The sequence below is a fragment of the Haliotis rufescens genome, unplaced genomic scaffold (genome assembly GCF_023055435.1).
Source record: "Haliotis rufescens isolate VD_foot unplaced genomic scaffold, xgHalRufe1.0.p SCAF_7, whole genome shotgun sequence".
NCBI classification, from domain to species: Eukaryota; Metazoa; Mollusca; class Gastropoda; order Lepetellida; family Haliotidae; genus Haliotis; species Haliotis rufescens.
Genome location: NW_025964361.1, coordinates 52,323,822 through 52,468,000, shown reverse-complemented (window position 1 = coordinate 52,468,000; position 144,179 = coordinate 52,323,822). Strand labels below are relative to the sequence as shown.

The following is a 144,179-nucleotide window of genomic DNA, read 5'->3' as shown; positions in this document are numbered from 1 at the left end:
TTTTAAGGCTTGTCGAACGAGGCCAGTAGTGAGTGAGTGAGTTTGGTTTTACGCCGCTTTTAGCAATATTCCAGCAATATCACGGCGGGGGACACCAGAAATGGGCTTCACACATTGTACCCATGTCGGGATTCAAACCCGGATCTTCGGCGTGACGATCGAAAGCTTTAACCACTAGGCTACCCGACCGCCCCAAACGACGCCTCTAAGAGGATCGGGTGGTCAGGTTCGGTTGACATGGTGGATTGTGTGTCATCGACACCGATGAACCCTCACGTTGTGGATAATATAAATCGCTGGTTTGTCTGTTCCAGGCAAGATTATTGATAGGTCGCTGTGGTATATACTATTCAAAAGAACTAAAGGATCACCCTATCATTTCATATTACAGTAAACTATATACTATTTAAAAGAAGTTAAGGCTTCTTCATATTACTACAGTTAACTACCACTGATCTATAGTAATCCGAGTGAGTGAGTGAGTATTGCTTTACGCCGCTTTTAGCAATATTCCAGCAATTTCACGGCGGGGGACACCAGAAATGGGCTTCACATTGTATTCATGTCGGGAATCGAACCCGGGTCTTCGGCGTGACGAGCGAACGCTTTAACCACTAGGCTACCCGACCGCCCCTGTAGTAATCCACAAGAATAGGGTTGTCCTGCAATTATTTTGTGTAATATTAGGTTAGTGCGGGTGTTAAACAACCAACAAATATATAAAAAACCAACGACAAAAAAACAAACAAATGTGATGTGGATCATTCAGTGACACCTTTCACGTCTAGATGTAGAGTTTGTTCGTGACGGACCAGATTAACGATTTAGGATCAACAATACAGTACAAGTAGTATATCAAATTAGTTATTTATGTGGTACAGTTTTTTGCTGTAAAATGATCTTTAATCTTCGACCGTTTCACAATAAATTTACGACTAAGTTACCATTTTTGTACACCCACTGTATTACTATCAATACTATATATGTTCTTTTTTAAACGGTTACATGCCGATCTAAGGTTTACCACTAAAGTTTGAACACCATTACATCTTAACAGTCACCAAGTACCCATGTGGTTAGCTTGTACGATACAGATTAAAATGGAAAGGATAAGGCAAAATGCAGAGTGAGTGAGTGAGTTTGGGTTTTACGCCGCTTTGGACAGTATTTCAGTTATATCACGCGTGTCTGTTTAATGTGGGAGGAAAGCCCGTAGTGATGCAGGTGTTAACTTTGTATCACGTCGGTTAACACACGGACACGAGTATGGTGCTTATAAAACTACAAACATAATCAGGATGATTCTGGGATTCGAATCCACGAGCACAGGTTTCTGGCACGTCTAAGGGAGGCAACTCTGCACAGAAATTACAGCGCTTTAGAAGACAGATTAGATAACGAGTAAATAATATATCCTTGAGAGGTTTAAATTTAAATAGAGAACAATTTATAGACCAGGGTGCTGTTGTACAAAGCGATCTTAGCGCTAAGGTGATCGTAACTCCCATACCTTAACATAGATTTACGACCGACGTGGCGCTAAGGTTGTTTATCGAGGTAATATATCTAACACTTTAATCCAATACAAAACGAAATATTCCCGATCTTCGTTAATAAATAGTCAAAATATAAACGATTATTATTGCGTTATAATTATCATAAAGTTAAAGCAGTCGTACTAAAGATGAATTGTTTATAGAGACGGGTTGGCACTGTACGCAATTAATCCTTATTCGATGACAATGATAGTATCAATCACACAATTCCACACATACACGAACCTGATCCAGCAATCGAACAGCACCAGTTTCTCATTTCCTGCTAGACCTACATCGTTGAGAGAATAGTTTCGCCAGGTGAGCAGGTGAGAGGGGTTTGGGGGTCAGACAAAGGGGGAGGGGAGGGGAGGGAGGGGGGTATCCCACACCCACCTGTAGAGCAGGGCTGATAGTGACGTCACTCGTCACGCCCAGTCAGCGATCTGACGACGGATGAGTCAAAGTGACTTGACGACTTGACAACCTCATTACTTGGCTATCTCAATGTATCATCACTGATATCATCCGGGTGTGCTGCCAAGTGCATTCTGGGTGCATGTACTTGTGATATATTAACTTGAAAAATGTATCATTGTCTGTGTATCTGACATCTTTAAATGAATATCAATTTGTTTGCATAAAGAAGACAGTTTTAAACACGGATGTTGACAGGCATTTTTAGTTTGTGACATATACTACTTAAAAAAATACAGTAAACTACTTTTATAACGAACACGCTTATAACGAACTGACGGATATAACGAACAGATTGTTTTTGTCCCGACCACTTGCTATATATATATGCTGCATATATTCTTTTTCTATAAATTAATGATCCCTTTTATTTCGTTATAAAAGTAGTTTACTGTAATGTCGAGGACCACCCGATTCTTTCATATTACTATATATACAGTAAACTACGGTTATAACGAACACGCTTATAACGAACTGACGGATATAACGAACTTACTTTTTAGTCCCGACTATTTGCTGTAGTTATGCTGTATATATGCTTATAACGAACTACGGTTATAACGAACTATAAATAGTAGTCCCTTTGAGTTCGTTATAACCGTAGTTTACTGTAGTTAATCTGTCATCGCAGCATGACACAGTAAGTGTGGTATTATGAAAGAATCGGATGGTCTGAACTTTTTGAGTGGGATTTAAAGTATGGCAGGATGGGAGTGAGTGAGTGAGTATGGTTTTACGCCGCTTTAGCAATATTCCAGCAATATCACGGCGGGGGACACCAGAAATGGGCTTCACACATTGTACCCATGTCGGGAATCGAACCCGGGTCTTCGGCGTGACGAGCGAACGCTTTAACCACTAGGCTAACCGACCGCCCCTGACAGCATGGGAGATTAACTGTAGTAATATGATAAAATCGGGGTGTCCTTAACATTTTTTTAGTAGCATAGATAAGTAAGGGTAATATTGTGGTCAGTAGTCGTGGTTTTACGTCATAGGATTATGACGTTAGTCATAAAGCGGTGGCCGGCAAGGTACTATACAACATATATCCCGGTATGATATAGTAAATGTACGTATGAGTATTGATATGACGTGCATGGACCGATGTGATTGACTGATGTGGTACACGTGAATGGGCGACATTGATATGACGTGCATGGACCGATGTGATTGACTGATATGGTACAAATGAAAGGGCGACATTGATATGACGTGCATGGACCGATGTGATTGACTGATATTGTACACATGAATGGGCGACATTGATATGACGTGCATGGACCGATGTGATTGACTGATATGGTCCGCATGAAAGGGCGACATTGATATGACGTGCATGGACCGATGTGATTGACTGATATGGTACACGTGAATGGGCGACATTGATATGACGTGCATGGACCGATGTGATTGACTGATATGGTCCGCATGAAAGGGCGACATTGATATGACGTGCATGGACCGATGTGATTGACTGATATGGTCCGCATGAAAGGGCGACATTGATATGACGTGCATGGACCGATGTGATTGACTTATATGGTACACATGAATGGGCGTCATTGATATGACGTGCATGGACCGATGTGATTGACTGATATGGTCCACATGAAAGGGCGACATTGATATGACGTGCATGGACCGATGTGATTGACCGATATGGTACACGTGAATGAGCGTCATTGATATTGAAGATCCTTGGTGGAAAAGGTCTTCAGCAACCCATGCTTGCCGTAAAAGGCGACTATGCTTGTCTTAAGAGGCGACCAACGGGATCGGGTGGTCACACTCGCTGACTTGGTTGATGCACGTCATCGATCCCTATTGCGTGGATCAATGCTCATGATATTGATTACTTGATTGTCTGGTCCAGACCCGATTATTTACAGATCGCCGTCATATAGCTGGAATATTGCTGAGTGCGGCGTTAAACAACCAACCAACCAATAATTGATATTACAGGCATGGACCGATATGAGTGACTGAAATGGTATACATGAATGGGCGCCATTGATATGGCATGTACGGGCCGATATGAGTGACTGAAATGGTACACATGAATGGGCGCCATTGATATGGCATGTACGGGCCGATATGAGTGACTGAAATGGTATACATGAATGGACGCCATTGATATGGCATGTACGGGCCGATATGAGTGACTGAAATGGTATACATGAATGGACGCCATTGATATGGCATGTACGGGCCGATATGAGTGACTGAAATGGTATACATGAATGGACGCCATTGATATGGCATGTACGGGCCGATATGAGTGACTGAAATGGTATACATGAATGGACGCCATTGATATGGCATGTACGGGCCGATATGAGTGACTGAAATGGCATACATGAATGGACGCCATTGATATGGCATGTACGGGCCGATATGAGTGACTGAAATGGTATACATGAATGGACGCCATTGATATGGCATGTACGGGCCGATATGAGTGACTGAAATGGTATACATGAATGGACGCCATTGATATGGCATGTACGGGCCGATATGAGTGACTGAAATGGTATACACGAATGGGCGCCATTGAAATGGCATGTACGGGCCGATATGAGTGACTGAAATGGTATACATGAATAGGCGCCATTGATATGGCATGTACGGGCCGATATGAGTGACTGAAATAGTGCACACAAATGGGCGCCATTGATATGGCATGTACGTGCCGATATGAGTGACTGAAATGGTATACATGAATAGGCGCCATTGATATGGCATGTACGGGCCGATATGAGTGACTGACATAGAACACATAAATGGGCGCCATTGATATGACATGCGTGGATCGTAAGATTGACCGATATAGTCCTTCCATGCTAAATGACTTTCTCCAACGAAATGTCTTTATTTATGAGATTCGCGCACGCATTTGAATAAACATTGGCAATGCGTCAGCTTGAAAGTTAGTGAGGTCTTGCGTAGAAATAAATGTATATAAATGTGTATGCTATTCCTAATGACTGTAAACACCGGTATGAAAAAAGTACTTGAGGTTTTGAGACACATTAATTAGAAGCGCAACACTCGCCGGCATTCACACAAGTACACATCCTCTGTACTGGAACTAAATCACAGCGCCAGGAGTATGTGATGTACAGTGTTGTCAATTGCCAATGAGGAACTGCTTACAGTCTGTGAACTGCCAACAGTGACAAGCACCCCAAACACACCACGACCAGACAATACCGAGCTTCGCATCTTCCCAGCTTTAACGTAAATTATAGGTATGTTAACCATACGTTTACTAGCGTCGTTCGAGCCAGGGCTTGGGGTTTGTATCAATATGCTTGATGGGTTCTGGTCGTGTTTAGGGAAGCGTCCTTTTGAAACAGACGATTTCTTCCGACTGTGGTTCTGTTTCCCGCATGGGCAAAACATGGTTCAGCTTTTGCACGTGCTTTTGATCGCTTGCACTTGTTGTGCTAAAGAGTTAGGAATATTTGGTGCGGCCCATCGCTTCGGTTGAGCATCTGCCGCGCCATCTGGTTTGCACGTGCAAATAGAGGGCCTCCCAAGACACGTCAATAGTTCGGCCGCAAGTGTAGCAGTGTGTGGAGTTTAGAGTAGATCACAAGGTATCGTCATCGCAGTGTTTAGGTCCGGGAACTTGAAAGAAACAGTCCAAAAATGATGATGCACGTTATGGTCTACTTTAGCCTATTATACCATAATTATTTTCCGAAGATACCTTAAAGATAAGAGTTTAATGATATTGTACATATTTTTGTACTAAAACGAACATCTCCACCACCGTAATGGCATCAGGCTTGCCTCAGATTCTGTTTCGCGGTGGTCTTATTATTTTAATAGCTCACCGTATCACGTATTCGTGTATACAGTTAGACCCGTTTAATCTGGACAGCATGCCCACATTGAAATCGCCGGATAAACAAACTTCCGGATTAATCAGCTTCAGGATGAACCATTCACGGATACGAGGTTGCTTTATTAATAAACGTTCCCAACAACTTTGTCCGGAATTCACGAGTTCCGGATTAACGAGGTTCGGAATAACTATATCATTGGACGTCACTATTGACATCGTAGAATATTGATTTCATTTTTGTATTTTTTAATGAAATCTACAAGTTAGCTAGGGTAGCTTTTTTGTCAATGCATTATGTTCGTAACTGAAGATGGTTCGTAACTGAAAATGGTACTTCCGAGGTCAAGGCGTTAACTCGTCATGGTCGAAACCCAGGTTCGATTTCAAACAAGGGTACAATGGTCCCGGTCGTGCTATTACTGGTGTACAGTAAACTACGGTTATAACGAACACGCTTATAACGAACTGACGGATATAACGAACTTACGTTTTTGGTCCCGACTATTTGCTGTAGTTATGCTGTATATATACTTATAACGAACTACGGTTATAACGAACTAAAATTAGTAGTCCCCTTGAGTTCGTTATAACCGTACTTTACTGTATTACTGGAATATGACAGATTATCCCCACACGGAGTACTTCTTCGGATTCGATTGATGCAGAAGGACCACAGATTTCGCCCCCCCCCCCCCCTCCCATACCCTTAATCATCATCACCTCAATGTAGGATCTCCAAGCGACTTTTATAAAAAAAAGTTCACGAAAGCGAACAAGAAGTACACAACACTAGACAAAAATACATCCCACGAATAACGTTCCTGAAGTTTTTTTATAAATCGATTTTTATAATATATATATATTCTCTCGATAACCAAGCTACTTTTATCATTTGTTTTCACAAAAGCGAACAAGAAGTATACAACATCAGACACAAATACATCCTACGAAATAATGTTTCTGAAATTGTTTTTTAAATTTATTTTTATATTTTATATTCTCTTGATAACCAAGCGACTCGGACCCTTGCGATTGAGAACTGAGCATTAATGGAAAACTGCCACTGCTATCGCTACACCTAACTGTACCCAGTAGACTCTTATCAGCTTCATGATTAGAAGGCATCGCTCGTCCATCATACAGACAACTCCCAACAGGGACGCGACAGATTCCGTGGAAACAGGTGCGCAACAAGGCCAAATGCCTTTCTCATTTCCCAGAATTCCGTAACCTGTTGCGCATTAGCCCACCTGGAAGTGAGCCGTCCGTTTACGGCAAGTCGTTTGACATCCCGGCTCATCGTCTGTATCAACTGCGGATAAGATGATGTCATGTTACAGAGGTGTGGCTGAAATGTCTCAGGATCTATATGTATTTGTCAGTATGGTTTTCATCAAGATTTAAATTCTGAACATGTTTGCAGCGAAGGGTTGAAATATATACGTTTTGTTCATACATCAATGTCATTCGTGTATATTAACGTACGTATAACGTATAGCTTTGAGATCATTTGAGTAAATATTTTTTTATGTGTTTAAGATGCTATCAGTCCCGTGAAATGCAGGCTTTGTCCTCGGAACTAGTATAGCGATACACTGCTTACATTGCGAGGCTGAGCTTTTTTGGCGCCACTATTTCTGTTTTTTAATTTTGTTTGTTTGTTGTTTTACGCCGCACTCAGCAATATTCCAGCTATATGACGGCGGTCTGTAAATAATCGAGTCTTGACCAGACAATCCAGTGATTGAAATCATGAACATCGATCTACGCAATTAGGATACGAAGCATTCATCATCATCGTCAGCGAGCCTGACCACCCGATCTCGGTAGTCGCCTCTTACGTCAAGCATAGTCGCCTTTAACGACAAGCATGGGTTGATGAAGGCAAATTCTAACCCGGATCTGAACGGATACGGCGTGTCATTAGATTGTTTCGCCACACTTCCTTGAATTAACCGCCTCCGATTTAGCGTCTGTCCGGAGAGGGGAAGGTCAGTGGTTCGATCTCAGGCCGAGTAATACCAACAGATGTCCAAAGATGGTACTTACTGTTAGACGCTCGGCATTAAGAGGCTAAAGGACGTCGGCTCGGATTCAGGATACTGTGTCTGGGTGGGGTATCCATGTTATACGGCGGCATGGTTTCTCAGTGGGCTAGCACTGTAACCCCCACCCCACCCCGAACCCTGCATTAGTCCAGTATGCCAAAAATGTCTAACAAATTTGACTTGGTATTCATGACGCACTTATATGTATCAACTTATATCGTCTCGTCGCTACATGGCTGAAATAATGCCGTTGCGAAGTTAAATTAAGTTTTAACCCACTCACTCACTTATACACGTCGTTCAATAATAATAATCTTGTTACTGTCGGGTATTTTGCGTATGCTAGGTCATCACTTTATGAGTTAGTGAGTGAGGTTTGTTTTACGCCGCTTTGAACAGTGTTTCGGTTATATCACGGCGTGTCAGTTTGATGTGGGAGAAAAGCCTTAAGTGAAACAGGTTTTGGACGCTTACCACTTTCATGAAACAAACGATCACGGGAACACTGGCAAACTAACAAACAAAATCAATAATTCGAAGCAACGATCATAGGTTTCAGGCACGCCTAAGGGACGCAACTCTCCACGGCGAAATTGACACCATAAACGACTTGCCCACAATTCCAACTTCCACAAAGTGAAATTCAATTCTTGCTGGGTAACGTTTGCTTGATATATTCATAACACTAAAAGACCAACATGGGTGCATCGTTCAGCGCAATAATACGAGGAAAGTAGTCCACCAGTGGGCGTGGCCTAGTTGTCATTGAAACATCAACAAGAAAATTGTTTGGTTAGCCAATCATATGCCATGGAATCACTATCACACCTTTCTTTGTCTCTCATTTCCCTCTTATCTTACAAGGAAACACTTTATTTTATTATTAGGAATTGACTTCAATGTTTTTTGCCTTTATGGCGGTATAATCATAATAATGTTATTGGTGTGCACACTGTGTAAATCCGCATATACCCATACGTTTTTTTTTTATGAAGTCAATTCTTTAAAATAAATATGTCAATAATAACTTCAGAGACTGCTTATTTAATCATTAACAGAAAAAAATGAAACCAGTGATATCGTACAGTGCAATATTGAAACACTAACCTCGACCATTCTATTATCAACCAATCAGGAACAGTATTCCGTCAGTGGGAGTGGCCTATTCTTTTTAAAAATATAATCATGCAATTGCTAAAATATTAGTTCTCATTCACATGAACGCACCTGCTAACTTTTACGACAATTTATTGACTGTGAAGATCCGGGGTAGAAAAGGTCTTCAGTGACCCATGCTTTTCGTAATAGGCGGCTATGCTTGTCGTAAGAGGCGACTAACGGGATAGGGTGGTCAGGCTCACTGACTTGCTTAGTGCATGTCATCGTATTCAATTTGCATAGATCGATGCTCATTATGTCACTCACTGGATTGTCTTGCCCAAACTCGATTATTTACCGACCGCCGTCATATAGATGGATTGTTTCTGAGTGCGGCGTTAAACAACAAAAAAGGGAGGGATTCCATGACAGAATTTGTCCAAAAACCTACTTGCATCTTCCCGTGGAGATTTCTGGCCAGAACAGAAACCACACTGTCGTACCCGACAACGCTGATCGTCGTTCATATCAAATGGCTCCGACTCGAATATTTACAGGCCGCAATAAAAGTTTGAATAGTACTGAATGCAGCGCAAAACAAGATGAACTCACTTTCCTGACTATGGCGGAATTGCTCCCGCCGCCACAATCGCAGGCAAGACCGGGGTCACAGTCGAAACACAATCACAAATTAAGTTTATTTCATAAACCCCTCTAAAATCTTCCGCACATTTGCTAACAACGCACTAATAGCTATAACCAGTCAAATGGCAACGTGTGAACCGTGATACCGTCTACAAAGAAATACAATACATAAGCAGCTAAAGGGCGCATAACTCTGGAGCTACATGATATAAGAACAATGTAACCGTCGAGTATGTAAATTGATAAGGCAATGAACTGGCCGTCTCGCCGGTCGGGGTGGTTGGGGCCGAGAGGTCTGCGTGTATGATAATACCACAGCGCCAGATCAAAGTAGCCGGCCATATGCCAACGACGTTCCTGCATTCTAGGCATAGTCTGATCATATCCCACTAGAGTTTGTGAGTGGGAGGGACGCGATTGTTTCTTGTTTTCAGACCCACCGACGATGGCTGAGCTCGATGATATATTATAATGGCATTGTACGGGGACTAGCTGGTGAGATGACTTGTCTTGGTACAATCTCGTTGCAGTGCTGTAGCGGAGTTGGGTTGCTCTGTCGCGACGTTCCCGTGGCGGATAGATTTATTTATTTATTTATTTTATTTATTTACGTTATCAGCATAAATATACCAGAACCACGCTGGCATGCGTGAGTGTGGTTTTACGCCAACTTTAGTTACATCCCAGCCAAATCATGGTCGGGGGACACCTGAAATGGACTTCACACAATGTACCCATGTGGGGAAGGGAGTCGAACCTTGTCATTTGGCGTGACGCGCGAACGCTTTAAACACTAGGGTACCCATCTCCACAAAAATACACACACACACTTTTGCAAATTAATCCTATATCATACATGCAATTCATGACTTTATCTTTTAATCGTTATAATCATCAGTGAAATATCGGTATGAAGATTATCAATCATGTTTAAATTGTTGACAACTAGCCTCCTTTTTCTTCAAATAATCATGGGGAATCGAACCCGGTCCTTTGGCGAGACGAGCAAACGCTTTAAGCACAAGGCCACCACGCCGGTGGTCTTACAATGAAATGGTTCAGTGCCTTGTTGTACGAAGATATACCACCCCACACGTTCTATTTCTGACTGAAACCCCGCTGTACATTTAATAAGAAAAAGTAAACCTGATTTCGATATGAATACACCGATGCTACAAAGAAAACCTTTCACAAACATCACAAAACTCGATGAGCTTGCCTCGTTCATGGAAGACCCATGACGTCACAGGAAAGCAATGGCACCAGTGACGTCACCCACATTAGGATGTTTCTGTTGGGGGTATTGGATATGTGGAGTGTTTTCCTCAAAACTGATCCCAACTTTTTCTCACTTTGCCACACACATCGCAAGAAGGATTTCCACGAGAAGAAAACACCTCTCTGGCTATTTACCAAACACAGAATGTATGTGGAATTTTGTTAACAAGAAATATGGGACAGAAACCACTATACTGAAGGTGTACTTGAGACACTATACAAGCAAAGGCGAGATCAAATGGACGAGAGTGGATTAGTCTTTACTATGAGACAAGCCAGAGCATGCCTTATTGAAATACCTGCGGAGCAGAAAGCAGATTACCCCCATAGACGAACTGTTTATGGAGAATCAACGTTTTGTCTACAATTGCTGGGTTGAATAGATCTATTGGCCTCTTTGGCACAGGAATTTGACGTTCCGATTATTTTAACCTGCGAAAAAATAAGATCAGATATTTTTGTCTTTGTCTCAGATGAGAAATGCCACGTTATTTTATCGGGAAGTTGGAAACCGTTTCGTCAACATTGGCTGTTCGTGGTCGTGAGTTTATTTCCTTGCTTCTATTTGGAGTAAAGTGTAAATAATTCTGGTTTCTATTCTGACATTTTGACATTGGAGCAGCGGGTTTATTTATGCATATTTCCCTCGATTTAACCGTTTTCCTGGAGGAGACCGTTTTCTCAGACAATGTAGTGAGAGTGGAATTTGTGGTATTGAGGCAATGTAATTTCAGTGCCAGTTTGACTAATTAACAATAATATCTTCCCATGAAGTTTATTGGCTATTTAGAATAAAAGCAAACACTATCATGAATTAACATTCCCAGGCCGTTTGCAAAACATCACAAAAGCTGACACACTTTCATGCAGATATTTTGCGTACACCAAACAATTACTTTTGTTACAGCGAGGAGTAGAGATACGCCACACGCTAGTGTTGTGATTTATGTTACTGGAAATATGTAACCCCTTGGAGGTATGTGGGATTGATTAGATTTTAAGAATGTTTTCCACTTCTCTGCATGCAAAACGTGCAGAAACAGGCACCTGTTCACATTAAATCACAAGAGAAGCTATAACTCTATCTCTGTCTGCAGTCTGTCTGCGATGAGAGGGGAATATCCAGCAACCTTTGGGTGTCGTATGGGTGAGTTGAATGTGTTGCCGCTTTGAACCGTAGCCAGCAGCAAACAGAGAGTACTTTGTCAATCCCGACTCACCCTTGCTAACTTATTGTAGATTTCGGTCAACTATACATTAGCTGAACTCTACATTCTTCGCTCTGTAGAGTTGCGTCCCTTGGACACGCCAGAAACTTATGGTCGGGGATCGAATCCAGGTTCGCCAACATAATGTTTCCAGGTTTGTCAGCATCATACTCGTGTTAACGTCTGAGACCGGTATTACATTCAGTGGGAAGAGCCTTCAGAAATTGTTATGATTTGTTTTTGTTGTTGTTTAACGCCGCACTCAGTAATATTCCAGCTACATGACGGCGGTCTGTAAATAATCGAGCCTGGACCAGACAATCCCCTGATTGACATAATGAGCATCGATCCACGCAGTTGGGAGACCATGACATGCATCAATCAAGTCAGCGAGCCTGGCCATCTGATTCCGTTAGTCGCCTCTTACGACTAGCATAGTCGCATTTTACTGCAAGCTGAAGGGTTGCTGAAGACCTACTCCATACCGGATCTTCACGGTTAAGAAATTGTTATGAAAGTTTTCAGGTACGTTCATAAGTCTGAAAGCTATTTCTTCAGCTCAAACAACTCCATAATTCCATCCAAGTTCGGCAAGGGTGGCAACTGGACTTTTATAGTCACTTTACTAGGGAAGATGAACGTCGAGTACTGAGGACACATTCAGTTCAGAATGCCTCGATTGGAGAAGGAATAGTACGAACCTCAAAACGCCATGACATTCACGATTTCCCATTGGAAGATTAGTGCGAACCTCAAAACGCATGACATTCACGATCTCCCATTGGAAGATTAGTGCGAACCTTAAAACGCAATGACATTCACGATCTCCCATTGGAAGATTAGTGCGAACCTTAAAACGCCATGACATTCACGATCTCCCATTGGAAGATTAGTGCGAACCTTAAAACGCCATGACATTCACGATCTCCCATTGGAAGATTAGTGCGAACCTTAAAACATCATGACATTCACGTTCTCCCATTGGAAGATTAGTGCGAACCTTAAAACGCCATGACATTCACGTTCTCCCATTGGAAGATTAGAGCGAACCTTAAAACGTCATGACATTCACGATCTCCCATTGGAAGATTCGTGCGAACTTCAAAACGTCATGACATTCACGATCTCCCATTGGAAGATTCGTGCGAACCTCAAAACGTCATGACATTCACGATCTCCCACTGGAAGATTCGTGCGAACCTCAAAACGTCATGACATTCACGATCTCCCATTGGAAGATTCGTGCGAACCTCAAAACGTCATGACATTCACGATCTCCCATTGGAAGATTAGAGCGAAACTTAAAACGCCATGACATTCACGATCTCCCATTGGAAGATTAGAGCGAACCTTAAAACGCCATGATATTCACGATCTCCCATTGGAAGATTAGAGCGAACCTTAAAACGCCATGACATTCACAATCTCCCACTGGAGTGTGAGTTGGGTTTTACGCCGCTTTTAACAGTATTCCAGTTATATCACGGCGTGTCAGCTTAATGTGGGAGGAAAGCCCGAAGTGATGCAGGTCTCAGACGTTTACCACTTCGGTGAAACCCACGAGCACGGGTATGGTGCTGACAAACCTAGAAACATAATCGGGGCGAACAGGGATTCGAATCCACAATCATTGGTTTCTGGCGTGGCCAAGGGACGCAACTCTGCACAGCGCATGGCGGCGCCTTAGACGACGAGCCCCCTCTCCCATTGGAAGATTAGTGCGAACCTTAAAACGTTATTATAATATCGACCCCCGATTGGAAGGGTTATAACGACCCTCGAAACGTCATGATATTCACGATTCCCTATTGGAACATTAGCGCGAACCTAAAAACGTCATGACACTCACGATATCCATTGGAGGACCGGCGCGATCCTTATGCGTCACGACCCCCGATTGGAAGGGTTAGAGCGAACCTCAGAACGTCATGATATTCACGATTCCCTATTGGAACATTAGCGCGAACCAAAAAACGTCATGACACTCACGATCTCCAACGCAAATATCAGCTTCACGTCCATAGTACGATTGTGGTATCTTCGAACATGTCTATGCTCACTTTTGGGGCGGTCGGGTAGCCTAGTGGTTAAAGCGTTCGCTCGTCACGCCGAAGACCCGGGTTCGATTCCCGACATGGGTACAATGTGTGAAGCCCATTTCTGGTGTCCCCCCGCCGTGATATTGCTGGAATATTGCTAAAAGCGGCGTAAAACCATACTCACTCACTCACTATGCTCACTTTGTCAAAGTTTTAATCCCTGATGTATTCCCCGGTCTGTTTTAGATAAATCTTTTACAAAAAGTAACTTCTTGTAAAGAGAAATATTTTCTTCTGCGCATTGTTTCGAAAATGAAGGAAACTTTACATTTGGCATGTTGGAAACATTTAAAATCTAGTTTAAAAACCCCAGCAACCGACATATGTTTTTCGTTGATTTGTTTCATAAGAAAATACATTGTGTCAGACCTGACCACACACAAGTCTACACCTTCCAAAAGGCCAGGTTCCAATTGCTAAACTAATTACTCCACCGTCTTTTGAAAATGCAAGCAAATCATTAAAATGCGACTCTAAGCGCTCTCTTGAAGTTCGCCAACAAACATGTCAAAACCTATCTCGTTTCACCCCACTCGCGATAAGTTTCAGGACAATACGTCAGGTCCGTGGGCTGAGCTTAACCCTCGGAACGATGTCCACTTCGACCCCCTTATCTCAGAATCGCTGATCCTTGTTTCAGACAGATCTAAAACAAAGGTATAACGAGCACATAGTGAGGACCCTCTTATAAAAGTGATCATCGGAAAAATCACTGTTTTAATGTTATATTTATGTATCTGTGATGAAACGGTTTTGTATTAAGGGATTTGATGAAATCAGCTGATGAAATGCCTAGTCGCTTTCCGTGATTATCATGTTAATTTACTGATAGGATAATGTGGTAAATATTGATTATCATGATAATTTAATGATAGAATAATGTGGTAAATATTGATTATCATGATAATTTAATGATAGGATAATGTGGTAAATATTGATGATCATGATAATTTAATGATAGGATAATGTGGTAAATATATATTTCCCGTAACTGCTGATACAGTTTCCTCTTAATTCCGAAAACTCGTCATGTTCATCAGTGAAGATATCACAATATCGTTATAAAACGAAAAGTGACTGTGATGTTGATCTTGTGAGTGAGTGAGTGAGTGAGTGAGTTTCACGCCGCTTTTAGCAATATTCCATCACGGCGGGGGACACCAGTAACGGGCTTCACACATTGTACCCATGTCGGGAATCGAACCCGGGTCTTCGGTGTGACGAGCGAACGCTTTAACCACAAGGCTACCCGACCGCCCCGATATTGTAAATGCAAGTCAAGAAGTGTATACATGAAACAACGTCGGTGTTGACGTTCGCGCATCGTAAACGCTGTCAGATGAGTGTAAACGTGATTGTCATCAACACACAGAGCCACAGTCGGCAATCGTTTGTCGAAGCAAATAAACTATCTACAGATGAGCCAGCCAAAATCAGTAACACGTGATTGACAACGTGCAATAGACAGTAGATGAAATACGTTACAACATGTCAATTTCAAACTGAAATATACACCCGACGGATGATAATCGACTTCAGCTTGTATTTTTGTATCTTGTTCAAACGTTGGTCGGTGCCCAAGACAATGCTCCTTTAATCAAAGGTTTAAACGGCGTTTCCAATATGTAGCCTTCTTTCGAGGGTCGGGGGGAGGGGGTGTGGGGGGAGGAGGAGGGGAGCCCCCTCAATGCTGAGACCCCCCTGATCGCCGTCAGACCTCACAAGACGAATCTGCGATCAGTGGAAATCACAACCTCTATGGCTACACCACTGCGTAGATTTTAAGAAAATACCTTCTTTTATCTTTGCTCTTTACGCCAGAAATAATCGTATGTTGACCAGTTTATTGGGAGATAAAAATACAAAGTTTTTTTATTTGTAAAATACCTTTTCGACGAACTCGTTGATCTGTGTATCGAAGGTTTTTCATTTCCTGGAAATTACGCAGTCGTCAAGCGAAATGAAATGAACACGTATAGGACGGATAACTATTATCTCTGTAGACTGTTGCAGACAGCTAAGCACTAACGTAGCCACACCAACTAAGCTGTATTACCGTGCATAGCAATTGAATGCTATCAAAACCTGTTTTATAGCATTAATTGACGGGAAATGTGTAACTAGTTAAAAAAAACACCCTTTTGCAGATGCTGCGCGGTTGAAATATTTATGGATAATTCTGAAAGTCTTGAAACCATAAAACATTCAAATGTATGTATCATTACGAGGTGTGAAACGCGACATCACAAGATATGAACATTCAGAGTGGGAGATAAGATTTCATTACGACAGTAGCAAAACATTTATGGGCCAGAGCTTCATAATTTCCTTGCTCTTTGTAATAATAATGAAGTTGTTATCTTCTCAACTACAAAAGCGATAAAAACGTTATTCTTGAACTTTTCCTTAAACAAGAAAGTGTCTTTCTCTAGAATAATAGATAGAGAAGAGCCAACATGAGAAGGCAGGTGCTTTAATTGTCCGTCCCGTCAACAATAAGCCAACATGAGAAGGCAGGTGCTTTAATTGTCCGTCCAGTTCACAAAAAGCCAACACGAGAAGGCAGGTGCTTCAATTGTCCGTCCAGGTCACAATAAGCCAACATGAGAAGGCAGGTGCTTTAATTGTCCGTCAAGTTCACAATAAGCCAACATGAGAAGGCAGGTGCTTTAATTGTCCACCCAGTTCACAATAAGCCAACATGAGAAGGCAGGTGCTTTAATTGTCCGACTAGTCCACAATAAGCCAACATGAGAAGGCAGGTGCTTTAATTGTCCGTCAAGTTCCCAATAAGCCAACATGAGAAGGCAGGTGCTTTAATTGTCCGTCAAGTTCCCAATAAGCCAACATGAGAAGGCAGGTGCTTAATTGTCCACCCAGTTCCCAAAAAGCCAACATGAGAAGGCAGGTGCTTTAATTGTCCGTCCAGTTCACAAAAAGCCAACATGAGAAGGCAGGTGCTTTAATTGTCCACCCAGTTCACAATAAGCCAACATGAGAAGGCAGGTGCTTTAATTGTCCGTCCAGTTCACAAAAAAACAACACGAGATTGCAGGTGCTTTAATTGTCCGTCAAGTTCACAATAAGCAAACATGAGAAGGCAGGTGCTTTAATTGTCCACCCAGTTCACAATAAGCCAACATGAGAAGGCGGATGCTTTAATTGTCCGTCCAGTTCACAAAAAGCCAACTAAGAAGACAGGTGCTTTAATTGTCCGTCCAGTTTAAAATAAGCCAGCATGCTTATAGAACCGCCACAGCGTCTGAGCGATCAAAATAAACGGGGGTAGTTATTTTCATATATCTGGCGGATATCAGCGAAAGTGTTTCGCATTAGTGTTCTTCCACGATAATTCATAACTTTGTTATTAAGCACACTGCGATGAAACCCGGACCAACAAATACTTGTTGCTTCAGCTCAATGCTAAGCAAACAATTCTGATGTTGGTGTATTTGTGTTGGACGTGGGTTGTAACCCAAACATCGGTGGTTGTATTTTTCTACGGCAATCGGTATCAACTTACAGCCATAGATCTAACGAGATCATATACGCCGGCTGAACGGCGGGGGCTAGGGAGCCATCTATGAAATTCCTCTCATTACATCTGAAATCGACATGACGTGCATGTGATGGATTTGAAATCGACATCGCCGCCAGTGATATTGACAAATGATCCTTACACTAAATAAAGTTGAATATTGTTATAAAATGTTTAATATTAGTTATGAATACTTGTATTTTTACGATTTAATGTATATATTCATCTTGCTTTTTATGGCAAATGCTTAAAATGCTCCGGGTTTTTTTCAGAACGAGTGCCTCTCTAAAGCAATGTCTGATGGATACAAATGGGTATGATAGATCACTTTTGTATGACACACGGCGTGAAAGCTATTTGAAATCGATTATGCAGGGCCCTCTTCAGAAGTTACCTAAATAACGACGATGACTAGTGACTCATTATTTGCAATCGAACATGAAGCTGTTCTAACATCCGCCATACTCAGGCTAGTTGGCAATGCAGCTATACCTAATCATGTGAACAAAAAGGAAAGAACAAACATATATAAAGGACCGGTGAAGATCCGAAGTAGAATAGGTCTTTAGCAACCCATGCTGGCCGTAAAAGGCGACTATGCTTGTCGTAAGAGGCGACTAACGGAATCGGGTGGTCAGGCTCGCTGACTTGGTTGATGATGCACGTCATCGTATCCCAATTGCGTGGATCGATGGTCTTGATGTCACTGAATTGTCTGGTCCAGACTCGATTATTTACAGACCGTCGTCATATAGCTGGAATATTGCTGAGTGCGGCGTTAAACAACACACAACCAAACAAATCATATATAAGGAAAACAAAAAGATTGGAGTGAGCTACGTCATGTACGTACGTTTCTCTATTACCCTTCTTCCTTTTTGCTTTAATGTATTACTTGTGTATAAGCATACATGTAAATCTAGGGAGGTGGCGTGATAACTTGTGCCCTTTCCTTTTCATAAGAATAAAATATGTTTGAACTAAAAACAAGCTTTGGAATAGTTCGTGGTTGTTACGAGTGAGTAAATAGGCGAATGTGCGTTTGTGCGGTTTTACGCCGCTATAAACAATATTCAAGCTGTGCCACTTCGATTGACACAGATTGGTCTTTCCGACATTGTGTTCATATTGGGAATCGAACCCGGACCTTCGGCATAACGAACGGAAGCTTTTCCCTAGGTTACCCAACCGCTTCATATTACTTGTGACGTATTGTTTGCATTAAGTCAAACTAACTGTGTTCTCAAAGTCGATTTCAAACAGACCGCTCCGTAGTGTAGTGGATAGAGCGTCTGTCTCGAAAACGCAACGTCGGGGGTTCGATCCCCGGCCGCGTGATACCAAAAGACGTTAAAAGATGGTACATGTTGTTACCCTGCCTGGCGCTCGGCATTAAGGGGATAAAACAGGGACTGGTCGGTTCGGAGTCAGTATACTGCGTCCGAGTGGGATATCCATGTTAAGCTGCGGCATGCTATCTCAGTGGGCTAGACCATGAAACCGGATTATGTCCGGAATAGAACGCGACCCCACTTGACCTCACCTCACTAATTTTATACATTAGAATATTCATTTTGTCTAAGGCTGACCTCCATGGTATTTGTTTGGTTGTTAATTATTTATATATACCAGTAAAAGCTATTTGATAACATGATTTGTTTCACTGATTTGTCTTAAAAAGGCATAGGGAAAGTGGTCAACATTAAAAAAGATCCAAATAAGTTATAGCAATGGAGTGGGTGTGAGTGAGTATGGTTTTACGCCGCTTTTAGCAATATTCCAGCAATATCACGGCGGGGGATACCAGAAATGGGCTTCACACATTGTACCCATGTAGGGAATCGAACCCGGGTCTTCGGCGTGACGAGCGAATGCTTTAACCACTAGGCTACCCGACCACCCTTATAGCAATTGAAACAACCCGTAACTGTCTGTTGTGGTTATTCCTATTTTTCACATAGATTAACGTTTGTTTGTTTGTTGCCGCACTAAGCAATATTCCGGCTATATGACGGCGGTCCGCAAATAATTGAGTCTGGACCAGACAATCTACGCATGATGAACATCGAAAAGAGAGTAACGAAATATACACCCACGATTGCTTGAGGAACGAGGGCCGGGTTTCATAACTCTTCGTATAGTGATTAAGGAGTAATTGGTTTCCGTTGATTGATAGTACGAGACAACGCATTAATTCAACATGAATTCTGTCTACGTAGTCTGTGTCGCAATTCGCTGTACAGAGTTGCACCCCTTTGGGCATGCCAGAAACCTATGATCGTGGGTTCGATTCCCATTTCGCCTCGATTATGTTTCTTGGTTTGTCAGTACCATACCAGTGCTGTCACCAAAGTGGTACCCTCTAAGAACTGCACCACTTCGGGCTTTCCTCCCGCATCAAGGGGCGGCGGGGTTGCCTAGCGGTAAAAGCGTTTCCTCGTCTCGCCGAAGACCCGGGTTCGATTCTCTGCATTGGTACAAGCGCCGTGATATTGCTGGAATATTGCTAATAGCGACGTAAAACCACACTAACTAACACGCCGTAATCGGACTGAAAAACTTTTCAAAACGGCGTTAAAGCAAGATCACTCATTTTACAATACATTTGGCAACTGATCTCCTCGAATACATTTTGCGCGGGCACTTAACGTTGAGAACAACAACAACAACAACAACAACAACAACGACAACAGAAAAACAAACAAACAAACCCCAAACCATGCTAGTTTCTTAGCATACTGTGTTGTCGCCCTAACATGCGATCCTGTATTGAAGGAATTCCAAATTTACACTACGGCACAAAGTTAACTTAGAGTAACCTCCCCTGATGTAGCAGACGACCAGATCGGCTGTGACACGAAGGTCAGTTGAGATATTCCTTATTTGAACTTGTTTGAACTATCCCAAGCAGTAATATTGTAGATAGTAACATGCATATGATCAATATATATTTCTAATGACAACTTTTCATCACCACCGCCATATACTGGAATACTGCTTAGTGCGGCGTTAAACAACAAACAAACAAATCTTTATGATATCCTTTTCGGGAGACACGGGTGTGGAAGTTGTTGAAGTCGTCCTGATTATGATTGTTGGTTACATCCAAGTGGCGAATATATTCCTTCATGCATATAACAACTTTGAAACAGCATTATATCCTCAATACCTCAGAGATCTTGTCAGTCTTTATGTTCGAAATCGTGCACTTCGGTCTATGGCTAACTCCAGCTTGACTCAGCTAAATACCAGAACCAATATGGGAGCATTCGCCGCCGCTGCTCCAACGACCTGGAACACTCTCCCAGTTTCAATCAGGACAATTCCAACGGAAGCACCTTCAAAACAGCTCTGAAAAAAATTCATTTATTCAAACTTTTCCTTTTAACATTCTAACATCTCTGTACAACATAAGTCACTGCTGTCTGTTTATCTCCAATGTTTTTGTCTTCTCTCTTAGTTTTTCTCAGCGCCGTTGAGCACCGAATGATGGACATTTGGCGCTATACACATTATTAGTATCATCATCATCATCATCATCATCATCATCATCATCATTGTTATTATAATTAAACCGCATCAAAATTTTGGATCTGTCCAAAATTAAGCAGGAACGCAGTGATATAAATGAAATACTGTTTAAAGCGGCATTTAAAACTCACTCACTCTCCAATATCTGTCTTTGAATTTATTTTGAGTGAGTGAGTAAGTGAGTGAGTTTGGTTTTAACGCTGTTTTTAACAGTATTCCAGTTATATCACGGCTTGTCAGCTTAATGTGCGAGGAAAGCCCGAAGTGATGCAGGTCTCAGACGTTTACCACTTCGGTGAAACCCACGAGCACGGGTATGGTGCTGACAAACCTAGAAACCGGGATTCGAACCCACAATCATAGGTTTCTGGCGTGGCCAAGGGACGCAACTCTGCACAGCAAATCGCGGCGCCTTAGACGACTGGGCCACCCGTGCCTCCGAACTTATTTTTAGGTCGAGGATAAAATATAGCTATGTTTAAACACGTTATACCTCTCATGCATCTGTATCAATTTTCGTGTCTTTTCGAGTGAGTGTGTGCATGTGGTTATGGTTATAGCAATATTGCAACAGTAGCGCACATTGTTCATCAATTAGCACCGAACCATTCCACTGGTCAAAGCGTTCGCCCGTCACGCCAAAGAACCGTGTCCGATTCCTCCATGGGCACAATGTTTGAAAAGACAAATTCTGGTGTCCCCCGCCGTTTTATTAATAGAATAGTGTTGAAAGCGGGTACGATTCAACTCACTCTCAGTAGTACGGGATCTCGGTCCAACGTGTCGCCGATAGGTGGTGTTTGCGCTAATCTGTCTATTCAAGAATAGGGGATTCAAATCAACTCCCAGTGGAGCTGCGTAGCTGATTATAAGGGAGACAACTCTGCAAATAGTCTCGTGGCGCCTCAAACCAGTGTCTCCCAATTGCTCTCTACAAAACAAAACCCTGGTTCAAACTCAAAACATTTCTCCGATTTTACTTCATATATATATATACATATGAGGGCTGAAACGATGAAAGTATCTAAAAAACTCAAACAATTTCCGTTTTTTTATATGAGAAATAAACGTAAAATTTAATAAATAATGTATACTTAATTATCTGATAACATTTTCGGACATTCGAACACAATCTAAAAACCGTTGATTGCTTCGACGCATGCCTTGTGTATCTAACAACCAAGAAATAAAATATTTATTTGTTTATTATTAAAAACAATTATTTGATAACATGTTTTGTATACCCACCTGCACCTGCCACAAACAAAACCACTTCAACCACCATACAAATGTAAGTAGATAGATTAATGTATATGTGTGTGTGTCTTACCCAGCGTATTTGATCAGCTTTGCTACATTACACTGAAATTCGAACTCAGCTGGGTGGTCATATGGAGTTGACACTTTATAGGTTATGATCGCTTGTTGAGGAGGCAAGGCTCCCCAGAGAGGTATCACGTGAAGTGGCTCCCAGCTAGCCGATAACAGAAATATACAACCCTCCTCGTAACATGTCCTTCGAGTCCCGCTTTGCCATGCTATGTACACGAGGCTGACATGACAGGGTCAGAGGTCAGACCGCACGTGGCCTTCGTAATTCTCTGGTCGGGGGTGGCCCTTATCCCAAGTAGTTTCTGCGGACACGGAACTATTTGTTTGTTAATACTTCGCGGCGGGAGACATGAATGAATATGTGTGCTTTGGCGTGTCGATGACATCAACAACATCAGTAAGCGGATTGGTGTGTGGGGGACAGGAGTCGCGTGACAGACGACTATTGACAACAACCTGCGTCAGCTGCGATGTGTAATTGACAGCAATATGTGTCAGGTGGGATTTACACCTACCGAAGATGCCACCACCTGCATCAGGCACAACACACGACGTGACCAACAACGTTGCTTTTGTTGCACACAAACCTGACATGTACGTGAAAACTCCCCGTACAGCCGTAGGGTAGTAGTGTGACGGGTCATTAAGAAGATTGCAAACAAATTTCCAAACATCATTGTCGTGTGTCATCACCATTATTGAAACTGGTGCAAGTTTGATACAAACCTACATTGTTCGGATACAATACCCCCGGCTGTATGTTTTCATATAACGATTTGTTTGCTATCGTTGACACTCTAACCCGTTGTATGACGATCAGAAATGTTCGTAAGTTCATCCCAAACCCTCTTTACTCTCGGCCACGAACCTCCCACGCTGATGTATCTGTGACAGGGCATCAATTAACATACAATGTCGGTATTGTTGCGAAGAAAAGGTTTCTTCAGTAACGTCAAATACACATTGCTGAACAAACCCTTTCCCTGTTGTGCAAGGTTGTGAATTTACTACTTCTTGGACAAGAGTGGACCAGCAATTCGCTGTGTTGAGTCGCGTTCCTTTGGCGTGCCAGATACCTATGATCGTGGGTTCGAATCCCGGTTCGCACTGATTATGTTTCTTGTTTAATCAGCACCAAACCTGTGCTTGTGGGTTTTAGCAAAGTGTTAAACGTTTAGACATGCATCACTTTTCTTCCACATCAAGCTGACACACTGTGATATTACTGAAATTCTGTTCAAAAAGGCGTAAATCCAAACTCACTCGCTCTCTACTACAATGAGATGTCCATATAAAGTAAGTCCAAATGAGTGAACTGACAAGTCGTTTTATATTGTTTATGTACATTAACAATTCTGAAGCACATACCAACGTCTCGAAATGCCTCCCCGCTAGGCGAATTCCAATGACATAACATCAGCTTGTGTTTAGCCCCGTTGATCAGCCAAGCCACAGCATTCAACCCACCCGATTAAAGCTTCCATAATCACCGCCGCGCACGTACAAGATATGACAAAGAAGAGAACTGCGTTGTAGTTGTTGGTGCAGACGTTATATCAGGCCACCCAGGTTCTGTAACATTATTTTGACCCCCTGTGTAATTACGTGATTAAGTCGCCCCCATCCCGGCTAACTGCGGAGATGGGACCTTGCTATAAGGCCCTCACTAGGTTGAAATACACTCGTACAAGTTTAGTCAGTGCTTAAGGTACAACCTTTGTTTTGGTGTTTTACGAGAGATTCAAGCGGGACATGCAGCTTGATGCGAACCTGTTTACTGTGATGCTGCACATTCGTGAAACATCAAGCGAAAGGGTATGAGGGAAAATAGTTTGAAAAGATTAAACGAGATACGTATAACAAAACGTTCAAACGATTACCTCGTATGAAATATGTATAAAATGATACGCCAAGGCGTAATGGTAAACCTCAAAGGTTTCAAATGATTCACGGCCGCGTTTTGTACTCGTGTCTTTAAAGGACTTCGTTGTGAAGAACACTTTCTCGAACGGGTTCTTTTGAAGATGTATGTCGCCTGTGTATAATAAACATGGGCTTAATTTCATGGGAGGAAATTAAAACTGCACTTTACGACCTGAAATGATTTCGTAACGAAATATTAAAACATTACACAAACTGTCCCATATATATATGCACAGCTAAAACAACAACGTAACTGGAAAACGAACAATACCGACAACCGGAAAACACGAAGCGTCTCCCTGTTTCTCAATCACCTTCGAGACTTGATTATTTTCTAATTAGATAGAATGATGATTTTAGTTTCACCGTACTGAGTGAAATCTTTCCTGATTGTAGGGACGCTTCAACATGTCAGATGTGCAGCATATATTTCATCCTAATTCACTTCTAACCAGCGTGAGCTGATAATTAAAGGCACCAGGCGATGGTTAACAGACTGCATCAATATGGCGTAAAGTGAGAACGCGTAACTTCAACTCAAAATGATTCAAAATTCACATTACAAATCCTGTAACATTACCAGAGGATACGTGATTACATTTAACGGTGTCATCAGAATTTTAATGTTACCAGAAGATACGCTGTTACAACAAACTGTTGATCAGCGATACAGTAATGTTACAAGAAGAGGATTCGTCGTCACAAGTAACTGTTGATCAGCGATGTATTAATGTTACCAGAGAATAAGTCTTTACAACTAACAGTTCATTAGAGATATATTACTGTTAGCAGAGGATACGTCGTCACAAGTAAGTGTTGATCAGCGATATATTAATGTTACCAGAGGATACGTCGTCGCAAGTATTTGTTGATCAGTTATATAGTAATGTTACCAGAGAATATGTCGTTACAAGTAACTGTTTATCAGCGATGTATTAATGTTACCAGATGATACGTCGTCACAAGTAACTGTTGATCAGTTACATGTATATAGTTATGTTACAAGCAAGAAGATACGTGGGTACAATAAATAATGCGACAAAACCCTTTCCATATCCAATAGAAATCTCTGCATAAAGCAGAGTCGATTGTACGATTCCGACTATTGATCAGCGATATATAATAGTGTTACCCGCGAATACGTCGTCACAAGTCACTGTTGATCAGCGATATATAATAGTGTTACCCGAGAATACGTCGTCACAAGTAACTGTTGATCAGCGATATATAATAGTGTTACAAGAGCATACGTCTTCACAAGTAACTGTTGATCAGCGATACATAATAGTGTTACCCGAGAATGCGTCGTCACAAGTAACTGTTGATCAGCGATACATAATAGTGTTACCCGAGAATGCGTCGTCACAAGTAACTGTTGATCAGCGATACATAATAGTGTTACCCGAGAATGCGTCGTCACAAGTAACTGTTGATCAGCGATATATAATACTAGTATTACCCGAGAATACGTCTTCACAAGAAACTCTTGATCAGCGATATATAATAGAGTTACCAGAGAATACTTCTATACAAGTAACTGTCGATCAGCGATATGTAATAGCGGTATACGGGATACGTCTTTACAACTAATCAGTTATATAGTTATATTACCAGGGGATACGGTGTCTAGCTTGCCCTGGGGACGCAACGCGGCAGAGAGAATTGCGGCGCCTTAGACAATTGGGACACCCGTGCGCCCCCGTGTCATCAGCGATATAGTAATGTTACCAGAGGATACGTCGTTTCAAGTAATGGTGTCATCGGCGATTTGTTAATTCCACTTGAGGATACGCCTTTACGAATAACAGGTGATGAGATATACAGTAATCGTCCGGTAACATTAATTAATCTCTGGTCACCTGTCCAATGTAACGTCGTATCCTCTGGTAATATTACAATATCCCTGTCGAACTGTTAGCCTTACATTATCAACATATCGATTTGATAACAATTGATTAATACGGCTAATTTCTTGGACGTGTTCCTTCAAATAAATAACCGTAAGTAAAACAGTTTCATGACATGTAACCACACCGCATCATAGCGAAATATATATTAATCAAATTTATATCTGCATTATCACCACCAAACCATACGTAGCCTTGTTTAAACTAAGTCCGATTTGAATTGCATTCAGAATGTAGGCTCCGCGTGACATGTCCAGACCGGGAAAACAGTACAGCAACACCCCATTTAAGTGGACACTGTCCTTCAGTGGGGCTCGAGAACACGACCCATGGCGATCTAGGTGGTCCGAGCGGCAGCATGGCGAGCACCCCACACCACAATACTGGACAATGACGGTGACGGACGCCCGTCCCCTTAAGTCTCCTCGTGGATGCTGTTCCCTCCCTTCACCTGCGCGAGATAATGAGACAATGGGATGCAATTGTTGCCTACCACTGTCCAGAGCAGAACCATTGTTCTGCGGCTGGCGTACCGGTGACTGGAGTCAAGTATTCACTCGGACCAAAACCCGACACTTCCTCTCTGACCTAACTATCCGAAGTTTTAAGGACCGATGGCAGCTCGATGACGCCTTATAAGTGTTGATATAACAAATCACCACAACAGTCGTTTAGTATTTATTTTTCGTTTGGTCGAATTGGCAGTTTTGGCATCTCTGCTGAGCAATGCAGATTCACTGACAATATACTATAATATATTCGTGTGTTCGGGGTGCATGTATACGTGGTACGAGTGAGCTAAATGTACCAATGATTCTAGAATCTGACGTATTATATATTAATACATGCCTTTTGTTAAGATTCTCTTTGGGGGGTTATGGGTATCATTACTTGAATTGATGGACTAAAATTCATTATACTATTTAGGGACATCATACCCTGATATTCATGATATGATTATACATCACTACCTGTTAGATTGATATTGATATGATTTAGGATTCACATTAACAGCCGGATTGAATTATTTATAAAATGTTAGTTACCTTTAGCCAACAAACACATTTGAATCAAACTTTCCAGGACGATCCGAGGTCCCATCGCCTACATACAACATAGACGTATATATGTATGCAATATGCATTTTACGACCAATACTGAAATGTGTAAATATGTTCCCATGATAGCTTCACACACTTATGCAGTTTGTGTAAAGGGTGTCACTACAATTCGTTCTCGATTAGGATACCATCCACTACGCATTAACCCAGTTTACGCATATAAGGTATAATAACCCAGTGTTGCCACTGGTAAAGATAAAAGAACGTGCTGTCAGTTACGCAAGTGTCTCGTTTTGTTACGAGCCAGGCTTGCAATAAAACGCTGGATGATTTCCTCCTGTACAGGGTCACAGAATACCTTGTCCATACACCCGAAACCAGAGACTTATAAATATTGGTATAGTTATACAAATTATCGTTACCCAGAAACTGATGGTCACTCATGAACAGGCGTTTCTCAGCAAGGGCCGGTTGTTGTGGGATCAGTGCCATCTCGCCTGTTATTCGTGTCATCCTCAAAGCTCGGCCATGTGCTTTACGCTGTAATATTACCACACGCCCCTAAACCAGCCTAGCTGTTATGGGTAGCCATTCGTCCTGAACCCATTGTCTGCAGTAAAAGGTAGCAAGGTTATCCTCTATCCCCTGTTTTATTCCTAAAGCCTGCAGATAAAAGGTGATACGTAAGAATTGTCGTTAATGTGGACTCCGTGATGGGGTTTCTTCTGAGTCTCATGACCTATGACCTAATTATGTCATTAATAACACGGGGGAAGAAGTGTAAATGCAATTATCTTGATCAGTTAAACTTTTTCTAAGTTAGTTATTGATACGCGATCTTGTTTTTGTGATCCTTTATTTTATAGCTCACAACACGACCTATAAATGACAGATGATTCCACTTTAATTACTCAAACAGATGTCAAGACCCTTATAACCTTAACCTTGAAATAATCCTTATGGGGATTCCGAAATTTACAAAGGATGTTTTATTGTAAATAAATATGAACCAAAAATTACGATGTCAAACATTGAAATACAAATACACACAAACAGGTGAGTACTAGAAAATATTAACCGGTAACTCTTGTTGCTGTGACCCCGTATTTATTTACACGAACCCCTATTTAAGAAGAAAAATACACAAACACATCTGCGATATATTTCCGTTCAAACCTGTCATCATTGCTAGATACAGCATGTCAAGATTTGATGGAGTCGCCGATTTATTTTTCGTATTACACACGTATCAGCTGTCTATCGTCTTTACCCCCACGCGCCTCTTCGCGCCCCATGACCCCCAGCGCCCCTCCCTCATCACTCAGTCTCACCCACATCAGTAGCGGGAGGGCAGGATCCCAACCCCACGGGAAAGATTACTGGAATTAAGTGTTAGGGAATCACAAATAAATCAGAGATTTTATCAAATAATTTTGTCACATGAGTATTCTCCGTTGAAGAGAGTGAGTTTTGAGAGGATGATACGGGGATAGGAATGATAGGACGGGGAAACTGACTGGCAGATCTTAATCAAACATAAGATAAAGCTTGACACGAAAATTAGCCCGATGGACAGGCGAAGTAAAACACGGTGAAATTCGATACTGCTACACTTGTTCTCTGCTTGATTTGTCGTGTCTGAGGTAGATGTATGACTGACTGAAAGACAACGGTTTTCCCCGGAGGTTTTAGTCTGTAGACCCACCGTGCTCCGACCAGCGTTCCCCACTGCTCGTTCTTCTTAGACTAGAAGTACACGAGCCGCGCGGCTCAAGGTGGGTGGTCTCCGGCAATTCACTGATAGTCAATATCGGCTACGATCACGGCCGACCAATGAGCAGTTTTAACGTAAACTGTGGTGTATTTCTAAGCGAGCCCACTCCTTTTGGGGAACGAGAGCTGAATATATTAAAAGACTGTTGATCTGGGAAAATTATTTATCTTCAAATTATATCATCAAGAAGACTGAAAATCGAGGGATTAAATAGCTTGCTATCGGGCTAAAGTGTCATTAATCGCTCGAGTGAAGCAAAGTCTGTCGCTTTGGACCTTTTCCTCCAGGAAACCTACGTATGACAATTTTCCAATTGGACTTTCGGAAATGGAAGCAGTGAAAAAGTATTGGACTTTTGACTTAATTATTTGACGGAGACCTTCCGATGAAGATTGGTGTCGACTATGTGTGGGGTCTAATACCTTTCCTGGTTTGTCGTAAATATTTGCTCGGGAGGTATACACGGTTAAACATCGATCTAACCGCATAGGGAATACTAACGTGAAACCAAGCGAACTTGTACTCATCAACTGCGTTCGATCTGCTTAATTGAACTCTGATCACACCTGTGCATTACCTGAGAATTGGTTTGTGAAATCCCTTGCAGAAGAACTGGGATTTGTTTGTTTATGCATATATCTCAGCAAGAGATATTTTATACTGTTTGTTTTGCCGTGGGCTATCTGGGATATTTCTTGTGTGTGAGATACAGTAGTTATCACACACGATGAATGTTCGTGCGACTGTGCTTGTTGTCTTCCTGTGTGGATGTGCAGTGGTAGCGGCTAGACGGAAGAGAGAAAGATCAATACTACGTTTTGCCGACTGTGGTAAGAGGTCCAATTTTTAAAAATGTATTGTCATTTAGAAGAAATGATATTGCCTTATATGAAACATTAAGTGCGGACGCTAATCCCACATTCACGTCTTTTATGGTATGTTTAAAGTCAAATTACTTGAAAAATGATAAAACTATAATTGTTGTTTTCATGCCAAAACGTGTTCGTCATGAAATGACAAGAAAATGTGAATTGTGTTTTGAGATCTTGATGTGTGAGCCATAAAAACTAGTAATCATGTTTATACGAACGATGAAGGTAACCTGCCTATTCTAAACATTTTAGTATGACTTTGTGCTGTTAATGCCCTAGTTTGCATCGCTTAAGAAAACCTAAACAATTTTGCGTCAATACATGTTTTCAACATATTTTAATACACTGATGCATTGGGGCGGACCGATCGGTTAATCTGTTGGAAAAAGCACAACAAACAAGTTTTCCCGTGACACAGTTATGTGTACGTTGTCAATTTCAATCTCTCTACAAGCTAATAGACGTACCGGATTCACCGCTAGCTGTGTTTTGATATAGCACCATTGATAACTGTCCAATATTTCCTTAACTAAACTAATCGCTCAGTTGAGATGTGTTTGTAGGTACGGGAGGGAGAGGGAGGGGGTGGAGAACGGGAGCCTGCTACACACATGTCAGTTGTACGCCTGTGAGTAGCGTTAAAGGTCCACTCACCATTCAAAAAATATCTGTTGGCCTTTAGGACTGCTACTGGAATATATCTCTCAGGATTTGGTATGTTTCGTATTGACATCGTATCCGATATAAATCAATGAACCGTGTACAGTAATGGATAAGTCGAAACCCGCTTTGCAAATATTTCAACTGAACTGTACTTGTATATCTGGCACAGCGGAAAAAAAACATGCCGGGGGATTGTTGTTGGCGGTGGTTATTATTGTCGTTGCTATTAGTTATTTGGTGTTTAAGAAGAAACGAGGCTTATTGGCAGTTTTAGCAAAGTTGAATCAAGTCGTTCATACGCCGCTTTGTTTCTCTGCTCAAAATGTTTTAGGGCTATCACTCTGCTCAGCGTGATTACCCCAATTACGCAGACTGTGTGTATCAGTTCACATATTGCACGTGTTACAACGTGTAGATCAAGGTTGAGAATGAGCACCAGAATGTGGAACTTAAAAAGCGGGGTATCTCGGCGGTTAACTTTACCAGCCGCATGGCTGATCAACGAAGGTATATCTGTATTCTTCATACAATGAGAAGGAAACACCTGTTGAGGCCGGAAGAAATTCCGCCCGTCATAAATGATTGGAATTCATGAGATATCACCCTGATAGTGTTCGCTAGGGAAGTGCTGTAGCAGGTTCATTTATGTTATTAATACAGCTTAAGGGGACTGTGTAGTCAGCTCACGAACGACGAACTTATCTCCCCATCGTATGTGTAAAACCCGTCATGTGCACAGAGGTGGTATATTTATACACCAAACGTTCGCGAATATTGATGCTCGCAGTGGGACGTCCAAACATGTCTGCGTAGTTTAATGCTCGGAGTACTGGTTTGTCTGCTCCAAAGTACCTTGTGATAGATCATTACAGCTCTACCGCTGTCAGAGTGTTATGATTTTCCCGACTTTAAGATCTATTGCAGCATATCATTTACCCATTTTCCTGCTGGTGTAGGGAAGATCGCGTCAGACGAGTGTTCACTTGAACCATAGGGCGACCAAACTAACCTGGTCGTATCGGAATAAAATGGAATATAGCTCAGACCCGCGCGTAAACAATGTAGATTACTCAGATATAAAAGTATGTCACCTATTTTTTTATGGATAACAACTTCTTTTCTTGAAACGTCGTTACAAAGAATATAAGAAGTTCTTATCAAAAATAAATATCAAGCATTTATGTTCTTGCAACTTTTAAATGTCTATCAAAGACTTTAATCAAATATCGAAAAACAATGTCCTTGAGAAATATTCCTACTGTAGTAATTTTAAAAAACACACCTGAACTCATAGGCTTTTTTGTTGTGTTGAATGTGAAGTACGATTGCTTGAATGGTAGTCTGTCATACAGACCCTGAAACAAATTTATCCAATACAGCTTATGCAATAAATGAAGGGATTCTCTGGGATCCTATTTATAATATTTCATTTAGATAATTTAACGATAGTTGTTTTCTGTAAAATATTTTCATTTCAGGGACTAGATGTTAGTCTGCTTGAATGGACAGGGTTCATTCAAGGAATTTTAAATATTCCAGAGGTATGCCAACACTTGCCCACACAGCACAATGTTAAAATGCCCCATTGTTTTTGAAAATGTGGGCTTTTTTCAAATTAGGGGCTAAAAGCACGAAGCCCCACCCTAGAATGATCCCTGAATGGGGTTTATGACAAAAGAAGTTAGTCGTGCCGTTTCTCCGATCAAACGGATCAAACGGATCTCATCATGCCGAACTCCCAGGTTCGATTCTATAAATTGATACAATGATTGGACCCTTGGTGGGGATTGGCATGTGGACCAGTAGTTTAGGGCGCCACAATAAGCTATGTAGAGACGCCGCCCATGGCCTTGCCAGACACCTATGATCGAGGGTCGAATCCCTGTTCGTCCTGATTATTTGTTTCTTGGTTTGTCTGGACCAAACCATGCTCGTGGGTTTCACCAAAAAGGTAAACGTCTAAACCGTCGTCACTTCAGGCTTTCCTCCCACAGTAAGCTGACACGCCGTGATATAACTGAAATACTGTTCAAAAGCGGCGTTAAATCCAACTCACACACTTACTTCCCCTTTGATATACTCATGTGATTGGTCAGTTTCACAGCGTTAGACATTGGCACTAGTCCTGCAGTCGTCGCCATCCTGCCCAATATATTAAGCTATTAAAAGGACTAATAAAAAAAAATGCCCTTTTTAAGGGTTTGCTATATTTTATCATTATAGAGACTAGTGGACTAAAAATGTTTCTATCGCTGTTTCATATGCGACGGTCCACGTCAACACCAGTACAGATTATTCAGTCTTGCTTGGCAACTAGATAAGGATCTTTACCGACTCGTCTCTGTGGAGTATATTAAGCAAGTTGTTATCCATATTTTTACTATATAGAGAGGGTTTTCTTGCGGATGAAAGAATAATTGTCAATGCTGACATCTGATTGCGTTGTCATATTTGTGTAACACTACTCGGGTGGTTTACTCCCTCCGTCAGGACCCGTGAAGATCCGGGTTAGAATAGGTCTACAGCAACCCATGCTTTCTGTGAAAGGCAACTATAACGAGATCGGACGCTCAGGCTCGCTGACCTTGGTTGATGCATGTCATCGTATCCCATATTGCCTGACGTCATGATGTAGCTGAACGTATTATATTGCTTGACGTCATGATATAAGCTGAGCGTAATATATTGATTGAGGTCTTGATGTAGCTGAACGTATTATAATGCTTGGCGTCATGATGTAGCTGAACGTATTATATAGCTTGACGTCATGATATTAGCTGAACGTATTATATTGTTTGACGTCATGATGTAGCTGAACGTATTATATTGTTTGACGTTATGATGTAGCTGAACGTATTATATTGCTCGACGTCATGATATTAGCTGAACGTATTATAATGCTTGGCGTCATGATATTAGCTGAACGTATTATATTGTTTGACGTCATGATGTAGCTGATCATGAACGTATTGTATTGCTTGACGTCATGATATTAGCTGAACGTATTATATTACTTGACGTCTTGATGTAGCTGAACGTATTATAATGCTTGACGTCATGATATTAGCTGAACGTATTACATTGTTTGACGTCATGATGTAGCTGAACGTATTATATTGTTTGACGTTATGATGTAGCTGAACGTATTATATTGCTCGACGTCATGATATTAGCTGAACGTATTATAATGCTTGGCGTCATGATATTAGCTGAACGTATTATATTGTTTGACGTCATGATGTAGCTGAACGTATTATATTGTTTGACGTTATGATGTAGCTGAACGTATTATATTGCTCGACGTCATGATATTAGCTGAACGTATTATAATGCTTGGCGTCATGATATTAGCTGAACGTATTATATTGTTTGACGTCATGATGTAGCTGATCATGAACGTATTGTATTGCTTGACGTCATGATATTAGCTGAACGTATTATATTACTTGACGTCTTGATGTAGCTGAACGTATTATAATGCTTGACGTCATGATATTAGCTGAACGTATTACATTGTTTGACGTCATGATGTAGCTGAACGTATTATATTGTTTGACGTTATGATGTAGCTGAACGTATTATATTGCTCGACGTCATGATATTAGCTGAACGTATTATAATGCTTGGCGTCATGATATTAGCTGAACGTATTATATTGTTTGACGTCATGATGTAGCTGATCATGAACGTATTGTATTGCTTGACGTCATGATATTAGCTGAACGTATTATATTACTTGACGTCTTGATGTAGCTGAACGTATTATAATGCTTGACGTCATGATATTAGCTGAACGTATTACATTGTTTGACGTCATGATGTAGCTGAACGTATTTTATAGCTTGACGTCATGATATTAGCTGAACGTATTATATTACGTGACGTCTTGATGTAGTGAACGTATTATAATGCTTGGCGTCATGTTATTAGCTGAACGTATTGTATTGCTTGACGTCAGGATATTAGCTGAACGTATTATATTGTTTGACGTCATGATGTAGCTGAACGTATTACATTGCTTGACGTCATGATAAACCTGAACGTATTATATTGCTTGACGTCATGATATAGTTGTACATGTGACATTACTATACTCTCTCGGGACAGCATGATACAGTTGAACGGGAGGGGTTGGGTGGTATGGTAGTTAAGCGCTCGCTCGTCACACCGATGAACTGGGTTTGATTCCCAACATGGACACAGTGTTTTAAGCCCATAGCGATATGTCTTAGATATTCCCCAAAGCGGCGAAAACTCCACTTACTCAACTGAACACAAGATAAAACTGGGTGTCACATAACTCATTATGCTAGTTACATAATGATATGACCAGCATGTGTTTACATTTTTGTTAAGTAATCCGAATACTTTTCGTGTATATTCAACAATGCAGCAACCAACAACTCGACGCTTCAAACTAACACTGATTTCTATCGCATTTTCCTACCAGACTTACGATCCTAAATTGGAGTATTGCGCCTTTAAACGCCTCAATTTGATATGAAAACTTGCGTTTTGCAGGCATCAGTGTTAGGTAAATGATTGAACGAGCGCGGCAACCTGATCCACTTTGTTTAGGCGGCAGGTTTGCGGGAGACACCCATACTATTTCTTTCCGTCACGATCTATTCATCGACCACCGTCAAAGTTTTTCTTCATAATTGCCCTGTATTATCAGAGGGTTGACCCAACTGGCAATTTCTACCACATTGCCTAACTTGCTATTTACGTATTAACACGGTGATATTTCGTCACGAAAATAGCTGGAGCAAGAGCTTGACGAGAGGAGATGGCTAACATGTGTTATGTAATGCCGCTTAGAGAGAAAGGGGCAGGCTCGTGCCAAAAAACACCTTAAATTAACTGAAGCAGTTTCGTTGTTAATACGACGTGTTGAAATTAGTGTTTTTCACCAGCTTGATTACTACCACGATGTCTTATTCTTTCCAACAACCGTTTTACTACATTTACTACCGCTACTACTGCGCTACAGCATTTACGACTGCTACTACTGCTCTACAACATTTACTACTGTAACTACCGCTACTACAACATTTACTACTATTACGACTGCCACTAAAACTTCAACTATTCCTACTACTGCCACTAATATACTACTACTACTACTACTACTACTGCTGCTGCTGCTACCACTACTACTACTACTACCACTTTTACATACTACTACTACTTCTACTACTACTGCTACTACTACTACTACCACTTTTACATACTACTACTACAATTGACTACTACTACTACTGCTACTACTACTACTTGTACTACTGCTACTACTTCTACTACTACTGCTACTGCTACTACTTCTACTACTACTACTTGTACTACAGACTACTACTACTACTTCTACTATCCGTGCAAGGACCCTGTGATCGTAGGTTCGAATCCTAGATTTGCCCTTACTAATTACCCTTTGTGCCATGCCCGTGCTCGTACTTTGTACGAAAGTGGTCAAACACCTAAAACACGCCTCATATCACAAAAAAATCTATCTTGCTTAGGCGGAATGTAAATATATGGTTCAGGGACTGTGAGACAGGCAACTATTGCTACTTGTGCTACTATCCCCTTTGCCACAACCTTTGCTGCTTATGCCATATATATACTGTGGTTTTACTGATATTTACATAAACTATTCTCTACAACTACTGCTATATCACCTTGCAATACGACCACTCAAAACAAGCCATAGTTAAAAACAGGATAAACAATCTGGGAATTAATTTCATACCCATCTGTTAGAGGACTGGGCTTACCAGAGAGACAAGGCCACCATCAAACTATCAAATGCATTCTCTCAACACACGATGATATTCAAGGAAAAAAAGCCCACAATCTTCATACCAACGCTTGTTTCCCATTGTATATGACTTTGTACGCGACAAGTTGATGCAATCATGCGCCAGGGAGGGTTTTTTATCGCGTGTAGCTGTAAACTAGAACCTGCTAATTATTTGCACTCATGTGCTTGCGGACAAGACGGTACAAAATCATCAGGGGATTTCAGACCTGGCTGAAGCTTTTCATACATCTGGAAAAACTTCTCTTTGTGACTAGATATGAAAAGAAGAACATTGCGAATTCTTGTCGGAATTTAGCCCTAAAAAGAAACGCCTCTTATCTCCCATCGTCATTGGTGGTGACGCATTGAGGCAAAGTTTACACATCACTTGGACCTCACAACCGTTGCGTTTCATCCGGTCTTAAGGCAATGAAACTCAACATTTTCTACAGTTGTAAATATGAATGGTTATTTTATTGATGTGCAGACATAGCGCATAATTCTATGGCTTTCTTTAATAAGTTCGGGATATGATTATGGTTCATAAAAATTGAGATTTCAAATGTAAACCACGGAACGAATTTTATTAGGCTTCAGGCTGGTGATTATGAACAAAAGGCCTCCTGGCTGAGATTTGTGCACTTGGTATTTCTCATAGGAATACTATCACTGTGCATTTTGCCTTTGTTGCATTTGATAAAGACTTTTCTACAGTATTTTTGAATAAAAGCCATTCATGCGGAATGGCATAATATGGTATTTCATATTAGCGTCGTATAGCCTCTCCCTTGTCTAAGTCTATATAGAATTGGGTGTGTACGAAGTGTCTACGTTTTTTTAGAACATTGGCTGTTTTATTTGATCGCATGCATAACAGATATCGGATAATTGACGGGTAATTCAAATAGCGGACATGTTCGTTGATGTTATTGTATTTCATAGAGAGAAGGAAATACATATCACTGACAACTCTATTACGTCGCGAGAACCTGCAGGTGGTTTCGCTGTCCCTCTTTGAAACGTTAAGCTTATTACGTCGGAATATGACACAATAAGATGTAATGAGCCTAATGTAAATAAGAAATGGATGACATAGGAAAACTTCATTCTCTCGATGATGTTTAAAGGAAATATTAATTTAGCGTAGAAAATAGCCGAGAGGTCTAAAATAGCGAACTATAGGATAAAATGAATCAGGCATGTCAGGTTTAACGATATTCATCTGAACAGCGAATTTGTTTTTATAACAAATTGCGAACGAGTTTATTATGTGTTATATCTGGATTTCACAAGACCTTATACTATCAATTAAATATATGACGTCAATACCAGATAATAACCAGTCTCGATTATCCTGCGAAATAGTTTCAGTTGGGTGTGAAAGGCAAAATATGATTGTACCAATTGCTCCTGTAATCATGATTGTACTATAGGCCTGTGGCCTCCTCAGTACGTTGAATAAAGAAATAAAGATCGAAAGGGAAAATAGTGGTGTAAATTGACTAAATCAAAAGATTTGGAATATCAAAAGACCGTATGGTTCGTATATATTGACCATAATGAAATCACTTACAGGTGAAACCAAGTGAATTAGTAAATTCCCACTTGACAATGTGTCAGTTACATTCTTCACTAAGATACAAAGGTGCAAAAGTGACCAGTCGACTGACGCGTCGCATACGTTGTGCGGAGCTGCTTCCTTAGGAATTCGTATCATTCGCCTAAGAATTCGCGCTAATTATGCTTCTAGGTTTGCCAGCACCATACCCTGTTCGTGGGTTTAATCAAAGTAGTAAACGTTCTGCATCACTTCAGGATTTCCACCCACAGAAAGCTGACACGCAGTGACTAAAATACTGTTCAAAGCGGCGTTAAACCAACTCATTCATTCATAAAGGTACAACGTGTGACCCGTGAAGATCTGGGGTACAATATGCCTTCAGTAGCCCATGCTTGCTGTAAGAGGCGACTATGCTTGTCTTAAGAGGCAACTAACGGGATCGGGTGGTCAGGCTCGCTGACTTGGATGATGCATGTCAATGTATCCCAATTGGGTAGATCGTTGCTCATGGTATCAATCACTTGATGGTCTGGCTGGAATATTGCTGAGTGCAGCGTTAAACAACAAACACACAAACAAACGTGTGAAGCCCATCCTTGGTATGAAATGACTGAAATAGTGTTTAAAGTGGCATAAAACATTACTCACTCACTAGAGTTGACGGTCAATTCTAAGCACAGTAAACTACGTTTATAACGAACACGCTTAGAACGAACTGACGGATATAACGAACTTAATTTTCAGTCCATACCATTTGTTGTATATATGTTGCATGTATGCTTATAACGAACTACGGTTATTACGAACTAAAATTAGTGGTCCCCTCGAGTTCGTTATAACCGTAGTTTACTGTATATGATCTACAGCAATTCATTTCTGTACACGAGTGATGATTGATGTTAGCGTTCACATTCGAGCGAGTTTCGGATAGGACGAAATGGAAACACAGGTCATTTTCTCTCCTGTATACCCTGTGCGCCTATTTATCAACGCCTAAACCTATGATTCCCCTGTACCTGTATAAACCGGTGGGTCCCAAGCAACATATGCTTGTCGTTGGAGGCATCTAAATGGATCAGTTGGTCCATTTCGGTGACCTGGTTATCGTATCCGATTTACGTGGATCGATACTCATGATTTCACTGGATTGTCTGGTGCAGATTCGATTATTTACAGAACGCCTCCACATAGCTGGAATATCAACGAGTGGGGCTTTACACAACAAACAAATAAATTATGTTTTCATAAGTACTGACTCCCGAATGTCATGGTATCCCGTCTGTGTTGAGCGTTTTCCAACTTACCATGCTTACAAACATTGGCCAAAGCTCTTTTCGTTTCGATCCTCGATTGCCCAGTGTATTATATACCAATTGTTCTATGATAAATACCCAGGGTCCATTCGTACATACCAACATTTGAGACCGATTTGAAGGAGTCTACGCTGAAAGAGCCGTCTAATCAAATTACTCTCCCGAGCGAGAGGGATTCTATGCTTAGTTTTCAGAGACACAAGGCGGTGACATCAATTCCGAAACGAAGCTATGTTGGCGAATGCAGATATAATACACAATGGACAATCGAGGATGATTATTTACTGGATGCCGCGATATAGCTAGAATATTGCTGAATGCAGCGTAAACCAACAAACAACAGACGCAGAGTAGAAAAAAACCATAATATATAGTGGAAATTTAATTACTATTTTAATTGAATTTAAAATTTTAAGCAAAATGTTCTAATCTCCTTCCTGGTTCATGCATCTTTCATGGAACGGGTTTTGTCGCTTTATTTCCAGCACCATACTGCAGAAAGTAATTGCTGTGTTGACGGTGTGTAAGATAAGCACAATACACGGTGTCAAAGTAATGCTATTATAGGCCTGTGGTAACGCACAATGCGTGTCATAATGTTTATCCTATTTCACCAACACTTATGTTCATAACCTTAAGTCAGAAAGTCTTCAGCTGAGAAGCAAATCCCGCCTCTCATAATAACTATAAGGCGAAAAGCTCAGCACAACGGAAGTTTCGATACTAATACAAAGTCAGGGCTGGGAATAGTTACGCTGGCCCCTGAACGCGGATAATCTTGTGGTTTTGCTGTGTGTACAACACAAACGCTCCCCCTTTCGCCCCATTCTCCTGGAACCCCCGCGGAACGTACAAGTGTTGTTGTATGGTCTGCTTGTTTACGAGTTGACTAAGCGTGGAAAAACCGCAGAGCAGCTAACCGCAGTTGTGAGAAAGTTGCCGCGCTCCACACCTCAATGGGGCCATGTACATTCAGCATGCGCCTAACACTACTGTACACAACATGCGTCCCCTCGAACACGACCGTTACGCGACGTCATGGTTGACGAGTACTGTAGTCCACAAACACATGTCACCTCGAATGCGACGGGTACGCGACGTCAGTGTTGAAGAGTACCGTAGTCCACAAACATATGTCCCCTCGAACGCGACGGGTACGCGACGTCAGTGTTGAAGAGTACCATAGTCCACAAACACATGTCCCCTCGAAAGCGACGGATTCGCGACGTCAGCGTTGACGAGTACCGAAGTCCAAACACAAACGCACCCCACGGACGCGAACACGGCGCGATATATTTGCTTACCTGTCGCGTTTTATTCGACGTTTGTTTTTAATACTGATGAACAATCGCACAGTTGTGTATGGAATTTAACGGGTACTGATTACCTCGTGAAAATCTTTTTTGACGAAATACCCATGTTACTCCGAAGATATATTCATGGTGACTTAGATGAGTGACTACATTTCGGGAACACCTGGTGTCATTAATGAAATACAGTGATCCGTTAATATAATTTTCACCGCCATTTTTCCTTTTACACCCAATGGAATCTGTTTCGGCGGATAATCAAGACTGTTTACTCTCGTTGACTTTAGATATTTAGATAGTGGGTTCAAATATCTTTTCAGTATGAAGACGAGGGAAGGCAAGGGGTATCTTTAATAGCCTAGTGTGAAATCGCTTTCTCCACAAGCCTATAAAACCACCCGTAATACTGATTCAGTATTACGATATTAGGTCTTTGCAAACTGTATTCATATATCCGTGTTATGAGTTCAAAATGATAAAACTTTCTTCGCAACGACCAAGAAAAGTGTACTTCATATTAAATAATAACAATGCTATTATGAGTTATCGTGTCGGAAGACTCTACACTGGTACACATGGGAATTGTATAGGAATTTCCCGGCAGCAAATTGCCAGGTGTGAACTCCATACAGTGACGTAGCGCACCTGTAGTGACCCTGAGTTGAAACTCGTGACCGGGAGATTCTGTGTGAACAGTACGAGAACACTTTCTGCATATGTCGTAGCGAATAAATTAATTTGACTGAATGAACGCGGGGGATTTATTGAATAGCCGCTTGTCAACATGCATTGGATTGTACTACGGTGATTCCCGACACTTTCATCTGGTCATGTTAAGAGTCATGTATTGTGCCTGTCAACATCGGAACACACCAATTGACAACATTCCGGTGAAGGTTCGGAATGCTCGCATTGAAACTCGGCGTAATGACACGAAAATCACCCGTTGTCAGTTGCGCTTGCTGGGGTTCTGGCCTCGCGTATTATGATGGTGGGCTGCCATTGACTGCCTTGTTGAAATAAACTCGGTTAAACTTGCATGATTAATGTGGCATGTATCTGCATAAAACCACTGTTCGTGGGAATATTTCACAAGATATATCCCATTCGGTAAAATTTTTTTCTGAATACGTAACCATTGTACATGTCGCATACAATAAAGCATCTTTTGACTTTTGGTGCTAAGAAACTTTTAAGCCATGTTCGTGTATAATTAGTAGCGTGTACCGTATTGTTATTTATCTGTTTTAAACTATTTAAATTATTACTTATTAAATTTTATATCTTAAACATTTTATTTTAGTTGTCGAATGTATAAAAAAGCAATTAACGATTCACAAATTTGCTACATAGGGTTTCACGGGATATTTCAAGAAGAATGAGATGAGATGCAACGCTGTGGTGTTAAGTAAATGAATACCTTATAATGACAGATCAACTAAATGTTTAAGCGTTTTGTTATTTGTTTAATTTTTATGTATATCAAATGTCTGCATACGTATTTTAGTTTGCAATAAATCCTAAAACGCTTGTTAAGATCATGTCTTAATTTCAAATTCTATGTCCTCTGGCAAAGAACTCACTGAAAAGGAATCAGCGTCAGTATGAGTCCAGGTGTTGGCCTGTTATAGAAAAACATGCTTCAACATGGGAACCAACGCCAGTCCGATGACGAATACCCGTTCCACTAGTGTGGCTTGGTACGGAATGTTTAGTATAGCATTCAGAAGACACCTAATTGCGAGTCAAGCTTCGACATTCGCAAACCTCTGCACCGACTTTACCCCAGAACATTTGTTATTCCTGAGGTTGCACTCGGCGACCTCACCTCTTAATGTGGCCCGAACATTTCTATAAATGTTGTTCGGGACACTCAATGCTACCATCGTGTCAATTAAGGCCCAATAAAACTCGCGGCCAGGTGGATAGGCCCTCGATCTGAACCGGCTGGTCCAGGTTTTACGTCACATCTCTGCACTTTGAGACTATTTCGGTCACATCCGGTTATTGTTTATCATTTATTTTAAAGCAAATTAAAAGTTAAAAAGTATATTCCGATAGAGGGAGACTGGCGCCGAAACAGCATGGGAGATATTAATCATACGAAATCAGTTTCATTATCAAATGATAAATTCAAATATGAAACGAAACGAAACTTAGATTGTCTGGATACGACATAAATACAAATTCGCCACGAAAATCTAATCTATTTCCATGAATTCAAAGGCTTTAATTTCGTCTTATTCAAAAACATTCAAGCATACATTTGATAATGAGAATGGGCGGTTGGTTACCAAGATTTTACAAGCAGTGTTCAGAAGCAGGGCAAATTTGCCGCTGGGCTATCTTATCTAACCCCGCTCTCATAGGATACCATGCAGTTTCAAGTTAGAAGGACGATATAGATATGGAAATGGAAAGAGACGAGAAAATAGCAGAATAAATAGACGAGACTAAAATTACGAGAAATCAACGAGAGCTGGTCGCCATTTTTTCTCTTTTCGCTCTCGTCAAATCACACGGGAAGTAATAGACCTGTTTGACGGCCAAGCGCCACCCACGATGCTAAGCGCGCTTCAAGACCGAACTCCGGCCATGACGGGATGTTTAGCAAGGTGGCATAGCATATCGTTGTATCTATAATTCCCCTGTCTAAATCGCCTGTCAGGCACAGTAGAGTACATACAACTATACCAAACAATTCTCTGGCATTCTCTGGCAGTTTATCGTTTTTTTCACCCCAACCGTAAGTGATCATGTGTTTGGGAGATACTTTTAGCGGCGAGAAGTTTCTGCCATGTGGTTACACTTCTCAGATTGGAACTAAACTGTTTTCCTTTAATATGCGATGATAAGACTATTCAAGCTCCATTGAAATCTTTTTGTTGCTTTTCTTTTGCAAGATAAACTCTACATAAAAATACATGAAAAAATGTGTAACTGGAATTCTTCTTAATTCAAAATGATCTTGACTGCCAGAATGTTCCGCCGACTGAAACGAGAGCCAAAATGTTTATTATACGATGATAAAATTTCCAAAATAGTTTTATTTGGGATCTTTCTGACTTACTTGTAACAATTTATGATTCATTTCACAATGAAATTAATTTAATAAATATTCTCGCAACTGAATGTGCCTTCGCTAAATTTAACACTATTGTATTTATATCATACAGGTATTTGCTATGAACAAGGGTGAAAAATAACATGACTGATAGTGAATGGGTTTAAGTGACGTTTAAGATTATTACACTTATTTAATGACGTGCATGCATGCGTGTGTGTGTGGTTGTTTTTGCTAGTCCGGACTGAGGTCGGTTTTATAGTACTAGCCCACTTAGACACCATGCTGCAGTTTATATGGATAACGGTTAACCCACTCAGGCGCAGTCCTTGTTTCATTTAGGCAATGGAATTCGTTTAGGCAATGAAACAACAAGTACAATCTTTCAACGTCTTTTTGTATGACGCTGCAGGGATTGCAGGGTTAGAAATTGGCACCTGTCCTGTAGTCCTTGCCAAACTGCCCAATAGTTAAGGTATCATAAAGACTAGTAGAAATTTGCCATTTTTAAGGGTTTTGCTACATGTTATCATTATATGGACTAGTGGTCTAAAACTGTTAGTTTCTAACGCTGGATTGAAACGCCGACCTCACCCCCTCTGGGCAAACACTAAGCAGCGAAGTTTAAATTTAATTTAAGTTACGATCGTCTTAGCGCTAAGATAGTTTTCTGAAACGGGGTCCTGGGTACCCGGATGTTAGGATATACTTGACTTGTTATCTCAGTTCGTGAGGACGAAGAGAAATGGCTTGTTTGAAGCTGACATCGATCTACAAAAGTCGACAAATTCGAGTTGAATGTTATTTCCTGTTATCCGGGGGATTGAAATGGCGGTTTTAAATCGACATACACGTTTATAATCAGATTAGTTCGAGTTAAGCACTATCTAATCAGGGTAGCTGTAGAGGCGCTAGAGATCTTCATTCCACAATCTAGGCATGTTGACAGCTAAATTCTTAGACGAACTGCTGGAAAATACAAACTTATACAGGCGGTTTGCTAGATAGCTAATAAACAAACAGAGGTTCATATGTGAATAACTAAAAACCATCACTTGTGACAATCTATAACAGGGCTTCTTGACGCGCCGCCAACTTGCTTTGATCCCTCGTGATGATTACGGTGTTCCTGTGTTAATGCCATACCTCGCGTCCGGTCCCCTTAAACCGTGATGCGGTTAACTATAAGACTCATGATGAAAGTGGAGGCATTTGTGTCTGTTTTATAGCAACCACTGCTATGTTTTCTTCATCTACACCTTCTGAACTTGGCCTGTTACCGTGTGATCTTCTCAGTAATTACCGGTGCTTCTGTGAAGTCCTCAAACCGCCGTTTTATACCCCACCGCCTTTAAACCGCGTCCCCTCTCTATCTCCCTTTCCGCGGCGTTAGAACTGCCGCTTAGACTAAATCTACGATCGGTGGAAAGATGGGACCCCCCGCGGTGATGGTAAATAAGGCATGATAAATTACGCATTTTATGTAGAATTTCATTGCTGATTTAATATCGGAGAAAACGAACTGAGGCTCCCAGAGTCGCGACTAAGACATCATGGCAAATAGGTAAGGTTAGGAAAAATTACCTTGGTCTAGCTGTTCTTAATCAACCCGTACAGAAATATTGCTGTAATCCCATACATTCTATTGAGATATAAAATATACACTTTGGTAGGAACACAAGAATACAATATAAACCCTGATATCCTATCGCCTAAAAAGTAGAGATTGAATAACTGACATTAGGTTGGTTGATCTTATTGTTCTTTTTATCCGGTTGGTATTGTGTATTTAGATAGCTTTGTTGCTGTATGAAATGTGTAGCAAATATATACGACGCTAGTGTTAAAATGTCATGGCTGTTTTTAACTAGAGCGTGTGTATATTGTCATCAACTTTATACACGATTCTACCATGGCATTGAAGGAGTATCTATTTTGATTGGTTTTTTTTATTAGATTTGAAGTGAGAAATTAGCTTCTGACCGCACTACTGTACTGAATACGTGCGCAAAAAGAAAAGAATCCGTTTTAAAAAGGTATTTGAGTCATGGTAGATCGTATAACGATGAACCACCTCAAAACTTAAAACAGAAAAGTTTTATCTCCTAATTTTAGTCTTGTTTACACTTCTAATTGTCTGTCAGTTCAAGTATTATCAAAACGATCAACTTAGTCATTTTGTTTTATTCCTCGCTGGGAATAACCGAATTACAGAGTATGACGTTATGTTAATGGACGTTAAGGTTGTAGAAATGATTCACGGTAGATCGGCACCCATGTGCATCACATGTAAACCTAAGAGAAAATTTGTTTTAATTCCGTACGTGAATCCGCCGAAAATATAACGATATAAATATTACCAACTCCACGCACAGTTGGGGTGTAGCGATGCCTACACAGCGGTACCGCTGCAATATCATAACATCGCACGACGTAAAGATTTGAATGCCCGGATGCTAGGGGCATTCATTCATACAGACGTGGGTAATTCACAAACAAACTTCCTGCTCTTCTCATAAATAACCAGGGTCGATAAAAGTCTTTAGCACCCTAGGATGTTCCCTGTTTATCTGTTTATCTTTCGTTATTTGACATGTATGATAACAAACGGTATTGCGATCGCCCGGCGAGAAACCACGGGGATCTCGTCGCCATGACGTCATTTATTTACGGAAGTTTGTTCCAGGTGATAAATCGAGATTATTGCACAGGTGTTGGGATTGGTGGAAATGTAATGCCAGCTTGGAAACCTGGTTGATCTTAGTGATACGAGATAAAAAAAATTATAAACAGGGATTACCCCTACTTGTATTTGGAAGATTATTATGTGAAAAATACCTCAGTAGATCATGAACTGGTAAATGAATACCTACCAAAATATTCATGATTGGCAATTTTGTGGTTTCTGATTGGGATGCTATGACGCAGTGGCGAGGGCCTTATGTTGTGAGAGGCTTGATTTGTCTGAGTATAAAACTTTTCGGACCTTTTGTATTCAGATTTCTGTACGTGTGTCTCTCCATCTACAAATTCCAGATCAATTTGTTCCCAACACATATTGCTAATAGCAATCACTTCTCTTGCGTACAAGGCGCTGGGTCCAAGTACAAAAGTGCTGTTTGCAAATAATATTTATATGAGAGTTAGAGGCCTGTATTCATAATGTTGCAGGTATGCAACTCTTAGTTGTTCGAGGAACGCTCATGTACCCTTGATATAGTTACTGTACATCTTCCCGAGGCAAGTGCGTTAACTGACTATAAAAGTCTTGTTTCCAACCTTGTCGAACGAGTTACATTTTGGCTGGACAAACGAGTCTATGCTTAGTCCAATCAACATCGCGTAACGAACAAAACAGCCGGCTTGTAAACAATTTCAACGTGCAGATTTCGGTCGACTGCAGGATTCGCATTTTTGTTTTATCAAGGTGCGCAAGTGATTTGATGCACTTCGCGAGCTGAGACTATTATTACACTATAGATCTTTTTTCTCTCGTTCAGGTCGTCTTGACTGGGTGCCGCCATTTTGACTGAAACAAATGCAACTGATAGGAGAGGTGAAATCTGATTGTCAATAGAAGGGACATGGAAGGGCCATAATTCGTAATAGCCACTAGTGGCGGTACGATCGAACCCAGAAAATTCCAGCCGAGTCCGATCAGGACGGCAACTGGACTTTTATAGTCAGTTAACGCCCTAGCCTCGGGAAGATGGTTACTGTATAAAAACAAGAATTCCTAAGTCATAAGATTTCAAAATTTGTAATGTTGTCCCTGTCAATATGGAGGGGTATGTCCTTAAGAAATTTATGACGTAAATCTGCATTCCTGGGACAAATACATAAAAATTATATTCCCTAACAGCATTGTTACATATTTTACATCTTCTTTGATGAAACGGTATACTTTCCGTTTGTCCAGTGTTCTTATAAATTGGAAGTACGGCAATTCTCAACAAAGTAGTTTGACATCTTGTTTGTTTGGTTTGATTGCTTGATTGTTATTTAACGCCATACTAAGCAATATTCCAGCTATATGACGGCGGTCTGTAAATAATCGAGTCTGAACCAGACAATCCAGTGATTGACATCATGAGCATCGATCTATCCAATTGGGATACGATGACATGCATCAAGCAAGTCAGCGAGACTGACCACCCGATCCCGTTAGTTGCCCTTTACGACAAGCATAGTCGCCTTTTACGGCAAGCATGGGTTGCTGAAAACCTATTCTACCCCGGATATTCACGGGTTTTGTTTGTTTGAATTGACTATTAACTTGGTAAGGTTCCGTTACGTAAGATTTAAAAAAAATAATTGTATACACGTGCAAATATGTTGATGTCAGTTAAAATTGACTAAATTATATTTATTCTGAATTTAAACTCAGAAACGGAAAAAAGTGTTTATTGCCCACACTTTGGGCTACCAATACTAAACCAAAACAATACATGAATAAGATTTCTTCACATGTGAAATCCAAGTTATTTTATCAATTTCCTGGTTTATATGATGACTCAAAAGAAGTTAAATAACACCCAACTTTTTCATATGACTATAGTTAATCTGTCATGGCTAGATAACTATAGCCATATGAAAATATCGGAAGTTCTTCAACTTCTTTTGAGTAGTATATATCATCACATAGCGTCTTTATTTCCAGTCATAATCTCTGTTCGCCCTGATTATGTTTCTAGATTGGTCAGCACCATACCCGTGCTCGTGGGTTTCACCAAAGTGGTAAAAGTCTGCTACATGCATCACTTCGGGCTTTCCTCCCACAATAAGCTAACACGCCATGATATAACTGGAATACTGTTCAAAGCGGCGTTAAACTCAACTCACGCACTCCTTTTCTTTGCAGGTAAAGAATCAAATCGCCCAATCCACTTCTATGACGTCAAAGCTAGTCCTATGCCAGTGATTATCCCCGGTACTCTCTACGTCAGCTTCACTGGCAACGTCACGGAGGACCTTCCTCGACGGGTTTCCGTCGAGCTCAGCATCATGAAGTATTTCTTTGGGATTCCCTTCATGATCCCCTGCTTTGATAACCACATCGGGTCCTGGTGAGTTATCCGTCCGAATTACCGCTATAATAGACGCGCCACCTTTGTTTGTTTGTTTGTTTGTCTATTTGTTTGTTTGTCTGTTGTTTAACGCCGCACTCAGCAATATTCCAGCTATATGACGGCGGTCTGTAAATAATCGAGTCTGGACCAGACAACCCAGTGATTGATATCATGAGCATCGATCTACGCAATTGGGATACGATGACATGCATCAAGCAAGTCAGCGAGCCTGACCACCCGATCCCGTTAGTCGCCTCTCACGACAAGCAAAGTCGCCTTTTACGGCAAGAAGACCTATTCTAACCCGGATCTTCACAGGTCGGACACGCCACTGATCTCCTGGGGTGGGTGAGATGGGAAATAGGTGCCTCAGGTTTTTTGAAAAAAAACTGGATGTGCTGAAAAACGTACTGTGGATAAAAAAATAAATATAAACAATAGTCCTGGTTTTGTTTCTGTAATTCGCGTGTTAGCATAAAGTTTCATATATATTACATATTATTATTATATATATTTATATATACACTTCTCCAGGAAGATGCATTTGAAACGTACCATACCATATTAGATATACCAGTGTGTTTTTATTTCAGCACGTATGATAATATATGCCACCGCCTGGAGAAGTATGAGCACTCCGGGTGTCCGAAGACGTTACGGTCGTATAACGTGCAGTGCCATTGCCCCTTCCAGGCCGGGGACTTCACGGTGGCCAGGGTGCCGGTCAATGTTCCAAAAATAAACGGCTTTGCTGGCGCTCTAATAAATGTAAGTGTATGTAATTTTATGTACATGTAATGCCATCAGACATTAACAATTGGTTTAATTACAATATTCGCCTCTTTCGTTGACCCCTCTTTCTCTCAGAGATTAACAAGTTTCAGGTTTTCTCTTCGCAGTACGAAAGAACTTATAACTCGTCGTTGACACTGACATACACTGATTGTGTCGTTAAAAAAACCTGCATGAAAAGCTACTTCAACACGTGTTTGTACATTTCATTTTGTGTCATCTGACATTTACAATGGGCTTAATTGCAATATCCGCACCCCTCCCCCCATCTCTAAGTGTCTGTCTGTCTGTCCCTCTCTCTGTGCCTGTCTGCCTGTCTCGCTCTCGCTCTCGCTCTCTCTCTGTGCGTGTTTACGAGGGTTTACCGTTTGAGGCGTGAGGCGTTCATGCCATCGACCACCGGTTTTCTGGTCCAAGCAAACAGGCGTTGACCAATCAGACACAGTTGGAACGACCAGTATATTCTACCCTGTCCTAACCTAGAAAGCCAAGACATTCTAACACAACGTTTACCCTCAAACACACATGTACTTGATCATTATTCCAAAGGGTATACCTACATAGAATTACTCATGAAGCTATAAAACGGGACCAAATATTAGGTCTACATCCCGTATGTTACAGATGAAATCCCTTCTGGGCACAAGTGGTCATTGTACTCCCGAATCTGTAATTCTATAAGCCAGGTGGGACCGACCCTGTTCTAGATGTAAGAAATATATTCACTTTGGCCTTAATTCATTTACAATAGCGTTTACTGAAATACGGGTCTGTCGTTTGGCGTCATGGTTGACATGGCAACAGCGGGGGGAGGGGGCTAATGTTAAATACATTTTTTGCACGAACAGGATCCGTTCAGTTAAATCTGTGCCCCCTCCCTCTCACCTCCGCGTTGAAATAACAAACGCAACAAGGACAGACAGGGAGACATAATGCTGTATTTTTCAAAACTTTCGCATCAGTCTCATCCCACAAAGGTGTGATAATGTTAAGCTTTCAAGCGAGAACTGTGCTGTTGTGTGAACGTCGAGACCTCACACCTATTCAGAAACAGGCTGAATTTTTTTGCGGGAGCCAATCACCTTTCAAAAGTCAACTTTTGAAACTAAATTCTGAAGGCATTGTCAAATTCGCAGTGCCACGAGGTTAATGGGTTTGTAAATCATCGCCGGTGTTCAGTTCTACGTCAGATGACGGTGGTCCATGCTATCCACCCAACACCCATTCAGCCTCACAAGAAGAGACCTCCGACCACGCCCACTTTCGGGGTGTAGGGAAAATTAAAGGCTTCAACGGGATGGCATTGTCACGTGATTACAAATTAGACTGAAGCTGAAATTCTACACAAAAGGCACTGATTCAATCCTCGGCTCTTAACGTGATCTTTCTGTTTTGATAAATGCGTTTGCTTTGGAAGGTACAATTATTATCAGGAAAGGCTGTCACCGTTTTTGTTGTATACTGGCCTGTAAATAAGCACGTATTTCCTGTTTAAGACAGATAAATGACTGTGAAAAACTTAAAAGAAATGGAGTTTTTACGTTTGCAATGTGAAGAAACATGACAGACTATTTTTAACCTTAATGACATACCTATCCATGCAGATATGCATTTCCAGATAACGAGGTAGTGGTTGTAAAGGGATACACAATTAGGGCAATTGTTGCAAAGCTGATATACGTGAACTGTCCCAACCAGATTTAAACGGCGACTACGTGGTGTACCCGTGCTGACATCTCTGCTTAAACTGGCAGGACAACTCATCAAGCATTTTTTTGTAGTTCTTCGTTCAAACTTTATTCACGCCACCAAAGTGTCCGATGGTTTTCTTTCCAAACCCAAACTATGGTATACCTCTAAGTTGTTTAGTTGTTGGTTCACCTAGTAGTTATAATAGGGTGTGACAGAAGCCTCAGTTTACATGGGGGCACAGATACCACAAGTATCTAAAGCGCCGCAATTTACTTCACAAAGTTGCGTCCCTGGGCCGTGCTTGGATCCTACAATCACAATTTGCGAAAAATGTTCCCAAATTGCCCCGATTATGTTTGTTAGTTTGTCCGTGCTCGATTAAGTGAAAAAAATGTCAAATCTGCATCAGTTATTTATAATGCTGAAACGTTCCCCTGTATGAGTGTGTCATGTTCCCCGTATGAGTATGTCATGATCCCTGTATGAGTATGTCATGTTACCTGTATGAGTATGTCATGTTCCCTGTATGAGTATGTCTTGTTCCCCGTATGAGTGTGTCATGTTCCCTGTATGAGTGTGTCATGTTCCCTGTATGAGTATGTCATGTTACATGTATGAGTATGTCTTGTCCCCTGTATGAGTGTGTCATGTTCCCCGTATGAGTATGTCATGATCCCTGTATGAGTATGTCATGTTACCTGTATAAGTGTGTCATGTTCCCCGTATGAGTATGTCATGTTACCTGTATAAGTGTGTCATGTTCCCCGTATGAGTGCGTCATGTTCCCTGTATGAGTATGTCATGTTCCCCGTATGAGTATGTCTTGTCCCCTGTATGAGTATGTCATGTTCCCCGTATGAGTGCGTCATGTTCCCTGTATGAGTGTGTAATGTTCCCCGTATGAGTATGTCATGTTACCTGTATAAGTGTGTCATGTTCCCCGTATGAGTGCGTCATGTTCCCTGTATGAGTATGTCATGTTCCCCGTATGAGTATGTGTTGTCCCCTGTATGAGTATGTCATGTTCCCCGTATGAGTGCGTCATGTTCCCTGTATGAGTGTGTCATGTTCCCCGTATGAGTATGTCATGATCCCTGTATGAGTATGTCATGTTACCTGTATAAGTGTGTCATGTTCCCTGTATGAGTATGCCATGTTCCCTGTATGAGTATGTCATGTTACCTGTATAAGTGTGTCATGTTCCCCGTATGAGTGCGTCATGTTCCCTGTATGAGTATGTCATGATCCCTGTATGAGTATGTCATGTTCCCCGTATAAGTGTGTCATGTTCCCTGTATGAGTGTGTCATGTTCCCTGTATTAGTGTGTCATGATACCTGTATGAGTATGTCTTGTCCCCTGCATGAGTATGTCATGTTCCCTGTATGAGTGTGTCATGTTCCCCGTATGAGTATGTCATGATCCCTGTATGAGTATGTCATGTTCCCCGTATGAGTATGTCATGTTACCTGTATAAGTGTGTCATGTTCCCCGTATGAGTGCGTCATGTTCCCTGTATGAGTATGTCATGTTCCCCGTATGAGTATGTCTTGTCCCCTGTATGAGTATGTCATGTTACCTGTATAAGTGTGTCATGTTCCCCGTATGAGTGCGTCATGTTCCCTGTATGAGTGTGTCATGTTCCCTGTATGAGTATGTCTTGTCCCCTGTATGAGTATGTCATGTTCCCCGTATGAGTGCGTCATGTTCCCTGTATGAGTGTGTCATGTTCCCCGTATGAGTATGTCATGATCCCTGTATGAGTATGTCATGTTACCTGTATAAGTGTGTCATGTTCCCTGTATGAGTATGCCATGATCCCTGTATTAGTGTGTCATGATACCTGTATGAGTATGTCTTGTCCCCTGTATGAGTATGTCATGTTCCCTGTATGAGTGTGTCATGTTCCCTGTATGAGTATGTCATGATCCCTGTATGAATATGTCATGTTCCCCGTATAAGTGTGTCATGTTCCCTGTATGAGTGTGTCATGTTCCCTGTATTAGTGTGTCATGATACCTGTATGAGTATGTCATGTCCCCTGTATGAGTATGTCATGTTCCCTGTATGAGTGTGTCATGTTCCCCGTATGAGTATGTCATGATCCCTGTATGAGTATGTCATGTTCCCCGTATGAGTTTGTCATGTTACCTGTATAAGTGTGTCATGTTCCCCGTATGAGTGCGTCATGTTCCCTGTATGAGTATGTCATGTTCCCCGTATGAGTATGTCTTGTCCCCTGTATGAGTATGTCTTGTCCCCTGTATGAGTGTGTCATGTTCCCCGTATGAGTATGTCATGATCCCTGTATGAGTATGTCATGTTCCCCGTATGAGTATGTCATGGTACCTGTGTAAGTGTGTCATGTTCCCCGTATGAGTGCATCATGTTCCCTGTATGAGTATGTCATGTTCCCCGTATGAGTATGTCTTGTCCCCTGTATGAGTATGTCATGTTACCTGTATAAGTGTGTCATGATCCCCGTATAAGTGTGTCATGTTCCCTGTATGAGTGTGTCATGTTCCCTGTATGAGTGTGTCATGTTCCCTGTATGAGTATGTCATGTTCCCTGTATGAGTATGTCATGTTCCCCGTATGAGTATGTCTTGTCCCCTGTATGAGTATGTCTTGTCCCCTGTATGAGTGTGTCATGTTCCCTGTATGAGTATGTCATGTTCCCCGTATGAGTATGTCTTGTCCCCTGTATGAGTATGTCATGTTACCTGTATAAGTGTGTCATGATCCCCGTATAAGTGTGTCATGTTCCCTGTATGAGTGTGTCATGTTCCCTGTATGAGTGTGTCATGTTCCCTGTATGAGTGTGTCATGTTCCCTGTATGAGTGTGTCATGTTCCCTGTATGAGTGTGTCATGTTCCCTGTATGAGTATGTCATGATCCCTGTATGAGTATGTCATGTTCTCCGTATGAGTGTCTCGTTCCCTGTATGAGTGTGCCATGTTCCCTGTATGAGTGTGTCATGATCCCTGTATGAGTATGTCATGTTCCCTGTATGAGTATGTCTTGTTCCCTGTATGAGTGTGTCTTGTTCCCGATGTGTGTGTTTCATGTCCCCCGTATGAGTGTGTCTTTTTCCCGCTGTGTGTGTGTCATGTCCCCCGTATGTGTGTCATGTTCCCTGTATGAGTGTGCCATGTCCCCTGTATGAGTATGTCTTGTTCCCTGTATGAGAATGTAATGTTCCCTGTATGAGTATGCCATGTTCCCTGTATGGGTGTGTTATGTTCCCGATGGTGTGTGTCATTTCCCCCGTATGTGTGTCATGTTCCCTGTATGAGTGTGTCATGTTCCCTGTATGAGAATGTAATGTTCCCTGTATGAGTGTGTCATGTTCCCTGTATGAGTATATCATGTTTCCTGTATGAGAATGTAATGTTCCCTGCATGAGTATGTATTGTTCCCTGTATGAGTGTGTCTTGTTCCCTGTAAGAGTGTGCCAAGTTCCCTGTATGAGTATGTCATGTTCCCTGTATGAGTATGTAATGTTCCCTGTATGAGTATGTCATGTTCCCTCTGTGTGTGTGTGTGTGTGTGTGTGTTCGGTCTCAATCCCTGTATGAGTATGGCATGTTCCCTGTATGAGTATGCCATGTTCCCTGTATGTCATGTTCCCTGTGTGTGTGTGTGTGTGTGTGTGTGTGTCTCGTTCCCTGTATGAGTATGTCATGTTCCCTGTATGAGTATGTCTGTATGAGTATGTCATGTTCCCTGTATGAGTGTGCCATATTCCCTGTATGTCATGTTCCCTCTGTGTGTGTGTGTGTGTGTGTGTGTGTGTGTGTGTCGTTCCCTGTATGAGTATGTCATGTTCCCTGTATGAGTATGTCATGTTCCCTGTATGAGTATGCCATGTTCCATGTATGTCATGTTCCCTCTGTGTGTGTGTGTGTGTGTGTGTGTGTCTCGTTCCCTGTATGAGTGTGTCATGTTCCCTGTATGAGTATGTCATGTTCCCTGTATGAGTATGTCATGTTCCCTTTATGAGTGTGCCATGTTCCGTGTATGTCATGTTCCCCGTATGAGTATGTCTTGTCCCCTTTATGAGTATGTCATGTTACCTGTATAAGTGTGTCATGTTCCCCGTATGAGTGCGTCATGTTCCCTGTATGAGTGTGTCATGTTCCCTGTATGAGTGTGTCATGTTCCCCGTATGAGTATGTCATGATCCCTGTATGAGTATGTCATGTTCCCCGTATGAGTATGTCATGTTACCTGTATAAGTGTGTCATGTTCCCCGTATGAGTGCGTCATGTTCCCTGTATGAGTATGTCATGTTCCCCGTATGAGTATGTCTTGTCCCCTGTATGAGTATGTCTTGTCCCCTGTATGAGTGTGTCATGTTCCCCGTATGAGTATGTCATGATCCCTGTATAAGTATGCCATGTTCCCCGTATGAGTATGTCATGTTACCTGTGTCAGTGTGTCATGTTCCCCGTATGAGTGCATCATGTTCCCTGTATGAGTATGTCATGTTCCCCGTATGAGTATGTCTTGTCCCCTGTATGAGTATGTCATGTTACCTGTATAAGTGTGTCATGATCCCCGTATAAGTGTGTCATGTTCCCTGTATGAGTGTGTCATGTTCCCTGTATGAGTGTGTCATGTTCCCTGTATGAGTGTGTCATGTTCCCTGTATGAGTATGTCATGTTCCCTGTATGAGTATGTCATGTTCCCCGTATGAGTATGTATTGTCCCCTGTATGAGTATGTCTTGTCCCCTGTATGAGTGTGTCATGTTCCCCGTATGAGTATGTCATGATCCCTGTATGAGTATGTCATGTTCCCCGTATGAGTATGTCATGTTACCTGTATAAGTGTGTCATGTTCCCCGTATGAGTGCGTCATGTTCCCTGTATGAGTATGTCATGTTCCCCGTATGAGTATGTCTTGTCCCCTGTATGAGTATGTCATGTTACCTGTATAAGTGTTTCATGATCCCCGTATAAGTGTGTCATGTTCCCTGTATGAGTGTGTCATGTTCCCTGTATGAGTGTGTCATGTTCCCTGTATGAGTGTGTCATGTTCCCTGTATGAGTATGTCATGATCCCTGTATGAGTATGTCATGTTCTCCGTATGAGTGTCTCGTTCCCTGTATGAGTGTACCATGTTCCCTGTATGAGTGTGTCATGATCCCTGTATGTGTATGTCATGTTCCCTGTATGAGTATGTCTTGTTCCCTGTATGAGTGTGTCTTGTTCCCGATGTGTGTGTTTCATGTCCCCCGTATGAGTGTGTCTTGTTCCCGCTGTGTGTGTGTCATGTCCCCCGGATGTGTGTCATGTTCCCTGTATGAGTGTGCCATGTTCCCTGTATGAGTATGTCATGTTCCCTGTATGAGAATGTAATGTTCCCTGTATGAGTATGCCATGTTCCCTGTATGAGAATGTAATGTTCCCTGTATGAGTATGCCATGTTCCCTGTATGAGTGTGTTATGTTCCCGGTGGTGTGTGTCATGTCCCCCGTATGTGTGTCATGTTCCCTGTATGAGTGTGCCATGTTCCCTGTATGAGTATGTCTTGTTCCCTGTATGAGAATGTAATGTTCCCTGTATGAGTATGCCATGTTCCCTGTATGAGTGTGCCATGTTCCCTGTATGAGTATATCATGTTCCCTGTATGAGAATGTAATGTTCCCTGCATGAGTATGTATTGTTCCCTGTATGAGTGTGTCTTGTTCCCTGTATGAGTGTGCCAAGTTCCCTGTATGAGTATGTCATGTTCCCTGTATGAGTATGTAATGTTCCCTGTATGAGTATGTCATGTTCCCTGTATGAGTATGTAATGTTCCCTGTATGAGTATGTCATGTTCCCTCTGTGTGTGTGTGTGTGTGTGTGTTCGGTCTCGTTCCCTGTATGAGTATGTCATGTTCCCTGTATGAGTATGCCATGTTCCCTGTATGTCATGTTCCCTGTGTGTGTGTGTGTGTGTGTGTCTCGTTCCCTGTATGAGTATGTCATGTTCCCTGTATGAGTATGTCTGTATGAGTATGTCATGTTCCCTGTATGAGTGTGCCATATTCCCTGTATGTCATGTTCCCTCTGTGTGTGTGTGTGTGTGTGTGTGTGTGTGTGTGTGTGTGTGTGTGTGTCTCGTTCCCTGTATGAGTATGTCATGTTCCCTGTATGAGTATGTCATGTTCCCTGTATGAGTATGCCATGTTCCATGTATGTCATGTTCCCTCTGAGTGTGTGTGTGTGTGTGTGTGTGTGTGTGTGTGTGTGTGTGTGTGTGTGTGTCTCGTTCCCTGTATGAGTGTGTCATGTTCCCTGTATGAGTATGTCATGTTCCCTGTATGAGTATGTCATGTTCCCTTTATGAGTGTGCCATGTTCCGTGTATGTCATGTTCCCTCTGTGTGTGTGTGTGTGTGTGTGTGTGTGTGTGTGTGTGTATAAGTACGGCGCATTCTATATCAGCTCGAGTTCGTCGGATCCCTTTCATATGTTTGTCGTCCCTCCATTTACGAGTATGTACTGGCGTTTTTATTTAATCATCCGCATAGAATATTTCATCGAATCATTCGCGTGAAATAAATTCATCCTCCAATCTTTCATCCCCCCTACCCCCGGGCAAGGAAGCACCTCTGTCTCCCGGACGGGGGAGCTACTCCCTCTGCCCCTCCCTTACCAAAGTACGCATCACCCAATTTACATCCTCCCCATCTTCCCCACCCCCGGGCCAGGAAACATCGAGTCAAGACGTCTCGGCCTCACGGCAGGGGGCATCCCTCACTGCCCCGGGGCCATAACTCAAGTTGGACCACCTACACACACGGCAGCACAGCTTACACATCTATGGACCTAATCTAGAGCTTCTTAACATCCAATTTTCTCAAATTCATTAATAAGCTTTATAGGCCTCTGGCTGAAGCAATGAGTCACTGACAGGTCGGTTGACACGAAGCCCTGAGCCTGTACGATTCACTCGAGAATTAGTAAACAGATGGGTTAGAAATAGCAGTCTGCCGTTATCGGAACGGAGTTGCTTTGGTTCATATCGCACACTATTACACAGAACTGAATTGTTTGGTGCATGCATATGAGAGCGACACACAATGCTAGCAACGGTGTTATCCGAAACGAGGTGTTCGTGGTGAACTCCCGTTGTTCAAATGCAATTAAGCCCAATTTCCTATCAAAATTAATCATTTTTAATGCACTAATACTCGCTTGTCCATGTTTCCGGAAACTGATGAATTGAAGAGAACGTTTGTACTTTTATTGACTCCACACACACACACACACACACGCACGCACGCACGCACGCACACACACACACACACACACACACACACACACACCTGCTTGTTTCCTTACTTTAGACAAGTTGCAGTCATCCATGTTCCATCCTAATAGATGATGGTGTGGTAGCCTATTGGGCCAAGCGTTCGCTTGTCAAGCCACAGCCTCGGGTTCGATTCCACGCATGGGTAAATGTTGAAATCCCATTTCAGCTGTTCCCCGCCATCATATTGCTGGGAAATAATGCAAAAGGCGTAAAACCATACAAACTCACTCACTCACTCACTCATGCTAAGAACGTTTACTAGTTAGCAAACTCTCTTAAATATTCATATTTATTCATGTTCGTTGTTTCAGGGAGACTATGAACTTGTATTGAGCATCTTGGATGAAAACAGGTCGCAACTTGGATGTCTGGAGTTGAAATTTTCCATGAAGAAGCGGCATCGGGGGTGGCTGTTTAAGATCTGAAAAATATACAAACAGTGGCTCATTCTGCTACATGTAGGCCAACTGGCCCGACAAGGAACGAAACAATCGTCTGCGCATGCTTGGAGGGGCCGAGTGAGCGGAAGTTACTCCGCAGTGAATAATTTCGTCCAATCGCAGATCCGTTCACAGTTCAATTTCCTGCGGAACACGTGTGCCATGGCCCAATGGATGTAAATATCAACTTCCTCTCAGGACCGTGTTTGTGTTAAAAGTGTTGAGTGATGGACTGATAACACGACTCGTGGTGAGGAAACGGTTGCATATGTCGCTGTTGTGTGAGTGAACAGCCTGCGTTAAACGCGTGCCTTATATGTTTTACTAACGCCGCCGATCAACCCGTCTTCAGAACTGTGTTGTTTGTGATGCCTATAGCCAAATCGGTTGTATATTTGAAATGTTGTAATATAATGTGTATTATACGTATGTTTTTGTTACCCCCACTGCCAAAACTAACCACACAAGAGTGATCTTGCCCAGGCGACAAGATCCTGCTATCTCCGATATGTTTTCGGGACCTGGGGAGATGTTTTTAATGGTTGTATTAAATGTCAGAGACGCGTGTTTAAACACAAACATCGATCTATCTTCCTGTTGCATATCAAGTGCTGTCTCTTCTCAGACTTGAGAGAACTCTTGGCCATTTTACAGGCGCTTCATGCGCTATTAACACGATGTTATTGATTGGGAGTTGGGGACGTTTACATGAAAACAATTTTGATTTGTATGATTTCAGATGTCGGAAATCCATGAAAACAGAATTGAAGTAAAAGTTTAAATGGTTTTAACGACCACATAACTTACATATTTTAATATGTATTGATGTTTTCAACAAGTTCGAAATGTATTGACGTTTAAAACAAATCCGTACCAGAAGTTTTTTCAATGAAATACAAAATATGGTGACTCGTTTTAACTGAATTCATTACCCAAAGGTGCCATACGTTTAAGTGTGTTTTCAACAGGATCGGGGAACATCCCCCCTGTGCAATGTAAGGGCGTAATGTTTCAGACACTTCACAATCGCTGTCAATCGCTTAATTTACAATCTTATCAGCTTTTTCACTACTCCAGTGACGGTTTAACTTTATTCAGTACGTTAAATAACATAATGTGTTGATTGGACAAATTTGAATGATAACTTAGTGTGGAATAGTCGTCGCGTGGTACAGCGGGATATAATTTTTGAAAAGTGCTAAATCAGGCCTACCAAAGAAAACAATTTGTTAGGTCTCTAAATACTTAGTGTAATGACACATATGCTCAGTACTCGTGTTGATTTCCTTGAGTGTAATAGCCTCTGTGTTAAAGGACAATATCCAGCTGTACCCAATGGACGATATTACGAGGATCTATGGACGTTCGTAAAATGTTTACATTCATTGTGGGGTTAAACGAACAGGTTTTATTAAAATGTGTAGAACTAGACACATGATATGTTTACTTCCTACTAAAAACAAAATAACTATAACTATAAACAAAATAACTATGACTATAAAGAAAATCGAGCCTTGAACCTTGAAAAACTGGGAATCATGAAAAAACGTCACGGACTTGAAATGTTGACGTGTACTCAAATGTCGAGTCCTGCACACTATACTAAAGTGGGGAAATGTAAATCCCCAATTAGATTAGTTTATTTTTTAAAATATTTTTTAATATCTTATTTGTGGACACTTAAGCTTACCCTGAGAATCATGAACATTGCCCTTGGAACAGATGCAAATTAATTTTCAAAACATTCAAAAGACCAAACTTAAGTTAAACAACTGAAGACAGACTGACGTGTAACAGAATTTGAGTGTTTGTGCAAAACTAATATCAAACATACCATGTTTTAAATGCAAACCTAATTACGATTTTGAGAAATCGCTCTGAATAGTTGTTTGGATAACCTTATTCATAATTGGCTAGAATTATAAATCAAAGTAGACTGGTTCTCTGGGTAGGCTGTGTTTACACTCAGTGGGGCGCAAGCGCAGCCTACCAAGGGAACCAGACTGAAACCAAGGCCGTTTGCTGGACTGCCATATCAAAATAAACAGTGTAACGTTCTCAAGAACTCGACAACTATCTCGTCATTTCTAATTATGAGTGACGGTGAAATGAAAAATGTCTGCAAGGTAGCTGAAATGGTCATTGTTAATAACCGTGACTCGATGGTAGCTACTTAGAATACTGGATGTCTTGTGTTTGTTTTTGTACAGTTTTCTCTATACCAACTATGACTGTAAACTTTTGCTAATAAAAACAAATATGTCTCCTTCAAGAACCTTGTTACGTTTCTCACCTCATAGTTACCTAGCAGCACCATATAAAATGTGCATGCTTTGGGGTTTTGACTGAAGTCGACGTCGCCGCCACACTTTTGTTTTTGGTAAGTCCCCATGGTCCCTGGTATGGTGATCTCCCTTTAGTTACTGACGATCTCTAGCCAATTTTTATATTGTGTTGTTAATTCTTTCTGCTTTTAAATGTTCCTCAACTAGTGTTAGATAGACTCTGTGATTTTCTAGTTATTGTACCTTCCTTTGATGACAGGTTTTTATAAAGTTTAGATATTTGTGTTAAAAAATGTATTACTTCTCGTCACGATATGGCTAAAATATTGCCGATGTGACGTTAAATATTAACTCACTCACTCACTCACTTTTGTTTTTAAAATCATGCAGTGCTTGGATTAGGGATATCCTATAACCTCTTTTATTGCACTTGGTAATTTTTGACACATCGATATGCCACGGTGGCAAGGTTACTTTCAAGGTTATTACTCAAGGGTATTGCACTCAGTCTGTAAGTAATCGAGTCTGGACCAGACAATCCAGTGATTGATATCACGAGCATTAATCTAAACAATTGGGACACGATGACATGCATCGTAGTAGTTCCTGACCACCCGATGCCGTTAGTCCCCTCTCACGACAGCATAGTCGCCTGTTTCGGCAAGCATGGGTTGCTGAAGATCTATTTTCCCCTGGATCTTCACGGGTCGGTCGACATATGGAGTAAACTATGTTGTAGGGATAGTCAAGGTGTCGTTCGTTCAGAATGTTTTTAAAAATATACGTTAATTTGAGAAATGAAGTTTGAACCTTCAAAGAGTAGGAGCCAAAATGTACGAACGCCGGAGCTTGCATATCTATGAAGCTTCACATTAGAGGACGGTAGGATAGCCTCGTTGACAAAACGCTTTCTCGTCACAAAGCGGCGTAAAATCATACTCACTCATTTATTAACGAATTTATTTGCTGCTTTATTGTCTAGTCAATAGTATTATTACAGCCCAGTTTGATTCAATCCAAATATCCAATACCGTTTTGCAAAGCCTCTTCATATAGGGTACAGGCCGGTGTGCGATTTTTAAGTCGATTTTATCGCCGCTTCCTCCGTTCTTTCTCCTTCTGTAAGGTGGTTGTTTAACACCGTACTAATCGAATCTTGAATAGACAAACCAGTGATTGATATTATGAGCATCGTGTAACGCCGTCGGGATGTATGTCAACTAAGTCACTGAACCTGAAAACTAAATCTATTCAGTCGCATCATACGACAAAGATAGGTTTACTTATCGGTTGTTTAACTCTGCAATATTCAAGCTATACGAACATCGATCTACGCAAGTGGGATACGATGACATGCATCTAATACGAAGCAACATGATCACGGGGGTATATGTGAGGGAATGCATTAGTGCACATTAAAGACCTATCTCTTACTGACTGTCTAAAGTTCCACATCACCTGTGCTAATGTGCTCACATCTGACGGATTTAACTGATTTTATTTATCGTTATCGAACGTTAAGCCTTTCCAAAACCAGCCGTTACATTTTAGAACTGTTTGCGATGGCGATAGGAGGATGACAGCGACATATCTTCTTGCTCGAGGTAGCGGAAAAAGTCGACACGGAATACGTCGGGAGTTCATTTGTGTACGAGGGGTCTTAGACGTGTAGGGTTGCGTCCCTTAGTCGAAATATATACAGACTGTAGGTTCGAATCCCGGTTTCGCCCTGAATATTTTGCTTTGTTCTTCAGAGCAATATCCTTTCTCGTGGGTTTCACCATTGCGGTAAACGTCTACGGCTTGTATCATCTGGAATTTCCTTTGACTTGATTTTGTTCTTATACCAGAGCTCGTCGTCATACAGCTAAAAAACACAACACAGCTACGTAAATATCAGCTCCGATAAAGCGTCTCTTGCAAATTACCTTTCATTACATTGATAATTTGGCAATCTCATTCCAGTCAGATCTGTTCTCAGTTTGCATTGAGATCCAATGAAAGTTCCATTTGAGATCCTGTCCTAGTTTTTAAAGAATACAATAACAGTTTTGAATGACGAGGAGGAACTCCCCGATGTGGCCAAAGTAGTCACCGGTTTATTTACATGCACGTTTCTTTAAAGAAAATCAACTACACAACAGGTAGCAAAAAAAATCAGTTACCGGTCAAAAGGTAAGCGATAAACAATAATGAAGGGTAAATGTATTTCAAACAAAAGAAACGACAAAATATAGACGGAAAATTATTAATTTCCAATCCACTGTTATTCCGGTTTGTTATGGTTTTGTTTATTCTGTTATGAGCCACCGGCCCATTACACAAGTATACAAGAGCGCGCGCGCACACACTGTCTCTTAAATGCTGTCTCTTAAATCTGCATAGAATCGACATTGGAGGCAGAAATGGTATTCTGATTCTTTTTGTTTGTTAAAACTACTTTTCAAGAGGGCAGTTTTGATTTTAAATAGAATAGTATTTACTTGATGTTTAATCAACACACATAATTCATGAGTTTTTTAAATATGGAACATAAATTACAAACAATGATTTTGTTAATATTTTATTTATGTGGTGATTAGTGTAATTATAGAGAATAAGAGGAATTATTAATGATAAAGAACATAAAATTCATACAAATATTGTGGAACCTTGAAATAACAGAGAATCACAGGAACTCGTTATTGGTCAGTAAATAAAAATATATACCCCCTACATGTTCTCTACTTACATATAGGGGGTATATATTTTTATTTACTGACCAATAACGAGTTCCTGTGCAGAGAATGCAAAGTTAATTCAAAATGACAAAATGGCCGATAGTAAAAATGTACTGTTAAACCTTGTATGTTCGGACAACGTTAATCTGGAGACGCTGCTGACCTGATTAACGGGGGTTGACTGTTCTCATTATATGTGCATCATATTGGTTTAATATCGTGATGGTAAATGACCACGTGACGGCTGTTGATGTTCGGTGAACGGCGATGGATCAGTGAGCAGTGAAGGTCGTGTGGGTCAAGAAGTTTCCCCACTCTTGGTTGGTGAGTAGGAGACGGTCCTGCAAAATTACAGATAGATACACAGGTATTCTACCTACTATGAAACTGGATACGAACTACAGAAAAAAACTCTGCAATATGCCGTTCATAATTTCAAGGGACGCAACTCTTGGTTGGTATATTTCAATCAATGTTTCCGAGGTCTGTGCATTCGTGACCAACTCGTGTTATTCCGGGACAAGCTAAATGATAAGTTACGGAGAGGGGCGAGTGGTGACGAATGATGTCGATGGTAATTTGAGCAAAATATCTTTTAGGGGTTGACAGTAATGATGTGGTTGAATTAGAGAATTTACAACGAAAGCAAATCATTGTCAATGCATCCCCAACATGCTTACCGATCTGACGGGCGCTGGATGGGACACCGGAGTTTCCCCTTGACACATAGGAAGACGATGAGTCCGACAACAGCCAGTACCACGGGGATGCCGATACCGAGCCCAATGGACAACGGTGCATATCTAGGGTTTTATTGAAGAAAGAAAATTGCAACAGGAAATTCTTGAAAAGAATAATTATGCTTCAGACTGTTGGAAGAAATAGAATGGCACATAAATACATTGATGTAAGATGTGATGTTTTTATCCGGTTTTGTAGCTGCAGCTGAAAAAGCTATCCTGTACCCATACAATGTCATCCCGGGACAAGCCGAATGGCGAATCGTACATCTACGCCATACGTAATTACCACATTTTGTAGGCGCCGAAATAAGCCGAGGGGATCCGAGTGTCCCTCCCATTTCGTGGTCATGTGACTAGGTTCCGTCTCAGTGACGCCTCTATATTTAGAGGGGGCACGGGTGGCCCAGTCGTCTGAGGCGCCGCGATTCGCTGTGCAGAGTTGCGTCCCTTGGGCACGCCAGAAACCTATGATTGTGGGTTCGAATCCCGGTTCGCCCCGATTATGTTTCTAGGTTTGTCAGCACCATACCCGTGCTCGTGGGTTTCACCGAAGTGGTAAACGTCTTAGACCTGCATCACTTCGGGCTTTCCTCCCACATTAAGCTGGCACGCCGTGATATAACTGGAAAACTGTTAAAAGCGGCGTTAAACCCAACTCACTCACTCACTCTATATTTAGATATGGCAAAAAAAATAATTAACCATACATGCAACATTGCTGTGTAGGCCGACAGATATTTTCTTATTCACTCTGTTCATATAACCAAAATGAGATTTGAATACTAACAAATTTGATTTATCAGCGTTGCAGCAGTGTTTGTGTCTTCCTGATCCACAGCAGTACTCTCCCTTTTCACAGTATACGGGCAGTCTAATCTTTACGGCCTTGGTAAGGTAACAGTAGCCATGGACTTGCACTGAAAAAATCATATTGCAGGTGTGGTGTTGATGTTGTTGTATGGAAGTGTATTTTATTGTTTAACAATTGAGATTCGGTAGACGGTCATTGCATTGTGTTTGGGCAGTGATAAGTCGTCGGAAATGTAGTACTGTTTAATATAAGCAGTCATCAGGAAGTGTGTATATTTATATACTAGTTCGGTGTGTAAACTTCCGGTATACTGTGGACTGGTATGAATATTCGGTGGTGTGATCTGGAAGCGAGTTGGAATGTATATAAGGGTAGCGTGTTTACGCATCTCTCACACGTTTGGTCTCTCACACATTTCGTCTCGCACGCATTTTCATCGCTTTAGAACCAGCTTTCATGTGAGGATCGCTCATCATCCCTGACACCCTGCCTAGTCCATCACTGACTTTTGCTATCACCACTGTATTTTGTATTTGATACTGACCACTGCCATCATATTATTTGTTGCCATTGGTTATTGTACTCCCATTTTATTGGCACACCCTGGTATAACTGACATACAGCTAGCACACCGTGGTATAACTGACATACAGCTAGCACACCGTGGTATAACTGACATACAGCTGGCACACTGTGGTATACCTGACAAACAGCTGGCACACCGTGGTATAACTGACATACAGCTGGCACACCGTGGTATAACTGACATACAGCTGGCACACCGTGGTATACCTGACATACAGCTGGCACACCATGATATACCTGACATACAGCTGGCACACCATGGTATACCTGACATACAGCTGGCACACTGTGGTATACCTGACAAACAGCTGGCACATCGTGGTATAACTGACATACAGCTGGCACACCGTGGTATACCTGACATACAGCTGGCACACCGTGGCATACCTGACATACAGCTGGATACCGTGGCATACCTGACATACAGCTGTCACACCGTGCCATACCTGACATACAGCTAGCACACCGTGACATACCTCACATACAGCTGGCACACCGTGGTATAACTGACATACAACTGGCATACCGTGGCATACCGTGGCATACCTGACATACAGCTGGCACACCATGGTATACCTGACATATAGCTGGCACACCATGGTATACCTGACATACAGCTGGCACACCATGGTATACCTGACATACAGCTGACACACCGTGGTATAACTGACATACAGCTGGCACACCGTGGCATACCTGACATACAGGTGGCACACCGTGGTATAACTGACATACAGCTGGCACACCATGCCATACCTGACATACAGCTGGCACACCGTGGTATAACTGACATACAGCTGGCACACCGTGGTATACCTGACATACAGCTGGCACACCGTGGCATACCTGACAAACAGCTGGCACACCGTGGTATAACTGACATACAGCTGGCACACCGTGGTATACCTGACATACAGCTGGCACACCATGGTATAACTGACATACAGCTGGCACACCGTGGCATACCTGACATACAGCTGACACACCGTGCCATACCTGACATACAGCTGGCACACCGTGGCATACCTGACATACAGCTAGCACACCGTGACATACAGCTGGCACACCGTGGTATAACTGACATACAACTGGCATACCGTGGCATACCTGACATACAGCTGGCACACCATGGTATACCTTACATACAGCTGGCACACCGTGGCATACCTGACATACAGCTAGCACACCGTGACATACCTCACATACAGCTGGCACACCGTGGTATAACTGACATACAACTGGCATACAGTGGTATACCTGACATACAGCTGGCACACCGTGGCATAACTGACAAAATGTTGAAATCGTTGTTCTGTACATTCGACTCAATCATCACAATTGTTTTAACAATTTGATAAATACATAACGTATGTAACGGAGGCGTCATATATTATAAGCGCCTTGAACAGGTTTCCGTACTATTTCTTCCATAATTACAATATATATCCCGAACTTTCCTTTTCCTTTTGGAAATGTCTACATATGACGTATCCAATTTTGAATAAGTTTTAATGTGAAGTTTTTTACACTACATACGGCTATTCCATTCGACGAGAGGCCGGTCAAAAGACCGAGAAACTGACGTTCATACTGTATTCTTGAAATGGCATGAACACTGTCTGACTACGTCCATTCCTAGGGAAAACCTGGGAGGTCCCTTGCACGACTAAATACAGAAGCATTTTCTGATCATTTTGACCCTTTAATCTTGAACTTAGCATTCAGCCAAAGAGTTTGACTCCATGACCGTTCCTTGAATAAAACGGAAAAATGCACACCCAAACTATCGATTCGATCTCTAGACTGACAGTGACAATGTACATCAATCTATGCTTGACCATAGTATCTACTTGACACATCGTTTATTAATGACGTTGGTTTGTCTGTTGTTTTACGCCGCACTCAGCAATATTCCAGCTATATGACGGCGGTCCGTAAATAAGTCTGGACCAGACAATCCAGTGATTGACATCAGTTAAAACTTCGGAAATCCTTCCCGTTACATTTATCCTGTCGGCCATGTATATATCCTGTACTTGATGTAAATGTATTACGACGCGCTGCCATTGTGACTGCCTTACTGAGGTAGTTCTTAACACGCCTTCTTCATCCAAAGATGATATTGTCTGATTATATGAATTGACATTCACTTTGTGTGAGTTCATTTGAGTATGGTATGTCCACACAGTTTAAACTTCACTCAGTGAAGGTTCATACAAGGAACTCACACGAAAGTGTAAGTTCGTTCTTGGTTATTGTTTACAAAATACCAACACTGTTGATCTTGAATGGGCCCCTTCCGCGAAATCCCGAATTCCGCGAACTGACGATATTTGAATGACGTTAGTCATCCGGATCTCCGGTAGGTGTCACTATGATAAGATGCATTCGGAATACGTCAATGGCGACGTAATACATGTCACCGTAACATATACAAACATATCCCTGATATATATCTCTGATACATTTAGGGACAGAAAATTATTATTCGGGGTTGGGGGTTGAAACTGAATAAATATTCTTAAAGGTTTTACTAAAAGATAAAATGGCGAGGCTTCTCTTTTCAGAGAAACAAAAGGTGTAGTGAATGTTTCAAGAGAAACAATGGGTGTCGGGAAATCTGACCTGAAATCCCAACCAGGATAAAAACGGAAACTTTAATGAAATACTAAAAACAGACCGACCTTGCATATAATGCGATGATCATGTAAATAGGTACATGCGTTTACTATGGTGTGTTTGTTGTTTAACGCCGCACTCAGCAATATTCCAGCTATATGACGGCGGTCTGTAAATAGTCGAGTCTGGACCAGACAATCCAGTGATTGACATCATGAGCATCGATCCACGCAATTGGGATCGATGACATGCATCAACCAAGTCAGCGAACCTGACCACCCGATCCCGTTAGTCGCCTCTTACGACAAGCATAGTCGCTTTTTACAGCAAACATTTTGGCCATTTGTTAGATTGTCGCGTTGTCGCATTGTCGCACTTTGGATGATATATTTAATTTTATCAAAGGGCGACAATGCAACAACGCGACAATGTCCATTTTCTGACTCCATAGTCTACAGTAAACAGTGATAAATTCACTGTCGTCTCAGCGAAACCGGGTAAAAACCGAAACCATCAGTAGTACGTGACAACATCACAGCTGTACGCGACAACCTCCCAGTTTTGAAATACCCACCGCACGTGTCTCTTCTAACTCTATTCAAGCATTACCTGTAATGTAGAGAAGCATGAGTGTCCAGGCCAACGCCATCCCCATCGCTGAACGTCTCTCGGGTATGCCGTCTCTCGGGTATGTATGTGATGACCTCAAACTTGTCTCTCACTTTCCTATACGGCTATACTTAGCCGTGTCGCAAGCGGGGTAAACCCACAAGACGGAAAAGATTTCGCAAGGACACACTCGATGTGCCTAATTCATGCGAATAGGGCTGCTATTCACAAACACCTTTATGCAATATTAAGTGTTCTACCAAGGCACCTTGTGCCATTCAAGCAGACGACAAACACGCCATAAGTTAGATCTCGGCGGAGGGTCCGAGGGTTTTTACAAAAGTTAGCAGTCGTTAACCCGGATAATGATTACGCATATAACATCAATACACCACACAATAGGTGTACAGTATTTTTGTCGGGTTTTTGGATTGTGTGTGTGTGTTTGTTAGTTTGTGTGTTTTAGCAATACCGTAGTTAATTCAAAATACAAAAAGTATTATATATTTTTCGACAATTTATTTATTCTATCCAACAGTGGAATCTTATAATTTCCCCAGTCGAATAATGTTTCTAATGGTAATGATAGTCACTCGTTGCAGGCAGGTACACGTTCTGTTTTACGTTGAGGGTTGTTATTATATATTCTTTAACGCCCGTATGCCGGATTAGAATTGACCCCCGGCAACCTTTGCTGGTCGTAAGAGGCGTCCAATGGATCGGGTGGTCCGACACTGCGACTTACTTCATTACCAGCGTTCGAAATACCTGCCTGCCCGACCGTCCGAGACGGGTTGATTTCAACTCGGGCTGCCAGAGTTTCAAATCCCCCTGTCCGACGGTCGGGTCATATTTCATAGTTGAAAATATTCTAAATATTTCCCGATGATAAGCATTAATTCACATGTAAAGAAGAATGATAAAATGTAACAAAAAAGAAATCCCGTTAGCTTTTAGACAACCTAACATTTAGCGATGCGCTTATGCTACAAGCAATCAGTTTTCATAATTTTAATTAAATTATCCTGAGAAACATATGATTATAGTGGGCAGGCAGATTTTGGTCAGGGCTGGCAAGTATTTCAGCTAGCCAGTCCTGTGGTCTGGCTGAATTTTTGGGGAGTTTCATACCCTGTCATTACGCGTCATTGTACCCGGTGGCCTGGATCGTCTGGTCCAGACACAATTAATTACAGCGGAGAGAGGCGGATATTGCAATTAAACCCTTTGTAAATGTCAGATGGCATTAAATGAAATGTACAAACACGTGTTGAGGTAGCCTTTCCTGCAGTTTAGTTAACGACACAATTGGTGTATTTCAATGTCAGCGACGAGTTATTAGTCCTCTCGTAAGCAACGTAACGAGAAAACACGATATTTGTGAATCCCTTTGATTTCATTTCGCTGGTAACAGTACTGCCTGGATTAACGAGGCTGTCTGGTTGTGAATATTCCAACCACATGTCGGCGGTTTGGATATATAAAATCAAGTCTGGACCAGATAATTCAGTGATTGATATCACGAGCATCGATCAACGCAATTTGGATACGATGCCATACCGTTATATATCTTGAACATTTCTGAATGCCACGTTTCTGAAAGTCGAGACGATAATGTCTTCCTGTTTATCAATTATTTGTATTCATGTGAGTAAGTTTGGTTTAAAGCTGTTTTGAACAGTATTTTATTTATGTACGACGTGTCATTTTGATGTGGAAGGAAAAACCAAAGTGATGAAGGTCTCAGATGTTTACCACTTTGGTGAAACCCACGAGCACGGTATGGTGATGACACAACCAAGGAAGAAATCCTGGCAGGTCTAAGGGACGCAACTCCTCACTTCGAAATCGAATCAAGAATAAGCACAGAAACATACCTGAAACATGTTTGTAGTTTATTTACACAAACATGGGTTTTACAACACACCTGTATATACAAACTTTCACTTATGTACAATGTATATCTATTAACAAGTTATAAACATCACACGGTAAATGACGGTCGACGGACAAAGTGAGTGAGGGAGTCAATATGGTTTTACACCACTTACAATATACCAGCAATATCGCGGCAGTGCACGCATTAGAAATAGGCTTCACTCATTTTTCCTATGTGTGGAATCGAACCCGGTTTTTCGGCATGACGAGCGAACGCTTTATCCACAAGGCTTCTGCAATTAACTTGTCACAGAGCTGATCTCCATCTTCAGTAAGTTTTACGCAGGACGAGGCGCTGAGGAAACATTCAGAATCCCACGGGGAGTTTCTCCATCACGGGTACACCGGAAACCGCTGACACGTTCTGGGTCTCTTCTGTCGCTTCTCTCGCTTGTGTGTCTTAGTTGAAGTGAGAGTCCTGTAGAATAGAAATAAATACATTAGAGGTAAGTGAGGTGAAGCAGGATTTAACGTCGCGTTCAAGATTACTGCACTTATATTGAAGATAATGTAGACATCCCTAAAACGGACCGTGTGAGTATCAGTTGTCAAGAGAATCTCATTAGGATGGTGACAGTGCAACACATCTGGCAAAAAACGCTAAAATGACCGCTACAGAGCTAGAACACCAGGGTGTTGGTTCGGAATAATGACGGTCTTATAGTGCAAGGTGAAGGCCGTTACAGCTTTCTTGACGTTCCGTTTTCAACGACAGTTTTGACACTTGCTAATGTGGAGGCGTTTAATATCGCCTGGATTGAAGTTCCAGACAATTCTGCAGTTCTGCGACCGCGGAAAGATTTGCGGAAAATGTAACTCACCACAGAATTGCTGAATATTTCGGAATTTGCAAAGCCCTTCTATAACTCAATACACTATCTTTCATTATTTTCACCGCCTCCCTGGCCTAGTGGTAGAGCGTCCGTCCAGAGAGCGGACCGTCCGGGATTCGAGACTTTAATAGATGGTACTTGTTTTTACCCTGTCTGGTACTCGGTATTAAGGGGCTAAATCAAGGACTGGTCGGCTCGGAGTCAGTATACTGTGTCTGAGTGGGGTATTCGTGTTAAACTGCGGCATTGTATCTCAGTGGGCTGGCACTATTAATCGACATAAATCCGGACTAGTACAAGCAGCCACAGACACACACACACACGCACGCAAGCACGCACGCACGCACACACATTTGCCTTATGATGTACAATAGTGGACAGTATTACTACTTAGGATAATTAATGACATCTTTAGAATATCTATTGCGTTTCTAAAGTGCTTAGAAAATATACTTACCTAGACTGTTAAGTAAAGGTGGATTCGAGCTTGAGAATAGCATTTTACGATTTTGCTGGTTTGGATGGACAATAATACTTTTGTAACATGCACACACGTCGCTTTATCAGTGCAATAATCAATATCGTTAACTTACCTAATCAGGTCGTCGACACAGCTTCCACCAACAGCCGAAAATGGCAATTCCTATGAAGGTCAGGCCGAATGGAACTCCAACACACAGCCCTATGATCAGCGGCGAGTTACTGTACGGAGAAAACACAACAGGTACATATTATGTCTAGGTTTTGTAGTACAAAATTATTCGCAGTTACTCTCTGCTTTGTGTTTCATATTTCATGTCATGCTTGTTTTTTGGTAACTATGGAGACTGCAAATATTTTTCAGCTACATCTGCAAAACCAGATATTTTTTTATTAAAACTATTCGCCTAAATATCGTTTCCGAAAAAACCCTTCTTGCAATAATGTCCTTTTTGTGGCAGACAATAACATCTGGCATGCAACCACTGAACCTGACCATTAAGTCACCGGTTACGAGAGTTAAGAAACTAACGGGATCGGGTGGTCAGGCTCGCTGGTTTGATGTTTGCATGTCATCGTTTCACAGTTGAAGAGGCGGTATGTGACGTCCTTTGATATTCCTGGAATGTTGCTAAAAGCGGCGTCAAACCTCACTCACTCACTCAAACACTCACTCATTCCTTTCATTAAGGTGAGATTGTGAATATGAGTAGGAATAAGTAGATATGACACCGAAATGTAAAGTGTCAGAAAAGCTACTCACTCTACTTCCCCATTCTGACAACATCTTTTAAACTTTCCTAGCCCACAGCAGTACTCCGACTTAAAGCAGTTTGTGGGGAAGATGCCACGGCGGAAGTAACAGAATCCATGCACCACTTCTGAAAGAGAGAACACAGTGAAATGTGAGAGTAATAGTATTGCATCAAGTCTGATAACGTGTAACGTCGCATTTGAGTCTGGCAATGGCGCAGGTAAAGGTCATTGGTAAAAGTGAAAGTAATACCATTGCCATCATAACATGTAACGTCACATATGAGCCTGGCAATGGCGCAGGTGAAGGTCATTGGGGCATTGGTAAATGTGAGAGTAATATCATTGCCATCACAACATGTAACGTCACTTTTTAGTCTGGCAATGGGGCAGGTGAAGGTCATTGGTACATTGGTAAATGTGAGAGTAATATCATTGCCATCATAACGTGTAACGTCACATGTGAGTCTGGCAATGACGCAGGTGAAGGTCATTGGTACATTGGTAAATGTGAGAGTAATATCATTGCCATCATAACGTGTAACGTCGCACGCGAGTCTGGCAATGGCGCAGGTGAAGGTCATTGGTAAATGTGAAAGTAATACCATTGCCATCATAACATGTAACGTCACATATGAGTCTGGCAATGGCGCAGGTGAAGGCCATTGGTACACATGTATTCAGCATTCCATCATGTTACAAGCCAATCAGGCTAAATCTTGTGCGTCTGTAGCAACCCCCGACAACGACCTTGACCTGAGTCATTTCCTGCACAAATGATTCAAATGGGCGGATTATAAGGGTACAGATTTGGTGTAGGACAAACATGTAGCGTTCAGGCAGAGACATCACCAAGAGGGGTACCCGTTAGTTTACATGGGGATAAATAGGGACTATTTGTCTTTCATTGTTAAATGACATGATTATCTCATGGAGTGACAGGGCAAATTTATATGTTTTATCAGTCAACTTTTTCAGGTCACGTGATGAGATAAACATGTTATTTGACAAGACAAATGGTCAGTTTATTATACTTTATTATACTTTTTTCTAACTGATCTTCACGGTGTTACTCCGAAACCCACGGCGCCGTTGAAGCAGACTGAGTGGGGTATAGTTTTACGTCGCTTTTTGCAATGTTCCAGTAATATCACGACCCCGGACACAGGAAATGGGCTTCACACATTGTACCCATGTGGGGAATCGAACCTGGGTCTTCGGTGTGACGAGCGAGCGCTTTAACCACTAGGCTATCCGACCGCCAGACTTGAAGTAGTTGCGGCATAAAGTGTATACTTGGAGGTAAATGTAGTATTTCATCACAAAATACTCAAAAGATCAACACGTCTTGCCGAAAACCGATATGAACATGATCACACTTGGTTCTCGGACTGTCAAGGTGTCTTGACTGTGTCGAGCGAAGTAATTCGATCATGAATGAAATAGTAAATTTTACTCCGGATACATTATTATGAGTAAAGGACGAGGTAAATATATACAAAACGTCAGCGCAAGAGAATAATCAGTGTCGATTTTCTGCGGAAATAATATTCTATTGGGCGCAAAGGGAAAAAATAGTGGTGTAAAGTTTTCTTGAACCCGTTATCTCGAATGTACCAATATCTCAGGCCCCGACCGCCTCAATATATAAATACATATTATTTTGCCAAAATCTCGAATTCGAGATATAGATACATAACGCCATCTCGAACCTGAGAATCGGTCAAAAGGAAACAAGAATGCCACTTTGTTGTTTTAGACAAGTGGACAGACTACATAGTGATTGCTGCTTTGCATAATTAGGTACATGTTTACTGTACATAATTTGTCACAATTGGTATCAATCATTGCCCGTGGAAACATTTCAATTTTACATGGCATACACGTGTTATTCTTAATTCCTTATGTTTGCAATCGTATTGCTATGAAGCCACCATACTCTTACTTGATCTGTATGGATATTTATGCCTCATTATCTCGAATGTTCGGATATCTCGAAGTTACAACACGGCCCGACTAGGTGCGAGATAACGGGGTTCGAATGTACTCGAATGGATCACTGAAAATCGGTGATGACACTGAGTGTTCGCGAAAAGGGTAAGCATATCCTGCCACGCTCACAGTTTGCATGAAAAAACAAGTGTTTGTTTGTTGCCTAGCAACGCACGCCAGTACACCTGTCGTACGATGGCGGCCTGCAGACAACCGAGTTTGACCCGACAATCCAGTGACACGATATCGCGTTTTAAAAACTAAATATTGACAGGCCATTACATTTAAAATTTAAAACAAAAGACAATTTAGGTTACAAATAAAATCACACAAAACAACTAAATGTTACAATAATGATAATACCTGTCAGACATATCGTCAGCAGCAGTACCAGCCAGAGGTTCCCCATTGCCCTGTTGTCACAGTTGTTACACTTGACGCAGCTCACGGGTCATACGAAGTGTATGTCCTACACAATGACACTATATGTACATCTCCGTTATCCGACATAACGCATCACCAGTTCCTGTTTACATGCTGTAGTCGCTACTCAACGCCCGACGACCGGAAGCTTGCTCTTGAATCTTGAATGGACGCATGTCGTTATATGGAAATTAGAAACGTTTTGCAATGTATTGCGTACAATTGTTGACTGTGTTGTACATTAATAATATCATTTCTCTGTTTGACAATTATTACGTGTCGACAAAATAGGAGTGGTTCAATGTCATGCAGTACGTACTTGTCTATGAAGACATCTATTCTCTGAAATGAAAGTATGTTACAGAGAAAACAGTTGTTAATTTATGTTAATAATACATATTAATATAAATGAACTCCCAAACTCTTCATTTTCTGAAACCAAAACTGCAGTAACATAGACTTGCCAACTACAGTAAACCTCGGTTATAACGAACTCAAAGGGACTTCTAATTTTAGTTCGTTATAACCGTAGTTCGTTATAAGCATATGTACAGCATAACTACAGCAACTAGTCGGGACGAAAAAGTAAGTTCGTTATATCCGTCAGTTCGTTATAAGCGAGTTCGTTATAACCGTGACTGTGTTATAAATGTGCATGGAATATATTGGGTATATTTGCTTCAGGGTCTGTTTGACTGACTAATGTTTATGATATATTCGGAGTCGTACAGTGGGCTCTGCTTTTAGCATATATTTTATAATAAGGAAATGGTTTTGTTGTTTTTATTTAGTGCATATGAACAGCAGCAGGCTATTGTCAGATGAGGAAATGCGGTTTCAAGCCTTCAGCTTTAATCAGAGCAATAACTGAAGGATAAAACCTTTGATTGACCAATTAAGTCAGACATAGTTTGGTTTACGGATTTGTGGCTGGAACATTCAGGTTGGTAGATCTACAAATAAAATATTAAATAATTCCAATATCGATACGTTTTTGATTTCCTCATACCTGGTATGGTTTTACCCCGATTTGAGGAATATTTCAGCAATACCACGGCGGGAGAAATGGGCTTTAGACATTGTACCCATGTCGGGAATCGACCCGGGTCTTCGGCTTGATGAAGCGAACACTTTAACCACTCGGTTACTCCACAGCCCCTAAGTAAATAGGAAAAAGGTTGGGCGGGATTTTTAAGACAAGTTTTCAACAGGGTTTATTTGTAGTATTATAAATAATTTATATAAAACATGTTGCTATTCTTACAGCACTTGAAGGCGTACATGTATTTTACAAACAGGATAAGTGGCATTTGTGATTCCTTGACAGCAGAAGTGACAAGTATAGGGAAGTAGTTTTTGTCTTTAAACGATCTTGTATGTTTCAAACTACTTGCACAGTCCTTGCAATTTCAATAAAACCATAACAAACAAACATCAGAAGAAAGAAAGTCAGATAAATACTAACTAGTGTAATAATATTGGAAGTCACTGTGTTGTTCACGAAAACAGATGACGTATTCTCTTTTCTCACCCTATTATTGCACGTACACATATACAGATGACGTATTCTCTTTTGTCACTCTATTATTGCACGTACACATATACAGATGACGTATTCTCTTTTTTCACCCTATTATTGCACGTACACATATTCAGATGACGTATTCTCTTTTCTCACCCTATTATTGCACGTACACATATACAGATGACGTATTCTTTTTTTTCACCCTATTATTGCACGTACACATATACAGATGACGTATTCTCTTTTCTCACCCTATTATTGCACGTACACATATACAGATGACGTATTCTCTTTTCTCAACCTATTATTGCACGTACACATATACAGATGACGTATTCTCTTTTGACACCCTATTATTGCACGTACACATATACAGATTACGTATTCTCTTTTGTCACTCTATTATTACACGTACACATATACAGATGACGTATTCTCTTTTCTCACCCTATTATTGCACGTACACATATACAGATGACGTATTCTCTTTTGTCACCCTATTATTGCACGTACACATATACAGATGACGTATTCTCTTTTGTCACTCTATTATTACACGTACACATATACAGATGACGTATTCTCTTTTCTCACCCTATTATTGCACGTACACATATACAGATGACGTATTCTCTTTTGTCACTCTATTATTGCACGTACACATATACAGATGACGTATTCTCTTTTCTCACTCTATTATTGCACGTACACATATACAGATTACGTATTCTCTTTTCTCACCCTATTATTGCACGAACACATATACAGATGACGTATTCTCTTTTGTCATCCTATTATTGCACGTACACATATACAGATGACGTATTCTCTTTTGTCACTCTATTATTGCACGTACACATATACAGATGACGTATTCTCTTTTCTCACCCTATTATTGCACGTACACATATACAGATGTCGTATTCTCTTTTGTCACTCTATTATTGCACGGAGACATATACAGATGACGTATTCTCTTTTGTCATCCTATTATTGCACGTACACATATACAGATGACGTATTCTCTTTTGTCACCCTATAATTGCACGTACACATATACAGATGACGTATTCTCTATTGTCACTCTATTATTGCACGTACACATAAACAGATGACGTATTCTCTTTTGTCACTCCATTATTGCACGGACACATATACAGATGACGTATTCTCTTTTGTCACTCTATTATTGCACGGACACATATACAGATGACGTATTCTCTTTTCTCACCCTATTATTGCACGTACACATATACAGACGACGTATTCTCTTTTGTCACTCTATTATTGCACGTACACATATACAGATGACGTATTCTCTTTTGTCACCCTATTATTGCACGTACACATATACAGACGACGTATTCTCTTTTGTCACTCTATTATTGCACGTACACATATACAGATGACGTATTCTCTTTTGTCTCCCTATTATTACACATACACATATACAGATGACGTATTCTCTTTTGTAACTCTATTATTACACATACACATATACAGATGACGTATTCTCTTTTGTCTTTCAACAGACGATCAAGATACAGTATCCCCAAGTCAAATGCACCATTTGTGGGATTCGATTAGGACATTTGGATTGAAAACTTTATCCAATATCGGTTTAAAAAAACACTGCACATACAGTACAGACAGATGTGCAATCTTTGAGTGGATTGTATCACCACTTTCTTTGTTTCTTTATTTTGTAAGTGGGTTGTTTAACGCCACACTAATAGAATCTTGACCAGACAAACCAGTGATATTATTATCGACCAAGTCACTGAACCTGACAGCCACATCTATTTAAACGCTCTATACGACAAACGTAGGTTTGTTTCTTTGCTTTCTAACGCCGCAATGAGCAATATTCCAGATATATGTCGACTGTCTGTAAATAATCGAATCTGGACCAGACAATCCTGTGATTGACATCATGAGCATCGATCCACAGAATTTGGATACGATGACATGCATGAACCAAGTTAACGAGGCTGACCATCCGATCCCGTTAGTCAGCTTGATGTGGGAGGAAAACCTGAGGTGATGCAGGTCTTAGAGTTTTACCACTTTGATGAAACCCACCAGCACGGGTAGGATGCTGACACAGGTAAGGAACGTAACTCTGGCAAGCTTAAGGGACTGCCTCACGTTCTCCCTGCTTCGTTCAAAATCAAGGTGGACAATTCAAGCAACTAAAACATTTTGGTATTTTATTTACACAGACAAGAACATTTACAACGTACGTGTATATACAAACAAAACTTTCAAGCATTACAATTTACAAAGAGACAGAGACGTAGTATTACGATTAGTTGTGTTTACAGGCTTAATGACAGCCCACGGACTAGACTAACATTTAGTCTCTGAAATCTTATATTACACAATATCCTTCTTGACTCTAAAAATAAAAAAATTCCCTATGCTGATTAGAGCTAGCTTGAACTGGCTAGACTTGCTTTTGTATGCATTTCTAGATTATTATTTTTTCAAAAAATAAATATATTCCACGGTCATGGTGCAGGACTACCGACGGACCTACAGGTCCACATATCAACCCTTGCGTTTGAAAAAAACAAACACCCGTCGGCGTACACAGCATTAACAACATCCACCGCGTGGTGTCGGATCAGTGAGAGAGACTCAGCAATACTTTATCACAGCTTTGTATTTGCAGAAACCTGTTCAGATCCTGTCATCGCATGAGAACGAGAGGTGCTGGGACATTTTTAATCAGATATTATTTGATCGTTTGTTGTTTAACGTCGCACTCAGCAATATTCTAGCTATATGACGGCGATCTGTAAATAATCGAGTCTGGACCAGACAATCCAGTGATTGATAACATGAGCATCGATCCACGCAATTGGGATACGATGACATGCATCAACAAGTGAGCCTGACCACCCGATTCCGTTAGTCGCCTCTTACGATAAGCATGGTCTCTGAAGACCTGTTTTGCCCCGGATCTTCACAGGTCTTAACATATATTAAGCCACATATTCCATACCACTTTTGTTTAACCTGTATTGTATTAGTTCTTTATCAGAACTTTATCAGAATATCTTTGAAGTACATCTCGTCTGGCGGCGGTTTGTAGTATACCTATGGCAGCCATATTGAATGTCTTAAGAAAATTGTTAAGGACTTAAGTGAGCACTAAGAAGCTATGTGAATATGACTTTAGAAATTACGTAAAATATAAGTTGGTTGTTAGGGAAACTAAGATTTCTTTGTGGATTTAAGAATTCTTAAGGTTAAAGAAATTCTAAGAAGCTATGCGAATACCGCTCCTGGAAGTGATCGCGTCTGGACCAGACGAGCCAGTGACTGGACACAGAAGGAGCGATCCACGCCAGTGGGGTAAGATGACACACAATAATCTTGTCACAAAGCTGATCTCCATCTTCAGTATGTTTTACGCGGGATGAGGTGCTGAGGAAACATTCAGAATCCCCAGGGGGACTTTCTCCATCACAGGTACACCGGAAACCGCTGACACGTTCTGGGTCTCTTTTCACGCTTCTCTCATGTGGGTGTCTTAGTTTGAAGGGAGTGTTCTGTAGAATAGAAATAAATACATATGAGGTGAGTGAGGTGAAGCGGGATTTAACGTCGCGTTCAAGATTACTGCACTTATATTGAAGATAATGTAGACACCCCTTAAACGGACCGTGTGAGTGTCAGTTGTCAAGAGAATCTCATCAGGATGGTGACAGTGCAACACATCTGGCAAAAACGCTCATTTAACCCCTACAGAGCTGGAACATCAGCATGTCTGGTGGTTGGTTGTTTTTTTTGTTTAACGCCGCACTCAGCATTATTCCAGCTATATGACGGCGGTCTGTAAATAATCGAGTCTGGACCAGACAATCCAGTGATTGACATCATGAGCATCGATCTACGCAATTGGGACCGATGACATGCATCAACCAAGTCAGCGAGCCTGACCACCCGATCCCGTTAGTCGCCTTTTACGACAAACATAGTCGCCTTTTACGGCAAGCATGGGTTGCTGAAGACCTATTCTACCCCGGAATCTTCACGGATTGCCTGATGGTTGAAGGATTATCTAATATATAAAACTTTATGCATAGTGTTGAACTTTGAACTTGATCAAGGCATATTTATTTTTTTTTTTTGTCAAAACGTGAATCGTTGTAGCTGCTACATTTTAAATGTTTCAGAACATTTATCTCCCGATATAGGGTATGTCGAATTATTGCCAAACCCCGATCACAAATGCAGCTCAAATTTCTACAATAAACTATTTTGAACTATAAAGCGACGTGCATGTACATGTATATGTGTGTATGACTGCTTGCACTAGTTCGGACTAACGCCGGTTTTATAGAGCTTGGTGAAGGCCTTCAAACTTTCTTGGCGTTCCGTTTTGTACAACAGTTTTGACACTGCTTATCTGGAGGCGTTTTATATCGCCTGGATTATAGATCCAGTATAGACTCCGTATGGTCGTTAACATACCTAATGATGTCGTTTTAGCCGTCTATAACAAACGAAAATGACCATTCCTGTGACGACCAGTCCCAAGCCAACGCCAACAATCACCCCGGCGATCAGCGGCGTATTGCTGTAGAGTGAGAAAATACAAAATGTAGATATATGACGGCGGTCTGTTAATAATAGAATTTGGACCAGACAATCCAGTGATTGATGTCATGAGCATCGATCTACGCAATTTGGATACGATGAGATGCATCAACCAAGTCAGAGAGCCTGACCACCCGATCCCGTTAGTCGCCTCTTACGACAAGCATAGTCGCCTTTTACGGCAAGCATGCGTTGCTGAAGACCTATTCTACCCCGGAATCTTCACCGGCCCCATTGAACGCATATGAATAATCGACCAGCTTGGTACTTAGAAACAAATAATTTCATTGCAAATATGCAATGTGGTTTCCGTAAGAACAGAAGTACTATCGATCATTCAGTATGTTTAGAATCATGTGTAAAAATGCCATACAACATACAGTGTATATCTTTTTCGATCTCGAAAAAACATAGTGGTTCACGCGCTCGCTCGTTATACCGAAAACCCGGGTTCTCATGCTGTGGCACTTATGATATTAACACAGGGTCGAGTGGGATTTTACATGGAGACTACATTATTTTCATGCTGTGGCACTTATGACATTAAGACAGGGTCGAGTGGGATTTTACATGGAGACTACATTATGTTCATGCTGTGGCACTTATGACATTAAGACAGGGTCGAGTGGGATTTTACATGGAGACTACATTATTTTCATGCTGTGGCACTTATGACATTAAGACAGGGTCGAGTGGGATTTTACATGGAGACTACATTATTTTCATGCTGTGGCACTTATGACATTAAGACAGGGTCGAGAGGGATTTTACATGGAGACTACATTATTTTCATGCTGTGGCACTTATGACATTAAGACAGGGTCGAGTGGGATTTTACATGGAGACTACATTATTTTCATGCTGTGGCACTTATGACATTAAGACAGGGTCGAGTGGGATTTTACATGGAGACTACATTATTTTCATGCTGTGGCACTTATGACATTAAGACAGGGTCGAGTGGGATTTTACATGGAGACTACATTATTTTCATGCTGTGGCACTTATGACATTAAGACAGGGTCGAGTGGGATTTTACATGGAGACTACATTATTTTCATGCTGTGGCACTTATGACATTAAGACAGGGTCGAGTGGGATTTTACATGGAGACTACATTATTTTCATGCTGTGGCACTTATGACATTAAGACAGGGTCGAGTGGGATTTTACATGGAGACTACATTATTTTCATGCTGTGGCACTTATGACATTAAGACAGGGTCGAGTGGGATTTTACATGGAGACTACATTATTTTCATGCTGTGGCACTTATGACATTAAGACAGGGTCGAGTGGGATTTTACATGGAGACTACATTATTTTCATGCTGTGGCACTTATGACATTAAGACAGGGTCGAGTGGGATTTTACATGGAGACTACATTATTTTCATGCTGTGGCACTTATGACATTAAGACAGGGTCGAGTGGGATTTTACATGGAGACTACATTATTTTCATGCTGTGGCACTTATGACATTAACACAGGGTCGAGTGGGATTTTACATGGAGACTACATTATTTTCATGCTGTGGCACTTATGACATTAAGACAGGGTCGAGTGGGATTTTACATGGAGACTACATTATGTTCATGCTGTGGCACTTATGACATTAACACAGGGTCGAGTGGGATTTTACATGGAGACTACATTATTTTCATGCTGTGGCACTTATGACATTAACACAGGGTCGAGTGGGATTTTACATGGAGACTACATTATTTTCATGCTGTGGCACTTATGACATTAAGACAGGGTCGAGTGGGATTTTACATGGAGACTACATTATTTTCATGCTGTGGCACTTATGACATTAAGACAGGGTCGAGTGGGATTTTACATGGAGACTACATTATTTTCATGCTGTGGCACTTATGACATTAAGACAGGGTCGAGTGGGATTTTACATGGAGACTACATTATTTTCATGCTGTGGCACTTATGACATTAAGACAGGGTCGAGTGGGATTTTACATGGAGACTACATTATTTTCATGCTGTGGCACTTATGACATTAAGACAGGGTCGAGTGGGATTTTACATGGAGACTACATTATTTTCATGCTGTGGCACTTATGACATTAAGACAGGGTCGAGTGGGATTTTACATGGAGACTACATTATTTTCATGCTGTGGCACTTATGACATTAAGACAGGGTCGAGTGGGATTTTACATGGAGACTACATTATTTTCATGCTGTGGCACTTATGACATTAAGACAGGGTCGAGTGGGATTTTACATGGAGACTACATTATGTTCATGCTGTGGCACTTATGACATTAACACAGGGTCGAGTGGGATTTTACATGGAGACTACATTATTTTCATGCTGTGGCACTTATGACATTAACACAGGGTCGAGTGGGATTTTACATGGAGACTACATTATTTTCATGCTGTGGCACTTATGACATTAAGACAGGGTCGTGTGGGACTTTACATTATTTTCGGCTACATCTGCAAACTCGATATGTTTTTCATTAAAACTATGAGCCTTAATATTCCTTTGAAAAAAACCCTTTTGTAACGATGCATGTTTTGTGGCGGACAATTACATGTTGTTTTTTTCTAACAAGGTAAACCTTTCTGAATGATTTTGTGGTTCCATTGTGAAGCATACTATCCTTTAAAGGCAAGATTTGTGTGTACCAGGGACATACTTGATGAAAGGACAGAGGTAACAAAGAAGAAATAGCTATGGCAGTTATGACATTAACACAAAACACTGTCATAATTAATATTATGAATTTGCCCTTGTCGTACAGTAAATGCGAACAAATGTTGTTTTTTCTGAACCGTATATTAATACCCCTGACCACCTTACATTAGGTTTGTTTGTTTGTTGTTTAACGCCGCACTCAGCAATGTTCTAGCTATATGACGGCGGTCTATACATAATCGAATCTGGACCAGACAATCCAGTGATTGATAACATGAGCATCGATCCACGCAATTGGGAAACGATGACATGCATCAACCAAGTCAGCGAGCCTCCCGTTAGTCGTCTCTTACGACAAGCATGGGTAGCTGAAGACCAGTTCGAACCCGGAATCTACACGGGGCCCTTTCATTAAGGGGTCGATGGGGTAGCCTAGTGGTTAAAGCGATCGCTCGATATACCGAAAACCCGGGTTCTCATGCTGTGGCACTTATGACATTAACACAGGGCATTGATATCAATATTATTACAATTTTGCGTAAGAATAAGTGGATATGACACCCGAGTGTAGAGTGTAAAACATGTCTATCTGTACACAAACGTGTCCACCAGAATGAGGTGAGGTGAGGTGAAATGGGTTTTAACGTCGCGACCAAGGTTATTGCACTTATATAGCGACGTGCATGTACGTGTGTTTGTGTGGCTGCTTGTACTAGTCCGGATACCGATTTATAGTGCTAGCTCACTGAGATACCATGCCGCAGTTTAACATGAATACCCCATTTAGACACAGTATACTGACTCCGAGCCGACCAGTCCTTGTTTTAGCCCCTAAATGCCTAACGCCAAACAGGGTAACAACAAGTACAAACTTTTAACGTCTTTTGGTATGACGCGGTCGGGGATCGAACCCGGGACCTTCCGCTTTCCGGGCAGACGCTCTACCACTAGACCACGGAGGCGGTCGCCACCAGAATGATTTTACTAAAGCTACTCACTCAACTTCCCCATTCCTACAGCATCGTTGGGATCTGCCCAGCCCACAGCAGTATTCAGTTGTCTCATTGCAGACTATGCCTATCCGACAGAATCCATGCGCCACTTCTGAAAGAGAGAACACAGTAAGATGTGAGAGTAATATCATTGCCATTAAGTCAGTTAACGTGTAACGTCACATTTGAGTCTGGCAAGTGGCGCAGGTGAAGGTCATTGGTTCACATGTATTCAGCATTCCATCATGTTACAAGCCAATCAGTTTGCTGGTGCGTCTGCAGCAACCCCTGACAACGACCTTGACCTTAAGCATTTGCTGTGCTGGGATTGTTCCAGCAAATGCTTGAAAAACAATATTAAGCTCCAGATTTCTGGAAATATAAAAATAAGAACTTTTCTTGCACAAAAATACACTGTTGCACGGTGAATTAAGTTTTGTTTAGTAAGGCGCATAGGTCTGGTAACTATATATAACTATATGGTTTTCCAATTTGACATACACACATACATTCACGCACTCATACATATGCAAACACACACACACACACACACACACACACACACACACACACACACACACACACACACACACACACACACACACTCTCTGAGATAACCGAGTGTGCAGGCAATTACATTTAAAATGTATAACAAAAGACAATGTAAATGACAAATATAATCGCACAAAACAACTAAATGTAACAACAATTCAGTGATTGACATTATGAGCATCGATCCACGCAATTGGGATACGATGACATGCATCAACTAAGTCAGCGAGCCTGACCACCCGATCCCGTTATTCGCCTCTTATGACAAACATGGGTTGCTGAAGACCTATTCTAACCCGGAATCTTCACGAGGGTGTTTGTAACAAAACAACTAAATGTAACAATAATGATAATACCTGTCAGACATATCGTCAGCAGCAGTACCAGCCAGAGGTTCCCCATTGCCCTGTTGTCTCAGTTGTTACACTTGACGCAGCTCACAGGCCATATGTAGTGTATGTACTACGCAATGCCCCACCTGCTGGTGTATCGCCGTATACGTAGTCCGTGTGATGTAACAGCGTCGCTAGTTCCTGTTTACATGCTGTAGTCGCTACTCATCGCCCGATCACCGGAAGCGGAATATTGAATACCTCTTCAGATGGACGTATGTTGACATCAGAGTAATGTTATTAAATGGAAATTAGAAACGATTTACAATGTACCGCGTGTCATCATTTCCAAATTGTTCACCTTGTTGTGCAGCAATGGTAGTTGTCACTTGACAATTTCTACGTGAACGACAACGGAATCGACAAAATAGGAGGTGTTTCAATGTCATGTCGTACATACTTGTGATATAAACAGCCAGGCAAAAAAATGCGGACACTTGAAAACTGGATTTGCAGAAAGAAATGACAAACGTTTAAAGGCTGAAAACATTCGCCGAAACACTGCAAACTGTATCGTACGAAAGCCCATAAGGACCATATTAGTAATTTTTTTTCTCTCTTTTAATAGTCGTAATTACGAGAAAAAAGTCGTAATTACGACATTTCAATGCTCGTAATAAGGAGAAGAAATGTTGTAATTGCGACTTCTCAAAACGTGTAATTACGGAAAAAAAAGTTTATAATAAGATTCTATTGATTGCTTTATCATTATATCACGGTGATTTTCATCATCATTGTAAAGGTCGTAATTACGACTTTTTTCTCATAATTAAGACTTTATTCTCGTAATAACGAGTTTTGAAAAGTCGTAATTACGCCTTTTAAGAGAGAAAAACCAAAAAACAATATGGTCCTAATGGGCTTTCGTAACATCGCCATCGAACAACTATTTCTGTTTATCTTACTATAGCCACCGTCAAACACAGGTGTATACTTTCTTTTGCCCGGCAGTTCAGTCGGAATTGTACAGTGGAATCTGCTTTTAGCATGTATGTTTTATGGTCATGGTAAGGGTTGTGTTGTGTTTTATTTAGCACAAATCCACATCCACAGCAGCAGGCTATTATATGTCAGATAAGGAAATGCGACATTCAAGCTGTCTAAATCAGAGGAGTGAGTGAGTGAGTATGGTTTAACGTCGCTTTTAGCAATATTCCAGAAATATCACGGCGGTGGACATTAGAAATAGGGCTTTCACACATTGCACCCAAGTCGGGAATCGAACCCGGGTCTTCGGCGTGACGAGCGAACGCTTTAACCACAAGGCTTAATCAGAGGAAGAGATGAGGGATAAAACCTTTGATTGATCCGTGAGGCCCGGCTCTCTTGTTTTGGTATACGAATCTTTGACAACAACATTCAGATTTGTTCCAATTGAAAATTTGTTTTTTGATTTCCTCAAAATGTTAAGCATTGGAAAATATTGGTAAATAAAAAAGTGGAGGCGAGAGGAATAGAAAAATAAAGTTTTGAGGTACCACCCTCCCCTTAATTATAATTATATTTTGAATAAAATATTTTTGTATTGACAGCAAGAAACACGTGCACGTCCCATGCATAAAATACCTTTGTCCGAAAACGGCCACAGCGTGGACAGTTTCTGGACAAATGGGTTTCCAGATTTAAAATGGGACGCGTTAAAAGTAAATGAGTAGTTTGTTTAATATTTACTTATTTCTGGTCTACTCTTCCGTGTTTTATACATTTCAATTTATTGGAGTCGGAGGATTCGTAAACAAAGTTTTAAAAAAATCTGGCCTTATTGAGAATCGATCAGTGCAATTGGGACCGCGAAGGAGTACTCTTCATTGACATTTGATATAACAGATTTGTTACAACCCATGCTTGTCGTAAGAGGCGACTAAGAGGATCGGGTGGTCAGACTCGCTTAGTGGGTTGATGCATGTCATCGTATCTAAGTCGAAACGATGGCGTCTTCCTGTTTATCAGTGATTCGTGTTCGAGTGAGCGAGTTGGGTTTAACGAGGCTTGGAACCGTATGTCAGTTATGCAGCGGCATGTCAGTTTGAGTGAGTGAGTGAGTGAGTATGGTTGTACGCCGCTTTTAGCAATATTCCAGCAATATCACGGCGGGGGACACCAGAAATGGGCTTCACACATTGTATCCATGTCGGGAATCGAACCCGGGTTTTGGGCGTGACGAGCGAACGCTTTAACCACTAGGCTACCCGACCGCTCCGTCAGTTTGATGTGGAGGGATAATCTGAACTGAAGTAGGTTTTAGACGTTTACCACTTTGGTAAAGCCAACGAGAACGGGTATGGTGCTGACGCATCCTAGGAACAAACGTCTGGCAGACCTTGGAGACGGAACTCTACAACGAATTGCAGCGTCTCAGACGACTGTGTCACACGTTCGCTCCGATTCGTTTTAAACAAAGAATCGGCACAGAAACAAACCAAAAATTATATATATTTTATTTACACAAACGAATATATTTACGTGTATATACAAATAAACATTCACGTATGTACAACGTATATAAAATAACTTATTATTGACATGACAGGCTATTGACGGTCGACAAAGTGACTGAATGATTATTGATTCACGCCGCTTTCAGCAATGTTTCAGCAATATCACGGCGGGGGACAACAGAAAAGTGCTACACATTGTACCCATGTGGGGAATCGAACCCGAGCGAAAGCTTTAACCATTAGGCTACCCAACCGCCCCTGTAAAGTTCATCATATGAGCCAGAGTTACAAAATCACCCGTCATCTTAAACAAACAACAAAAACAACATCTACCACGTGGTGTCAGTATCAGGGAGAGGGTGAGTGTTGTTTTACGCCACAATCAGCAACAGTCCAACGTTACCATAGCGTTCTGTAATAATCGCGTCTTGGCCAGACGAACCAGTGTCTGGACACAGAAGGAGCGATCCACGCCAGCGGGGTAAGATGACACACAATAATCTTGTCACAGAGCTGATCTCCATCTTCAGTAAGTTTTACGCGGGATGAGGTGCCGGGGAAACATTCAGAACCCCCACGGGGAGTTTCTCCATCACGGATACACCGAAACCCGCTGTCACGTTCTGGGTCTCTTCTCACGCTTCTCTCGCTTGTGTTCCTCGTTCTTGTGAAGGGAGTGTTCTGTAGAATAGAAATATGTACACTAGAGGTGATGTGACACGGGATTTAACGTCGCGTTCAAGATAACTGCACTTATATTGAGGATATGTAGAAATCCCTAAAATGGACCCTGAAAGTGTCAGTTGTCAAGATGGTGACAGTGCTAAACATCTGGCAAAAACGCCCAATTAACCCTACAGAGCTAGAACATCAGGATGTTGATGGTTCAAGGACTGTAAGTCTTTTTAACCTGATGATATCTGAACTAAATATGCCTTGATCAAGTTCAAAGTTCAACACTATGCATAATGTTTTATACATTGGCCAGAATTTGGCCACATTAATCCATCATTAGCTTCCTTGACGTTCCGCTTTCTACGACAGTTTAGACACTGCTAATGAGGAGGCTTTTAGTATCGCCTGGATTAAAGGTCCAGTATAGAGTCACTCCGTATGGTCGTTAACATACCTAATTACGTCGTTTCCACAGTTTACAACAACCGTAAACGGCGAGCACTATGAGTATCACTCCGAAGATTATGCCAACACACAGCCCGGTGATCATCGCCGACCTACTGTAGGGGGAGAAAATACATTAGTACATTTGCGTGGATAGATGCTCATGATATTAGTCACTGGATTGTCTGGTCCAGACTCGATTATGTACACAGACCGCCGTCATATAGCTGGAATATTGCTGCGTGCGGCGTTAGACAAAAAAAACCCCAAAACCAAAAAAAACCATATAATAAATAGGTTTTGTAGTACAAAAATATTCAGTTAGCCCCTGCTTTGTATTTCATATTTCAGTGGCAGTGTAATTTGTTTGTTGTTTTTGTTTGTTGTTAAACACCGCACTCGTGAATAATCTCATAACGGCGGCTGGGATTATGTGTGGAGACTATATATTTTTTCGGCTATATCTGCACAGAATTTATTTTTTATTAAAGTTATGAGCCTAAATATTTTTTTGAAATAAAAGCATCTTGCAACAATGTATTGTTTGTGGCAAACAGATTGAAGTATATTCATTTTTTAAGTTTTTTTCTGGAACGATTAATTTTTTTCAATGAAATCCCACTCACACCTTCAAATAAGGTGACGTTGTGAATATGAGTATGTGGATGTCTGCACACGAGTTAGACAAGGTGTCAACTACTCACTCCAGTTCTCCACTCCTGCAGCATCGTCTGTGTTTGCCTAGCCCACAGCAGTACTCAAACTCTTTGCAGTCTGTGGGGACGATGCCTCCCCGGAAGTAACAGAATCCATGCACTTCTTCTGAAAGAGAAAACACAGTAAGATGTGAAATTAATATCATTGTCATCAAGTCTGATAACGTGTAACGTCGCATTTAAGTCTGTCAATGGCGCAGGTGAAGGTCATTGGTAAATGTGAGAGTAATATCATTGCCATCATAACATGTAACGTCACATTTGTGTCAGGCAATGGCGCAGGTGAAGGTCATTGGTACATTGGTAAATGTGAGAGTAATATCATTGCCATCATAACGTGTAACATCACATTTGAGTCGGACAATGGCGGAGGTGAAGGTCATTTCTACACACGGACATACGTATACTCAGCACATATTACAAGCCAATCAGACACATCAAGATGCGTCTGTAGCAACCGCCGACAACGATCTTGATTTGCAGCATTCAGGCAGTGAAATCAACAAAAGGGGAAAATAAATTACTCATGATAATGATTTAAAAACAAAATTATGCTTCACACTGTTGACAACATAGAAATTGTCTTGAACGAAAAATACACGGTTGCAGTTTCACACACCATACACACAAACACACATCACACACACACACGCACGCACGGGCGCACACACAATTTTTGTTTTACGCCGCACTCAGCAATATTCCAGCTATATGACGGCGGTCTGTAAAAAATCGAGTCTAGACCAGACAATCCAATGATTGACATTATGAGCATCGATCCACGCAATTGGGATACGATGACATGCATCAACTAAGTCAGCGAGCCTGACCAACCGATCCCGTTATTCGCCTCTTACGACAAGCATGGGTTGCTGAAGACCTATTCTAACCCGGAATCATCACGGGGGTGTTTGTAACAAAACAACTAAATGTAACAATAATGATAATACCTGTCAGACATATCGTCAGAAACAGTACCAGCCAGAGGTTCCCCATTTCCCTGTAGTCCCAGTTGTTACATTTGACGCAGCTCACAGGCCATATGTAGTGTATCTACTACGCAATGCCCCACCTGCAGGTGTATCTCCGTATACGTAGTCCATGTGATGTAACAGCGTCGCTAGTTCCTGTTTACATGCTGCAGTCGCTACTCATCGCCCGACCACCGGAAGCTGACCTTTAAACCGCCTTGCAGATGCACCTATGTTGAAATCGAATTTAAACACGTTTGAGGTGAGGTGAGGTGAGGTGAGGTGAGGTGAGGTGAGGTGAGGTGAGGTGAGGTGAGGTGAGGTGAGGTGGTTTTAACGTCGCGTCCGGGATTATTGCACTTACATAGCGTTTGTACTAGTCCGAGCTGATGACGATTTTTAATAGTGCTAGCCCACTGAGATACCATGCCGCATTTTAACATGATTACGCCACTCAGACACAGTATACTGACTCCGAGCCGACTAGTCCTTGCTTTAGCCCCTTAATGCCGAGTGCCAGATAGGGTAGGAACAAGTACCATCTTTTGGTATGACGCGGCCTTCCGCTCTCCGGTCTAAACACGTTAAAACATTTTTCGAATTTAAACATGCTTAAGTTTGAAACATTCAGAATTTAAACATGTTCTGACATGTTTAGAATATAAACATGGTTCAATAAAGTGCATATCATTAGGAAGTAGTGTCAAATATGGATAAGATGTTATAATATATATTGACATTAGATGTGAAAATCAGATTAACAGGCACATGCATAACACATATACCACCAGGACTTACAACGAACTTGGTACAGTATTAAGAAGAATCTACAACTTAACCAAACTCGGTTAATGGTGTCGAGGAAATTTGACACTTGTAACGACAATAGTCTCCTTAGAACAGGTGGTAACATGAAGGAATACAAATGAAGAGCTTGCATGTTCGTATCCCATCGAGGTCTACATAGTCTATGCGTTCATTAATGTTTGGTTGCTGTATGACTAATGGCATTTCTCTCATACAGGGAGCTGACAATGTACGCATCCCTGATCACTACGATAAACCCTTTACGTTTTAGTAACCACCCACCCACCACCATCCTCCAAATTAATCCATTTATACTGCTAAAATGGCTTTTATCAGCCACCCCACCCCATTCACCTTATGTTTAGGATCTAATCACATTGTTTACAGTGTACAGATGACGTATTGTACATATTCATATTCATTTTCATATTCATTAATAGATGACGTATTCTCGTTTGGGACACGTATACAAGCGATGTTATTCTCTTTTGTCATTCTAAACTACACATGCATGTGTACAGATGACGTATTCTCATTTGTCATGCTGTTATTACACACACGTATGCACAGGAGCTATTCTCATTTGTCATCCTGTTACTACACATACACGTATGCAGAGTACGTATTCCCATTTGTCATCCTGTCATTACATACACACACGTATGCAGAGGATGTATTGTCATTTGTCATCCTATTATTACATACACACGTATGCAGAGGACGTATTCTCATTTGTCATCCTGTTATTACACACACACGTATGCAGAGGACGTATTCTCATTTGCCATCCTATTATTACATACACACGTATGCAGAGTACGTATTCCCATTTGTCATCCTGTCATTACATACACACACGTATGCAGAGCACGTATTGTCATTTGTCATCCTGTTATTACACACATACGTGTGCAGAGGACGTATTCTCATTTGTCATCCTGTTATTACACACAGACGTGTGCTGAGGACGTATTCCCATTTGTCATCCTGTTATGACCCACACACGTATGCAGAGGACGTATTCTCATTTGTCATCCTGTTATTACACACAGACGTGTGCTGAGGACGTATTCCTATTTGTCATCCTGTTATTACACACACACGTATGCCGAGGACGTATTCTCATTTGTCATCCTGTTATTACACACACACGTATGCAGAGGACGTATTCCCATTTGCCATCCTGTTATTACATACACACGTATGCAGAGTGCTTATTCTCATTTGTCATGCTGTTATTACATACATGTATGCAGAGTACGTATTCGCATTTGTCATGCTGTTATAACATACACACGTATGCAGAGGACGTATTCTTATTTGTCATGCTGTTATTACATAAACACGTATGCAGAGGACGTATTCTCATTTGTCATCCTGTTATAACACACACGTATGCAGAGAAACGTATTCTCATTTGTCATGCCGTTATTACACACACACACGTATGCACTGGACGTATTCTCATTTGTCATCCTGTTATAACATACACACGTATGCAGAGGACGTATTCTCATTTGTCATCCTGTCATTACATACACACACGTATGCAGAGGACGTATTCTCATTTGCCATCTTGTTATTACACACAGACGTGTGCTGAGTGCTTATTCCCATTTGTCATCCTGTTATTACACACACACGTATGCAGAGGACGTATTCTCATGTGTCATCCTGTTATTACACACACACGTATGCAGAGGACGTATTCCCATTTGCCATCCTGTTATTACATACACACGTATGCAGAGTACGTATTCTCATTTGTCATGCTGTTATTACATACATGTATGCAGAGTACGTATTCGCATTTATCATGCTGTTATAACATACACACGTATGCAAAGGACGTATTCTTATTTGTCATGCTGTTATTACATACACACGTATGCAGAGGATGTATTCTCATTTGTCGTCCTGTTATTACGCACACACGTATGCAGAGGACGTATTCTCATTTGTCATCCTGTTATTACACACACACACACACACACGTATGCAGAGGACGTATTCTCATTTGTCATCCGGTTATTACACATACGCGTATACAGATGATGTATTCTCATTTGTCATCCTGTTATTACACACACACGTATGCAGAGGACGTATTCTCATTTGTCATCCTGTTATTACACACACACACACACGTATGCAGAGGACGTATTCTCATTTGTCATCCTGTTATTACACATACGCGTATACAGATGATGTATTCTCATTTGTCATGCTGTTATTACACACACACGTATGCAGAGGACGTATTCCTATTTGCCATCCTGTAGTTACACATACGCGTATACAGATGATGTATTCTCATTTGTCATCCTGTTATTACACACACACGTATGCAGAGGACGTATTCTCATTTGTCATCCTGTTATTACACACACACGTATGCAGAGGACGTATTCCAATTTGTCATCTGGTTATTACACACACACATATTCAGAGGACGTATTCCTATTTGCCATCCTGTTATTACATAAACACGTATGCAGAGGACGTATTCCCATTTGCCATCCTGTTATTACACACACACGTATGAAGAGGACGTATTCTCATTTGTCATGCTGTTATTACACAAACACGTATTCAGAGGACGTATTCCCATTTGTCATCCTGTAGTTACACACACACGTATGCAGAGGACGTATTCTCATTTGTCATCTGGTTATTACACACACACATATTCAGAGGACGTATTCCTATTTGTCATCCTGTTATTACACATACATGTACACGTATACAGATGACGGATTCTCATTTGTCAAACGTGCATTGACCATCCACCTATTTAGACGACGTATTCTCACCATATTCATTGCATACACACATATGCAGATGACCGGAGACCACAAAATATATTTTATGGTCTCTGAGATGACGTAATCTTCTTTGCCACTCTATATTCTTTTTTATCATCCTGTTATTGCACATACGCGTCCACAGATGATGTATTCCCTTTTGTTAGCCTATTTATCACTCTATATGTATATTCCACTACACGCATTGGATGATGTATTGTCTTATGTCATCCTGTTATTACACTTACACGTATGCAGATGACGTATTCTCTTTTGTCACCCTATTATTGCACATACACATATACAGATGACGTATTCTCTTTTGTCACCCTATTATTACACATATACATATACAGATGACGTATTCTCTTTTGTCACCCTATTATTACACATACACATATACAGATGACGTATTCTCTTTTGTCACCCTATTATTGCACATACACATATACAGATGACGTATTCTCTTTTGTCACCCTATTATTGCACATACACATATACAGATGACGTATTCTCTTTTGTCACCCTATTATTACACATACACATATACAGATGACGTATTCTCTTTTGTCACCCTATTATTACACATACACGTATACAGATGACCTATTCTCTTTTGTCACCCTATAATTACACATACACGTATAAAAATGACGTATTCTCTTTTGACACCCTCCTATTGCACATACACGTATGCAGATGACGTATTCTCTTTTGTCAAAGGAGTATAATAGTCGCTCGCCTCGTCGCAATTCCGAGTTCGATTCCCACATTGCACCTATATAGGGAATCTCTTCTTGATGCTCCCGCTGTGATGTTGCGGGTATATTACCTACTCACTCACTCACTCTCTCGGCTTATATGAACCTTGATAATAACGTTAACTCTTCCTTTCTTTACTTATGAGGCTAATCCCCGTTTCTTTTGTTGTCACCATCCCCCTTCCTCGTAAATACCGCCTCCTCGGTCTAGTGGATGGAGCAGCGGTCAGGAGAGCAGAAGGACGGTATATAATTTCAAAGTAACGCACAGCCATAAGGCCATGATACACTATGTGTGTGTGTGTGTGTGTGTGTGTGTGTGTGTGTGTGTGTGTGTGTGTGTGTGTGTGTGTGTGTGTGTATATATATATATAGATATATTGTGTGTCCATATTTTTTGTTTATACACAAATGTACCGCGTGACACACGCACACACACACGCGCACGCACACACACACACACACACACACACACACACACACACACACACACACACACACACACACACACACACACACACACACACACACACACACACACACACACACACACACACACACACACACACACACACAATAAATCTTGAACACCTCACCTCACCTCATCTGTCCATCAAATAAATGGTGCTATTATATCATAATAAAATCATGTTTCATAGCCGGTTTATTTATTCGTGTAAACTTCATATATACAATATGCGCACTTCGATACTTGACATTGTGTAAAAATATAATATTTACAGCAGAACTTTTGAATGCATTAGGATGGTGTGTGTGGTTAAAATGATTTGGACGGACAAATACAGGATATACCCCTGATACAGTTGCATCTACCCGTGTACTTGTGGGTACGCCAGAGAGATGTTCACACAATCGATGGCGTCCTTTTACTCGGTTTGGGTTTGAGAAGGATGTAGTGAAGGGAGACAACTCCTGCAGGATAGAGCACCCGATACGCCAAGGCTGGGGTTCCAGAAGCAAACCTGACGAGTCAGATAAATTGAATTTCCTGTAGAAGCAGAGACTGGATATAATTTCTACACGTGTGAAGTTAATCATCATCGACCCATACATCATCGTCTCACTAAGCGCCCCATCAATCACGCGAGTTGACAGCGACTTGCCGAACAGATAGTTTGTTTATGTTAGTATGCAAATTAGCCATGACGTCACATGGCAACGTCGCTGATAACAATCTGTTGTCAGGTAAAATGAGGTCATTATCAGATACCCGCACTTTGCCCGACAATTTGCTGGCCATTTTATGATAATTCTACCCATTTTAGCTATAATGACTTTCATATCATACTCAACTATATTTTCGCTCGATAATATATCAAACTTGCCGACTTTTTAGCCCCGATTATATAGACTAATATGTCATATCAACTATTTCTAAGCACGAAAATATATCATAAGATTTGTTAGCCCCGGTAATATATCATACTATACCATGTGTTGCCCAGGGTATTAAGTGACACAGGGGGACTTGCGTCCGATTGTCGTGTCAGAATCTGTTGGGTTTCGAACCCCGGATCTGGCAACACCGCCCTGTCTCACTCGCTTTTTAGTCTAAGTATCTCTGAAGTCTCATATGAGATATCATAGAATGCGACCTCGGCAATGTCGAGCGGATGCATTTTATGAACAGGTGGGATAAGTTTTTCCTGTATATTCTCACAATCCTCACGTCGATTATCTGTACCTTATCTCCCAATACCTATATTGTCATGTCTCTCCCACTTTTGGATGCGATCGTTCTGCCACTTCATTTATCGGCGTACACCAGCTAAAGCTGTGGGGAAACCAGACACTCCCCTCTCAAAAATAATCCGATTACGACGTCATCGAGCTACGAGCGTATATGTTCGAATCTCCAGAAATGACGTCATGATAGAACAATGTTTCATCGTGAAATTAACCACGCTTCGTTCTTGTTATTTGCGATTTACAGCGTAGCTATCTTACATATTTCTTTTAAAGAGGCTGCAGTATACACCCACTTACTGTTTTTTTACTTCTTCATCTTGGGGTGCACATCTTCTTACACAGGTACACGACTCCCCCAAGAAGCAGCCCCCCAGCGATCACTCCAACAGTTATTCCTATCACGGATGGTATTGGGCTGTGAAGATACGTGATTTGAAATAGTTCAAATAGTTTAATTCGTTCTTAAAAAACTCATACTTGTTTTCAGTGCCACATACTGACCAGTCGTCTGAAACGTCTCATGAGTTCTACAGATATGCGTTCTTAAGACGTGCCTGGTACAGTGGTCGTGTTTTCGACTTCCTGATGCGACCCCTTTCAGGTGGGATTCACGGAAATACTGCAGTCAACTGAAGGAACTTTCAAACCTACCCACCAAATCACTTGTATTTCTGTTACTTTAGTTTATAATCTCAATCGAGTTTCTTTTGGTATCAAACATATCAACACAAGACGAGTGTTTAAAAGATCTTGACAGTGCTACAAATGTTAAACAGAATTGTGATTGAATAATATCTTATAGGTGTCAAAATCAAGGAGTTTACATAAACAGGGCGACGCTTTATGTTCAACAGTTGTACTGCCTATTCATTCATACTTAACACATAACCGACATGAATGTTAAAAATACACAGGTCCGGAAATGCATGTTTATCAAAACCAGGCGACGAATTAGACAGGGTGGTCGGTCAGACTTCGTTTGTTTGTTGTTTAACGCCGCACTCAGCAATATTCCAGCTAAATGACGGCGGTCTGTAAATAATCGAGTCTGGACCAGACAATCCAGTGATTGACATCATGAGCATCGATCCACGCAATGGGGATACGATGACATGCATCAACCAAGTCAGCGAGTCTGACACCCCGATCCCGTTAGTCGCCCTTACGTGATCAGAACGGCGAAGTAAGTGACTGTTGTTGATTGTTACCAAGATCGGTATAATAACAGCTCTATCAAGGTGGCTTAAATAATGGGATCAGACGAACCAGTGGTTAATATCATGAGCAACTATCCATTCTTGGGTACATCACATGGTCACCACCTGATCCCCAAATATTTCAATGGGGTCACCACACTTCCGGTTCATACATTTGAGTTACAAAATATACTGTACTTACTCAGGTTCTCCTTCCTTACAGCATTTTGCAGCTCTGCCACTCCCACAACAGTGCTCTCCCTTTACACAATCAACCGGTTCAAACCAATCCATGTAGCACCATCCTTTCACAATTTCTGAAATTCGGGATGCGGGTGTGAACATTTTGTAGAATGATGGCATGTTATTTGGGGAAGGTCAATTTGTCACATTTGAAATGACAGCTGACATATGGAGGTTAGACGAATTCAACTATGCTCGTTGTCGGCTGCTTATAATCATTCTGAGGGGGCACGGGTGGCCCAAACGTCTAAGGCGCCGCGATTCGTTGTGCAGAGTTGCGTCCCTTGGGCACGCCAGATAAATATGATTGTGGGTTCGAATCCCGGTTCGCCCCAATTATGTTTCTAGGTTTGTCAGCACCATACCCGTGCTCGTGGAATTCACCGAAGTGGTCAACGTCTGAAACCTGCATCACTTCGGGCTTTCCTCCCACATTAAGCTGACACGGCGCGATATGACTGGAATACTGTTAAAAGCGGCGTTAAACCTAACTCACTCACTCACTCACTATAACCATTCTGTATTCTGCAGTTTGTTTTACCAGAGCTGCAGAAATATATCCATATTATCAAATATGATAATTGCATTTTATATTTCCTACCAAAAACTTTAGGTCGAGTCATATAGGTGGACTGGAGTGCAGCGTCAAACATAAAACAAACAAACGTGATTCCGAATGGGCCCGGTCGGGTATGGATATTGTATTGTATTTTATTGTACTGTAATGCATTGTGTTATATTGTATTGTATTGTATCGTAATGTATCGTGTCCATCTTAATTATATTTATACCAAACTGTTTCCATTGAGTTTACAAGTGTCTCATAACCTCGGGGTAGTTTCTGTACATATGGCCATGTACTGTATTTTAAACCTGTTTTAGTTCCAAGAAGAATGTAATCGGCTCGATATGAATGTACAGAAAGTAAGACTTTAATAACTAACTCTCCCTCTCTCTCAAACAAGTCAAAACGAAAAAAACTGATGATTTTACAACCAATTCCCAATACATGCAACGTATCACATAATGACCCGTGACTATCATAAGCAGCTGATGTTAACAACTTGGGTATGACACATATCAAATGTTCAATCAAAATCCTGCTTACCATTTACAGTGAGTGAGCGAGTACGGATTTACGCCGCTTCAAGCAATATTCAGGCAATATCGCAGCGGGGGGCACCAGAAATGGGCTTCACACATTGTACCAATGTGGGGAATCGAACCGGGTCTTCGGCGTGACGAGCGAACGCTTTAACCACTAGGCTACCCCACCGCTCCTGATTTACAATAACTGTGACAATTTTCAAAATAACATAACAGCCTTGCTACGCTGACAAGCATTACTGTGTGTGTGAGTTGGGTTTAACGCCGCTTTTAACATTATTCCAGTTATATCACGGCGTGTCAGCTTAATGTGGGAGGAAAGCCCGAAGTGATGCAGGTTTCAGACGTTAACCACTTCGGTGAAACCCACGTGCACGGGTATGGTGCTGACATACCTAGATACATAATCGGGGCGAACCAGGTTCGAACCCACAATCTTAGGTTTCTGGCGTGCCCAAGGGACGCAACTCTGCACAGCGAGTCGCGGCGCCTTAGACTGGGCCACCCGTACCCCCGACAAGCATTACGAGTAATAACAAAATATAAATGATATATTATGATGTCATTAATATGAATATTGAAAATACCTGAACCGTATAAAATCAGTAGCAGTGACAGACAGTGGTGTTCCATAACTCTGTGCTTCCTGAAAGAAAGCTTGACTCGTCCACTATTTACATCGTTCGTAAATATAGAGGATTTCGCAATGAACACTGCGGTTCGGGTGCATCTCTTTGAAAACAGTTGCGTCGCCTGTAGTGGATTCTTGCCCTGTATATCTACATAGTTGCCAGTTTGGTATTGCAAGCCTGCTGTATTCCCTAGTATGTTCGATGTTGGCACGGTTCAAACAAGACACTGATTGTGTCACAACAAACACACTATGCGTGTACTGTTGTGACAGTTCTAAACGGGTGGCGATATGAGTGCACCTAGTGGTAGTTATTTGATCAAAGGGTAGATAATCCCGGTACAATCAATAACTACACTGCCCAGGTGAGCGTGACGATAATGTACGACTGCGTCTCATAGCGGGATAGCGAGTCACTGTGTGAGCACCACAGACATTGTTCACACCGTCTGAATATACATGCACAGTTTCCAACACACTATGAAGCAATATGATCTGGACTAATTTCGGTTTTTATAGCGCTAGCCCACTGAAATGCCATACCGCAGTTTAACATGAATACCCAACTCAGACACAGTTTACTGACTCCGAACATGTGTACAACTAACAGCGTGTTACACGTCGCGGTGGAGTATGTATGATTTTACGCCTCTTTTTGAATGTGCAAGCAGTGTCACGGCGGGGAACACCAAAAATGGGCCTCACATGTTGTGCTGCTTCGGACTTTGTCTTGTAGTGTGACTTATTTCTACTGACGCTCGTGTTCCCTGATACTCAACACACAACTGCCGAGGTCCCTTTTGAAAATATACCAAACACATGGTGAAAAATATAAACAAACAAATTTATTGCCATTACAAATTCAACAAGACAGCTCATTCATTCCTTATGAAACTGTGTCGTGGTGTCGGGGTAAATTCTACAGGTGAACTCGATACCGGGGTAAATTCTACAGGTGAACTCGATACCGGGGTAAATCCTACAGGTGAACTCGGTATCGGGGTAAATCCTACAGGTGAGCTGGATATCTGGTAAATTATGCATGTATGCTAGATATCGGGGTACATCCTACAGGTGAGATGGATATATGGTAAATTATGCATGTATGCTCGATATCGGGGTAAATCCTACAGGTGAGCTGGATATCAGTAAAATTATGCATGTATGCTCGATATCGGGGTAAATCCTACAGGTGAGCTGGATATCAGTAACAATATGCATGTATGCTCGATATCGGGGTCAATCCTACAGGTGAGCTGGATATCAGTAACAATATGCATGTATGCTCGATATCGGGGTCAATCCTACAGGTGAGATGGATATCAGTAAAATTATGCATGTATGCTCGATATCGGGGTCAATCCTACAGGTGAGCTAGATATCAGTAAAAATATGCATGTATGCTCGATATCGGGGTAAATCCTACAGCTGAGCTGGATGTCAGGTAAATTATGCATGTATGCTCGATATCGGGGTAAATCCTACAGCTGAGCTGGATATCAGTAAAAATTATGCATGTATGCTCGATATCGGAGTAAATCTTACAGCTGAGCTGGATATCAGTAAAATTATGCATGTATGCTCGATATCGGGGTAAATCCTACAGCTGAGCTGGATATCAGTAAAGTTATGCATGTATGCTCGATATCGGGGTAAATCCTACAGCTGAGATGGATATCAGTAAAATTATGCATGTATGCTCGATATCAGGGTAAATCCTACAGCTGAGCTGGATATCAGTAAAATTATGCATGTATGCTCGATATCGGGGTCAATCCTACAGCTGAGCTGGATTTCAGTAAAAGTATGCATGTATGCTCGATATCGGAGTAAATCCTACAGGTAAGATGGATATCAGGCAAATTATGCATGTATGCTCGATATCGGGGTAAATCCTACAGCTGAGCTGGATATCAGTAAATTTATGCATGTATGCTCGATATCAGGGTAAATCCTACAGGTAAGATGGATATCAGGTAAATTATGCATGTATGCTCGATATGGGGGTAAATCCTACAGGTGAGCTGGATATCAGTAAAATTATGCATGTATGCTAGATATCGTGGTAAATCCTACAAATGTTCTGGATATCTGGTAAAGCCTACAGATGTCCTGGGTATGTTGTAAATCCTACAGGTGTTCTGGATATCTGGTAAATCCTACAGCTGTTCTGGATATCTGATAAATCCATATATGTTCTGGATATCTGATAAATCCTACAGGTGTTCTGGATATCTGATAAATTCATAAATGTTCTGGATATCTGGTAAATCCTACAGATGTTCTGGATTCCTGATAAATCCTACAGATGTTCTGGATATCTGGTAAAATCCTACAGGTGTTCTGGATATCTGGTCAATCCTACCGATGTTCTGGATTCCTGATAAATCCTACAGGTGTTCTCGATGTGTGGTAAATCCTACAGATGTTCTGGATATGTGGTAAATCCTACAGGTGCTCCGGATATTTGGTAAGTCCTACAGGTGTTCTGGGTATGTGGTAAATCCTACAGTTGTTCTGGGTATCTGCATCACGCATTCTTCATACTCTACACTGACACGCTAGCGCTTTGGTAATGTGCTTTCAGAACGACGTTTAACTCAATTCACGGACTGACTGACTGACTGATGATCCGGGTGCCTCTGGCGTCTGGTTCTTAAGCATGAGTCTCGAACAACGAGGGGCCAAATCTTCAAACACAAAAACACGAGTCCGACAAGGAGTATCAGGCCGAAAATAACCCATCCAATAATTGCCATCACTGACGGCGTCGGACTGCGAAGACAAAAGAAACATTGTGTGAATTACTTAAGTATAACGCTTGGAAATATAGTCAGTTAAACTTTCGTTGATGTCCAAAAAGCAATATCCAATCCCAAACAAGCTCTTTCACTATGTTTGTTTGTTGTGTGACGCTACTCTCAGCAATATTCCAGCTTTATGACGGCGGTCTGTAAACAATCGAGTCTGGACCAGACAATCCAGTGATCGATATTGTGAACATGGATCCACGCAATTGGGATACAATGACACGCAATCAACCAAATCACCGAGCCTGACCACCCGATGCATTTAATCGCATCTTACGACAAGCATTGGTTGCTTGGTCCCATATTCTTTCCAAGAATAGGGGCAGTGGGGTAGTCAAGTGGTTTAAAGGGTGCGCTCGTCACGCCGAAGGCCTGGGTTCGATTCTCCACATGGGTATAATATGTGAAATCCATTTCTGGTGTACCCTGCCGTGATATTGCTGGAATATTGCTAAAAGCGGCGTAAAAACCATACTCACTCACTCACTTTCCACACAGTTATATCACGCAGGGTCGGGAGGAATTCGGGAGGAAGCCCCGAAATGATGCAGGTCTCAGACGTTTAACATGTCCGTCAAACCCACGACCACGCGTATAGTGCTGACAAACATAGACACTTCATCGGAGCGAACGGGATTCGAACCCACGATCATATGTTCCTGGCATGACCAAGGGACGCAACTCTACGCAGCGAATTGCAGCGCCTTAGAGGACTGGGCCACACGTGCCCCCTCTTAAGGTAAAGTGGGAGAGTATTGTTGTATGACCACCGTCAGCTAAATTACAGCCATATCTCGGCTGCTTTAATGATCGAATCTGGACAAGACCAAACAATGGTTGTTAGCACAAGCAACGATCCACGCATTCAGTCTCTGTTTCCCCATCACGCAATCAGCCCACATATTGTCTCCATCAGATTCGCCAGTACATCAGTATTCTATGGTAACCCACATATTCCCATCATACATCTTACTGACCCGTGGAGACCGGGTTAGCATTGATCTTCGCAACCCATGTCGTAAGAGGCTACTAACGGGATCGGGTGGTCAGGCTCGCTGACTTGGTTGATGCATGTCATCGTATCCCAATTGCGTGGATCGATGATCATGATGTCAATCACTGAATTGTCTGGTCCAGACTCGATTATTTACAGACCACCGTCATATAGCTGGAGTATTGCTGAGTGCGGCGTTAAACAATAAGCAAACAAACAAACAAACAAAACTTACTTCAAAAGCACACCGCACTTACTCTCCATCCTTGCAACATCTCGAGTGTCTGCCAATCTTACAGCAGTACTCTCCCTTGACACAGTCAACCGGTTTGAACCATTCCATGTAGCAATATCCTTGTACGATTTCTGGAAGAAAAATGGAATTATTTAAATGTGGGTGTGTTTAATATAATGAAGCACAGTGTTACTGTGTAAGGTCATGTGTCATTTTACAATAACATATCCTGTAGGAGATCTTGTGTGAATACGTTCTCCGATGTGGCGCACATAGATCAATGACTGAATCAGGGAGGCACAATAATGAGGGTGCTAACTCCGTTCTACCCTGAATCCCGAATGCCAGCTAACTGGTCTCTCTGAGTCTGACTGCTGAGCCCTGAATCCCGAATACTACTTGACACAGTTCTCAAAAGCATTGACAAAAGAGTGCGATTTGAAAGTAAATAACTGAAAAATATATACATATATATTTTATAACGGAAACTATAAGTACACATGAATTTGTTTAAAATGCAATTTTATTTGCGTCCTGCGTACCCCCTTACCGACCCCCAAATACCGTGTAAATAGACCCCCGAGTCCCGCGTACAAAAGGGGGCTTGGCAGCCTTAATAATATTCCAAGAGATTGTGCACACAATGTAATTTGATTTCAATGGAATATGAATACCACTTTTTATCAGTATGTACTAAATATATTAATTTGATAATTTGATAATTTGTTCTGAATATTTAATAGTTTTGTATATGAAATCAGTCAATATAAATATTGTTCATAACTTGCCATGTCAAAGTAATCTGTGTGTACAGCCCAGCCGCATATACATAATACATGTAACATATATGTCTGTGGCCTTTCAGTATTGAGAATAAAGGACTTGTTAATGTTCACTGTAAGTCGGAGGGGTGGTTGGGTAGCCTAGTGGTTAAGGCTTTATGCTCGTCACGCCTTCAGACCGTGTTCGATTCCAAACATGGGTACAATGTGTAAAGGCCATTTCTGGTGTCCGCCGCCGTGATGTTGCTGGAATATTGGTGAAGGCGGCGTTAAACAACTCTCACTCATATGAAGCCGGGGAGTAATTGTTACTCTCTGAACCAAGTGTTCTGAAGATGAGACCACCTCCGTGGTCTAATGGTAGAGCGTCCGCCTGGAGAGCGGAAGGTCCGGGGGTTCGATCCCCGGCCTCGTCTTACCAAAAGATGTTAAAAGATGGTACTTGTTGTTACCCTGTCGACTCGGAGTCAGTATACTGTGTCTGAGTGAGGTATTCATGTTAAACTGCGGCAACGTGTCAGCTTAATGGGGAAAGCCCGGGGTGATGCAGGTCTCAGACGTTTACCACTTCGGTGAAACCCACGAGCACGGGCATGGTGCTGACAAACCTAGAAACATAATCGGGGCGAACCGGGATTCGAACCCACAATCATAGGTTTCTGGCGTGCCCAAGGGACAAAACTCTGCACAGCGAATCGCGGCGCCTTAGACGACTGGGCCACCCTTGCCTCCAGCACTAAACGAAGCTACTACGAGAACAAAAATTGCATGTCACAACAAAATACAATTAAGATTGAATATATATTATGATGTCATTAATATAAATATTGAAAATACCTGAACCGTATAAAATCAGCAGCAGTGACAGACAGTGGTGTTCCATGGCTCTGTGTCCCTGGAAGAAAGCTTGACATTGTCCACGATTATATCATTCGTGAATATAGAGGATTTCACAATGCCTACTGCAGTTCAGATGCATCTATTTTAAAATAGTCGCGTCGCTTGTTGTGCCTTCTTGCCAAATATAGGTGTCAGTGTGGTAACGCAAGTCAGCTGTGTTAGTGTGTCCAGTATCTCCGATGTCAGCATGGTTCAGACGAGGCATTGAGACTCTCACAGCTCTCTGTTGACAGTTGTTGACGTAAACGGGTGGAGATATGAGTGCCCCTAGTGGCAGTTATTTGATCCAAGGGTAGGTAATCCGGTTTAGATCGATATCAACCAAGCCCAGGTGAGCGTGACGACAATGTACAGGTATATCTCATAGCGTGTATGCGAGTCACTTCATGAACACTACAAACCACGTGTACACCTTTCTGTGTGTGTGCTGGTCCCGACTAATGCCAATTTTATAGTGCCAGCCCACTGAGATACCATGCCGCAGAATACCCCACACATTATACAGACTCCGAGCCTACCAGAGCCTTTTATCGCCTTAATGCCCAGCGCCAGGCAGGGTAACAACAAGTACCATGTGTTACCATGTTTTGGTATGACGCGGCCGAGGATCGAACTACCGACCCTCCGCTCTCCTTGACCACGGAAATCTGTCTCCAGTATGGAGGAAATGAGACATGTGTTTGACATGTATATTCGGGAAATACACTGTCTCTCTAATTTCATGGCTATAATGCTAAATGACTGACCATGATGTGATAGCAGCGGTGTTTTTCATTCCAAATAAATAGTTTATGAGTCGGCATGGACTCAAGCTGACCGAAGACACAAACGTATAAATATATACTGTCTATTTATCATACAGATGTGACCGCCTCCGTGGTCTAGTGTTAGAGCGTCTGCCCGAAGAGCAGAAGTTCGATCCTCATCCGCGTCATACCAACTGATGGTACTTGTTGTTAACCTGCCTGCCGCTGGGCATTAAGGGGCTAAAAGGGGCTGGTCGGCCCAAAGTCAGTATACTGTGTCTGAGATGGGTATTCATGTTAAACTGCGTCATTGTATCTCTGTGGGGTATTACTATAAAATCGGCATTAGTCCGGACTAATACGAGCAGCCTTTTCAAATACTAGTTGGCACGTGGTCCTGTGTACAGCGCTCAAGTCACACGTGACGTTAAGCAACCATGGCCAAGGAGTAGTTGGATCGTATTCGGCAGTTTGGCTCATGAGAGTTTCTAGGGCCTAAGTCCAGCCCCCACACAGCAGCACATGATCACATAGGCAAGTGATTTTGTTCGAAAAATGCCTCTGTTGATCCGGCAGTGAATGGGTACCCGGTGGGATGAGACAGAGACTGTTAACCTTCTAGCCCCTCACAGGCAACGTGGGCGGTCGGGTAGCCTAGTGGTTAAAGCGTTCGCTCGTCACGCAGAAGACCCGGGTTCGATTCCCGACATGGGTACAATGTGTGAAGCCCATTTCTGGTGTCCCCCGCCGTGATATTGCTGGAATATTGCTAAAAGCGGCGTAAAACCATACTCACTCACTCACTCACAGGCAACGTGACCAGGACAATACTAATGCTAATGCAGCGCTTCCAGCTTACAATAATTGTGGAGGTATGCGTATTGCAAGTGGACTATTATTAGTCGTGTAATGCAGTGGGTCGCTCATAGGATGTTGTATTCGCGTATACAGATGACGTATTATCTTTTGTCACCCTATTATTGCACATTCGCGTATACAGATGACGTATTATCTTTTGTCACCCTAATATTGCACATACACGTATACAGATGACGTATTATCTTTTGTCACCCTATTATTGCACATACACGTATACAGATGACGTATTATCTTTTGTCACCCTATTATTGCACATACCCGTATACAGATGACGTATTATCTTTTGTCACCCTATTATTGCACATTCGCGTATACAGATGACGTATTATCTTTTGTCACCCTATTATTGCACATACACGTATACAGATGACGTATTATCTTTTGTCACCCTATTATTGCACATTCGCGTATATAGATGACGTATCGTCTTTTGTCACCCTATTATTGCACATTCGCGTATACAGATGACGTATCGTCTTTTGTCACCCTTTCATTGCTCATTCGCGTATATAGATGACGTATCGTCTTTTGTCAACTGTTGCTTGCCTTGTCGCAATTCCGAGTTCGATTCCCGAATTGCGCCTACATAGGGAATCTATTCTTGATGCTCCCGCCGTGATGTTGCGGGTATATTACCTACTCACTCACTCACTCTATCAGGTTATATGAACCTTGATATTAACTCTTCCTTTCTTTACTTATGAGGCTAATCACCGTTTCTTTTGTCACCATCCACCTTCCTCGTCAATACCGCCTTCGTGGTCTAGTGGGTAGAGTGTCAGGAGAGCAGGAGGTCGGTTATGAGATACGGCCATGGCATACCAAATGACGCTAAAGCATGGTATTTGACGTTACCATGCCTGTCGCTAGGCATTCACATATGTGTGTGTGTGTGTGTGCATGTACATGTTTGTATATGTATTTATTGTAATATTATATTGTGTCTCGTAAGCCTTATGGCTGGGCCATAAGTGAGTGAGTTATGTTTAACGCCGCTTTTAACATTATTCCAGTTATATCAGGGCGTGTCAGCTTAGTGTGGGAGGAAAGGCCGAAGTGATGCAGGTCTCAGACGTTTACCACTTCGGTGAAACCCACGAGCACAGGTATGGTGCTGACAAACCTAGAAACATAATCAGGGCGAACCGGGATTCAAACCAACAATCATAGGTTTCTGGTGTGCCAAAGGGACGCAACTCTGCACAGCAACTCTCTCTCTCAATCTCTCTCGTCACATGGTAACGTCGTTGATAACAATGCTTTGTCAGGCAAAATGAGGGCATCAGTAGCCCGCACTTTGCCTGTTAACATGCGGGCCATTTTATGATAATTCTACCCATTTGAACTATTTGATAGCCCGATTATTCTTCAGACTTTCCCAATTTTTTAGCACTGATAATATAGACTAATATGTGATACTCAACTATTTCTAAGCACGATAATATATCATCCTCAACGATTTGTTAGCCCGGGTTATATATCATTTTCACCTATTTCTTCGCCCGAAAATATATCACACTCTACCATATGTTACCCGGGGTGCAAGTGACACAGGTGGACTTGCGGCCGATGGCCGTGTCAGAATCTGCTGGGGATGGATTCGAACCCAGAATCTGGCAACACAGCCCTGACTCACTCGCAGTTAAGTCTTAGTATCTCTGAAGTCTGGTGTTTATTTCTTATATGAGATATCAACACAATGTACCTGTCAGCCTCTTTGAGGATGATAATGAAATATACAAGCTTTAAAAATATTTACCCGTGTTTTAATAATGATGCTTCCCTGAATAGAATGCGACCTCGGCAATGTCGGACAAGTACATTTTATGAACAGGTGGGATAAGTATTTCCTGTATATTCTCACAATCCTCACGTCAATTATCTGTACCTTATCTCCCAATACCTATTGTCATGTCTCTCCCACTTTTGGATGCGATCGTTCGGCCACTTCATTTATCGGCGTACACCAGCTAAATATTTGGGGGAAAACTCACTTGACACTCCCCTCTCAAAATTAATCCAATTTACGACGTCATCAAGGTATTCGAATCTCCAGAAACGACGTCATGATAGAACAATGTTTTCTCGTGATATAAACCACACTTCGTTCTTCATTGTTATTTTCGATTTATCGCGAAGCTATCTTATATATTTCTATTATATGTAAATGTATTAATATTTCTATGTTTGCAGAGTTAAAGGCGATAAAATACTGTATTATATTAGTTATAATGCCTGTAACAAGATATCCAAAGAAATGTTATAACATGTTATTACTCTATGATCAACAAGAACACACTAAAGGGCATCTTCTGTTAAGCACCAACTTTATTCATGTGATTATGTGTTAAGCACCAACTTTATTCATGTGGTTATGGTAATATATGGACAGAACAGGATACGTATATACCAGATCATTTCATAGATGCTTTTACTCAGACCCTGAAGTGTTCGGGCCTGGCCTGTCTTTGTCACATGTCACAATACCTCATTTTGATTCGTTAAAAGTTAGATCTGACCATGAACTCATGTGTGTCGTAATCGGAAAAATACAGAAGCCGACGTGCCAGATTGCTCATCTCTCTTGATTTTGGGACTCGCCCCGGATGCTCCAAATGAAATATATCTTGAAATTCTCTGCTGGTTTCATTAATGGACGATAACCTGGAACCAATCCAATGATAAATATGAAATGTCAAGAATACACTTTTGATAAATATGAAATGTCTTTTATCTATGGATTCCTTTCGAACTAAAGGTTCTCTGTCACAAACTATATCTAATGCAACTTCTCATTGCCGCTATAAAGGTTTTATTTGTTACCATTTTCTAATGTTTTTGAGATGCATTTTTAACCTTATAACAGTACATACCAAATTGGCATTTTTCCTTATCAGTATCCTAGAAACTATCAAATTATTCCCTCTTTAAAAAAAGTTTCTGTGGAGAGCAATACTTATTAGATCGAAACGGGAAGATATATGGGGATCGTGAGAGAACACAGAATTTGTCAGTTTTGTGATTTAAACACTGTAGAAAGTTAATACCAGTTCTTACTACTTTGTCCGTTTTATGCTAAACACAGAAAACAAATCATTGATAAATATTATATCCGTTATCCAGGTTTACAGAAATGTGTCGTCTCAAGTAAGAATGTAGTAATAACGAAAAAACTGTCAATGTACATTTTGCATGCTATGAAGCTAAGAAGTTCCAAATGTGTTACCTTACAAGAAAACATTGATGCAGAGCATCAAAGTTCCCCGCCATATGTGATGCCTCACAAACGCATAATTATGATGTTACTGAAAGGCATGATGGAGCATAATTATATTAACCACAAATAAAACAACGCTGTTGTGGAAAAAAATATTATTTATTTTGAGTATTGGGCAATACAGTTGATACATTTGCATAGGGTAGGTCTATTTAAAAATAGTTTCTTGTTTAACGCCGCACTCAGCAGTATTCCAGCCATATGACGGCGGTCTGTAAATAATCCAGTCTGGGCCAGATCATCCTGTGATTGACACCAAGAGCATCGAACTACGCAATTGGAATATGATGTTATGCATCGACCAAATCGCCTCTTACGGCAAGCATAGGTTGCTGAAGACCTATTCTTACCAGGGTCTTTATTTAAAAAGTAGATCGAAGGAAATAGAAGCAATTTCTGGCACAAATGTAAACATGTGGAAATAGTATCAAAACTGCCAACAACATTGGCAGATGCACATACTCAAATAATAGATCACATTCTTTTTACACTTGGCATTTGGTTATAATAATGTAAATGAAAATACTAAGGACTCCATATGGCAAAAAAGTCATACTAGATAAGGTCTTTTTGTCACAACCACAGATGCACAAATATTATCAAAATATTATCACGTAGTTGGAGAACATTTCAATACCGGGACTAATCAATAACGGAGATTCCTCGTCTCTTGTTTTACGTTTTTTGGTCAGTTTCTTTTTTGTATTTCTTTCTTTCAAAGAATAGTAATTGTGATCATGATGAGTTGAGTTACTTGGTTTTTTTTCTATGTACTGTTTTTTATCCAGTGTCAGTAACTGTTGTGGAATGTGGTTTACTTGTAACAGTGACGGGTTTGAGTTCATATGATGATGATTGATTGGTTTGTCGTTTAACGCCGCACTCAGCAATATCCCAGCTATGTGACGGCGTTCTGTAAATAATCGAGTCTGGACCAGACAATCCAGTGCCTAATATCATGAGCATCGATCCACGAAATTGGGATCGATGCCATGCATCAACGAAAGCCTGACCATCCGATCCCGTTTGTCGCCTCTTACGACAAGCATAGTCGCCTGATATACTGTTAAGATGTAACACAAAAATTCATCGCTACTACTAAACAGAAGTAAAACCGCTTGTCCATTCGGATCAATCTGACCCAAACCATTCCGCTGATGAGAGTCAAATAATGCATACGAATCAAAATCCGTAAAAATTGCAATGGAAACATCATTAAAAGTTACCAAAAGTGACGGGGATATCAATATTGCTTGTTGAAATGATTCTATGAAATTTGTTTTCCCTGCTTCAATATTTGGAGCACCTGTGACGGAGCCATAAAACTGATCTGTCATGTAGACAATATCGCTTGAGGCAGTGGCTGCTGGGAGCTGATTATGACCTAAATACCCCTCATAGCCTTCGGTGTTAACTATGTGCCTGTAGAGAGCTGTGCCTTCATCCAACAGATTATCGAGGTCAGTGGAACACGGTACAGACGCAAATAGATTTGAGCCATGGGACACAAAAATATATGAGGGACCAGAGCTACGGCTGTACATTGAATTCCATTAAACGGTTGAAAAATACTACAGCCTTGATGCAAATTCTCCGACACACTACTCCGATTTTGCTTTGACTTTGCTACCAAACCTTTCACATGTGGCTATGTGCGGTGCACTGATTAAAAAAAACACGGGGGACTGGGACTGGAAAAAAGGACATCGGATTACACATGAATGGTTTAATAATGTCAGCTAATGACCAGAAACGAAATGCATCAATTAACTACATAAAGACGATTTTGAAGTATCTCTTATTGCTGGAAAAGAATAGCATCAACATTCCACGCACATGATTTGTATGTTTTGTTTCCGTAGATGCGTGGCTTGAAATTTCAAATAAACCAACATGTCGACATACATGCTACAAAATTAACGTTTCCCGTATACTTCCCCGCCTTAAGGGCGGGGAAGAATAAATGAATATACGGCCATTACTATATGACATGTACTATAGGCCTATGGCATCTCGATATTATGAATAAACATATGTATGATATTAAAGAGGCTGCAGTACACACATTCACTGTCTCTGTACCTTTTCATCTTCGGATGCACCACCTCTTACACAGGCACAGGACACCCCCAAACAGTAGCACTCCAGCGACAACGCCAATAAGTATTCCTATGATGGCTGGTAGTGGGCTGTGAAGACAAGTGATTTGAAATAGTGTAAATAATATTCGTTGGTAAAATACTCATACATGTACTTCTTTCAGCGCCACCTACTGTCCACTGCTCTAAAACGTATCATCAGTTATGCGTTCTTCAGCCGAGCGGGCGGTCGGGTAGCCTAGTGGTTAAAGCGTTCGCTCGTCACGCGGAAGACCATGGGTACAATGTGTGAAGCCCATTTCCGGTGTCCCCCGCCGTGATATTGCTGGAATATTGCTAAAAGCGGCGTAAAACCAAACTCATTCATTCTTCAGCCGAACCTGGTACAGTGGTCATGTTTTCGGCTTCCTGATGCGATCCCATTCAGGTGGGATTCATCCAAATACTAAAATTCTTTCAAAGGAACTTTCAACCCTAAACACACAACCACTTGTATTTCTGTTAATTTAGTTTATAATCTCAATCTTGTGTCTTTTGGTATCAAATATATCAACACAATTCAACAGAAGTTGACTGTTAAAAAGATCTTGATAGTACTACAAATGTGAAACGGAATTGTGATTGAATACTATCTTATATGTGTCAAAATCAAGGTCTTTACATAAACAGGGCGACGTTGTACTGCTTATTCATTCATACTTAACATAACCGACATGAATGTTCAGAATACACAGGCCCGGAAAATCCATGTTTATCAAAAACAGGCGACGAATTAGACAGGGTGGTCGGTCAGACTTTGTTTGTTTGTTTGTTGTTTAACGCCGCACTCAGCAATATCCCAGCTAAATGAAAGCGATCTGTAAATTATCGAGTCTGGACCAGCCTGTTACGGCAAGCAGAAGACCTATTCTAACCCGGATCTTCACGGGTCGCTACACAGCAAATGAGGTTGGAAAGTTAAAAGATGGACTACTATGGTTTCTTCCATATGTTGCTGGCCCAGTTTGTGAAGAAACATAAATTATTCCTTTATTAATATATCTTGTTGAATGTGCAATATATTAAATATTTTCTTTATTTCCAACAATAATTGTGTTTTATTTTCTCAGTGAACCTGCCAAGAAGACCATGGAATAAAAGTGAACACGTCAGCCTTGCTTGACAACGGTATAAGAATCTATATCGAAACGTCGCCATTACAATAGAATAAAGAAGTTGTTATCCATAAAGTGTGTCAACTTTGTAACACGTTTAGCACTAAATATTAAATGTCAATGCCTAATCACGAGAATAGGTGAGGTGAAATTGGGTTTAACGTCGCGTCCAAGATTATTGCACTTATATAGCGACGTGCATGCACGTGTGTGTGTGTGTGTGTGTGGCTGCTTGTACTAGCCCGGACTGATGCCGATTTATAGTGCTAGCTCACCGAGATACCATGCCGCAGTTTAACATGAATACCCCACTCAGACACAGTATACTGACTCCGAGCCGACCAGTCCTTGTTTTAGCCCCTTAATGCCGAGCGCCAGACAGGGTAACAACAAGTACAAAGGCCGGGGATCGAACCCCGGACCTTGCGCTCTCCGGGCGGTGATCATGAGAATAAGCACTGAGACAAAACACATATACAACATACAGTAAACTACGGTTGTAACGAACTCAAAAGGGCGACTAATTTTAGTTCATTATAACCGTAGTTCGTTATAACCGTAGTTCGTTATAAACATATGTACAACAACCGGACGGGAAAAAAACCCAGTTCGTTATATATACGTCAGATCGTTATAAGCGTGGACTGTACACTGTACTTACTCAGGTTCACCGTCGTAACAGCATTCTGCAGCGGTGCCACTCCCACAACAGCGCTCTCCCTCTAAACAGTCAACCGGTTCCGACCCATTCATGTAGCACCATCCTTTCACAATTTCTGAAATACGGGACGCGGGTGTGAACATTTTGTAGAATGATGGAAAAGTTATTTGGGGTCAATTTGTCACATTTGAAATGACAGCTGACTTAAATGAGGATAGACGAATTCAACTATGCTCGTTGTCGGCTGCTCATAATCATTCTGTATTCTGCAGTTTGCTGTACCAGAGCTGCAGAAATATATTCATTTTATCAAATATGATAATTTAATTTTATATTTCCTACCAAATACCTTAGGTCGCGCGCCGATTCTTGGCCAGTTTGCAGTGGTTGTAACAACATGCTAAACCGGGGATCGGGAGCCACAACGGCAGACGTACGCACGCACGCATAGCAAGCACGCACGCACGCACGCACGCACGCACGCACGCACGCACACGCGGTGAGGATTCAGAGTAACATTTGGTTGCCAGACACCCATGATTGTACGAGGTGACCAAAAGGTCGGATGGTAAGCTCGGTGGTGACTTGGTTGATTCGTGTCATTGCATCCCAAATGCAGATACTTACCATGTCAATCACTGATTTGTCTGGTCCAATTTCGATTATTAAAATCGTCATATATGGTTTGTTTGTTTGTTGTCGTCGTACTCAGCAATATTCCAGCTATATGACGGCGGTCTGTAAATAATCGAGTTTGAACCAGATAATCCACTGATTGATAACACGAGCATCGATTTACGCAATTGGGATACGATGACATGCATCAACCAAGTCAGTGAGCCGGATCTTCACGGGTCTCATATATATATGGTGGAATGGAATGCAGCGTCAAACATTAAACACACAAAAAACGTGATTAAGAATGGCCCCGGGTAGTGTAGTGTAGTGTAGTGTAGTGTAGTGTAGTGTAGTGTAGTGTAGTCATTTTAATGATATTATTACCAAACTGTTTCCATTGATTTTACAAGTGTCTCATAACCTCAGGGTAGTTTCTGTACATTTAACCAGGAACTGTATGTAGAATGTTTGTTTGTTTGTTGTTTAACGCCGCACTCAGCAATATTCCAGCTATATGACGGCGGTCTGTAAATAATCGAGTCTTGACCAGACAATCCAGTGATTGACATCATGAGCATCGATCCACTCAATTGGGATCGATGACATGCATCTACCAAGTCAGCGAGCCTGACCACCCGATCCCAGTAGTCGCCTCTTACGACAAGCATAGTCGCCTTTTAGGGGCAAGCATGGGTTGCTGAAGACCCTATTCTACCCCGGATCTTCACGGGTCGCATGTAGAATGTAAGAAGAATGTAATCGGCACTATATGACCGAACAGAAAGTGAGACTTTAACAACCAACTCTCCCTCTCTCTCGCCCTCTCTCAAACAAGTCAAAACGAACAAAAACATGATTTTATAACCAATTCCGAAATACAAGCACCCGTATCACACATTGTACCAAGTCGGGAATGCCAGTACCGCCGAACTAATCCACCAGGGGTGTGCGTGTACTAGAGGTAATACTCTGACGGTTCCGCGATTAAAATGCGCTGAGAATCATTTAGCGCGAATTTAAAGTAGCGCCGTAGCCTAGTTTATTTAAGGTATTTGCTCACGTGAGTCACTGTCTTCATCAGCTGATGAACGTCAACAAATACGTTCAATCCTTATATTGACAGATACATAAATCATAACAAAACTATCCATTAAACATCAAACTTTAATAATTTAAAGCGAACTACATCAACGCGGAGAGTCGTGACGTCGTGACGTCAACCGTCCCAAACATTCCATTTGGAGTGGCATCCCTTGGTTTTACAAACAGTAGAAAATGGCGGCTACGGAAATGTCATTCACTTGAAATGAGCACCCAGAAAAAGTTAGCGTTGGAAAGAAATCCAGACCCGGCTGATGCTGAAAATGGATTGATATTAACGTTCTGTGAACTCTGGGTGTGTGTTTGAGTCATAGTACGGCTGCTGATGACGGGGATTACCGCTTGAGGCGGCGCGGTTGGATTTCCCGAAGCAGTACACGACAGTGTGGAGCTCAGTGATTTCTTTTGGTAAGTCGAGCATTCTCTGCTATAGCTTCGAATGGACGCTTCATTTCGACATATGATCTGTCTGGCATCAAAGCCCGCATCATTCATAGCCTGAAGCGATGTCGTCAGTTGTCCCTTATGATTTTTAATGTTATTTTTAGACATTGCGAAATTCCCCTAAAGTAGTTCTGTATGACTCCGCTCGATTGACAACGTAATCACTTAGATCTATACTGACGTTCATCGGGAAATGAACGACAGTCAGCTTGGTAGTGTTCATCTAGGCGAGGTCACCCACTACTGTCAATATGTAAACATGGCCAGTCAGTACTAAGCTGGGCCCCGTCTCCAATATCACAAGTTGACGACGCGCATAGGGAGCAGGGAACCAGCTTAGCCAGTACCTGCTATGGTTCGTGCCAAAACTCAAACGTGCGCTCTTTCAACGAAAAGCTTTGACAGCTGGAAGGAAACTTGAACTGATCGAGAGGTATGTAACCCATTTTTTTTATTTATCACCTGTTTTCGAACACGCGATTGCTTTTGTAGTTTAGCGGGGCTTTTTATGAATACGATCACCACGGTAGTTCTCAACAAAGTTCGGTAATAGTTCCGCCCGTATACGCCAAGATTTAAAAAAAATAATACTAATAGGATTGAGCGTCAATGCATTGGACATGTTCCTTTTGGATGGGGTTCGGGCAGAAGTCTTTCCCATAGATCTAATTCTTGCAAGTCGGCATTAAAACCCAAAAGGCTTATGCAACTTTGAAACCTGTTGTATTCACAAAATATAAATGTTTGTCAAATTATAGTGTTAATACTGTATTAGGCTAATACTGTATTAACACTGTATATTTTACTCTTCCTTTTCGTCATGATATGGGCACCGAAATTCTGAATGACTTACGATACGTTACAGTGCAGTGCTTACTGACATTTCTATGCGCATGAAATGATTACTGAAACTTGTCGAATCTATGTCATTCATCCAGGTATTTTATTCCAGGCCTATATATGTATATTTTACAATCTGTTTTTGTTGATCCAGAAATGTTTAATAACTGGCTGAAAATATGTTTAGATAATATAGGAAGACAAATTAATACCAGATATACTGATACTATTTGGAGACACATTTTCAAATATTTTTTGTATATTTTTGCATATTTTTGCAAGATGGCCCACAACAATTATATTAAGCTGTTCTGGGTATTTAGGCATGAGATAATCAAACACACAGTTTAACTGTACAGGTTTCATTGCTTATTCATAATGCATGTAATTTATGAGATATATTAGTCACAGTGATAATGATATGAATTATTTTCCTATAATATTATGCACTAATTCAAATCTGAAATAGTAGTTGCACAAGTTAAAATGTATTTAATTTTCATTTCAGACTTGAATCTTATGACAGAAATTATGATTTTGTTGGGCCATCTGTCTGCATCCCACGTCCAGAAGATACAACATGGCCAGTGTCAGGATTTAAACAGCTGATGCTTTCCCATCGTCAACTGCTGCCTCCCATTTCCAAAGAAACCATTGAGGGTTACTTCATCTACGGTATGGCAGGAGACAACCAAGCTGCCCATGATATCAAGGCCATAGAGAAAGGTTCTCTGATGTTTGAGGGGGACAGGGTGCTGGCATGAAGCGTTCACATACGTGCAGTTACTGATGTATACTTAAGTGGCATCGTCAGTGCATCTAAGAAAAACAAGGTAAAATATATACACACAATAAAATCAAAATAAAATTTTATTTTTTTAAAAATTATAATGAAATTTGTACTCAAAGATGATGTGAATCCAAAATACATTTCTTGACACTAAACTGATTGAAGTTGAATTTATACATGGGAAATTAAATTGTGCATACATCACATTTTATGCACGACTTCTATCCTTGGGTTGATGGGGTAGCCTAGTGGTTTAAGTGTTTGCTCGTCTTGCTGAATGCCCAGGTTCGATTCCCTACAAGGGTTCAATGTGTGAAGCCCATTTCTGGTGTCTCTAGCTATGATATTGCTAAAAGTGGTGCATAACCATACGTTCTTACTCACTCTATCCTAGGTCACATACAATTACAAGCTGAAGGTAGAGAAGACCGGGGAGCCAGTCAACTCCCACTGCGAGTGTCCTGCAGGGAAAGGATCACATTCAACCTGTAAGCACATCGCTGCGGTGCTGTTGATGTTTGAGCATTTTATCTCAACTGGCAGTGTTCAAGTTGGAAAGAGCTGTACGGAAAACTTGCAGTTGTTCCACATGCCAAAACAATCATACAAAGGTAGGTCATATTACGCCAAGGAAATATCATACCCAGGCCTCAACTACAAAGTTATGATGGTTTTATGATTTTGTATATAAAAGAGAAACTATATGACTAAATACCTATGTGTTGGATATTGGAGTGGATAAAGTTTTTAAATATTTGTCTAAGTGTTGTTTTGAACAGGATCATTTTGGCAATGTAGTATCAAAATATTGTATTCAGGATCACCCGTAACAGCTGCAGAACTATCGTCAAAAGGAAAATGGTCTCAGCATATGCTGGAAGATCCAAGGCCACATAAATACAGAAAGATGAGTGGCTACAATGATCGTGTGTGCAACATGATGACAAACTACTGCTCGAAGTCATCTCATAATATCGCCCTGAGATATCTTCACCCAAAGGCTGATGTCCACACAGCTGCTGAGGACCATCACTACCTTAAACAGCCATTTACAGAGTACATGGTTGACACGGCACTTAAGGTATACAACACATGAAATTCTGTCGTATAATACATGTAAATTTCTTTAAAACCTTAAGTCTTTCAGATTTGATCTTTGTAATAGACATTTGAAATCATAGCTTGTGAGGAAACATTGCAACATCTTACTGTTTGGGGTTGTGTGTTAATGAGTCATTTGTAAAATGCAATTAACTAATTTTGAAAATGCACAATCATGATCAAGCAGATTAATTTCCTTGTAACAGAAAAATAAACTTGTATATTAGTTATTTTTCAGATTACTGACATGTGACAAAAATATTGTTTGGGGCATCTCTTTTATGTCTTGACTTTTGGTATTTTTTACAGGTAACTGAGGAATCTGCAAAAGATATTGAGGCAACGCATGACCAGAGTTGGAGCCCAGTGTGGCACACAGAAAGAAAGTGGCGCCACAAACTCAAGGTTTGGTGAAGTGACCAAAATCATGAACCGAAGAATTTGGAGAAGTTATGCAAATCAATTGTGTCCTCAAATATATTATCATGTAAACCTGTAATTCATGGAAAGCAGTATGAGAAAAGAGCACTTTCAAAATTTGAGACCATGTTCAATATCAAAACAAAAAAGGCAGGTCTATGTGTTTCCTGTTCTGAACCCTATCTGGGTGCTACGCCAGATGCCATTACTGGTGGTGATAACTTGGTTGAGGTGAAATGTCCATATGCTGGAAGGAATGATCACATTAAACCTGGTAAACATTTTCCATATCTTCATTACAATGTAAACAATCAGATTTGTTTAAATCCCAGCAGTCACTACTACTGTCAGGTACAGGGACAGATGTACTTAGCAAAGCGTCGATTTTGCTATTTTGTTGTTTACACATTCTGTGACATGTTTGTAGAAAAGATCAGTGTTGATACAGATTTCTGTCAGTACTCATTAATTCCAAACTTGAACTGTTCTATACCAAACATCTAAGACCATACATTGCTTCTACATTGTAAATCATGGTTTTTTCCCTGGAAAAATCATTAAGGCATTTATGAGTCTGAGCTTGTGTATGTACCAATGGTAATAACCTTACATGTATGTTTCATTGCCCTTTGGGAATGTCAAGTTTGTGAATTAAGCCCATTCAGATTGTCTTATTCTTGAAATTAACTCAAAATGTAAAACTGTCATACAGTTATATCCAGATCTATTAGAAATATTTCTGTGACTTTTTGTTGATGATGTTCTTTTCTCTTATTCAGTAATTGGTCTCCAGCGTCAAATCAACATTTTGGTAACTTAATGTGAGAAATGGTGACTCTTAGTCAGTGTTTATAACTAAAGTATTATTTTATGGTTGGGTGTAAATTCTGTATCATTTAAGAAAAACAAATTCCAAATAAGTTTACATCTTTTCCAAATATCAATTTGTTTTGCATGCTCATGTCAACATCAAATGTGATATTACCGTATTACTGCTCTCAAAATTAGAAATAGGGGGATCTTATTAAAATATATTGGTGAAAAAAACCAGTTGAAAGAGAAATTTCGTGGTTTATGCTGACAGCCTGAAATGTTTATATATGACGGATATATTTTTCTAGAATTTAATTGCCCATAATTAGGGTGCATATAACACACGAGTGCGTATTATGTACATTGATTAATCGGAAGGGGTGCTAATTGGGATTGTTCGCTAGACAATGTATTAGCAAATATCGCCATGGGCGCTTATTAGAGCGGGGCACTTATTACGTCGAATACCGTAATACAAATTATTATATCACATACATCATGCATATTCTGTGCCTTGATCTATATTTGCAATGAATAAGCAATTTGAATTGTAAATCATGCACATGTCCAATATGATTTAGCTACCATTAAGACAGTTAGGTGTAAAGCTGAAGATTCATGAAGATACCCTTTGAAGAAAATACACAGTACTCAAATAATTTTCCATATATACATATATTATTTTATTAAGATAGTCAAGAGAGACAGTTTGAATTTCCTCCAGATTTCACTGAACAGTTTTACAACCTGTTTACACGATGTACATACACATTGTAAGAGTATCAGTGGAGCGGTACATTGAGCTCAGGTGTACATACAGTACAGTTAGAAATAATAATCTGCTGTGTATTACAAGTCATTGGCAAAGTTAAAATATTGTGGTTTGGGTTTGCCAATCAATTGTTTGACTAAATGTGGTAATACCACCAAACAAGAATGACAGCACGTCACCTTCATCTTGCATTTCACCAGATGCATCAATAGCTATTGAAAAGAAGCGGTTGCTTTGACACAAGAGAGATTCACATTTTAATATGACATGCTTGTGCTTGTGACACAAGTTACACTCTAAACTGTTTGGGACGTAAGGAGATTGTCACACACAGTTGAAAGCCAGAAGCCAATGCAAATGTAAGGTTAGCCTTGTATGAATATTTTTTTCAGTGGGATAAGGCTAAAATAACTTTTCATAGCTTTAACAACACTCATTCAATGGCCAATTTGCTAAATACAAGAAATGTATGTCTCCATAAATCTGTTACTCTGTATATGAAACATGTTTAGAAATTACGATCTCTCACATGACCACTTACTATTACGGAAAACTGTACTATAGGCCATGTCACCATACTGATTTTATTACTACTGAATAACGTAGTGGGGTAGCCTTGTGGTTGAAGCGTTCGCTTGTCATGCTGAAGAACCGGGTTCGATTCCCGACATGGGTACCATGTGTGAAGCTCATTTCTGGTGTACCCCGCCATGATATTGCTGGAATATTGCTAAAGCGGTGTTAAACAATTCTCAATCACTCACTCTACTGAATAAACTTCTACTACTACAAATTTCAGTCACAGATATCACGAAGAAGAGATGCTTCAAGCAAATTCATTTACAATGGAATTTCTGAAATTTGAAATCGCAAAACATAAACAATCCGCGATCAAAGGACTGCTTTACTTTGTGGGAGATGTTTTTTCAGAATTTTGGATGTCTTACTCAGATCTGTCTGTCACTTGCAGACTCCCCCAAAAGATTCGCTAATAAATGAGACTGCCCTCTGTGTGTGCATCCGAGGATGGTTTTCAATGTGTTTTGATGCTTATAGCTTGAGCATGTCATGCTCTGAGCATGAACATGAGATGGCTTTTTTATTGGGATCTCGAGAGACTATATACCGATGGTCTCTGGGATCTCTTTTGCATCCAAAATGACTAAGTGTTTTTTAAACTTCTCTCTGAAATCTGTTGGCATGTGATCATCAACAGTGGTCTTAATGGCCATATCTGTAGTTCCTTCAGTTGGAAATATAAGAAATTGATCCATGTTATTACAATTTGGGAAACAGTGGATGATGATATGCCAAACAAGAAACTTAATTCTATGTCATCCTTGGCCTGTCTTAATTTCATTAGAGTTAAAAACAATTGGTATTTTGGGTGCAAGAGTTCACACTGATAGTTCAGTTCAAAAACTGCTGGACCAAGCGAGTGAAAGAAAAACATGAAATGGTCAGAATCTTGGAAACCAGCAAAGTACAAAACAGCTTTGGGATTATTGATGTAGGTTTCTATGGAACAACTTCCTAACAAACTGCACTGAGCAGACTGAGAGTTACTTTGGCATATTTCAAGAGGCTCATTCAAGTTGCTTGGGCTTGTGATCCTCTCTGCTACCAATTTCCACCTCCGACTGCATATTCCATATAGCTTTGTCGGGGTCTTCTTGGAGTTGATGTGCCTTCTTTGGTCGAGTCGATGTACCGGTACATGATGTATGTAGGAAGATGGAGAGAACCGCAGCTGCCTGGATACACCTTATGTTAAATACATATAACGTAAGTTACAGAAAAATGAAAGGTTTCAATGAATTGAAATTGAAACAAATGCACATTGAGGTGATTTTCCTCTTAAGAAAATCCGCATGTAGCTTTTAAATTTTTTTAAGCCTTATTAATTATATGAAAATGCAGGTGAAAATATTATTACACTGAAGTAATGTTACATGTAGATCTACCTCAAATTCCTCCAGTGATTTACTTATAGAGTTTACCAATAATAGGAAATTGTACAAAACTGAGTTTCCCAGGCCTCGTTGAGTAATTCTTCTGTCGGAAGCTTCAGGCTTGTCATCATTTGTATGGCTCCTTAAAAACAGGAATTAAACACAAAGCAACAAGAACAAACATTAACAATGAATCAACCATGCAATCACCATATCAACATTCACTTGCAAACATGGCATAAATCAACAATACACAAGTTGAGAGACACATTCATAGTCTTTTTTATGATATTCATTATCAAAGTGTGTTTGTACATTACATATATATATATATATATATATATATATATATATATATATATATATATATATATATATATATATATATATATATATGGAATATCTTTACATTGCTTCATCATGTTCATGCAAGCAGAAACTTGATCACATGTACTATAGGGTTTGAATTCACTGCAAACACTGACCAAACTAGGAGAGAGCCGCGATGGGGTCCTACAGTAAAGACATGTAGGGTCATGTCTTGACTGTAGGACCCCATCACGGATCTTGGCTATGACCAAACATGCTTCTGCACTACCATGCATGTGCTTCTTTAAGTTTCATAGTGAGTGAGTTGGTATGGTTTTACACCGCTTTTAGCAATATTCCACCAATATCGATATCACGGCAGGGGGCGGGCTTCACACATTGTACCCATGTCGGGAATCGAACGGGGATCTTTGGCATGACGCTTTAACCACTAGGCTACCCGACCGCCCCTTTCAATTTTATAAAAAACCTTCAGATACATACCTAGGTTTTGATCATCATAGTAGATCTTTTTCTTTATAGATCTATTACAATAATATTCAACATATTTTAAATAAATCACATTTAGATAAGTCTTTTTTTGTCTATGAATATATTTAGATCTACTTCATATATAGTTATATTTAATAAAACAAAGATTGTTTACATAATCATGATAATAACATAGATAAATACACAATCAAATGTATATTCATTAATGTTTGGGTCTGTGAATGAACAGCTGATGAACAAGGCTAAATTGGCACTCCTACATGAATCGTTCTTTCGTTATTGAAAATAGAGGTGCCGTTTTCGCCCGTCACATAGTAGCCGTTTTCGCCAGAGAAATCGGTGACGTTTTGCTGAGGTGCCGTTTTAGCCTGCACCCATAAACAGGGCCCAGTTACCCGTGGCATAAGGATATTGGCTAATCGATATTTATTATAGGCTAACGTATTCTGCTATTTCGTTTTCTTTGCCAAAATACAAAAAAACAGCAAGAAAACCATGAATCATTAATTATTCATCATTCTCAACAGACAAAATAATACTGTTTTTTACGAACCTAATAATGTATCCACGAAATCATCATCAGTGAAGTGAGCCCCACAGACAACGTCGCCTGTCACTGGCTTCCACAGATTCTTTGTCGCAACATCAACTCTTCTTACGACCACGCGCCACTTTTGTTGCAGGTCGGGGTCCGAAGGGTATTAATGTACTCCAATCTTATTAAAAAAATTACAACCCGGAACAGAGCAGTATCTTCAGCTGATCTTGGCATAGTTGATCACGGTAGAATGAATCTTCGAAAGGCGCCACTTTGAAAGCTGACTTCCCGTTGTGGCTTATAACCGGACCCTTATAACTACTAATATGGGCGGTGTATCCCATTGAACCTGGGTCTTCGTTGTGACGAGCGAACGCTTTAACCTCTAGGCTACCCCACCGCCCCTGATAGTGATATACAATAACTGACAACTTTCCAAATAACACACAACAATCAACAACAAACATATCTTAAAACAAAATATTAAATATATATTATAATGTCAATATTATTTATATTGAAAATACCTGAACCGTATAAAATCAACAGCAGTGACAGATAGTGGTGCTCCATGTGTCACAACAACCCACAACGAACACACGATGCATGTGTTGTGAGGTCACAGTTTCGACCGGATATGAGTTCCCCTGGTGGTAGTTATTTGATCGAAGGGTAGATAATCCCGGTACAATCAATAAGTACACTGCCCAGGTCAGCGTGACGATAATGTACGAATGCGTCTCATAGCGTGATAGCGAGTCACTGTGTGAGCACCACAGACATTGTTCACACTGTCTGGATATACATGCACAGTTTCCAACACACTATGAAGCAATATGATCTGGACTAATTTCGGTTTTTATAGCGCTAGCCCACTGAAATGCCACACCGCAGTTTAACATGAATACCCACCTCAGACACAGTATACTGACTCAGAACGTGTACAACTAACAGCGTGTTAAACGTCCGGGTGGAGTAAGTATGATTTTACGCCTCTTTTTGAATGTGCAAGCAGTGTCACGGCGGGGAACACCAGAAAGGGGCTTCACATGTTGTGCTGCTTCGGACTTTGTCTTGTAGTGTGACTTATTTCTACTGACGCTGGTGTTCCCGGAAACCGTTTGGAAAAAAAGGGGCGGTCGGGTAGCCTAGTGGTTAAAGCGTTTGCACGTCACGCCGAAGACCCGGGTTCGATTCCCGACATGCATATGGGTACAATGTGTGAAGCCCATTTCTGGACTCGCCCGACGTGATATTGTTAGAATATATTGCTAAAAGCGGCGTTAAACCATACTCACTCACTCACTTTGGAAATTATACCAAACACATGGTGAAAAATAAAGAACAATTATATTGCAATTTCAAATTCAACAAGACAGCTCATTCATTTTCTGAATCTGTGTCGTGGTGTCGGGGTAAATTCTGTAGGTGTTCTGGATATCTGGAAAAATCCTACAGGTGTTCTGGATATCTGGCAAATCCTACAGGTGTTCTGGATATCGGGGTAAGTCCTACAGGTGAGCTCAATATCAGGGTAAATCCTACAGGTGAGCTCAATATCAGGGTAAATCCTACAGGTGAGCTCAACATCAGGTTTAATCCTACAGGTGTTCTGGATATCGGGGTAAGTTCTACAGGTGAGCTCAATATCAGGGTAAATCCTACAGGTGAGCTCAACATCAGGGTAAATCCTACAGGTGAGCTCAACATCAGGGTAAACCCTACAGGTGTTCTGGATATGAACAATGTAAACCAAGGGTTGATAGCATGAGCATCCAAACATCCACGCATCCACACATTCAAGGCAAGATGACATCCAATCACGGCCAGGTGAATCTTTGTATCGACCCCCATTCTGTGCTTACTACAATTATCAGGTTCCTTGAGACCTATTCGATCTTCGAGCCTCACGCCTGTATGGGCGTGACGTATCTAACACAAGGGGTGAGTGAGTTGAGTTTAAAAGTATTCCAGTTATATCACGGTGGGTCAGCTTGATTCGGGAGGGAGGCCCGAAGTGATGCAGGTCTCAGACGTTTACCACGTTGGTGAACCCCACGACCACGCGTATGGTGCTGACAAACCTAGAAACATAATCGGGGTAAACCGGGATTCGAACCCACGATCATAGATTCCTGGCATGCCAAAGGGACGTAACTCAGCGAATTCCGGAGCCTTTTGGGACTGGGCCACCCGTGCCCCACTCCTAAGGTAAAGTGGGAGAGTATGGTTGGTTGACCACCGTCAGCTAAATTACAGCCATATCTCGGCTGCTTTAATGATCGAATCTGGACAAGACCAATCAATGGTGGTCAGCACAAGCAACGATCCACGCATTCAGTCTCTGTTTCTCCATCACGCAATCAGCCCACATATTGTCTCCATCAGATTCGCCAGTACATCAGTATTCTGTGGTAACCCACATATTGCCATCAAACATCGTATTGACCCGTGAAGACCGGGTTAGCATTGATCTTCCGCAACCCATGTCGTAAGAGGCGACTAACGGGATCGGATGGTCAGGCTCGCTGACTTGTTTGATGCATGTCATCGATCCCAATTGCGTTGATCGATGATCATGATGTCAATCACTGGATTGACTGGTCCAGACTCGATTGTTTCCAGACCGCCGTCATATAGCTGGAATATTGCTGAGTGCGGCGTTAAACAACAAACAAACAAACTAATAGGAGAGTCGATTGTACTATATCATGAGCATGTATTTATGAATCACTATCAAACATCGATCATACCAGATGTTCGCGAAAAGGTCATGCCCCACCGGTGGCTACCGTCACAAACTCATGCTAAGGCAAGGCAATTATTCACCTGAAAACAAACCACGGTACACGGTACAAACATATGGTATTAGTCAAAGTAGGGAAATGCATCCGACATCATTTTTGTCACTGATGCGTCAAATTTGGAAATGTCCTCCATTTGTCTAGCATAAGACTTTTTGACAGCTTTACTGAGGCCTTGAATGTTGTGACCTTGATGAAACAACTTCACCCCTCTTGACATACAGTCTGGAGCAGAGTGTTTTGAAATGAAAGCACATGTTATCTGAAGTTTATTAGAAAACAATATGTGACATGCTTCCTCATTGATAACATCTATGTGACGTTTTGGGGTAGAACATTCAGGCAAGGTGTAGGCATCTCTGTGCGCACCAGTTGTGCCCCCCCTTACTGCTGATCTGTTTCTTAATACATAGGAATCGAAATTTCTCCCCATAGATCTGAATATGAAACAAATGAAACAGTCATTCGTGACCAACTCGTGTTATTCCGGGACAAGCCGAATAGCGACTCGTGCCCCTCTCTTGGCCATTTTTGCGACCGGGTTCCGTCTTAGCGCAAACGGGTATACCTAAAACAATTGTCAACTCGTTGCGTAATGGTTGACATATATTTCTCCATATATTATATATATTTCAGATGCAATTTAAAGCACACCGGGACATGCGGAATTATACAATATGATTGAACACATTTAACTGTGTCTTGGGTATGTATTTCGATGCAAGGCATATATAAAATCAAAATTTTTTCTGAGGGATTCTTTGACGAAGAACTTGAAATCATACGCGCATTCTGATTGGGTTGTCGTATTTTCGCACACAACATTCATCGACAGGGACACGAGTCTTCTTGCGGGTTACGGAAAGGGGCGAGTGGTGACGAATGATGAAACCGTGTAACTGGTCTCCTTTATTTCTAATACAGGTGGGTCAATCAGTGGAAGGGAATTGGCTATTTGATTGTTACTGAGCGATATCAAGTCATCGATAAACCTGAAACTTAACGTGAATCGTCTTGGCCAAATAATCTTGTTCTGACTTTACCGATCCGAGCAGACCGAATACCTCATTGTGTCGAAGTCATCGCTCGAAGTCTCTTCGACATTTTCAACGACACAGATATGAAATTATACCCCATACCTTTTACGCCCAGTCGAATCTGTTTCTGCAGATAATCCAGACTGGTTATCTTCTGGCGTTGACGTCCTATATTTACTTGAACTGGGTCGATATTTGTGCTGGTGGACTGAAGTCCCCGAGTTTCGTCATTAACTCAGTTACATTTATCAATAATAAATACTGAGTCAATTACCTAAAACAAGTATTTAAAAAGTGTTTGGGTCGACACATTGAAACTGTTCTTACTGACTGTGTACATATGTCTAAAGTGTTTCTCTTTACCTTTACATTGCAGAATTTATCAAAGTAAACGTGCTATCATGTCATTGAATTTTTTGGTCCAGTCTCAGTACCACAGGATTATCTGTAGAATAACATTTAATCCCATAATAAAAGTTATCATGTTAAAAAGTAAAAATAAATCCTTGATCTGAGGCAATCTGGACAAGGCAAATCATGCTAGACTTGAGGCGGATCTGTTATTTATTTATTCTCTGGGTTCTGGTAGACAGGCCAGATTGTCTGATCCACACTCGATTCTGCATAGGTCCCTGTCGTGTGGTAGGAGTATTGCTGGATGTGCGGCGTCCGGCAACAACCCTACATTTACTTTTTATGCAGAATGGGGGTGCCAAATGTAGAACAGCACATGATTACCTTTCCGCGAACACCTGGTGCCATCACTGATTTTCAGGGATCCCTTCATGTAATTACCATCACTATTTTACCATTCCGCCCAATCGAATCTGTTTCGGCAGATAATCGAGAGTGCTTATTCTCATGATCAGGCATTGACATTTAATATTTGGTGCTAAACGTGTTACAAAGTTGACACATTTTAAGGATAACAACTTCTTTATTTTACTGTTATGGCGACGTTTCAGTATGGATTCTTTTACCGTTGTCAAGCAAGGCTGACGTGTTACTTTTATGCCATGGTCTTGGCGAGGTTCGCTGAGATAATATAACACAGTCATTCTTGGAAATAAAGAAAATATTTATTACATTTGCACATTCAACAAGATATATTAATAAAGGAATAATTTATGTTTCTTCATAATCTGGGCCAGCAACATATGGAAGAAACCATAGCAGTCCATCTTTTAACTTTCCAACCTCATTAGCTGTGTAGCGACCCGTGAAGATCCGGGTTAGAAGCAACCCATGCTTGCCGTAACAGGCTGGTCCAGACACGATTATTTACAGACCGCCGACATATAGCTGGAATATTGCTGAGTGCGGCGTTAACCAACAGACACACAAACAAAAAGCTGTGTGGCTGTAGTGGATGCTCGAACTGCTACATGAAACAGTAATACACGGGACTCTCAAGAATTGACACATATGGAATCCTATCAGGGACATTGTCGCCCTGACAAAAAAGGGAGCAACATTTACTATATTAACCAAAGCTCGACAACGCAACACGTTATGACCAATTGTGGGTTGTCGCGCTTTGAATGATACACGCAAGCCGGATTTAGATCTACATATTCAACAGCGGACCATATTTTCACTTTGCAAGCAATGATAACAAAATATCTTTTGAAGAAAGAAGGGAGATTTTACTGCAGCTTCATAGATTTAGTAAAGCGTTTGACGCTATAAATCATGATGTTCTTTCTCAAAATCTTCATGATGTAGGGCTCAGAGGAAACTTCTTAACTTTTATTACATCTATGTACACCAAACTTTCTGCTTGTGTGAGGACAGAGGAAAAGAGTGGAAGAATAAATTTTTTATAACTAGTGATATTCAAGATATATTTGCATTGATGTATGCAGATGACGTGTCAGCTGTGTCAGATTCAACAAATCAACTTCAACAGAAAAGTAATGTACTAGAAGAATTTTGTTATTCAACAGGAATGAAGATAAATCTCAATAAGACTAAAATTATGGTGTTTAGGAATGGTGGCCCACTGAGAAAATGTGAGAAATGGTATTTTAAAGGTGAACAAATAGAAACAGTGAGTTGTTATAAATATCTTGGAACTCTCTTCACAACGAAACTTTCATGGACTAAAACACAGACATGTCTAGCCGCTCAAGCCATTAAAGCTTTATTCTCACTTCAACAATTTCAACCAAAGTTTGGATATATTCCTGTTGGAGAAGTTTTTAATTTTTTTGACTCAATGATAACTCCCATTTTATGCTATGGATCTGAAGTACGGGGAATTAACTACTGTAACACTATTGAGCAAGTGCATCACAGATTTTGCAAAAGATATTTGAAACTTAATAAATATAGTCATATTTTAACAACATGGCTCTAGGAGAATGTGGGAGAGTGCCGCTTCAATATCATTATATGTCCAGAGCAGTGAGTTACTGGTGCAGAGTGATCCATATGGAGCCTCAAAGATTACCATATCAGTCCTATTGTATGCTCAAGTCACTTGATGACTCTGGTAAAACCACATGGGCATCACACATCAGGAATATCCTGTTTCAATATGGATTTGGTTTTATTTGGATAAATCAGGAATGCGGTGATAGCAAATTATTGATGATGAAATTTAAACAGAGGATGTATGACTGTCTTTCTCAAAACTGGCATCTCTCCATGGAGCTCTCATCTAAATGCAAATATTACTCACAGTACAAATCCCCCCTTAATGTAGAAAAATACTTATTATCATGTGAAATATCTGTTTATTATAAAAGATTAATATGTATGTCCAGGTGTAACAACTTTAAACTTGCAGTTGAAACTGGAAGACATTCTAAAATCCCATATGAAGAACGTGTGTGTGTATTTCCACTCCAAAGGTTTAACTCTAATTGAGGATGAGTATCATGTATTGTCAATCTGTGACAGATACCGAGCTGCAAGAAGAGAATGCTTTGCTGAAAGTGAAATCAACTTTAGCACATTTCAACAGTTTTTAAACCTTATGTCAACAAACTCCTCAAGAACTTTATAAACACATTGGACTATTCCTATGTAAAGTTATGAATATAGGTAACTCATCACTGTTCTAACGTATTCTAAAACTATTTGTCTTAACATAACGCCATAGTATATAAGCATGTATGATCTACATTATGTCAACATGTATTATGGGCTGGAGGCCTGATTACTGAATAAATCTGTCTGTCTGTCTGAATGATACATCTTTTGGTTTCAAAAAATGGTGACACTGCGACAATGTCCCTTCTGGGAGTCCGCACGCACACGCACGCACACACGCACACACGCACACACGCATACATACACACGCACACACACGCACGCACACAAACACACACACGCACGCACGCACACACAAACACACACACGATCACACACACACGCACACACACGCAGGCACGCACGCACGCATGCACGCACGCATACAGACGATAGCGGGATGGCTCCGTTTTCATTAAGTATATTGTATGTCAACGTATTTTCTATAATTAGCTCACTTCAGGGCACATTCTCTGGATATTTTGCCATATCAGGGCATATTCAAGAGGCACACTGACATCAGGTTAAAACAATTAGATACAGTCTATGAAAACCAGTGTTTAAAGATCCTCCATGTTATGGACACGTCGAAACATTCCATGCCACTTGAATTCACATTTCGGATAGAAGTAGTAGATGTTTGATGTTTCGGATCCTAGATATAGAAGCTGTGAATGGTTGAAGTTTCGGATCCAAGCTAAAGACGTTGATGATCTTGCTTACTTCCAGCAGATGATCTTGACTTCGTATTACATTTCAATGCTTCAGTTTAACTTCCCTTGAGACCGCACCCAAATACACTGGACTCCCAAGCCCCATATACGCTATTTTACCATGCTGTTTCTTTCTGCAAGAAAATGGAAATATTAAAATGTATCGCAAAGTAAAACATTTTACATACGACTTTATTTTTGAAGGCGCACATCTCATGCATATATATTCTCATACTATTACAAGCAAATTAAAGTGGGGAATTCTTATAGATAAAGCGTACTGCGAATCTAAGATTCGATTCCCAACATGTACAAAATGTTATAGTTTGGACATTTCCAAACGTGGGGTGGATTGTACCATATTCCTGTCATGTGGGGGATATAGGTGTGGTTTTGCATACTACGTCGTAGCCACTACACTACACTAATCACTAAACATCACTTATAAACATTTGTGGAGTTTTGGGAATTACCTACCTTTTCAGGTTAACCATTCGGTAGTGTTTGTGAATGCAGCATGCAGTGATCAATCCTATGATGATGATGGTAATCGCAGCAATCCCAGCGCCCACGATGAGTAGTTTGCGGCTAAATTAGAAAATCATTTTTTCATTTTGTAGAAGTGAACTTTATAATGTAGGAGATGCATTGACATGTGGTGGGGAAGCCTTATTGTTGAAGCGTTCGCTCGTCATGTCGAAGGCCGGGGTTCGATTCCCTAGATGGGTACCTCCGTCGTGATATTACTAGAATATTGTTGTTAGTGGCGTAAAACCATTCCCACTCACTCTTTCACTCACTCACTCATCCAGCCCAGCTCAGCCCACCCACCAACGATAATGTGTACCTCTATAGGTGGCAAATTGCAAAGTTCCCGTTTCTGCAATATTTCTGCAGACGATTCTCAATAAAATTGAAAAAACAAAGTTTTGGCAATCAGAGTAGCCGTTCAAATAATTACAAGAACAAATGATGTTTCTTCTACACTGTTTGATACATACAGATAATTACATATCACTTAAAGACTAACTTGAATTACAATGGTTATGTTTAGACTAGATTTAACAGAAATATAAGGTGATATACGCTTCCTAAGACTCACTACCAAACCATTTAAGACTGTCTTTTCTGTACGTAACAAAGAGAAGATGAGCTTCATATTCTATATATGCGTGAATCCTATAATGTAGGAAAGGAATACATCTCTGCTAAACACTTGCACACAGTTTGGTGAGACTGTTGTCATCAGATAGTTCACTTGTTCAATTTAAACTTTACAGGTACATATTTCAGTGTCTTCTATTGATAACATAATGTTGAGTGAGTGAGTGAGTGAGTATGGTTTTACGCCGCTTTTAGCAATATTCCAGCAATATCACGGCGGGGGACACCAGAAATGGGCTTCACACATTGTACCCATGTCGGGAATCGAACCCGGGTCTTCGGCGTGACGAGCGAACGCTTTAACCACTAGGCTACCCGACCGCCCACACATAATGTTGACCCCAAATTGACACATATTATGCATTGTATATATATATTATTTATTGTCTTGTATGCAATAAGGTACTTTGATCTGGATCACCTCAAAATAAGACATTTCGGATCAATCAATAAGCATTCTTACTTGAGTTTGTCATCTTCATCTCCGCCTGCTGTGCTCACATCATCACCTGAAGAGCAACGTATGAGTGTGTGAGTGAGTCTGATGTTACGCCGCAATATTTCAACTTGATGCTCGAGGATTCGAACCCACGATGAAAGGTTTATGACACGCATAAAGGACGCACAGCGAATTGTGGGCCATCCGTCTACTGACTCAGAGTCCTACCAGTCCTTGTTTTATGCCTTTATTACCGAGGGCCAGGCAGGGTTACAACAAGTGTCAACGTTTAACGTCATTTGATATGGCGTGGCCGGGGTTCGAGCCACAGACCTTCAGCCCTCCTGGCAGACAGGCTATCCTCTGGACCACGTAGACTGTCTCCTCTATATACACTTATCTAAATTGATCATAATATGGTCAGTTCCCGCTACTGAAAGAGCTAAGGAAAAAGCTCAACATTCAATGACTGAATAATAATAATAATAATAATAATAATAATAATAATAATAATAATAATTATATGTGCAAGTAGATAGTACCTTCTACTGAAAAAAATAAAAATAAAAATAATAATAATAATAGCAGTAACAACAAGAATAACAACAACAGCAACAAAAATAGTAACAATAACAATAACTATTAAAAAGACTACTCACATCCGTCCGTGCACGTTCCGTTACTGCAGGATGGACTGCAGCCAGTCAGCCTGTCACACCCAGAGCTGAGCCCGGGGGGACACTTCCTGTCACAGAGCTGTCCATAGAACCCAGATATGCAGCCATGTTTACATACGCCATCGTTGTGACAGACACCGCGGACACATGTGTTGGTACACGTCTCGTTGCAGTAGAGTCCTTTCCAGCGAGCCTTACAACCCAGATAGCAATGGCCATTTTGTTTGCGACACATGGAATGTTTACACGTTGATGAACATCTTTTATTACAAAGGGTTCCGAACTGTCTCCTCGAACATGTTTTAATGCAGGCTCCTGTGTGTCTGTCGCAGTGCGCATCCCCTTTGTTGATTGTAGGGCACGAGGGGCACCGTCGGTGACACTCTGCGCCATAGTGGCCAGAGCGACATCGGTAACATCTTCCCGTCTGTCTGTCACACCCGGCACTGTCACAATGGCGACACCTTTGAGAACAACGGTTTCCATAGCAACCGTGTTTGCATGTTTGGCATGTCAAACCTCCAGCTGAAATCTTGCATCCACCATCACAGTGCTTCTTGTCCGCTGATGCGGATTCTGTGGACAAAATGTAGACGTTATGACACGTGATGCATAGACCATTTGTATGAAGTTGGTCTACAGTGTCAACTTGAAATTCAACAAGTTGGGGTCATTGAGGCTGAAGGGATCGTTGGTAAAGATATGTACCTCAGTTACGCTTCTTTATAGATAAATGTACCTGAGCCAAAACTAGAATACAGAACAGTAACCTAGGATCAGCCCATTCCGCATTGCGCAGTGCGCGAACGGTTTCGGGTCGAGGAATATGGATTCGAACCAACAATCATAGGTTTCTGGCGTGCCCAAGGGACGCAACTCGGCAAAGCGAATCGCGGCGCCTTTGACGACTGGGCCACCCGTTCCCCTTACGTCTGGAGAGTAAATGTTTTATCGTTTTACTGAATATGCTTTTGTACGTGAAATTTCTTTGAACTTATTTTTGACAACTGGTGCCGTGAATGAATGAATGAATGAATGAACGAACGAACGATTGAACGAACGAACAACGAACAAAGCATGGACGAAAAACGAACGATCGAACGGTGTATTAAACGGTTGTAAGCAACTAATTGCAAACGGATCGAGACAAGTTCTGTCTCAAATGAAGAGCTTTTGTGACTGACCAACTACGACAAAGAATTGTTACTATAGTTACCTCTGAGAAAGAAGCTGGGAATTGATTATAATATTCGCAACTCAAAATGTAACAGCTGACGTTTTGTCATTTCTTAAACGTTTGTTCTTTATTTTTAAACATCAGAACCTCAGTACTGTACACATCTGCGAGTGTTACCGGTAGAACGTGCTTACCCTTTTCGCAAACACATGGTGTCAACGCCGATTTTCAGTGATCCATTCACTTCATAATTTTCACCGCTATTTTGCTTTTTACGCCAAATGAAATGTGTTTTGTAGGATAATCGAGACTCGTTATTCTCTGACATTAACGTTAGATATCATGATATTTGAATTACTCAGTCGATAAATGATCATGGTTGAAATATATACTGACACGGACTGGAATGTACTGGCATGTACGAGCTTGGACTGGGATGTACTGGCATGAACTGACATGTGCGGGCGTGGACTGGAGTATATTGGCATGGGATGGCATGTACGAGCATTGACTGGAATGTGCGGCCATGGACTGGCATGTACTGGCATGGACTGGCAAATACTGGCATGGACTGGAATGTATGGACATGGGCTGGAATGTGCGGCCATGGCCTGGAATGTACTGGCATGGACTGGCATGTACGGGCATGGGCTGGAATGTGCGGGCTTGGACTGGAATGTACGGGCATGGACTGGCATGTACGGGCATGGACTGGAATGTACGGGCATGGACTGGAATGTACGGGCATGGACTGGAATGTACGGGCATGGGCTGGAATGTGCGGGCATGGACTGGAATGTACGGGCATGGACTGGAATGTGTGGGCATTGACTGGAATGTGTGGGCATTGACTGGAATGTACGGGCATGGACTGGAATGTACGGGCATGGACTGGAATGTGTGGGCATAGACTTGAATGTACGGGCATGGACTGGAATGTACGGGCATGGACTGGAATGTGTGGGCATGGACTGGAATGTGTGGGCATGGGCTGGAATGTACGGGCATGGGCTGGAATATGCGGGCATGGACTGGAATGTACGGGCATGGGCTGGAATGTGCGGGCATGGACTGGAATGTGTGGGAATGGGCTGGAATGTACGGGCATGGGCTGGAATGTGCGGGCATGGACTGGAATGTGTTGGAATGGGCTGGAATGTACGGGCATGGGCTGGAATGTGCGGGCATGGACTGGAATGTACGGGCATGGGCTGGAATGTACGGGCATTGGCGGGCGTAAGTCTGTGAAGAAAAAAATGTACGTAAACATTCCTATGACGATGACGGGGTAGGGTTAAAGCGTTCGATCGTCACGTGGAAGACCATGGATCGATTCCTCTAATGGGCACAATGTTTGAAGCCCATTTCTTGTGTCCCCGCCGTGATATTGCTGGAATATTTCTAAAAGCGGCGTAAAATTATACTCACTCACTCTGATCATGAGATCTTACCTATCATCAGCACAAGCAGGACAACAGCCAAGGGCGCAACATGAAGTCGGTAAAACACCTTCATAGGTAAAAATCTGTGCGGCTTCAGTTGGACAGGCGACGTGTTCAACCACAACCTGGAGTTGATCAACAGACAGGTGTCACCCGTTCAGCGTATTGTCAATCTAGCGGTCTCTCGAACAAGGAAAACCCAGTGTGTATGACTTTGTGCGTACACAACCTGCTTTGTCAACAAGTCGAGACACAGGTGCCTTTGTTAAATTATCAATGATTATAAAACTATTTGGCTCCCTGCCAAACGCATATTCTATTGTGAGTCTCTAAACTTTTCAAATGCCTAACAGTTTCCTCAATAAAGTCACGTGATTTAATGACGTAGACAACTTTCCTGCCGCAATCCTAAACCCATACGGAGAAACATATAATGACGCAATGTTCGAAATGTGATATACATTTAAGGTATTGTTTGTTTGTAGAAATGTGTCAGTTTAGAACTCAGGACTTTTTTGTGTGGTGTAAGATTTTATATCATACTTGTCAACGGACTGGAATGAGGAAACGTCCCCAATGATTACACAACTGATATGTGTTGTCGGTGGGAGATCCCACTGACTCACCTGAGGGTTTTAATGATTAGAAGTCTGAAGTGTTGGACACTTCCGGGTCGGGCTTGACACATTTGACACATCTGTCTGTGTGATTTACAAGAATAGTTTTATGGTGTCCCCCGCCGTGATATTGCTGGAATATTTCTAAACGCGGCGTCAAACAATACTCACTCACTGCAGGAAGAGTTGTGCTGTTGTTGTATATGTATATGTTACACCCAACCTGCAGTGCAGTGTTTCACACGGACTATTGCACTACAGTAGGACACACACACACACACACACACACACACACACACACACACACACACACACACACACACACACACACACACACACACACACACACACACGCGAGCACGCACGCACGCACGCACGCACGCACGCACGCACGCACACACACACACGCGCGCACGAGATGACTCCTAGATGGCTGGGACGGTCAAGGGATCGAACACCCTACCTTCCGCTCTCAAGCAGACGCTCTATCCACTACACCACGGAAGCGGTAGTTAATGTTGTTAATCTCAAGATTGTGATATCCCAATCTGTCATGTTTATTATATTTATACTCTATTTATATCCTTCGTATGACATGGTTGTGTTCGGAATATATTATCGTGGGTGAAATGGTCACTACTCAGTCAAGCGCACGTAAAATATATCTCAGGGCTTGGCAAAATATTTCGTAACATGTCAACATTTAAAAAACGTCTCGTTTGTTTTGGCCGCGAATTACCAAACTGTGAATGAAACCTCCTTTTACGGTGGCGTTTTGTTTTCAAACTTAATTTGATTACAGAACAATTTCACGAAAATCTTTTTTCGCTAACGCGAATCCGTTGAGTCTAACGAAGAAAAAACAGGTGTGGTCTTCCGTAACAGCGATATAAGGAAATCCCGTGGAATAGATAATTCAATATTTACTAACGTCGCGACACAGTCATACACACACCCCGCATACCCTCCCTAACTCATAGGGACGGTAGGGTAGCCTAGTTCTGAAAGGGTTCGCCCGTCACGCCAAATATCCGTGTTCGATTCACACATGGGTACAATGTGTGAAGCCCTTTTCGGGTGTCCCCCTTCGTGATATTGCTGCAATATTGCTAAAAGCGGCGTAAAACCACATTCACTCACTCACTTCTAAACCAAGTCTTACCTATCATGAACACAAGCAGGATCACTGCCAAGGATTGTACTTGAACTCGGTACATCACCGTCAGTCAGAAAACTTTTGTCCGCTTCAGTTAGTGAGGCTATGTTCAACCACTGTACTTGATCAACAGGTAGTTAATTGTTCAAGTACTGTCAGTACAGTTGGCCCTCTGACAAGGAAAACCCGGTGAGCACACCGCTTGATTTGTTTTCCCTTTCCCTGTTGCTAAACTGAAGTGGGCGCGTGTTGCGTCAGGCTTCATTGCTTGTGTTAAATGCTCATTAGATTGGAGGCGGTTATTTCCACTGTGACGCAATCCGCTGTCCCAATATTTCAACTTCCTTATGTGTTGTTAACAACCTTCCTGCATAATGCGGTGAATACCCATTCATACGCTGTCGCAGTGGTCATTATCTGATATTATACCCACCCATCCCCACCACCACCCCAACCCCCACCCACCAATTGTACGTACCAGTTTCGTATTATATTATATTTATTTGTTCTCTGTGAGCATATGGCGGACCGCCTCCGTGGTCTAGGAATAGACCGTCTGCCCAAAGAGCGGAAGGGCCGGGGTTCGATCCCAGCCGCGTCATACCAAATGACGTTAAAATATGCTACTTGTTGTTTTCCTGTCTGGCTCTCGGCATTAAGAGGCTAAAATAAGACTAGCCGGCTCGGAGTCAGTATACTGTGTCTGGGTGGTGTATTCATCTGAAACTGCGGCATGGCATCTCTTTCGGCTAGCACTATAAAATCGGTATAAGTCCGAACTAGTACAAGCGGCACCACACACGTGACCTCGACGTTAAACCCCTCACCTCATATATGGCGGTTTGTATTAAACATCTAAAATGGATGTTTACAGGGATGGAGCCTTGTTGGTTATGTTCTGTCCTGTTATTGAGATTTAGTAGTTTAAAACCCGTTCAAGTTTTTCCAAGACATGAAGAAGTATGGTCTTCATCCTCTGCAGAGTAGCGGAGCTTCAGCAGGTGCCAATAATGGCATACTGGCATGGTCGCTGGCAGAGTGAAAATGCAAGATTGTTACATCAAAGTTAGCCTTCAAACCAGACTAAAAGGTTCTTCCCTCCGACTTGTAGACTTTCTTTGTTATTCTCGGTGTGTACTACCCAGTTGGTCCAACTGTATTTGGTTTTACTTTATTTTTGACATTCTAGTAGAAAAAGATATTGTCTTCGGTCGCACTATGAATTAAAAGGAAATTGCTTGCTCCTAGCGGAAGAGGAATAATCAAGGGGAGGTAAGTTCCGCTATTGAGGTTATATATGGTTTGCGAGATTTGAATACGTCTCCCTCGCTTGCTGCCACGGCTGTGTTCATTCTTACGCATCCTGATGCAGATGCAACTATGGCGGCCAAATTATACGCCATGTTAAATCAGCTTGTTTCCAGGCAGGTGTTCCAGATGCATTGCTATCATGAGGAGGGTGTTGGTCTTTGGCTGGGGTGTTTCATGACGTATGTTGCAATGTCCTCCCTGTTCATCGAACTATAGGGGCGGTCAGGTAGCCTTGTGGTTAAAGCGTTAGCTCGTCACGCCGAAAACCCGGGTTCGATTCCCGACATGGGTACAATGTCTGAAGCCCATTTGTGGTGTCCCCCGCCGTGATATTGCTGGAATATTGCTAAAAATGGCGTAAAATCAAACTCACTCACTCACGAACTGATCGAACTATCCATGACCAGTTGTATTGGCCGGAGAACCGTTACAATACAGTGCTACGGCTGCAGAGTCGATGTAATATTCTCATATGTAATTCTGGGGCTGCAAAGCTGTTACAATACTTTCACATATAATTTCATTGGCCGCTTTTATAACTAAATAACTATTATAATACCCTAGCGTGTAATTTTGGTGGCTGCAAAGCCGTTACAATACTCTCACATGTCGTTTGTTGCTGCAGAACCGTTATAATACTCTCACGTGTAATTCCATCAGCTGCAGAACCGTTATAATACTCTCACGTGTAATTCCATCAGCTGCAGAACCGTTATAATACTCTCACGTGTAATTCCATCAGCTGCAGAACCGTTATAATACTCTCACGTGTAATTCCATCAGCTGCAGAACCGTTATAATACTCTCACGTGTAATTCCATCAGCTGCAGAACCGTTATAATACTCTCACGTGTAATTCCATCAGCTGCAGAACCGTTATAATAATCTCACGTGTAATTCCATCAGCTGCAGAACCGTTATAATACTCTCACGTGTAATTCCATTGGCTGCAGAACCGTTTTAATGCTCTCACATGTACTTCCATTGGCTGCAGATTCTTTATAATCTATCATGTTATTACATTGGGTGCAGAGCTGGATCATTTGCCTTCTACTGCACTGTAAACATGTTTTTAGAATGTAAACACATCCAAATCATGTTTAGATTTAAACATGATTAGGAATAATTCCTAAACGGAATGATTCCTAAACATGATACCCAAACGGAATACACATTTGTGTTCTATCCAAACGTTTAGGTCTAAACACATGAAATGAGCTATCGTCTCACAGCCTAAAAACCACCTAAACACAACATCCCCATAATCTGAACATGTTCAGAATTAAAACGCGTTAAAACGTTTCGATTTTACACATGTTTGAACATGTTTCGATTGTAAATCTGTTTAAAGTTAAAACATGTTTAAAATTTAAACATATTTAAAGTTAAAACATGTTTCGATTTTAAACCTGTTTCGGTATGATGCATATCGTTACGCAATGGCAAAAAATGGATAACATGTATAAATAAATATATTTAAATTAGATGGACAAATCAGATTCAAAGGCACTTGGATGATACATGCGTGTCATCAGAACTTACGACGATCTTTGTACACCATAAGCATGTGCAACGAAACCAAACCCTGTGACTAGGCAGACTGACACTTAGTAGCGTGAAAGACTTCACATCAAAAGGCTGCAGGTTCACATCCCGCCCAGGTTTAAAATTCTCTGTGTTCATAAATGTGTTGTTGCTGTATAACAAGAAGTGTTTCTCGCTCACCTGAAGCTGGCAATCGAAGTACGTCTGATTACTACGATACAATCTTAACCTTAATTGGTTAACACCACCCACCCCGACACAATCCATTTAGAACGCTAAACACGTATGTATAACTTTTAAAAGCTAATAAAATCAAAGAAAGAATTTAAAAATTTAAAAAATACCTACAATGAATTTCCATGGGGTTGGGATGGGTTGTGGGTGTGGGTGGGTAGGGCTGGGTGGGTGTGGGTGGGGAAGGACAAGGAACGTGTGGTAGTGTTTCTTCTCGGTCACCCACTTACTAACCTCCACTCCCTATCACCATCAACACACTACCATTCACCCGGTGACCTGCCCACTAACCCCCACCCCCAGCAACACACACTACCATCCACCCAGTCACCTGTCTACTAACCCCCACCCCCAGCAACACACACTACCATCCACCCAGTCACCTGTCTACTAACCCCCACCCCTACCAACACACACACTACCAGCCAACCAGTCACCTGTCTACTAACCCCCACCCCCACCAACACACACACTACCAGCCAACCAGTCACCGGTCTACTAACCCCCACCCCCACCAACACACACACTACCAGCCAACCAGTCACCTGTCTACTAACCCCCACCCCTACCAACACACACACTACCATCAACCCAGTCACCTGTCTACTAACCCCCACCCCTACCAACACACACACTACCAGCCAACCAGTCACCTGTCTACTAACCCCCACCCCCACCAACACACACACTACCAGCCAACCAGTCACCGGTCTACTAACCCCCACCCCCACCAACACACACACTACCAGCCAACCAGTCACCTGTCTACTAACCCCCACCCCCACCAACACACACACTACCAGCCAACCAGTCACCTGTCTACTAACCCCCACCCCAACCAACACACACACTACCAGCCAAC

The 144,179-nt window shown here is 41.3% G+C and overlaps 4 protein-coding genes and 5 long non-coding RNA genes across 11 annotated transcripts; 2 read left to right on the top strand and 7 right to left on the bottom strand.

Moving 5' to 3' along the window:
* The first annotated feature begins 29,129 nt into the window (after nucleotides 1-29,129).
* LOC124133656 (ganglioside GM2 activator-like) lies at nucleotides 29,130-60,682 on the top strand. The gene is made up of 4 exons (XM_046498111.2): nucleotides 29,130-30,137; nucleotides 48,752-48,956; nucleotides 49,553-49,727; nucleotides 59,061-60,682. Exons 1-4 carry the CDS (start codon nucleotides 30,035-30,037, stop codon nucleotides 59,172-59,174), a joined length of 597 nt encoding a protein of 198 aa, XP_046354067.1. The 5' UTR covers nucleotides 29,130-30,034; the 3' UTR covers nucleotides 59,175-60,682.
* Nucleotides 60,683-62,885: 2,203 nt separating this feature from the next.
* On the bottom strand, nucleotides 62,886-69,853 carry LOC124133655. The gene is made up of 4 exons (XM_046498110.2): nucleotides 69,562-69,853; nucleotides 65,725-65,854; nucleotides 64,875-64,997; nucleotides 62,886-64,535 (listed from the first exon to the last, which is right to left on the bottom strand). The coding sequence occupies exons 1-4, from the start codon at nucleotides 69,605-69,607 to the stop codon at nucleotides 64,493-64,495; spliced, it is 342 nt and encodes a 113-aa protein (XP_046354066.2). The 5' UTR covers nucleotides 69,608-69,853; the 3' UTR covers nucleotides 62,886-64,492.
* Nucleotides 69,854-71,439: 1,586 nt separating this feature from the next.
* LOC124133652 lies at nucleotides 71,440-76,091 on the bottom strand. The gene is made up of 4 exons (XR_006860972.2): nucleotides 75,921-76,091; nucleotides 73,576-73,693; nucleotides 72,926-73,034; nucleotides 71,440-71,917 (listed from the first exon to the last, which is right to left on the bottom strand). It is a non-coding gene; the product is annotated as an uncharacterized LOC124133652 (long non-coding RNA).
* A 3,610-nt stretch (nucleotides 76,092-79,701) lies between these two features.
* Nucleotides 79,702-86,895, bottom strand: LOC124133654. The gene is made up of 4 exons (XR_007219101.1): nucleotides 86,679-86,895; nucleotides 85,777-85,882; nucleotides 81,988-82,093; nucleotides 79,702-81,062 (listed from the first exon to the last, which is right to left on the bottom strand). It is a non-coding gene; the product is annotated as an uncharacterized LOC124133654 (long non-coding RNA).
* Nucleotides 86,896-89,185: 2,290 nt separating this feature from the next.
* LOC124133653 lies at nucleotides 89,186-92,254 on the bottom strand. Its single transcript, XR_006860973.2, has 4 exons — nucleotides 91,938-92,254; nucleotides 90,976-91,093; nucleotides 90,282-90,387; nucleotides 89,186-89,833 (listed from the first exon to the last, which is right to left on the bottom strand). It is a non-coding gene; the product is annotated as an uncharacterized LOC124133653 (long non-coding RNA).
* A 4,727-nt stretch (nucleotides 92,255-96,981) lies between these two features.
* On the bottom strand, nucleotides 96,982-101,545 carry LOC124133651. 2 transcript variants are annotated; one of them, XR_006860971.2, is made up of 4 exons: nucleotides 101,174-101,545; nucleotides 99,439-99,553; nucleotides 98,338-98,455; nucleotides 96,982-97,339 (listed from the first exon to the last, which is right to left on the bottom strand). It is a non-coding gene; the product is annotated as an uncharacterized LOC124133651 (long non-coding RNA). The 2 variants fall into 2 exon arrangements; XR_006860970.2 differs by having other exon boundaries at nucleotides 96,982-97,313; nucleotides 101,174-101,543.
* Nucleotides 101,546-102,040: 495 nt separating this feature from the next.
* LOC124133650 lies at nucleotides 102,041-107,200 on the bottom strand. Its single transcript, XR_006860969.2, has 3 exons — nucleotides 106,876-107,200; nucleotides 105,279-105,387; nucleotides 102,041-103,992 (listed from the first exon to the last, which is right to left on the bottom strand). It is a non-coding gene; the product is annotated as an uncharacterized LOC124133650 (long non-coding RNA).
* A 12,447-nt stretch (nucleotides 107,201-119,647) lies between these two features.
* On the top strand, nucleotides 119,648-121,139 carry LOC124133648. The gene is made up of 4 exons (XM_046498108.2): nucleotides 119,648-119,671; nucleotides 119,942-120,158; nucleotides 120,366-120,628; nucleotides 120,958-121,139. The coding sequence occupies exons 1-4, from the start codon at nucleotides 119,648-119,650 to the stop codon at nucleotides 121,060-121,062; spliced, it is 609 nt and encodes a 202-aa protein (XP_046354064.2). The 3' UTR covers nucleotides 121,063-121,139.
* A 9,727-nt stretch (nucleotides 121,140-130,866) lies between these two features.
* LOC124133646 (multiple epidermal growth factor-like domains protein 10) lies at nucleotides 130,867-140,462 on the bottom strand. Of its 2 annotated transcripts, none has more exons than XM_046498107.2 (6): nucleotides 140,234-140,462; nucleotides 135,818-136,411; nucleotides 135,183-135,228; nucleotides 134,033-134,143; nucleotides 133,142-133,689; nucleotides 130,867-132,986 (listed from the first exon to the last, which is right to left on the bottom strand). In XM_046498107.2, exons 1-5 carry the CDS (start codon nucleotides 140,286-140,288, stop codon nucleotides 133,599-133,601), a joined length of 897 nt encoding a protein of 298 aa, XP_046354063.2. In that variant the 5' UTR covers nucleotides 140,289-140,462; the 3' UTR covers nucleotides 130,867-132,986; nucleotides 133,142-133,598. The 2 variants fall into 2 exon arrangements, with proteins under 2 accessions (XP_046354063.2, XP_046354062.2); XM_046498106.2 differs by lacking the exon at nucleotides 140,234-140,462 and adding an exon at nucleotides 138,464-138,699.
* Nucleotides 140,463-144,179: the final 3,717 nt, after the last annotated feature.

Excerpts from the sequence above, each read along its gene's own strand:
- LOC124133655 (XM_046498110.2), bottom strand. The coding sequence starts at position 69,607 with ATGGGGATGGCGTTGGCCTGGACACTCATGCTTCTCTACATTACAG. Across the intron at positions 64,998-65,724 it reads AACGCTGATAAATCAAATTT|ATATGCACCGTTGTCCATTG; the intron begins GTTAGTATTCAA and ends ATAAAACCCTAG. Across the intron at positions 64,536-64,874 it reads ATCCAGCGCCCGTCAGATCG|GACCGTCTCCTACTCACCAA; the intron begins GTAAGCATGTTG and ends GTAATTTTGCAG.
- LOC124133646 (XM_046498106.2), bottom strand. The coding sequence starts at position 138,527 with ATGAAGGTGTTTTACCGACTTCATGTTGCGCCCTTGGCTGTTGTCCTG. Across the intron at positions 136,412-138,463 it reads CCTGCTTGTGCTGATGATAG|AATCCGCATCAGCGGACAAG; the intron begins GTAAGATCTCAT and ends TTTTGTCCACAG. Across the intron at positions 135,229-135,817 it reads CGGAACGTGCACGGACGGAT|GTGATGATGTGAGCACAGCA; the intron begins GTGAGTAGTCTT and ends GTTGCTCTTCAG.
- LOC124133656 (XM_046498111.2), top strand. The coding sequence starts at position 30,035 with ATGAATGTTCGTGCGACTGTGCTTGTTGTCTTCCTGTGTGGATGTGCA. Across the intron at positions 30,138-48,751 it reads ACTACGTTTTGCCGACTGTG|GTAAAGAATCAAATCGCCCA; the intron begins GTAAGAGGTCCA and ends TTTTCTTTGCAG. Across the intron at positions 49,728-59,060 it reads TTGCTGGCGCTCTAATAAAT|GGAGACTATGAACTTGTATT; the intron begins GTAAGTGTATGT and ends TCGTTGTTTCAG.
- LOC124133648 (XM_046498108.2), top strand. The coding sequence starts at position 119,648 with ATGAAATTTGTACTCAAAGATGAT. Across the intron at positions 120,159-120,365 it reads GCCAAAACAATCATACAAAG|GATCACCCGTAACAGCTGCA; the intron begins GTAGGTCATATT and ends TATTGTATTCAG. Across the intron at positions 120,629-120,957 it reads TGGTTGACACGGCACTTAAG|GTAACTGAGGAATCTGCAAA; the intron begins GTATACAACACA and ends TATTTTTTACAG.